Here is a 144179-nt window from a genome sequence, read left to right as displayed (position 1 = left end):
CTCTCTCTCCCAGTGTAGCCACTCTGGAAAACAGTGTGGAGATTCCTCAAAAAGTTAAAAATAGAACTATCCTACAACCCAACAATTGCACTACTTATCCAGAGGATATACAAATAGTGATTCGAAGGGGCACATGCACCCCAACATTTATAGCAGCAGTGTCCACAATAGCCAAAATATGGAAAGAGCCCAGATGTCCACCAACAGATGCACAGATAAAAAAGATGTGGTGAATATATGCAACAGAATATTCCTCAGTCATCAAAAAGAATGAAATCTCACCATTTGCAATGATGTGGATGAAACTAGAGGGTATTATGCTAAGTGAAATAAGTCAATCAGAGAAAGATACCATATGATTTCGCTCATATGTGGAATTTAAGAAATAAAACAAATGAACACAGGGGAAGGGAAGAAAAAACAAAATAAGATAGAAACAGAGAGGCAAATCATAAGAGACTCTTACTTATAGGAAACAAACTGCGGGTTGCTGGAGGGGAGGTGGGTGGGGGGATGAGGCAACTAGGTGATGGGCATTAGGAGGGCACTTGAGGTAATGAGCACAGGGTGTTATATGCAACTGATGAATCACTAAATTCTACCCCTGAAACTAATAATACACTATATGTTAGCTAACTTGAATTAAAAAAAAAAGAAAAAACTCTCTCCCTCTGTCCCTCCCCACTACCCTTGCTCTCCTCCCTCTCCCTCCCTCTCAAATAAATAATCTTTAAAAAATAAAATAACTGGTCAATTTAATTAACTGAGGAGATTTTTTAGGGCCAGGGAATAAGGGCAGAAGGCTAGCAAGAAAGTAGGTGCTAGCCATCCTTGTGATTTCTACTTTAAACATTAACGTGACCTTATTTGTCCACAAAGCCTCTTGTGGGTGGTAACATACCAGCCATGCTCTCTCAAAATAGATTATAAACCCTTTGAATGTAAAAGTTGTGTCATTCACTTTTACAGCCACAAACCTAAAACAGTAAAACACTATTTAACACATTTAGAAGAAATCCATTAAATGTTAGTTAAATGAATACATAAATATTGAATGAATATAAGTAATGTGCACCTACTTACCATAGAAACTAAAGGGACAGTCTCTGCTAGTAACTGTGTCTTTACTGTTTTCTGCTAAATTATTAGGGTAACAATCGCCTGCTCCCAACGCTCACTGAAATCAGGCAAGAAAACAGTAAGTTTGTGATGGGAAGACAAATTCTTCCTCTAGCCTCTAAGGTCTTCCAACTGGACTAAGAATTAAATTTACATGAGACAGATTGACAGGGAAAAAAAACCCTAAAGTTTTATTATGTGTGCACAGAGGTCCAATAATGAAATTGAGACCTAAAGAAATGACCAAGACAGATAGTTTTTATACATTTTAGACAGAGACAATAAATTTGTCAGGAATTGACAGGATAAAGAAAACAGAAGTTTAGGGGCCCCTGGGTGGCTCAGTTGGTTAAGCATTTGCCTTCCACTCAGGTCATGATCCCAGGGTCCTGGGATTGAGCCCCACATTGGGCTCCCTGCTCAGCGGGAAGCCTGATTCTCTCTCTCCCTCTGCCTGCCGCCCTCCCCCCCCACCCCGCCGCTTTTGCTCTCTCTCTCCCTCTCTCTCTTGCTCAAATAAATAAATTTAAAAAAAAGAAAGAAAGAAAATGGGTGTTTAGAAGCTTTAATTAGAAAGCAGCTCTAAGCAGAATTTAGGCTAAGGTAGTAGATTAGAAAGAAGTAAAAAGTAACAAGGTTTGTTTCTATAGCGTTTTCAGCTTTAGTCCGACGGGGATAAGGTGATAAGGATGTCTTTTTACTTCTTAGTGCAAGGAAGGTATTTTTCATATAGAAAATTTGTTTCTTGCTTTTAGGGACACAAAGGAGTATCTGAGTGTCCTTGTACTCGTTGTTTAAGTAACTTTTATTTAAAATAATCAACTTGCCAAAATGGCACTTTTGAGGGCAGCCTTCCCTTGGCCTCTACATTCAGAACAAGATAAAAATCATTGAAACCAAAGAGGATACATGTAAAAGAAGTAAATGTCTTTGGGGGCTAATAACTTGTCAATGTAAATTCATCGATTGTAACAAATGTGTCACTGGGGTGCTGGATGTCAATAGGGGGAGGTTGTGCACGTGCAGAGATAGAAAATATATGAAACTCTCTATAATTTCTATTCAATTTTGCTGTGAAACTAAATTTGCTCTAAAAAATAAAGTTTATTAATTTTTTTAAAAGTAAATATTGGGCTGGAAAGAATGAAAACATGGAATCCTCAGAAGTAAAGCCAGGCATTTTCCTAAGGTATTTATCCAGGCATTGCTTTTATCATTTTACATATCTTACCTCATTTAATTCTCTAAAAATTCCATGAAAGAAGTGTTATGATCCACATTTTCATCTCTGTGCTCTTATCTGGTGCCTTTTCCAAGGCGTCAGAGCTACTCACAGTAGAGGTGGGATTTGAACCCGGGCCACCTGGCTGCAGGGTCTATACTCTCAAACTCTACTCTTTCCTGCTTCACAAATGCAGGCTGCATCTCCATGGGAGGTGAGGCAGACTGCACATCTTTATCGCATTTAGTAAAAAGCTTTTTCTGTCCCTTGTTATATAAATCAGAAAAAAAATCACATGGCTCCAATTTCACTAAAGCTTGGAAAATTAAACACACACACACACACACACACACACACACACACACCCCACATGTAATTTGGAATTGGACGTCTGTTCTTTCTCAAATCTAGTATCTGCTTCAAAACACAGGGACTGCAGGACTTAAATGCTATCACAATTTTCCTTTTGTTATTATTCAAAGATTAGAACTTCTTGGACACCACAGAGATAACTAGCATGTGTTATTTCAAGTTCCTCATCACAATATTGAATAAAATCCCACAGAATAGGAACCTCAGTCAAGTGGAGCAGGTGTTAGCAGAGTCTGATACAATCAGACTCTACCCTTATCTCAGTGCCTGCAGCCCAAGCCTTTCTGCACTAGAAAGGATTTACCAGTCTCCTGAGGGACAAAGAAAAGTAAACCTCATGAAAGAGAGTGCTCACAACGGTAGGAATACCAATGCCCCAGGGTGACTGTAGCAATAAACAGGGGTTAGTGCAAGGCATATGCTACCCGACATTAGAAAGTAATATCAAATGAAAGATGTTTATTGAATTGGCCTCTAAAACAGACAAATGCCCAATGACATAGCTGATGAAAAAAATCAGCTTGCTACTAAACATTAAATGGATCAATAATCTCTTAACTCCAACCTTGTGAGCAGGAGCTTGCAGTACAATATGTGGCCTGTCCTTTTAAACAAGCTGTCTTCAATGTTTATCGTTAACTAAAATAATTTCCTTTTTTCCATATTTGGCAATGATATACTTAATATTCCATATTACAGGTTTCCCCCATTATCTAAAAGTAGAGCTCCCTAAGAAAACTTTCTTAAGCCTTTCAAAAGAGCATAAAGCAAAAAAGCAATTACCATTATTTTATATGGAAATTTTTTGAGTGCTCCCAAACTCAAAAAAATAACTTCTCTTAGGCTTTTCTGATAACCTTAGAACACATCTCGCTAATGGAATCACAAAATAAATCGAGATAAAGCACAAAAGCTACACACTCTACAGCTCCAGCAGCTTGATGCTCAGATGCTGAGCGCAGTTCCTGGAGAAGGAGTTTGGTGGGGTCACTCTTGCTGCTCAGGGTGCAGTCTCTGCTCAGGTTTACTGCAAAATAATCCCTGAATGCTATTTTTGCTTTCATCCTTTTTTATTTCTTTTCTTTTCTTTCTTTTCTTTTTTTTTTTTTTTTGTAAAAGCAAAAATCCTTTTCAGATTTCTTTCGGTTAGCAAAAACAGGTAAGCAAGGCAGAACACAAACTTTGGAAAAGCAGCACAAACCTGTAAAGCAAATTGCATTTTTACCTTTCTTAAAGGCTGTTCACATTCAAGACCTTTCAAGATCATTACATACATATCATTTTATTCGGATGATAATAGCATGATTTCTATTTTATGAGCAGAAACCACAGCAAAGACTTAGACAATAGTCAGTGAATCTCCACAGTCATAATGAAATGTTATGAAGCCCTTGGTGACAAATCATATTCATAAAGTTACTGTCTTATCAGCATAGATATTCTCATCCTTATTCACCTATAGACAAGAGTGAGAAAAGAGTCAGTAAAAGACCATGCAGAAAATGTTCTGATGGGGAAATGCAGGGAGAATGAGAATAGGTTAATGGGGTGAGGGTAGATTTAGGGTGAAATCTCCATATTCATGCAAGTTAAAAGAGTGTATCTTTAAAAATAAAAGTGTGTTGGGGGGCGGATGCTTAGTAACCTCGATTTCTTTCTGTTCTCTGTTATTATTTCCCTCCTGTGACAAACTTCAGGATGGAGAGCAATGGCAAGCCCTACGTATGAATGAGAGAGCCGACTGTGCAGGCAAGTATACTGTTCCAATGATCTGGCAGCAGTTGGGGACACTGCCTCATGCTGGTATGTTTCAGCCAGCCCTCTAGAGGCAAATATAAGTTTCTCTTCTACGTAAACCTTAGTTCCTGCTATCACCCAAAACTACTCATCAGAGCTTCCAATGCTGCCAATCTTAAGAAGGTAGGATAGGGAAGAACGAAATAGTTCTGAAAATAAAGTTCTGAAATGAAGTATATTCCCATGAAACCAACATGATGTAGAGAGAAGCAAATGCTAAAATAAAAACGAGGAAAAGGTAAGGAAATTCAGACCAGAAATAAGGAAGTTCCCCAAAGCATTTAGAATGAACAAATACTGAAATGACTGTCCAAGGAGGTTTCATAAGCCCTTTGAGCTAATTAACAAATATTACAGGGAAGAGCAGGCTATCCTTAACATCAGCCAAATGTCTGTGGGGCCTTTTGGAAAGTAATGGAGAAAAAGAGAAGTTTATCATTGGAAATTTAAAGACTCCTGGGTCCACAGAAATCCTCAGGCAACCCGCTTTCAGCCAGTATGTATTTGACACCTATCTTCTCAAGTGCTATGTCACATACTAAAGATATAAAGATATAAAAATGCAAAGTCGGCAACCAAAAATGAACAAGGTAAGTTTTGAAATGAGACAGACCATGTAATTAATTTCTGTTCTTTACTCAGTATATAGCCTTGAACAAGTACAATTTCCATGAATATTCAGTTTCCTCATTTATAAAATGGAGGTAATTAGACTTAGGAAGAGTAAACAAGGTAGTATAGACAAGTGTGGGCATAGTTTCTGGAGCAGAAAAATCACCCAAATATTGATGATACTGACAAAATTTTACTAAGAAATTATTATACTCATATATATATATAGAGAGAGAGAGAGGCACTTTCTTCTCTATTCCTCAGAAAATATCACAAAGCAGGAGTAATTATTACCCCGTTTTCAAATAAAGAAACCAAGGTTTGCAAAGTTTTGATGACTTTCCCTTTTTAGCCAAATCGGTTTCTGAAAGGACTGAAGGATCATGTTTGCTTTGGACTTTTTGGAATTATGGGGGATAATGTACAGTTTGCAGGTCATATATAGTATGGCCTTATACTTTATCTCCACATGGGGATACTTTTGAAAGAGGAAAAGGATGGTAAATGGATGGAATGCCAAAAAAACATAAACATGAAGTGTTCTGAGTGAAACAGGACTTGTTAGTAGTTATTTGTAAATTTAAATCCCAAAAAAGTATGAAAGAAGGATGTTCTCCGATCACAACAAAACTACAAATAACAAAAACAGTATTTCCAAACTACCCATGGGTCAAAGAAGAAACCACAAAGAAATTAGAAAATATTTTGAATGAAATGATAATGAAAACCCAAGTATCAAAATTTGTGGGAGGTAACTCATGCCGTGGTTAGAAATAAATTTATAGTTGTAACATTTATATTAGAAAAGAAGAAACCTCTAAAGTCAATGTTTAATATCTTGCCTTAAGAAGCTAAGAAGAAGAGGGGCAAATTAAGTCAAAAGTAAAGACAAGGCAATAAAGAGTGAAAAGCAATAAAATGAAAAACAGAGAAAATCAATGAATCCAAAAGCTGGTTCTTTGAAAAGACCGATAAAGCTGATTAATTTCTAAGTAGATTGGTTAAAAAAAAAAAGAGGGAAAAGAGGGAAGAAACAAGTTATCAGTGTGAAAGGGGAACATCACTACAGATCCTACAGATAATATGAACAACTTTTTCTTACTAATTTGACAATTTAGATGAAATGGAAAATTCCTTGAACTACACACATTACCAAAACAAACACAAAACAAAGTAGCAAATGTTAATAGACCTGGAACTATTAAAGAATTTGATTCATAGGTAAAAAAGTTTTCCACTAAGAAAATCCAAGCCCAAAGGGCTTCACTGATGAATTCATTTATGTAAAAAACAAAAACAAAACAATATAAATTGATTAGTGATGCCTTATACACAGTAAGCAAAATTATTTAACCTCTCTGGGCCTTAGTTTCTTCTTGTGTAAATAGGAATTTCTATACCAAAACCTCATAGGCTTGCAAAATGATTAATTATGATAACTGATTTGCAGCCTTTAGCACAGTGCCTGTCATATTGAAGTATTTAATAAGTGCTAAAAATTATTACTTTTTATTATTATTTTATCTCAATATCATATGGTAGTCATCTAAGTGTATTAAATCCACCATTTTTTCTTTTTTCTTCCCTTGAAACCATTTCTCCCAAATCTTGTAACCAAATATGGAAAAACTGCGAATTTGGGAAATCATAAAGATAAGTTCAGATGCAGAACAAAACAAAGCCAAACAAACAAGTAAAAGCTTTCAATATCCCTGTTTAAAAAGAAAAGCCAAATGCGGCACCTGGGTAGCTCAGTCGTTAAGCATCTGCCTTCGGCTCAGAGCCTGATCCCAGGGTTCTGGGATTGAGCCCCACATAGGGCTCCCTGCTCAGCTGGGAGCCTGATTCTTCCTCTCCCACTCCCCTGCTTGTGTTCCCTCTCTCGCTGGCTTTCTCTCTCTCTGTCAAATAAATAAATAAAATCTTGAAAGAAAGAAAGAAAGAAAGAAAGAAAGAAAGAAAGAAAGAAAGAAAGAAAGAAAGAAAGAAAGAAAGAAAGAAGGAAGAAAGAAAGAAAGAAAGAAAGAAAGAAAGAAAGAAAGAAAGAAAGAAAGAAAGGAAGGAAGGAAGGAAGGAAGAAAGAAAAAAGAAAAGCCAAGAATCAGAGGAACATTTGTTATAAGACTGGTTCGGCCAGTTACAGCCCATCTAAAACTGCCACCTATAGATTCAGTTCTGTTTCATTTCTAAGATAAATCTAGACTTAGAGCAGAAAAGACTTGTGTATTTTCATCCTTACCTCTTAGTCTTCTGCTCTAAACCGGTGAACGCTTAACTAAGACGAAACCACTCTTACTGGGATTTCCAGAAAGGTAAGATTCAGTATTGACTGTTAGATACCTTCACTTTCCAGTCACATTCCTTGTTATTCTGATACTGTTGAATGACTTCTGGCTTCTCAGCTGTACCCCAGTCCTGTTCTCTCCTGAGCAATGCTTTCTACCACACTCCTACTCCAGTACCTCCAGTTTATAAAACATGGCACCTGCCTTTGTCCTTTCAAAAATTATACCCGGGCACTGTCCTCAAAACTCATGCACAGCTTTCTTGTTGCAGTCCTGTAGAGCACGGAATGACTCAGACCGAACATAGCAGTCCTCCAAATGGAATTTCTAAACAAATGGGCTCCGCAGACTGATTATTTTAAAAATGTCTCCGTCACCTAGACACAGATGAGCAAATGCTCTTGGTATCTTATTGAAATCTTTGGTGAGTCTGCCAGAATACAATTTTGGTGTTTTTAAATGCATTTGACAGAGCTGAGTTGATTTTTAATTTTATCTGTTAAAAAAAATCAATCAAAAAATGGTTTTTATGAACCCATTTGTTTAATGTTCTACACTGTATTGGAAGCTATAGGAAATTAAAAGGAAGAGAAACCACAGTTTATGACTTCAAAGACTTTACAATCCAGTTGTGCGCGCACACACACACACACACACCACTCACAAAACAAGAGTACACAAAAATATGAAAAATTAATAATGATAATCTCCACCTATTGAGGTCCTACAAGACTGAGCACTTTACAAAGGTGCTTTTGCAGCCTTGCAAAAATTCTGTAAGTTCTCTCTTATCTTTTCCCCATTTTCACAGTTAACAAAATAGGCAGAACCAAGTCTATCCAATACCAAATCTCATGCTCCTTTCACTAAACACAAAATGAAGCAAAATAAAATAAATGCGAAATCCTGGGTTCCTCTTCAGATTCTTATTCAGTTGAGATCTGGCCTTTGATACCTTTTTCTCTAAGATGTCAGGCGATCTACTGTACAGGCAAGGCGGAGAGCTGAACTAAAACAATAGTCATTATATTGCCCATACACACAATATATAATATGGAAAAAGTATAGGTATTAAGAAAGTTCAGTAAATGATAATTTCTAGCAGGAAAGCTGGAATGAAACAGCTTCCTCTACAACAGATATTTCCCAGCCACAAATACTTTAATGCTAATCAACTTATTCCAAAGTCATAACTTGACTACATATGTATGTATACACACACACACACATATTAATCATAAGAGCTTGCATCGTATCTTCACAAGTACCATTTCATTTTAAGCATCATAAGAATTAGGGAGTAAGTAGGGGTAGTTACTTTATTTATTTATTTCCTACTGAGAAAACCAAAAGCCAAACTTATTGCAGGTCACACAGCTAACCAGTGACTAAACACTGTGCTCATTTCATTATTTCACTCTGACTAGCCCTGTCCAATATCCCTACAGCTCAATGACACTGAGGACAGGCTACATTATCTGTGCGACCCAATACAAAATGGAAATTCAGAGCTCCTTGTTCAAAACGTGCCCAGAATTTCAAGATAGCAACTGCAGAGTATGAAACCAAGTGTGAAGCCTTTCTAAGTAACTGCAGAGGTGCATATGCCCGTAAAGCTGGCCCGATGACACCACTGCAAATTAAACCATAAAATCAATAATTCAAGGAGCTACTAATTGAACAAGGCAAAGGGTATGGATGCATTAAAAAGAATCACTTCTCCAGGAAGCACTGCAAAAGTACCTGAGACAGATGCAATCCAAGCTGTATGATCATAATCACCCTCCTCTAAGTAAATTATTCAGATTAGGAAATGCATGCCCATCAGCTTTTGGTAAAATAAGATAAATGCATTTCTTCCCAAGTTACTTACTGAACACATTAATATGTATTTTTCCCAAATGTAATGAATTGATATGCTTCAGACTGTGACAAGGTGAAGGCATCAGAAAGTTCATTCAAGAGCAGAAAAAATATCAAATTAACTTGTAGCTTTCAGCAAACCCCCCCCCATTTGTCCTATGCTTCCAGCATGTCATTTCAGAATAAACAGCTTCAAAAACGGAGCTATGCAGATGCTTTCACAACAGAGTAAGAGCTGAAATAAGCACCTGACAGCGCTAGCAATGAATAGCAGATGTTCTCAGGGGAACTGGGATTGGTGCTTTGAATTTCAAGAGTAACATGATCTTCTGGAATGTAGAAAACCCCACTGTTGTCAGTAACTTCTGTAGAATCCCTCAATACTGCAAAACTAATTGGGTTGAGAGCCAGCTCCATTCCTTGTGAAGGAACGGTGAGGAACGCACACATTCCCTTTCTTGTCTCTTATCCAAACTTCAATCTTATTAGAAAATCTCTGAAAACTGGAAGTCTTGTCAAGAAAACTCTAGAATGATTTTTGAACCAGGAAATGTGCAATTGAAAAGTGGAGGAGGGAAGGAAAGTTCTAAGTGAATAAAACATGTCTCTTTTTCATTAAAAATAAGATAAATGTGATCTAGAAAAAAAACATTTAAATCTATCAAACATGAACAAGGGAAAATTTACAGAAATGTTTCTTTTATTCTTCAAAACAAACATCTACAGATGATAATTTCTTATTGGGCAGCAATCATCTACACCATTTGGTAGTGAATATAAACAGTTGCCCTTCCTGGAGTTCGAACAATCTGTATTCCAACCCCCAATATGGGTGAGCTTGATTGTGGCTATTAGGTTCTTTTGATATGTAAGTAACAAAACTAACTTAAGCAAATAGGAAATGATACCAGGGTATATTCCTAAATCCAAGAAATATTTGTATAAGCAGGTCATAGGAATGGGGTGGGCGTGGGGAGGACTAGGACAGCTCCAAGGACCTCAAATGGACTTGGTGGATCTTTTCTCTTAGGCTCTGCCATCACAGCAACTTGGTCTCTGCTGAAAGATTCAATGGCATTCATGTAGAGAATACATCCACACTCGGAACTCTTCTAATGCAGGTGTGTTAAGTTGAATGCATTTTATTGATAAGCATCACTTGCAACTCGCACACCCAAAAGTACTAAAATGTTCACAAATACCCAAAAGATGTGGAACGTGAATGTTAGTTCTAGGACAGGAGAGTACTATTTTCAGGCTCCTTTCACTTGCCCTCCCCATGAGTGGACAAGAAATAAATTTGAGTGATTGAAGACAAAAAGAACTTTTGTACTATGGGTGTGCTTAAGTAAGGACAGGTGTTTCCCTAAAGATTATTGCAAAGAACTAGCACAGCATAGTGGTAAAGATACGGATTTTCGGAGACGCAGAAATCTGAAATGATCCGTTCCCTAGCCAGCTGTTTGAGACTGGGAAAGGTACAAACTATTCATGAATTTTAGTTTTTAAATAATACCATTTTTCTCTGACTATTAAGGTAATGCAGTCTTTCTGGAGATGGGAAAAACATAGGAAATTTCAAGACATACACTGTAATTGTCCTGTAATCTCATCCCCTGGGCCTGAGAGTTAAAATTGCAATAGAATTCTTATAAATTTCCAATCTATGCATATATGAACATATATATATTCCCCACAATCACTGTTTTAGCTGCATACCACAAATTTTGAAGTTTTGTTTCATTTTCATTCAGCTAAAACTATTTTCCCTGGCAATTTTTTCCTAGATCCATTAATAATTTAGAAGTGTGTTACTTAATTCAAAGTTTCAGGAATTTCCAAGATATCTTCCTGTTATTGGTTTCTAATTTACTTCTGTTGTGGTCACAGAACATTCTGGTATTACTTCAATCTTCATAATTTACCAAAAATTGTTTTATGGCTCAGCATGTGGTCATCTTAAGTGTTCTATTTGCACTTGAAAAGATTGTTTTCTACTCTTATAGAGCACTGTACTCTATAAACATCAATTAGTTGGGCTGGTTAATAGTGCTGTTCAGTCTTTTATATTATTACTATTTTCCTGTAGCAATTATTAAACCAAATTTTAGATTAATATTTTGAAATCTCCAATCATAATTCTAGGTTTATCTATTTCTCCTTAATTAATGCCAAACTTTGCCTTATGTATTTTCAGTCTATGTTATTAGGCATACAGGTTTAGCTTTGTTATGATTTGTTCATGAATTAACCCTTTTGTCTTTATGAATTTTTCCTCTTTGTCCCTGGAAATCTTCCTTGGTGGGAAGATGATTTTTTCTGATATTAGGTAGTGACTCTAGCTTTCTCAAGATTACTCATTGTATTAGGTGTTTTTAATATATTTTCAGTCCTTTTCATTAAATCTATCTTTGTAAAAAGTGTTTCCTGTAAATTCAATATAACTAGATTTTTGTTTTAAAGCCAGTTTTACAATCTCCACTTTTAATTGTGTATTGAGATCATTTAGTTATCAACATTATTATGTGTAAACCTACTATCTTTGCTCTTTATTTTCTATACATTGCATCTTTTCTTTGTCCTTTTTTTCCTGCCTTCTTTTGGATTAATAGAATATTATTATATTCTGTCCTAGCTCCACTTTGGCTCCTTAATTATACATCCTTGTTTCATTTTGTCAGTGGTTACTCTGTGGTTAAAATATGCATCTCTAACATATCTTCAAATACTATAGCCTTTCATGTATGACATAAGAACCTTAGAACAATATCCTTTTATTCCCTCCCTAGTCCTTCATGCTGTTATTAGACATTTTAACAAGAACTTAATACAAGATATCTTCTCCTCAGGTTTTGTACCAAGTCCCTTTCCCATAAGTAGTATGTGTAAAGTACTAATTTTCAACATCCTTACCAACCCCTTGGAATTGTCACATTTTTAAATTTGTGCCAATATGATATTTATGAAATAATACATCATGATTGTTTTACTTTGCATTTCCCAAACAAAATTCTTGAGGCTTGGCATCTTATCATTTTTTATTGGCCATTGTGTTTCCTTTCTGACAATGAAAAGTTTATATATATTATACACATTTCCATGGAGTTATCTTTTTTCTTGTTGATCTGTGAGAGTTTTTATTTAATAAACTCGAGATATTTATCCTCTAATTTATTCATTGCAAATACTCTCCTTGTCTTCACCTTTTGACTTTGTTTTCTGCATTTTTAGACGGACAGGTTTTTTTTAATTTAGTGAAGTCTAATTTCTTAATATTTTCCTTTATGGTTTGAGCTTTTTAGATCATTAAAATAAATTCTTCCCCGTTCTAATAAAATGAATAATTTCTCTATTTTCTTCTAAATGTTTAAAAATTTTGCTTTTCGTATTCAGGCCCTTAATCATTCAGAATTTAAACTTTCTGTTATCTTTTGTTCTGTTTTTTTAATCCTCCCTACACACAAGCACATTCCAACAATGCATCCCCTTTTACCTCAATCCTGACTTTTTTATAGTTCAGCTTAGTTACCCCTTCCTTCATGAAGCTTTCCTTGACTACTCCAGCCCTCAATGACTTTCCCTCCTCAACTTCCTAAGACATTTATCACTGAGCTTTGTTATTAATTGATGCTTATGCATGGCTGAGAGTTAGAAGGCTAGGCAACATTCAGGCAGATAATCTTAATGAATCAAGAGGGCCAGATTTGAAGATTTTAAACAGAATGGAGAATGGAATAGCATAAGTCTTGTTTTAAGGGGAGTTGCTACTCAGCCCTACCAATTATTTCTGTGTGGTACATATGCTCAGCATGGCCAGATCTCTCTCTCTCTCTCTCTCTCTCTCTCTCTTTTTACAATAGAACCTAGAAATGCAAAAATTTTTATGTGAGATATTCAGACATTTAACTATTGCCAACTCATTTCAAGATATTTTTAAAGCTTTATATGTGTATATTTCAGGGGTGGATGGTTATCTCCTGGTCAGATTCAGTCACCCCATTACCAACCTCTAACCTCTGGTTTGATTGTTTCTTATTAGTTGATCAGTTTAATCATCTCTTCAATTAAATCATAAACCTCTGAATATAGGAACACCTACTTTGTAACCACCACAGAAGCTGTCACAGGAAGAAGCTTATGATAATTGCTCCATAAACCCCTGATTAATGGTTAATTGATGGGAGACATCATTCGCACACCCTGTGCCAAAGTCCTGTCTACACTGAGGTGCTAGGGAGAGGAGTGGAGCAGATCCCACAATGAGGCACTATGACCAAGATGGCTGCCCATCCAGTGACTGTCATTCCAGCGTGGCATGCTTAGAAAATAGATCCTCCCAAAGCCAGGTCATTTCTTCCCAGGGCTGGGATACCAGGACACATTCTGGACACTCTGCCAGGATAAATTCAAGAGTTTTTAGGTACCAGTAGTCTAGGTAGTACAAAGAGCAGATGCCCAGTTCCTAGAGACACAAACAGGAGTAGAGAGAAGTAGAAAATGCCTCCAACCCCTTCATCTTTTAGAATAAAATCCTGCCTCTGAGGAAAGTTATGGCCTGACCATTGCTGTTTATTTGTAGTTCTGGGTCCTTACCCTGAGAATCACCAATCTCACAGTATCAAGTTCACTTACAGCTTGAGGAATGAACCAAAGGTCCATCTCTGTAGAGAAGGTAGGCTTCAACCAGGAACCAGACACTCAGATTCAAAGCTTCAGTTTATCTCTGTAGAGCCCTAGCTGAGGTGCTTGGCCTCTCTGATTCTCTGTCTTCTCACCTTTAAAATAAGAACATTAAAATTACAACTCTCTCTTAGTCAAAGAAGCAGTGCTGGGGTGGTGAAGAGCACAGACTCAAGTAAGACAAGAATTTTAATCTACTAGTTGAGCGACCCAGAGAAAGTTACTCAACTGACCTCCCTGTGCCTGAGTTTCCACACCTACAAAATGAGGATATATAGAATTTATCCCACTGGGTTCCTCTGGAGACCAAATGACATTATGCATGTAAAGCTCACTATAAATGACAGGTTTGAGTTCATGGGTGTGTGATAAATTGGTGACTATAAGGCATCATTATTATAGGGTCTTTTGTTCCATTCTCCAGAACGAAAATACCCCCAAACAAAGTGACCCTTCCATTGTTATTGTGTTGTTGTTATTGTTATTACTTCCCCAAGACCGCAGGGTCACGTGAAGGAAAACTTAGTAGGATCTATTTCTGCTGAAAGCTAATGTGTTCTCTCCTCTGAGGCTACACGACTTTCACCCTCTGTGCCTCATGCCCACCTGGAAACCGTCCCAAGGAAAAGCACTTCTGGGACGAGGAAACAAATCCTCAATGGTGCTTCAAAATATTACACAAAAAAAGTCCTACAAGTTACTAAAGTGCATCTCTGAGTGTGTGTCTCTTTGCCACATGGTGTCTGAATGTGCCTCCATGTAGCTCTCCATATCTCTGTAAACAGCTTTCTAAGGAGATTACGAAAAGGCTCCCTTTGCTCAGGATTCGGCTGCATTCACCTTCAGAGCACGGTGCCTTCTGATTCAACATCCTGCTTAACCAAGGTGGGCACCTGCGGGGAAGGGTCTATGGAGGGACAGTCTATTCCCTACTTGCAACTCCCGCCTCTAGAGAAGTTCTAAAAATCTGAAGGTCTTCACCCATGCAGACAGACTCGTATTCAGACAAGAAAAGGTAAATTCTCAGATGATCCTTGAGAGCACTACTACATGTGGCGAGTACCTGGAGCTCAGTAAGTGCTCACTAAATACTTGTTGGCTGAATGTATTGGCTTTTAGCAGCCTGAGCAGGCAATCCAGAGGGCTCTCTCAGCCAGTTAAAGGAAGCACAAAAAGTCAATGAGGATACTTTCTGAGGTCACTGACTTTCGCACCAGGGGAACCCTCCCGTGCAGCAAAATACTCATGGAAAAGATAGAGGTAAGGGATATGCTGATGTTCTCAGTGAGAGATAGGTAAGGAAAACATTCAACACATTATGTACGCTGAGCCTATTTTAAGGAAAGATTAATAGTTAAAGATAATGAGGGTTGGATTGCCTGGAGAAGCTAGAGACAGGAAAGATGGAAGCCTCCCAGAATTTTATTCTATTTTAAGTAGGCTCCACATTGGGCTTGAACTCATGACCCCGAGATCAAGACCTGAACTGAGATCAAGAGCCAGACGCTTAACTGACTGAGCCACCCATAAGCCTCCCAGAATTTTGGAGCAGGGATTGGCCCTGGAGACTGTCCAGTCTAATCCTCTTATTTGGTAGTTGAAAAAACCTGGTGCCCAGAGAGACGTGCAGGATGCCTCCAGTCCCTCAGCTGACCAGTGATAAATTGGGATCAAGAACCTCAGCTTATGTCCTCATCATTTGTCACCCTTTCCATGTTCAGAGGCTCCTTACCTCCCTCTAGAATGGCTTCCAGCAAAGCAAAGACAAACTGGTCAACTTTACTAACCAGTGTATAGACCTTTATAGCCCTGGGGATTCCACTTCCTCAATTCACCCAAACCTTTTCATAGAATGATTAAAACTTCCTTTCCTTTGGGAACCTAGAAGAAACCCTCCCTTTTCACCCAGGCCCACTATTTACAACATGGGTGAAATGGTCAAGCTTTATGCAAACCTTATTCTTAGCAAGAGGAGTGTGAGATTACCTTGTTATTACTTACCTCTGACTCAGGGTAATGAACTCCTGGTGATGTAACAGGGGAGTGTCAGGTGCCCGTACTTTCTGATGAAATCAAATCTCTTCCTGAGAGTTTGGAAGCAGAAAAAAATACATATATAACAGTTTCTTCAGTAGGGTGCCCCCCAAAATGTCCCAGGAGTGGGGCGTCTGTCTTCGGCTCAGGGCCTGATCCCAGGTCCCTGGGATCAAGCCCCGCATCGGGCTCCATGCTCCGCTGGGAGCCTGCTTCTTCCTCTCCCACTTCTCCTGCTTGTGTTCCCTCTCTCACTGGCTGTCTCTCTCTCTCTCTGTCAAATAAATAAATAAATAAATAAATAAATAAATAATCTTAAAAAAAAAAAAGAATGTCCCAGGAGTAACCCTAAGGTTTATGCAGCATGTGTTTTTATAAATCAGTCATCAGTTAAAGTTGTTCGAACAAACTGCCAAATTGATCTTGCTATCAAGGTGATCCAACAGCCTTTTTTTATCTGCCCCTGAATGCCAGTTCTCTCTTATACGCCATACTCTCTCCCCCCACCTGCCCTCTACCACATTTGCAACTGCCTCTCTTGAAAGCAACAGGCTGCCACCCACTGGCGAGAAATCAGCCTTGAGAATACACAGGCAGGATCGCAAGACTCGAGATGAAGGAAGAAAAACATCAGGCTAAACTTTGTTGGTTCTTAAAAGGCATTCCTCAGAAAGTGACTATTACAGAAATGTTACCAGGATTTAGTTCTTAGGACACGAAAAGAAAATATATAAGAAAAAAAAAAAAACCAGGAACATCAAAGCAAAACCTATAAGAGAAAGAATTTTTCCTTGTTGATTCTGCCACTTTAAGCTTAGCACTTACAGGCACAGCATGCTTTCTTTTGCATTTCCTTTCTCCCAAGAATAATAATAACAAAACAAAAAAAAAATCTCAAGATTGAAAGACTTCACTATACCTCTTGAATCCCCTGCCCTGACATCAGGACATCATCAAGTTGCCCAGTCTGCTCAAATAGGTGCAGTGATTTTGGACTTGCAACCCTCCTGAGAAGCTCAGCCCATGTTTATATATGTTTATATATGTCTACTTTACATTCTTGCGTGGTGAACAGAAAAAATCAGTGGAAATCCCAACTACTAAAAAAATAAGAGAAAAATCTTATTTCACTAGTAATCACAGAAATGAACATTAAAACATTAAGGTGCTGTTTTTCACCCAGGAGGATAGTAGAAAGATTTGTCATTGATAATACCTCCCATATAAATAAAGATGCAATAAAATTAGCACTTACTTATACATCTACTGCTGGAAGCAGTACAAATTGTTACCACTTTTTAGGAAAGCACAGTGACATACGGAGTTCACACTCTTTGACCCAGTGGACATGTTTCTTGGAATATTCACCAAAAAATAATGCAAGGGAAAAAGAAGTTATACACACAAATATATCCGCTGCAGGTTTGTTTTGAAATGACCTACTTTTCTAACAGGTCAGAGATATGTAACGTTACAGAATTCGCTTATAGTACAACGTTAGATTTAAAAAGCACAATGCTGTAATCAGCCAGAATTTTCCCTACAAGCACTAGAGAGCCACTCTCATTAGTTTCATCCCCAAAAGTATACACTAGGTAATTCCCTGGGACCTAGAAAACCAGGGCGGGGGCCACCCGTGCAGGAATGTGATACATTAATCCCGGGATGATACCATGGCTGCCGCAGCCCAGACCCAAACACCCCAGCCTGCAGGCCGGGCAGCCTCAGCACCAGAACCTAGAGTCACGGGCTCCACTGCCTCCTCACCTGGGCACAGCTTCTGGCGCTCTGTCTCTGCATCATCCCATCAGCCGCTTTCAGTGAGGTGTGTGTGGGTGACTGGTCGTGAGCTTCAGGGGATGCTGGGAAAGTGAGGCCCAGGCATTTGCAGATGTGACAGTTGTTAGAGGGTCCCCCCAAAGAGTTTTGCCAAAAAAGATTTAATGCTGAATGATCAGAGAGTAATGATAATGGCCCACCAGAAACAAACAAAAAATATCACATTATGATCACAACCAGTAAATATGATTTACACTAGGGAAGGACTGAAAGAGACTAGATCCACACATAGAAGTGTGGGTGATTTTTTTTCTTTTTTCCTAATGTTCTATATTCCTAAATTAAATGTCCTATTAAAACGCAAAACATTTGTATCACTTTTGTAGAGTAGCCATAACTAATTACCACAAACTGGGGGGCTTAAAACAGCAGAAACTTAGTCTCTCATAGGCTGGAGGCCAGGAGTTGGAAACTGAGTTGCCAGCAGGGCCATGCTCCCTCTGAAGGGTCCATGGAAGAATCCTTCTTAGCCTCTTCCTAACTTCTACTGGTTGCTGGCAATCCTTGGCTTGCTGCTAGACCACTCCAATCTGCTTCAGTTGTCACATGGCCTTCTTCCCTCTGTGTCTGTCTAAATTACCCTCTAATCTGGTATGACTTCATCTTAACTTGGTTACGTCTGCAAAGAATTTATTTCTAAATAAAGTGCCATTCACAGGTTCCAGGCAAACATGTATTTTAGGAGTTACATTATTCAACCCAGTACAATATTTTAGAGATTTCTTTCTTTTGTTGAGGCAAAAATCAAGCTTCTCTCATCAGGGATTAGACTTTTACTTCTTTGAAACCCAAACATGCCTTCCATCATATCGCCTAGCATTGGGCTCAGTACGTATTAACACAGAGTAAACACTAGAGGAGTAAGAGAGACAAGGAATATATCAGGCATGGAGAGAAAATACATAAATTCAAAATAAAAAATAAATGAATCATTCTATATGGAGCTAATTTTAAAATCTTCCACAACCTCAGAGACAAATTCTTCAACCTCTTCATAATCAATTCCAATATCATCATCATCATCATCATCATCATCATCATCATCTGTTAAAGGGTCTGACAGGGACACCTGGGTGGCTCAGTTGGTTAAGTTTCTGCCGTCAGCTCAGGTCATGACCGCAGGGTCCTGGGATTGAGTCCTGCATCTGGCTCCCTGCTCAGTGGGGAGTCTGCTTCTCCCTCTGCCTGCCACTCCCCCTGCTTGTTCTCATTCTCCCTCCCTCCCTCTCTCTCTCTCTCTCTCTCTCTCTCATAAATAAATAAATATTAAGATCTGACAAAATCACATCTGCATGTCCTTCTCATCAGTATCACAGTAAGGACCGCTTCCCCAGTAGAACCATAACAACAACGAAACAAATACCATACCTTGAGCTAAAGCCCCTCAACTCAAATTTAAGGTTAACATTAAGCAAAGCCATGAAATAGATAATTTTCATTGATTTCATTGATAGGTGATCTTTACATTTTGAAAAGATAGATGGGTAAATGGATAAGTATAGTGAGACAGCAGGTTAGGTAAGGTAAGCAGTCTAGGAGTGTTGAGTGGGTTGGGAAGATACGTATGTAGGTGAATAGATACGCAGCACAGAGTATTAGAACAGTAGATAAAATTTACCTGTAGCATATCTGCATTTTCCCATTTTCCATTTTCCAAGTTTCCTAAACTCTCAGATCACAATAGCCTGGGAAAAAGCAGAAAATAGGAAAGGGCTACACTGTGACAGGTCGGGCTTTGGGAATCTGAGCACAGGTTAAACTTATTAGAAGATAGAAAGGAGAACGCTAGCCACTTGGCACTAGCAGTCCATAAATTCAAAGCATTTCAAGTATCATGCCCTTACCACACAGCACATTTCAGTTCTTCATTCTCAGAACACTTAATTACCCATGACTGTATGGGCCCTTTGATTTTTCATACTCATTCCCTTATCCCCACTTCAGGAAAACTGAAATCCAGTTCCTGGGAGCTCTCTTGCCTAGCTGTTGGGGAACAAACATGTCAGCAGCCAAGAGCAAAAAGGGCAGACCTCTATCAACTCAAAGGCTCAAAGGCTCTGAGCTACTTCATGTTTGCTACTATAATCCTATTTGAAATGCTCCCAGGAAGCTCACGGTAGCTCACAGTTGAACCCAAGAGTAATTACTTTTGTATAGTGAATAACAGTCCTGATTTATTACTGTGCACAACAGTATGTGTCTATTTTGTTGAATAAACATAAGCTCACCTCAGCTGCCACTGAGGAACGAGGAGATATTTCCATAGAAGCCCCTGTCCTGCATGACTCCATGAGGAGAATGAAAAGGTAATTCAGATAGCCCAACATACTAGTTTTGCAATCTGTAAAAAGTTATCAACATGCTCAGGAAGCTTTTCTTGAGCTACTTACAATCTCAAGAGCCAACACTGGAGAGAGAAAATGAGATGAAGACATATATCAGGGACAAAACATGTGTCAACTAGGATGTATTCAGTAGGCAGTTAATTTTTAAACAGCTTATGAACAGGGGCTTAAATAATAAGACATTTGTGTTTACACCAACAGGGAATTCGAAGACAGGAGATTCAGCGCCGCGACCCAGCATCTTCTTTGTGTGCTCCGTCCTGCCATCCTCAGAGCGTCAGTCTTAGGTTTGAGCCTTCACTATTGCAAGATGGTGGCCAAAGCTCCAAACTCATTCAAGGCAAAAAGACAATAAAACCGTCTATGGACCTAAACAAATGTCTCAAGTCTTAAGGTCAAGTAAGGGATGATTTCATTCCATCTGTAAATACTTCCCGGGGAATTCATGGATGCTTTCCTCCCATTCCCCACTCCAATTAATAAAAATGAAGAATTTAACCATGTAGAGGCAAAACTGAAAATAAAGCCAGTTTGCATTATAATGCAGCAAAAAATAACATTACTTAGTGAGTACTTATGGGTATTTATCCATAGAAAACAAAAATGCAGACTCGAGGAAATACACGTACCCCCATGTTCACTGCAGCATTATTTACAAGAACCAAGACATGAAAACAAACCCATTGTCCGCTAATGGCTAAATGGATAGAGAAAAATACAGTATATATATATATATATATATAGGGAGGGAGGGTGGGAGGGAGGGGAAAAAAGTTCATAGATACACAGGACATATTGGTGGTTGCCAGATGCAGAGTGGCCAAAATGGGCAAAGGGGGTCAAAAGGTACAAATTTCCAGTTATAAAATAAATTTCATGGGGACGTAATGTACTGCATGGTGACTATAGTTAATAATACTGTATTGCATATCTGGAAGTTGCTAAGAGAATGGATCTTAACATGTCTCAACACAAGAAAAAAATTTTGTAACTATGTATGGTGGCAGATGTTAACTAGATTTGTTTTGATAATCATTTCACAGTGTATACAAAGATTGAATCATTATGTTGTACCCCTGAAACTAATATGTCAACTATACCTCAATTTCTTAAAAAAAAAAAAAAAATCAAATTTACGAGACACAATTCTACCCTCAGAAAATGGACACCTTTTCTTCATTGGGACCTTTGTTGGACAAACTCATCAGGGAAACAACTCAGTTTGCATTATTTCTGGACACAGGACAGCTCCTTTACAAAGCCAGTAATTTTCTGACAGGCACACATGATAGAAGATGCCTTCCCATGAGATGACCCAGTTCCTGTCCCGATGAGAGTGCCAAATGTAATATTCTGGGGTAAGCCAGGGCGAGTCCACATTTCCAATCACGAGCTACAGAGAAAGTCTCAGTTGTGTATATTTTCAAGGGCTACAACATTCTGTATTTCAGCATTAAAATGGCTAGAGTGAGAATTTAAACATCATCCTCAAAAATATCATCAGGGATCTGATACTCCTACTGCTGGACACAGCAGTCTACGTGTACTATGACACATGGAACACTGGCTATGCAAAAAATTCCTTGGCGAGCTTTTTATTTCTCCTCATCAACCCTGCATCACCCCATTTCATCTGCTCAACATCTTCCTTTACTGTCTACATATTAACCCATATAATTAAGGGGCCCCACGTTGACCTTTAACTTATATTCTCTGTCCCTACAAAAAATACTCCGAAAACAGTAGCCTTGTCCTTGGTTATCACAATACCATAGCACGTAGCACAGAGGATATGCTCAGTATCTTATTTATTAAGCAAGCTAGTAAAAGACCATGTCGAGTGATTTTCAAACATGGTTCAATTAGTAATTACAAATCTCCATTTCAGGATGTGAATTCTGAAGCTCAGAGGGATTCAGTCATTTGCCCCCAAATATGAATGTATTCAATGGCTGCCAAACTTGAACTCAAGCGTCAGCCCGCTCACTATTTGGCTACAAAGCCCATACTGTCCTCCAAACCACCCCACCTTTGCTGTTTGAGTTTTTATCTGTATTTGTTTCACTCATCTCCATCACTCATCTGCAAATGAACATTTTTAGAGATATATGCGTCCTACATTCACCTTCCTTCTTCAGTGGTTCCCTCACTCTTGCATCTACCCCTCACACAAACTACCAGGCCCTCAGGCTGGGCATCTTGAAAAAAGCATAAGATAGAAATATACCCTTAGTGGGAGAGCCATAGCTTCCATTCTTGATGCCTTCAGCAGAGCAGTTCCTGGCACATGGGCTGTGTTAAATACGTACTGATGAATCCACTCATAGTTAATGATGATGCCCACCTCTGTACAGCATTGCCAGCATGAGAAGTGTGTCATAACATCCCTTTAGATCTCACCCAGAGCCCCACAAGGGCGGGTAGTGCAGGACATCTCACTACGACAGACAAGGAATCTGAATTAAAAGAGAGAACACATGTCAAGGCTGGTTGGCAGAACGAACCAGGTTTCCTATAACAACTTCCAAGTTTTCATCCCAACTTGATACTTGGTGAGCTGTTTACTCACCCTTCAAAAGCTAGTAGATACTTACCCCTCCTGTGACAATGCCTGGAGAATAGGAGCCTCGACCTGCTCTGTGTTCTATCACTCTTGCACATACGTTCTGCAATATTTAGCACAATGTAATGGTCTTTGGTTAGTAAGACTCTCATATTAGACTGAGAAACACCTGGGGAATAGCTTTCCTAACATCATCTATGTCTCTCCAGTGCCCAGCAGAGAGCCTGAGTACACAGTGGGAGTTTGCGAAAATATATTTGACATTTTATTTGTGAGACCACACCAACAAGTTAAAACCAAACTAAGATAGTCATAAGACCTCGTTACTCTCTAGTAAACAAGCATCTGCTTGCTAAAAGGATACCTGCAGAGGAATCTCACAGACATAATGCTGGGGAAAAGAGGCCAGATCGGAAATAGTACATATTTACTGGAAGTTTAAAACAGGCAAAATAAACTGATAGTTTAGGAACAGCTATTATCATGATTTGTCTTAATGCAACATATCCCTGAACACCAAAGGGATTCAGAAAAAGTAAATTGTTATTTTTAAATGTTCACAAATTTCAGTATCAACTGACAATGAGCCAACAACTAAAACTGACACCTCTCCGGGGATGTTTCCCACAATTACATTTAACAACTGAAAACACCATGAAAGGTACTTTTACTTGTTGTTAATGTTCTCAATGCCTGGGAAGATTTTAAAATGGTCTTTAGCTGTTGCATCCAATTTAACTTTCTGGAAGTTAAGTTTCTATAATCAGCTTAAATTGTAACAGTTCTTTCAGATTTTAAAGATGCATAATTTCCTTAGAAACCCAAAACCTCCCCTGCAGAGGCCGAAAGGGCTGGCTTCCACCTGCTCTGTGTCTAGCCCAAGCCCAGGCATACCCGCTCTCCCCAGTTTGGGCCTCCTGTAATCCAGGTATCCCTCTCTTCCCTCCATAAAGCAGGAGGGGGACCGTCTTTATTCATGCTACTCACTAGAGGAGGTCGGACAGAGGGGACAGCAGAGGGCTGTTGTCATTAGAACATCCTATCTTCCTTGGGCTAATAACACCAAAGAGCAGTGGCTGGATCATCTTCAGGCTGGAAAGCTCCAGGTCTGACCACACACCCCCCCCCCCATGCTAGTAGAAGAGCTGCAGAATTCTCTCTCTGTAATGCAGGTGGTGAGTGCCCAGAAACTGGGAATTCTCTAAGGACAGACAGTCTATTGACTTCTCCCCTCCAGAGGAAGAGATAAAGAAGAGACTTCCCACCTAAACTACCCTATGACCACAAACCTTTGCGGTCTAACTGGAGCCCATCAGGAAGTCTAGCGATTGAAGGCAAAGTCCCCCCAAGGCAAATCAGCCTGCTGACATTTAACTCTTTCATCTCTGCTGTCCTGACACTTTGTTGTTCTCAATTCTTTGCCTGGTCTTCAGCGACACCCAGCCCTGTGAGCTGGGGGACAAACCTTGTCAGCTCACTCTGAAGTGTTTTCAGGGTTAGGGTTTAGGAAAGCAGATGGGGGTTGGGTGAGATGGAGGTAGGTCTTGCAGAAGATAGGCAAAGGCTCCAGTCTGCAGCACTTCCTGAATCCAGAAGCCCCATCTACTCATTCCCTGTACAAACACCCAGCCGGCCCTAACTCCCCACCCCTCGAATCAGCCTCCAACCCCATCACCTCTTCTCTCCTCACGCTCCTGTTGTGGCCAGAACAATGCAAGGCTTAGATGTGTGCGGAGTCGCCTGTCAAGAGCCAATGTGATGTTGATTGGCCTTAACTCCTCCTGCTCCAGGCGGGCGGCTCTGCCTGAGTTCCGATCTTGCGCCCTGCACTCTCAGAGATCCGCAGTTCGCGTCCGCGCCAAACCCTGCTCAGTAGAAGGAGCGAGCAGAGAGGGGCAAAGGAGTGGCTGCAGCCGGGCCTCGAGGCTTTGGGTGCAGGCGCCCCCGGGGCCGGGGCCCTGGGACCGCGGGACACCGCAGGAGCCGCCGCCGCCTGCGCCCGGGGCGCCGACGACCCAGAGCCCCGCACGGGGGAGGAGCGCGCTCAGCCCCGGGGGGAGCCGCGCCTCGCGCCCGCTTTTCCCATCGCGGGAGCGGAGAGCAGCGAGCGGAGAGGGGGTCGGAGCGGCGGCAGAAGCGCGGGGCTCTCGGCTGGCCGGCTGTGGGGGGCAGACGCTCAGGACCCCAACTCCATCCAAGCTGGGCCGCGGAGGCGGCGCCGGGCGGGAGGCGGGGCGCGCGGAGCCAGGCGCCGGCAGAGCCCACGCGCTGGGCTGGGAGTCGCGGGGCGTCGGGGTCCGCGCCGGTCTCTCCCCGTGGCTCAGGGGCGGCCTAAGAGCAGGCACTGCAGATACACAGCCACCTCAGCCGCCGCGGGGACCCCACCAACCCGCAAATGCCTCCGCCTGCCGGCTCCTGGAACCCTGGCGTCCCTGGCCTCTCAAAGCTGGCACTACCTCGTGGGCGGAGGCTCCCTGCTCTCTGCCCCCGGGGCCCTTGATCTGACCCAGAGCGCAGACCGTATGTCCTGGTCTGGGCAAGTGCAACTCCGCCCTGGATGTTCTACCGTTAGCGTGCCGAGGATGCTTGCTCAAACCACCTCCGCTAACTGAGCTTTAAAATGAAGGGGTTAGGTGGCAAAGTCTCCTCCAGGACCTAAAATTCTGATTTGTATGATCATAGTATCAGCTCAACACTTCAGCTGCTGTGTAAAGAGTTCAGATGAAAATCTATACTGGGTGAATTTTTAAATATGTTTTACATTACTAAGTTTTTCTTAAAAAGCCAATCTTTTTTTTTAAGTAGGGCTTAAATGTCTTCAGACTTCTAAGTCCTCACAGACTTTGTAACACTGTTTGTACGTAGGAATTACGCAGTAAGTATCCATGACGCAAATAAATACCAGGACCGTTAATGCTTTTCCAAACAAAAGTACTAATTCCAGTGTATGTGTGAGCGTGTGTCTGTGTGTGCGCACGTTTCCCATTGCTATTTCCATGGCATTTCCATGGTAACATCATTGAAATTTGACCCCTGTGTCTATCATGGGTCACCTTGAAGACAACATAGGACTAGTTCTTCATGGATGTTTTCAACAAGATTCAAAAAACCACAAGAAAACCACAAACTTCCCAAGGCAGAATTATAACAAAGTTCTCTTGAGTCACCACTCCATGCAAAGTAGCAATAGAAGTAGGGACACTGTCTTCCTCATTAAAGTTGAGTGTGTTGATATTTAAGAGAGTGATGTCTGATGTTAAAGGAGCCTGGAGTGTCCTTCCAGAAACACGTTTTTGTGGCTCTGACTAGCAGTTTGTCCTTGGAACCTAGCTCTGCACCCTTCCATAAACGTAACAACATCTGGCAGGCTGGGGCTTCTAGATAGGGAGACCAGAGCGAAGATTCTACCTCACCCAGATTACAAATTGCTCTTTGTGAAATCCAGGCCAGCCATTCCCCTCCCCTCAGAAAGTTTTCAGAGCTTTGCTGGATCATTTGCTTAATGCCTTTTCTTCACGCCCTGCTAACCTCCTTGCCAACCTGGATAAGAATGCCACAGTTCCTCCAGGAGAGGAAAAACAGATTAAAAACTCAAAACCCAAATAGATCCCTATCCCACTATAGGACTGGGAAGAATAAATTGAAAGGGGGTAGAAGAGAAGAGATCAGGATATTTGTAGGTTATGAGCCAGTATTGATTTTGCCTTAATACACTTTCATTTGGGCTTAGGACTATTACTGCCTTAAATCCTACATGAAGAATTTCCTGCAGAAACTCAGTGAAAATATGGCTGATTTTTCTCCCCCATTTTTCTTCCTGAACTTACTCCAGTTATCCCCTTAGAGAGGAGATGTTTGAGATTCATCCAAGAGGAATTCACAGACACCCGATCATGTTTCTTAAATCTCCAATTTAATTTTCCATTTGAGGAAGGGTTTAATCAGGAAGATCTAGATGAAATTGGTTCCAGGACTGGTTGGTTCTTGGTTTTGTTTGTTTTATGATAATTACCTTTTAACTCCTAGAGCTTTGCTCCCTATTGGCCTCTGTCATCAGGCAGAAGTGTAAAAGCACCACTAATTCCCCAAACCCATCCTTTTTAACAAAACTGCCAAAGAAATAGTCTAATCAGGTAGAGAAGTGGACTAATCTAATTAAGTGTTTTCCAGTGCAGTGTGCCCTTAGTTGAACAGATTTCAAGAATATGGTGCTACAAGGATGCGCCATCCCGTGGAAAGGGGAGGGGCAGCTAGTGTCAGGAGCCAGGCAGTAGGATATAGATGGGTGGTTCCTACAAAATCTGAAGACTCTAAACATGAAAAATGTAATTCAGCTTTTTCCACAACTCATTATGTCTATCCTAGCAGCTTCCCTACTACTGTCCCTGCTTCTCTGGTGCCTTCTCTCTATGTTTTCTCTACAAAATTCATACTCAAGTTGGCGTTTATATAGCCAACGCCACCAGACAATGACACAGTGCAAGGAGAAGAAGCAACATCACTTGTTGTACATCCTTCATTTTTATATTCAAAAGCTAGCAATCTACCTTTACCAACATTTAACTCCTAAAGGGCAGCAGTTTATAAACACAGTTTATAAACAAATATGAATATTTGGGGAGCACATGCTCAAAATTCTTCCGATTCAATGAGATATTTGATCAAAACATTATAGACATCCTGTAAAGCAACAAGCGATAGTATTTTAAACACATAAAAATGTCATGCAAATTCCTTTTGCTTAAAAGCCTTTGACAGTTTATTTTGCTCAAAATAAAACAAAAAAATATAAGAAGGGGGAAAGTTTATCTACCTGATTCAAAAACTGCTATAATAGTTCATTCAACTTTTTAAACCTCTTATCAATACCAATGATAATGCTTGGTATTTATGATACACCTATCTCATCGATTGCTAAATTGTTTCTATATATTTATTTGTAAACTGATAAATCCTGTAGCAGTCCTCCCCACTCCAAAAGAGATAGAAGGCAGGTATTTCTTACCATGACAGAATACAATGAAACTTACCCATCCATAATCATAAATTTAAAGACAACCTTCAAGCACAACTCTACTATTGTTAACCACAATTTGCCCAATCGCCTCCCCACTCTGTGTTTGTGTGTCTATGTATTAAAATCACATATTTTTTCTATTATTGCACACTATTTGCACAAGCATTTCAGATTTGAAAGAATAACTTGTATAATCAAACTGAAATGGTGAAGTATGAAATAATACCATCACCAATCTTCTCTTCCAGAAAGAAAGAAATTAAGTACTGGTAGATTATTGCTCCTGCTGTCTTAACTAGAAAAAAAAAAGGATACATTATACAAAAATCATATTTTAAAAAGACATTGTAGAGCTGTGAGAGCAAATGGGACTAGATGAATTAAAATCAAGAGAGAGGAGTCCTTGCTAACATGAACTGAGATAATCCATGGATGGACGTGGGGAGCATTGACTTTTTGTTTCTTAAAACTATAATACCAAAGATGTGCTACTACTAGCAAGCTTGTGCAACAATTAAAATTCTCATACATTGATGTGGGGATTGCAAAGCAGTATCTACTTTGGAAAATGGTTTGGTAGTTTCTTATAAAGTTAAACATACAAAGTTATACAAAGTTAAATATAAAAATGTAAAAGTGACATCCAACCCAGAAATTCTACACCTCGGTATTTACCCTGGGGAAATGAAAACTCATGCTCCCAAAAAAACCTACACATGAATGTTTAAAGAAGCTCTATTCAGAATTGTTCAAAAGTGAAAACAACCCGAGAGTTCATCAATGGGTCATTAGACTAACAAACTGTGGTACATGTATTCAATGGAATGCTTCTCAACGGTAAAAGAGGAGCATACTATTATTACATGCAACAATTTGGATTAATCTCAAAGACATTCTGCTGAGTGAAGAAAGCCAATCCCAAGTGATTACATACTGCATGATTTCATTTATGTCTCCAAAAAGACAAAACTATAGTAATAGCGAACCAATTTGTGGTTGCCAAGGATTAGGGAAGAAGAGAGGGTATGATTCCCAAGGGCTAGCACAAGGGAGCATTTGCAATGATGGGATTACCGTGTATCCTTATAATGCTGGCGATTACCTGACTCCATACATGTGCTAAAATTCATAGAGCTGTACACAAAAATAAAAACAAATTTTATTGCATGTTAATTTAAAAATTCAAGAGTGTGGAGACTCTTGAGTGAGACTTGTTGGGTTTGAATCTTGGCACAACCTCTTCCGTTAGATATTTTATTTGATGTCACAACAACCGTGTGAGTTAGATTTTATGTCCACTTTGCAGACGTGGAAACTGAGGCTTATGAAAGTTAAGTAAACTCCCAAATCTGCACTCCCAAATAGCACGAGGTGAAGTACAAATGAGGTCAGATGCCCCTCGACACACCTTTGTTGTTGTTGTCATTTACAGAGATTTTATATAATATGCCGTAAAAGAGTCACAAAATGTTGGAGTTTCCCCTAAGGACGACTTAAAGGAAATGAAGAGGTGAAGCAAGGATGAAACTACAATCTTCGTGGTTGGTAAAGCGAAATTGGAGGACACAGCTGGAAGCAGATCCAAAATAAAACCTCCTATATTCTTCACCTTGAGATACACAACTGGGGCATATCACGTCTGCAGAGCAGACACTTAACTCCCAGTCTCAGGCCTTTCCTACCCAGGCAGCAAGATCAATGTCGGAGGCAAGAATGGAAGTAACCAGATAATTTTCCAGTAATTAAAACAATATCTTCAAATCACCATATATTTGCTTGGCTTTGCAGTGAAAGCGTAACTGATGAATATACTCGCATTCTGGTCTTCCAAGGTGGAGGTGTCAACACACAGCCAGTGTTCTAAGCCATAATGGTTGAACTCAGTCCTAATCCATAGGGTACTTTCATCAATACTACTATTGGTTTTAGTTGCTGTGGAAATTGTCTTCTTGTTCTTAACAAACATTCCTACGACCGCTTGACTCTGTTACTGGTGGCTGATGATGTCATTCACTTGGACCTTCAGCAGAAATGCAATCTTGTGGAGCCAACCCGTGAAGTGGCTCACATTCACTTACTTTTTTATGCCTCACCTGAGCATGACAGCCTTGTCCCTAAACTCTAGAATGTTTACTAGCTGGAACTTTTAGTCTTGAGCACAACTAAGAATTATAGGAGCATCTGCAAAGCAGTTGGGTATACTGCTGAGTGTTGAGTTCAAAGAGTTACCTAATTTCTTGAAGGTAGCTTTTCAAATATAGCCATGACACACCCAAGTTTCTCATTTCCCATATCAAATATTCATTATTTTTATTTTTCTAAATATTTGCCCGTCTCAATGGAAATTTCTAATAACTTTAACTTAGTATAAATAAATTTGTTCTTAGCTTATGATTTTGTTTGTTTTCTACGGCATCTCGCTGCATGGCCACATTTCACATGTATGTACTTTAAAAGCCCCCTTTCTGGCCATAACAAGTTGAGTCTATCTTGTCATTGATGTTCCTTATATAATTATACATTTGTTATTTCAGTAATTCAGTTTTCTTGATAGCTTTTTTAATAGACTTTATTTTTTAGAACAGTCTTAGGTTCACCACAAAATTGAATGGAAGGTACAGATAATTCCCATGTACCCTCTGTTCCCACCAAAGCATGGCCTAATATCAACATCCCCCACCAGAGTGCTACATTTGTTACAATCGAACCTACCCTGACACACCCTAGTCACCTCAAGTCCACAGTTTACCTTACAGCTCACTCTTGGTGCTGTACATTCTATAGGTTTGGACCAATGTGTAATGACATGTATGGATCACTTCAGTATCATACAGAGTAGTTTCACTATCCTAAAAATCTTCTGTACTCTGCTTATTCAACCCTCCCCCCCAACTTGATAGTATTGTTAACTACAGTCATTTTAATATCAATGGGAATGTTACCCCTTTAACTACCTTATATATTACCCTACAGATTCAACTCATTTTCAAATTATTAAGCATTGAAATCTCTAATTACAAATTAGATGCTAATTTATTTTCTTTACTTGCTCATTTATTTGAAATCCTTTCTCGTGTTATTGCCTCTAAAAGTGTATACATTTCATTAATTATTTTTTCCATTTAAATGGGTTGTAGAACAAAGCTGTAATTTTGAAAATTATAGCTGTCTAACACCTACATTTAACAAAGACTCCACACTCTCAGGGATATTATTAACTTGACAGCAATTAAAAACCACAGCACAAATGCTCCACTGCAAGAGGCATTATGATTTAATAAATTTCTAAAATGAAATAAACAAAGCTTTAAAGGTTCTTTCCTACTTTGAAGTCTTATAAATCACAATTGGAGAATGTGTGCATGTGAATTTATCCTTATATGAAGATTACTGGAAAACATTTAAAATTCTAGGATATATTTAGGGAAGCAGATTATTGAATATCTATTCTGTGCCAGAAACATTATGTATTTATTTTATTTCACATTTTTAACAATGCTGATCTATGGCATTTTAATTCCCTTCCAACAGATGGGACAACCAAGCCTTGGAGATTGAGCAGCTTTCTAAACCAGGTGGAGGAGGCAGAGGGACCAGCATGCGGTGTATGGAGTGTGAAGCCAAAGGAACATGGGGCAGGAAGGAACTAAGGGCAAGGCCTCGGGCTGGAGCTTAAGGAGAGGGAGGGAGTGGTCTGAGCTGAGGCCCAGGAGGCAGGCAGCGTGGCTCAGGAAGGATTTAACAGCAAATGCCAAGAAACTGAGCCTTCATTGTGTTTTCCTCACACTCACTGCAGTGTGAGGAGCGACTGGAGGAATAAATGTCGTGGTTCTGGGAGATGCCGGTAGCATACATTGGGGGCTGAGGGTGGCCAGGGAAAGAGAATGCACCTGGTTCATGGTTTTGTGAGAGATTTCGTAGGTAAGAGTCACAGGCATTACTTACTCATTGCAGGGTGACGGTGAGTGAGGAGGGAAAGGGAGATCTGGGGGTGATTCCTGAGTTTTCAGACTTGCCTAATTGTATAGAAGGTTCTCTGAGACAAGGAGAATCATAAGGAGAGTTTTATGAGCTCTGAGACATGAGGAAGTGCTTTTGAAATATGCGTAATAGTTGTAAGGTATAAGGATCCAGAGCTCAGTGCAAATATCTGGGCCAGAGATGGAAGTTTAGTGGGAAAAGCGAGGACCACTAAATATTTACTGCAGTGTTTCCCAGGTTGTGCCCTGGACCACTGACATCAGAAGTCAATGCTGTTAAATCCACAAACCCGTCCTGTAACTTAGTGCTTGCAGAGCATGTGAACCAGCTGGGGGTAGCCAAGTGGACAAGTGCACAGTGTGACCACAGAGGTGCCTGGGCTTGAATCCTGGCTCTGGAGCTTGTGGTACAACTTTCGTCTTTCCTCATGGCCAACATTCTGCCTGCAAATTTATTTATCTACATGAACATGTAAAACTGAACCTGTTAAAATAAATGAGACGCAGCATGAAATTCATTGCTTTAACCTGCCATATTTGGGGTTTGTTCTTTGATTCAATTACTCACAAAATGCGGGATGACTAGTTCACATTTATGGTTCATTCTCATCTGAAGTTATTAGTAAGAGACTTCTGAGGATGATAGGAACTGTGTTCAGGGAGGAATTTCTGCTCAGCTTGCAGAAGAAAGGATTTAGGAGAGATGCATGAGACTTCAAAATATTACCAAGAAGGAGGCATCCAATAAGACACTTCTGCTTACCAAACACGTGAAAACATAGGAAAGTACTTTTCATCTGATTGCAAGAAAAAAACTTTTTGTTGGGCCCAGAATGTATTTACTTATTTACTTAGTCACTTACTTACCTACTCTACAATAGTCTTGCTACAGAGGACTGGTTAGCAAAGAAAGCTTTGTCAAATTTTAAAAACATTATTTGGGGACAGAAGAGAAATGGAGGGATAAATTATCTGCTGTAAATTTTGCCTCTTCGGCAACCTGTTTATAAAACTGTCATTGGGATATGGCCTCACTTTTCCTCTAATTTCAGAAAGGCTGTCAGAAGAAAAACTGCCCATTTTATGCCCAGGAAGAAGCACATAGTAAGAACTGTTGATGCAAACTTCCATTTAGATAGTGTTTTTAGCTCTTCGGAACACTTTGGCATTTTCTCTTCTGTTCAAGTATCATGAGAACTCTACGAAACGGTGGAGCAGATGTTAGTGCCCATATTTTGTCGATGAAGAAACTGAGACCAGAATGTGAATGATGCACTCAATGTCACATCCAAGTCAGCAGCTGACCCTGGGCTAGACCTACGATTCTTTAACTCTATGTTACTCAATATTTTGGCTAGAAACAATTCTAACTAGAACCGAAAAAAATATTTCACTCTTAAACATAATCAAGCAAAGCAGTATTCCCACCTCCTTTCTATTAGCCAATCATATACCCTTCTTCAAATCTACTTACAATTTTTTTCCTTCATAAACACTTGCAGAATTCATTTTATGCCTTCTAATGTCCCTACTTTGTATACTTACAGAATTGAGAGAAAGAGTCTGATTCTCCTATATCTGCATATATTATCCTATATTAATTATCTAGACTTGTGTATAATAAAAATAGTCATGGCAAACTGTAGTAAATATCGCCAAGATAAGAACTAGAGAGGCCATATGGCACAGTAGTTAAGAGCATGAGTTTTCAACATGTCAAAACTAGAAAAAATCCTGTACTGTTCCTTAAAAATGGACAATCTCTCTAAGCTTCAGTATCTTCATTGTAAAAGGATTAAATAATAAGACTGACCCGTGCTGGCATGCAATGTTTGTTTGCCCCTCCCACCACACAGTGCTGTTCTGGTGAGGCTACTAATCATGAGACCTGGTTCCCTAGACCCCAATTTTGTGACCCAGGACTGGCCAACAAGAGCACTTCATCTCCCCAGCTCTGGAACTGGTTATGGTTAAAGGACAGACATGTGACCCAAGCCAGGTCAATCAGTGTTCTTCCTTCATCTCCCAGATCAAGCAGAAGCCACAGGTTTAATTGATGGCTGCTGGCATCCATCTTTTCTGCCGTAAGGAGGAAGCACATTTGTGAAGGGGAACCTGGAGCCCAAGCAAAAAGAGACAAAGAAGGGAAAGTAAACTTGGCCTAGAAGTATTCATTTCTGATCCAGATACACCCACCCACCCTCCCAACACTTTGAGAGGCTGTTGCTTTTGTTGCTACCACTGCTGTTATGCTTGGGTTAGCTTGAACTGAGCTCCTCATGTCTGTAATTGGAGGAGTCCTGATTATACTACCTTGTAGAGTTGTGATAAGGATTAAATGAGGAAATACATGTAAGGTGCTTAACACTGTGGCTGGCACATACCAAGCCCTCAATTAATGCTAACTGTTCTGATGATGTTAATGGCAATGATACAAACGAAGGACATAACACCTATTATTTTTCATCCTGCAAAACATCCAGTACCGAACTGTACTATCGTAGACACTGAGCAAATGCTGCCTGGATTTTTAATTTTGGGGCAACCTCCATACTCTCTTCCATGAGGGCATCACCAGTTTACATTCCTACTTACAGTTCCCTTTTCTCCACAATCTCCCCAGCTCTGGTTCGTATCCTGCACATTTACTGAATTCATGTATTAGTTATAATGGTTTTTTGGTAGATTCTTTAGGATTTTCTACATATAAGATCATATCATCTGCAAACAAACATAGTTTTACTTTTCCTTTCTTACCTGGATGCCTTTTATTTCCTTTCCTTGCCTTATTATTCTGGCCAGGATTGTTAGTAATATGTCGAATAAGAATGAGAAGAGTGGGTACCCTTGTCTTGTTCCCGGTCTTAAAGGAAAAGCTTTCAACCTTTCTCCTTGCATCATAAGTATGATGTTAGCTGTGGGCTTGTCATACATAGCCTTATTATGTTGAGGTACATTTCTTCTATACCCAATTTGTTAGAAGTTTTTATCTTGAATGAATATTGAATTTTGTCAAATGCTTTTTCTACATTTATTCAGATGATAATATGATTTTTACCTTTCATTCTATTAACGTGATCTATCACATTCGCTGATTGTGTATGTTGAAGCATCCTTGTATCCCAGAGATAAATCCCACCTGATAATGGTGCATGATCCTTTTAATGTGCTGTTGAATTCAGTTTGCCAGTATTTGTTGAGAATTTTGCATCTATATTCGTCAGAAATATTGGCCTGTAATTTTCTTTTCTTGTAGAGTCACTTTCTGGCTTTAGTATAAGGCTAATGCTGGCCATATGAAGTAAGTTTGGGAATGTTCCCTCCTCTTCAATTTTCTGGAAGAGTTTGAAAAGGATTGGTGTTAGGGGTACCTGGAGGGGCTCAGTCGGTTAAGCACCTGCCATTGGCTCAGGTAATGATCCCAGGGTCCTGGGATCAAGCCCCACATTGGGCTCTCTGCTTTCTCCACCAGAAGAATAGGAAGGCCAAACTACAAAAGCCAATCAGAGGCCATTTTTAGAGATTGAATTTGGATGCTGGGTGAGGCAGAGTTTCTTTCTTTATAAGATCACAAGAAGTAATGTAAGCCAGGATCTTACTCTTTGACATGAAGAGAGTTTGTCAGAGAATGGAACCATTGGGCCAGAGGAGGTGGGGAAGGAGATTTAATTCTGTAGTTTTGACGAATGTAAATTGAGCCCCTAGATCTATCTGTTATGAAATTTTGAGGTTGATCTAATAAATTCATTTTTCCTATAAAAAATTGAGTTGTGTTTTTGTCACTTGTGAACGAAAGTCCTGTAGCTAATATACTGCATTAGTTTCGCTTATTATATTGTATTTCAATTCTTTATTCTGATCAAGTATGAACCAAACTGACACTGAGTGTTATTTTACCTAAGATGGTCCGCACTTAAGTGAAAAGATAACCAGCTGTGTGTGTGTGTGTGTGTGTGTGTGTGTGTGTGTTTCTTCTGAACAGCACTTAGACTTTAAACAGAGAGCTCCTATATGACCTAATTTAAATGGCTTACCTGCTCAGAATCATTAATTTTATATACTGCCAAAATAAAGTTATAAATACATCTATATATAGATCTATAAAGGTGAATAACTCTGGTATCTCCACAAAATAATAACTTTACGGAAACTTCTTGAAAGATAAACTTAGATAATTTCATAAATACTGGCCACCCCAAAATTTTTAACAAGTTGAGTCACTCCACCGTCTATGTCCATTTGGGCTCATGATTGTGATCTAAAGCGCTGCAAAAATACGAAGTGATTTCAGAGCCATCTATGGTAAATGCATATGCACATATACTCATTCTGTCTCACTCTGGGAAGCCCATGGCAGAATGGAAGGTAGGAAGACTTTGCCCATCCCTCTAGCCCCCCATTTTTCTTAATGAAAATCCAAGTCTATTAAAGATGAAGGGTTTTATGGGAGGGTGGAGAGTGGCTTGAAAAAGAGAAGGATGCAAGGATGGGCTTTTCTGAAGAGGAGAAAACAATGTCCCCATGCTGCAGGAGGAGAGAGAGAACTACATCCCTGAGCAGGTGAGGGGAGGGGTTCTGAGATAGCTCCTAGGCATGTTCTAGAGAAGAACATATATGAGGATGAGACCACCTGCACCAGGGACAGCCTCACCCCAGAGTCTCTCATTCCACAGAAGGAATCAATATGAAGAGCCATGGACAATGAGAATGTCAGCAGCTGCAGCGTCAGGAAAGGAGGAGTTATGCCTCCCTTTTCTGGGCATTACCTACACCCTGAGATGCTAGAATAGTTCTACAGGTGGAAGGAGCCCCATAATGACTGAAATTGAATTTCTAACTAATTCAGCTGGATGATAGTTGGGGCTAAATTTTGTTGCATTAACTGAATGTAAGTAATATTTCTTGCATTTCTCAGCTAATAGGCTACCATGCATAACCATTATGAATGCTGTGTGTAATTTCTGAAGTCCTAATCTTTGATAATTAGAAATCCACATGTGATAATCACTGTAACACTGGCATCATCACAGGCATTTCCTGAGAACCATTGGATATCCACAATATCCATGTCTCATCCCAGCCTAGGCAAGACAAAATTATGGCACTCCAAAATCAGAAATTAAATGCACATATTTCAATGTACCTTTCCAATAAAGGTCAAAAGATATGAATGAAAGAGAAACTGATTTTCAAATTTGGATTAAGTTTAGGCATGTATGATGGAACCCACTTCCCATTCTCCTTGCTAATATTTATTTTCAGGCTATTTAATATTTACCAACGTGATGTCTGTCAGTTGATTAAGGACTACCACATCTGGAAAGACAAGGATGTCCTGGCCCTTTCAGTCTGAGCCTAGGCAAATAGGTAAAGGCTGGGAGGGAGGAAGAGAGAAACGCCTGGATAGAGGAGTTGGGAGAATTATCTTCTCCTGAAGACTCAGATCCCTAGGGAGGGACAAGGACAAATGTCCATCAAATCCTGACTAAACACAGGCCCAGGACCCTGTATTGATTTATTTCTATTTGGTGAATATGATGGCTGTACCAAGATCAGAGGTGCCAGCCTCTCATGTTTGTCAGTCTTCACTGAAGACTAGGATTCGCTTGCAATGTACATCACACTCTGGCTTAATGCTTATTCAGTAAGAAAATTCTTTCCTTTCTCTACTTACATTTGTTGAGAGGATGTCTGGGTTGGGAGAGATTCGGTGTTTTAATTATATTTCTTCCAGCATTTTTCCACATGCAAGATGGGAACCCTGTGTCTTCACCTGTAATTTGATATTAATGATAATAATTTTTCAGATAATATTTGCAATAGGCACATTTTTGAAACATTAAATGTGTGTGTAATTCTTACTGTTTCATATTAGATGATTTATATCTTTTATAGTTGTCCTTAACATCATCATTTTATTTAATAGATGATACATCTTAAGCATTTAGAAACTTTGTCTTCTTCCTTATTCTCCAGTTACCAGTCCACAGATGTCTTGAGTATCCTAGGACCAGAAGTCCCCATTTCCCTTAAATCTTCTAGAAAAGTAAAATGACCCACCATGGGCCAAAAAGATGAATGCACTGGCTGCTCTCTGCCACTTTGCACAGAATGAGTGAGGGTTCCCATTCCAGAGAGCTCCACAGTGTGCAGAGATTCCACAAAGGGGACTCATAACACTGGACTCTTCTCTGTTTTAGAAAGTCATTTTACTCCAGAAATTAAAACCATGATCCCGGCTCCCTGGCAAACATCTGCCGTGCATTGATAGCACCATCTGGCATTTCAGCTCCTCACTCTGTTGTAGAAGCTTCATGTAGCTGCCTCCCCAACTTAATTATTCTATTACAACTTGTTTTCTAGAAGCACAGGCCAAATAGGATAGTTTTGCTGAAAGCTACTAATTCGATGGTTTGCCTGTGCTTGAGTGGGCACCCCTGTGCCTTCCCCCAGTCGTGGTTTAAAGTGTTTCAAGTCATTATATTCAGGGGAAATGGGGGAGCAGGGAGAGATGCATACTAATGCCCTAAGCTAGCGGCTTGGGAAACAAAATATGTTTATCTGCATTTCACAAGCTCATGAGCATGCATGCCCTAATCTAAATAATTTATTTAGAAGAATGATTATGATAATATAGGCTGAGCTATGTCTGTCATAGGAACTTAAAGAGTGCTTCCTAGAGTGGTGATGGCTTTTAACATAGTTGTACCCTTCACCCCATTCAATTAGCAACTTCCTCCATTATTGATCTCACCATCCAATTTGTAGCGGTGCCATGAAGTTCCAGTACTGTGGGAGACATTGAGTCTAGGTGATGCGATGACATGAGCACTGTATGGAGTCACTAGCTAGCCCAGTGATGTTCAGTAACTCGTTTAGTCACTCTGGGTCTCAGTTTTCTCATTGGTAAATAAATTACCTGGCATCATGCCCCAGGCCGTTGTGATACTCAAATGACATAAAAATAGCAAGATGCAGTGTAATCACTCATAAGCAATATGCACATGTTACAAACTTCCTCCTTTTATCTTTCCTTCACAGACCAGAACTTAATGAAGTCGGGTACTCATGGTTGCAACCCTGGAGCAATATGTGTCACCTGTAAGGATGTGTGCTTTAGGGGCAAATTGTCTCATCCCAGCTCACCTGTTCTAAATCTTTACAAACTGAACTCTCTCTCCCAAGTACACTTTTTTTTTCAGCACTGGCCTGCAGAATGGCAGCAGGATTTGGCACGTTGGTTCTTCACCTTCCTGATGCATTAGAATCACCTGGGATTCTTTGAATATGCCAATACTCAGACCTCAAATGAACAGAATCTCTAATGGCATGGGCCAGGCAGATGTATTTTTTTAAGTGTGTCACAAGATTTAAATACACAAGCTCATTCACAGGAAAGAGCACCAACTCTGGAATCAGACACGCTTAGGTCTGGTATTCTGCTGACTGTGTGAACTTAGACTGAGGTCTCAGCACCTCAGTTTATGGTATGTCGAATGGCAAAGGGGAATTGACAACTTTCAGGGTTGTGGTGAGGCTACATCACTTATGTAAATGGCACAGCCCAATAGAAGCACAATAGATGTTAATAATCATTTATGTACTGACTTTATTGTGTACTCTCTTTTCCTGGTGTGAAGTTGTGTGTATGTGTGTCCACACTGGAGTATAAATTATTTGAGGATAGAGACTGTGGTTTACTCCTCCTCTAAATCCTCACAACACCCAGCACAAATTGGGCATAAAGTAGGGAGTACATCACAACTCTAACAACTATTTTTAATCAATTTATTGACAGAAAGGAAGTTCAAAATCATCTTCAGCTCTGACAAGTGTACTTAAAACAGAATTGTGTACTAGTAGACTCACCACAGTTTTTAATGAAATCCAAAGACCATTTGATCATCTGAGTCTAAGCCACAGAAAACCTTTTCTGTAAGCAAACTGTGAGCCCATCAGCTCTGCATTTAAAAGAGTCATGTTTGCCCTAGGGCATTTCATTTCATACAGGGAGGTATCAATTGTGAAGGCAGGACCTGGCTTCCATTTCTGAAAGAACTAACGTTGGAGTCATGTTCTAGAAACTGGGAGGATTGGAATGCATTCTGTATAGCCCAGGTGCTTGGGTGCATGAACCTAGAAGTTGAACAGACTTTGAAGGAGGAATGGACACACTGGGAACAATGTGGGAAACCAGAGGGTATTTATTACTGTATCAAAGTAGCAAGGAACAATTTACATCCTTTCTGGCTCAAGCCCAGATTGGTTTTAGAAGCAGAACAGAGGAACGTGTGGGGCCAGCTGTCACAAGGGGAGAGAGACAAAGCAAAGGAGATCAGCCAGGGGGGCTGTGTCCTCTCTCAACTGGACATGCTGCACCACCACATGAACAGCCTTGCTACTCTTTCATCAGTGCTGGGCAGCAGGCAGAGTTAGAGCAGACTAGCAGCCGGCAGACGTGCTATGTGGGTTAACGTATTTCGTTCACACCATATTTTAAAGCGCCGTGCAGCTAAAGAGGTGTTATTCTAGATAGTAACAGAATTCAGCAACTTCACCACCTTCTGTGCCATCTGCCTGCCCTTGTATGATTTTGAGTTTGCAAACTTGAGTTAAAGCCTATTGATAACCACAGAAGACAGCTGTTGTCACTGTCCCATGTTGCCAATAAAATGCTCTTCATTTTATCGCACATTCCAAGCTTCAGTCCAGCTTGGATCAGACTGGCCTTCAGTTCCCCATAAAGGTAATGGCAATTCAGACCAATAAGAAAATAGAGATTTGGTTCTTATCCTGAGTCATCATTAGTTAAAAGGCACCCAGATAGCTTTGAAGTATGTGCCATAAGGTGCGCATGGGATTTGGAGATCCACGGTGTTGCACAGAAGCATATGGTTGTAAGAAGTCAGGCCAGAAAATGTAGGTCAAGGAATACTAAGGCTCCAAAGTCACAGCTTAAAGTAAACCAATTGAAAACTCAGGTCATCTGAGTACAGAGCCATTAAACCAGGATAGGAGGCAAGATCTGCATGTACCTAAGAAAAATTACCTACGAAGTCTCATATGTACCATTCTTTTTACAAGTGTAGGGTTGACCCCATGCATGAAAGAGCAGACATGGGAGTTTTGATATGTGTTTTACCTGAAAGAGAAGGCTCTCACCAGCTCAAATTTCAAATATATTTCTAGTTTTAAGAATTTGCTACTCTTTCCATTTTCTCTCAAGCCTCAGAAAAATCACCTTTGTTGGAGTAACTAGTCAAAAGCTAGGTCTGATATAGGAGAAAATATGGAGGGTCATTTTGAAAGAGATGACTCTCTGGGCTGATGTCTTCCTACTTACTGGATTTCCATTAATACCTTATTACCCTGTAACTATTTTCATAATGGGTTTTTAAATTTTGATTTTTACTCCTTTTATAACATAAAATCCATGACTGTAACACCACAGTTTTGTCCTTTTTTGCATTCCTTTCCCATTTTTTCCCAAATGTACCATTATTATGTTTGTATTATAGTACAGCTCTATGACTTTTTGCCATATAATCTATCATAAAATTTTTCTCTTAGAAAAATACCATTTTTACATTCATGGAGAAAATATTTTTCTATAGCAAAGTTATCTTTTATTAACATTAAAATGACATTAGCATAATATTCATATACATTAGCATAATATTCATTGACACTAATGTAACATTCAATTGCATTTACCTAAGATAAATTACCTAAAACAGATTAATGCACATTTTGTTTCCAATTTTTAAAAGACTCCTTACTTCTTTATAATTATTTCCTTAGGATAAATCCCATGAATTAGATTGCTGAATCAATGATTCTGAATATAAAACCATACTTGTTAAGTTTATAAGGAATGTTCTTATAAGTTGTAGATTTTAATGCTCAAACTTTCTGGTAAAGCAGGCAAAGCACAAATTATTTCACCTGTTTTACAAGAGAAGAACTGAGCCTAAGAGAAGTTACAGTGGCTTGCCCAAGCCAAATGAACCACAGTGGCAGAGTAGGAGTTAAAGGTCTTCTAGTTCCTGGCTTTTCCTTCTAAACAAGAGATTTTAAGGAGACTTTTTGTTTGGCTTTGTTTTATTTTCTAATTGCCATTATAATTTCCCAAATTTGTAATTTTTCTTCTTTTGTGATATTTTGGAGAAAGAGTATCATGGGGGGAGAGAGAACAAATTGTATTCAGTGAATTTCAGTAATGATAAAATTTTTAATAACTAACTATAATAATCGAGCCCTTCAATATCCCAGGCACTGTGCGAAGTGATCTCCATCAGTGGTGTGCGCTGGGGCTGGTAAGCTATTGTGAGCACATCTTTCCAACTTGAAATGGTCCAGGTGGGAGCACTCACACATAGAAATCAGCAAATGCTGACCTTGTCCCCACTCCACCCCAAAAGCTGGTTGTTGAACATTTGCTGGCATACCCCATGAAGTGAATTATTTCACTTAATGGGTCCAAACAAGCCAATTTTACCATAATAATCCTCATTCGCAGGTGAAAAGACTGAGAGGCTAAATGATTTCCTGGTAGTAAGCAGCTATAAAGTAGCAGATGTGGAATCTAATCCAGGCAGCCTGACTCCAAAAATTAACATTTAATCACCAATTACTGTTTCCTATTCCTTTAAAACCAATGCAGATAGCTAGAGAATATTCTGAGATGGCTGGAAACAGATTCTAGGTTGTGGATTTTGATTTTGCCTTATTTTCCCAACTTCAAATGAATGGTAAGATTCGACTGAAAATATCTTGCTGTCTTTCAACAGTCCCACTGTGACACTTTGAGGCAGACTGATGGTAAAAACAAACAAACAGAAGTCTCCACTTCTATGTCATCTCTCTGATTTTTATGAATGAATCGTATGGTCCAAGGGCATGAGTATCCTGACCAAGGTGACTAAGTGGGTCAACAGGCCGCGCAGCCCACTCAGTCCATTAGACCCCACTGCTTCCTGTGACGAATGAGCTGAGAACCTTGTGACTCAGATAAATATTGAATATGGATGCTCAGCCAGCTTCAGTAGTAAAATGTCATGTAATTCCACTATTGTATCTGGTAGTAAACAACCATAATTTCTCTTATGTAAATCATTCCCCACCCCTTAAAGATAATGGACTTTACTCAGGGGAGTTTCTTTGCATAATTCTACTCTCCCGTTATTCTAAGTGACTTACATAAAATTGGTTTATTATTTTTGCTGATGTAGAGAAACACCAGAATGTAGGCCAACAATGGATAATAGCAACTAACAAAAGGAAGGTATTTCAGTTGGTTATTTATAGGGTGAAAACAAATATTTTTGGTGTGTCAGCTGCAGGCAAAAAAGAAAAACAGCCCAGCATTTCTGGAGGCTTAGAAACTACCTGTCAATCATATGACATGAATCATATTGTTTCTTGGGAGACTGGGACTTCGGAAATGAGTTTAGTAACTACAAATGAGCATTCCCTTTGAAATAACTTCCATTAAATATGTGTAAGTACAATCACTTCATATTTGTGAAACATTTTATAGCTTCCAAAAGTTATAATCTTTGGAATACAATTCTCAGAGATGACATTAATACTCAAAGTCATACAACTTTCCAGTGGCAAAAGAATTCAAGTTTTCTTACACGAACTCTAGTTCATTTTCAGTTCTACCAATACTACATTGTGTCTCTGGATACAGGAGACACATTAAAGGTGCATGGGGAAAAAAACAAAAACACAAAAAAGTCCATGAACTAGACATTAAAATGCCAGATCAATGATCTTTAAGATAGTGGCATGTTTATCATTATTTTTTCTTCTTATTTGCTTCCACCCATTGGTTTTAGGAAAGTAGGCAAGGTGTAACTTTTCACAGAAATATTCCCAGATGTATGATTTGGGAGGAAATTTAGAGATCATTAATTCAGCTCCTATTCAAATTCTGCTAAATTTTTCTGATGAGGTCTCACCTCTCTTAATATTTCTTGATGTGAATTGTTATATTATATCTTTGGAAAATTATAAGATTTTTTTCTTAATATGAGTCACAGTTGGTCTTCTACCTTGATTTAGGACTTCAATCTGTAGTTACACAAAAGATCTACTCGTATATAGCAGAAAGTTATGTTCAACATTCACTGCAGTTCAAAAATTCTACCTGAAAACTCTTCAGATATTGGAATTCTCTCATCTAAACCTGCTATAGATTCCCCCCACCCCCAATACATCTAAATGCTTTTTTTTTTTTTTTACGAACTCTAAAGAATAATTGTATGATATGGGTCCAGGTTCCTCGCTAAGCTGGACATGTTTAGTCTGTCACTTAATTGGCCAAAGGTGAAGAATCTCAAAATTCTATATGATGTGCCAAACCACAACTCCATCCAGGATATCTGACTCAGTGGGGAAAGCAATAGTATAAATTACGAAGGTGAGAGGGTGGACTTAAGTAGTCCTTTGGGAGATGGCCGCTGAGAGCATCATGTTTTACCTTGTTTAATGGTCATGGAGACTGATTTAGTGGAAAGAGAATGGAAAATTGGCCAAAAATGGGATAACTGTGATGAGAACGACTGAGAACTCTACAATTTGGCAAACAAAATTAGGCAGTAAAAGTTTTCAAAGTTAGTAGAAACAAAGTAAATTAATTTAATAAGTATAGTAAAACTTGGGGTACCTGGGTGACTCAGTAGGTTGGGCATCCTACTCTTGATCTTGATTTCAGCTCAGGTCATGATCCCACGGTTGTGAAATCAAGGCCTTCATGGGGCAACACACTGGGCTTGGAGCCTGCTTGGGATTCTCTCTCTTCTCTCTTCTCTCCCTCTGCCCAAACCCCTAGCTTGCACCTGGGAGGGCTCTCTCTGGAGGAAGGAAGGAAGGAAGGAAGGAAGGAAGGAAGGAAGGAAGGAAGGAAGGAAGGAAGGAAGGAAGGAAGGGAGGGAGGGAGGGAGGGAGGGAGGGAGGGAGGGAGGGAGGGAGGGAGGGAGGGAGGAAGGAAGGAAGGACAAATGAACAGGTTGTCAGGATACCATGGAAAACCATTAGATATAGTATGAAAGGAGATTTCGAAGTGGAGCAAGCAAGCCCCACTAAAAGAGTCTCTTTTAAAATAGAGTGGGGAGGCCAACCAGGAGAGGGAACATATGCATGTCCTCAGCGGAAAACTATGATCTTTTTGCCAGCTACAAGCCCTCAGGCTGGACCTAACTCCCTCCTCATGAGGATACATGAGTCCTTCACATTCTTCACTTGGAAAGGAGCCAATGAGAATTGACAAATTTCGATAGCTCATTTGCATATTAACCCAACCAATCTCAGTTAACCTAGTTTCAATCCCAGATTTGCATAGAAGGCCTAAATGCACTCATGACCTTTTGCCTTTATAACTCTGCCCCCTTTGTCTTCTTCCAAACACAAGTCAAGTTTCTACCTGAATCTGTGTCTCCCGAATTGCAATTCCAATTGCCCAAATAAATGCCTATTTGCTTAACTTTTCAATAAATTCTTTCTTGGTTGACAATAGGAAGAACCTGCTGCAGAATTCCTGCCTTTGGGGCACCAAAAGGGTACAAACCAAGTCGTCTGAGATTCTGATTTATAATCAGCTGAACTGCTTCTTTCTCAGTAACTGTCAGAGACCCCCTACCTCTGAAAATCACAGTATAATGCTAAAAGCCATGTGGGTATATAGCAACAGTAAATATGATCTGATAGCATCCAAATCCCACTTTGATCTCTTGAAGAAATGTGTGGGGTGAGTTTGGGAAGCATTCCTGCAGTAGAAAAAGGAAGAAGTAACAAGGGGGTAGATTTGGGTTTGTGACAAAGAGCTGCACTGAGCAGTGTTAGGGGAACTTCTTGGATATTGCCAACCTACTGGGGCTCTTGCAGATTTTCCTGATGGTCACTATAGATATGCTCCACATATCTTGTGCTCCACATGGCCTCTCCTGTCATTGACACCACCACTGCATGAAGAAACACCCAGATGGAGCAGCCTTTTAAATCTGAAGCTTCATAAAGGGGATAACTAAGGACAATTTCTTTTATCACTACTAATGTTGAGAATACTTGGGCTTAAATTTCCTTATTGAGAAGAAATACCTAAACACTTACTGCACAGTGGCTATGTTAGGATAATCCAGGGGCGATATTTTTAAAATATTGAAAAGGAAAAATAAAGCATAAAAAAATAACTTAGTTCTTCCTCAGCTCAAAGACAAAACCTGATAACATTTTCCTGCAAACCCTTCCAGCTTTTTCATATCTGCGTGTGTTTTATTGAGCTATATTTTGCAAAATTGAGAGCATATTGCATCTACTATTTTATAATCTGTTTTCTCACTTAAAACATGATGAACATTTTTCATGCCATTAAGTATTCTTTTAAAATTTGGTTTTGCATGGCTGCATTATTTCTGTAATTTGTTTAGTCAATGTCCTGTTATTGGATTTTATGTTGCTTCCTGTTGTTCACATTATACTTGTTCATAAATATTTGTGTACCTATGACTGTTTTTTCAGGATAAATCCCTATAGGAAGAAATACTGGGTAAAAGAGGATGAACATTTTTAGCTTTCAATACGTCCTGCCAAATGGCTATTTCCGTGGTCAGTTGCCAAGACTGGCTAAAGCATTTTTAAAAATGGAAATTTGATGGGTCAAACACAACATTTCGTATTTTTCTCTGATTAATAGTGAGGATGATTATATAATTTGCTCATTTGGACATTTTCTAAGCTGCTCATTCATGCGAAATAGAACAGTAATAATTTGTCACTGGATTAGAGCACCCAGAGATCCTGACTTCGTTTTCCCTCTTTAGTCAGTAGTGATGCTGGAGGCTAAAGCTTGACCCAGGGACAGGAAGGCAGCCACAGCTCTGAGAGTGGCTTACTATGGCCAACTGGCCAAGTTCATTCTTCTCTGTACCCTGTTTTCCCCATCTGAATGAGAATAATCTAAAGCCTAAATTCTATTCCCTATTCTATTATGGGCTAGTATAACACTATCCTAACCTAAATCCCATGCTCTCCATCTACAAGATGAATTTAGAGTAAATGAGTGTATGACCCACATCCCCTTAAGCCTGAGCTGCTTTCACCTCTTCCTCCTGTTATTTACCAGTGGCAGCTGGGCATTTTTATTTATCCTCTCTTCGTCCTGAAAGCTCCCAAAGCAGCAAGAAGTTTACAATTCTGGAAAACATAAGTAAATGCTGAAAAGTTACTGAGTATTTTCTACATGCCAAGCACTACACTAAGGATTTCAAATAACACACACAAGGTCCTACAGCCTTTGAAGATTATTTTTTTTAGATAAAGAATGTGAGGCTAAAAAAGTTTTTTGTAACCTGCCCAATTTTTTTTTTAAAGATTTTATTTATTTGAGAGAGAAAGAGTGAGCACATAAGAGAGGAGAGAGCATGAGCAGGGAGAGGGGCAGAAGGAAGGGAGAAGCAGACTCTCCACTGAGCAGGGAGCCCGACCACATGGGGCTCCATCCCAGGACCCCGAGATCATGATCCAAGTGGAAGGTAGACGCTTAACTGACAGAGCCACCCAGGCACCCCATAACCTACCCAAATTAATGTGGTTAGCAAATAATAGGATTAGGCCTCAAACCTTGGCTTTCTGACACCAGCCCATACTTGGTATGACCATCTTGGAATCAGAGCCTAATTTGAAAGCAACACAGCATAACTTCTCAAACACAGTAAATATGCCAGGTAAAATTCCTTCTTGCACCTAGAATCTCCCTAGGCCATCTTTTCTCCCTATCAAGTTGATACGAACTCAAGAAATACAAATAACATTTGATATTAAACTAAATTAATGTAGTTAGTGATGTGGAGAACAAAGGTAAAAGAAATATAGAAAAAAGTTAAACTTCCTTATAACTTACAGCCCACTGACAAGTATTTGGGATCGGCGGTGACCTTCCTCTAGGAACTCAACTGCTAGAGATTATAATAGCATAAAATGAAAAATAACCCAAATTTCAATCAATAGGACATTTGATAAACAAGAGTACATAAAAGCCATGATTCCCACCCAGCCATTGAAAATGACAATATAGAGTATTGTTTATTGTCCTATATAAATGAGCAAGATGCATTGTTGTTTGGAGGAAAAAAAGCATATTACAAAGTAGCATGTGTAGCATGGCCTGTTACATATGAAATTGCAAACTTACATCCACAGATAATGTGTTTTTTGCTACATGGTGGGATTGTGGTGATATTTGTTACTTCTATGTCCTTAATTCAATATTTTTTCAATCGCTTATAAGTATGTTATATGAAACAAAATTCTTTAAAATAAGACAGCAGTTCTTGTTTTACGTGCCTTTTAAAACCACCTAAGCCAGCGCTTCTCAAACCTGAACCATCTGGAGAATCTTGTTACAATGCCGGTTCTGATTCTACTACTAAAGGTCTATGGTCTGGGGTGGGGCCAGAGACACCGCATTTTAAACAAGCTCCCAGGTGAGGCCAGTGCTGCTGATTGGAGAACATTTTGCATCGTAAGGATCTAACTATTCTTGTTAATTACTCCAGCAGGCCTTTTCATCACTCATTCTGTCTGCGGTTTCTGGAAATCCTGGCCTGGGATTGTTTTCCCTCATTTATTAGTACTGTAGTGATTTCTAGGTAAATAGAACCCTGGAGTTTTCTTATTTTTCTTGCAGTTTAATAAACATAAACTCTGGGGGACACTATTTTAAATTGCTGCACACCCATTACGCAACTGGAAATAGTACTCTACAGGCTTCTCCCATCAGGTAATCTTTATCTTGATATCCTTGACTGAGGATGTTCTTTGATTTAATGATTTATCTTGATATCCTTGACTGAGGATGTTCTTTGATTTAATTTAAATCAAATTACTCCCCAAATAGTTGGGGAGTAATTATGGTTAAAAAAATAAAACAGTAATTGACAGGCTGCACAGAAGTGAAATGACATGAGGTCATTATATGAACGCTAATTTTCAACACACTTAATGTATTTCCATGAAGAAAATTAAAATAAAGCATTTTAAGAATGACCAGATATGTGAATGACCTAAGATTTCTTTTATGAAAGCGAAATGTTAAAACCGTGAACCTGGGAAGCAGTTGGGTAAACCTAAATCCCTTCGAAATTATAATATAATCGGCTGTTCAGTAAAATCTGGCAATAAATCTGTTGTAAATGTTCACCTTTCATTGAGTGTTGATTATGTACCAGGCTCATCAAGTCAATTTATGTGCATTATTTTGTTTAATATCTTACTTAATGTTGATGCAAGTTCATTAACTCGCCCAAAGTAACACATATCATAGGGGATAGTTCTCATCTGTTTTACTCCAAACTCAAGATCTTAACCAAAATGTGTACTCTGAGACTCATTCAAAAAATTGAGTGCCTGGGGCACCTGGGTGGCCCAGCGGTTGGGCGTCTGCCTTCGGCTCAGGGCGTGATCCCAGCGTTATGGGATCGAGCCCCACATCAGGCTCCTCCGCTATGAGCCTGCTTCTTCCTCTCCCACTCCCCCTGCTTGTGTTCCCTCCCTTGCTGGCTGTCTCTATCTCTGTCAAATAAATAAATAAAATCTTAAAAAAAAAAATTGAGTGCCTGTGTAATGTGTACCAGGCACTGTTCTGGGTAATGAAGAAAATTTAGTGCACGAATGAAAATAACCACATCTTCATCGAGCTTACCTTCCAGAGAAGATAAAGGAGAAATTTTCTTACAGATTTATATGAGATATTAATCTCTTAGCTGCATAATCCTGAGTAAGAAATAGAAGAAGTTACTTGCCTTTTGGGGCCTCCATTTCAACTATAGAATGAGACCTTTACACTCTAATTTTGTTTTGAGCTCCCGAACCTTTATGTCCATGAAATTTCAAACTATTTTATGTGACATTACATTTCCTGCCTCCAATTCAAACTACACCAATAGGCCACCTTACCCAGGCCTCCTGATTTCATGCCTTTAATTGGGTTTCCTTTTCCAATAATTATTGTTTTTTTATATTATCATTACCATTACTAATGGCCACGAATCCCTGGTCATGCTGCTGTAAAATGATTTGGTAGCTTTCCACTACAGTGTTTATATCAACTGCTCCCCCCAAGCCAACTCCTCCTACTGAGCAGATTGTTGAGGGCCTGTCATGTTGCCTGCAGGCTCTCTGTCATGGTCACAGATAGAATCAATACAGTGGACTCAGGACCTCATGTATGAGAATCCAGTGCCATCATTGGAAGTTATCATGGAGAGCTCTTCAACAGTTGCCATGAAATAAAGCAGTGTATCCATCTGGCTTCCAGAAGATATTGACTGAGTCTTTACCCAATGTTCTCTCTTTTAGGAGTTTCACACCTAAATATTTCCTGCCCCTTATAGAAAAAACTGAGCAATACTAGAACTGGCATAAAAGGAATCTGGGTATGGATTTGCTCTCTAACACTTCTGCAGAATATGGGTTTCATAGGCAATTCCATCTTTTCTTGATTTGCTAATGTTTCTCTCAATCATTAACTCACTTACTATGATAATAATATATATGATGGCCCACAATGTGTTAGGCACCACACTGAACCCTGGGAATATGATTATTATTATGATTCAAATAAGGCTTTCCCTTCAGAGAGCTCATATAATTTTTTAGACACAAAAAATTATAGGACTAGAGTAGTATTGAACATTCTAGATAATTTTTGATATGAACAAGTAATGCCAAGAAATCTGGATGTTTCAGGCACTGTGTGTAGAAAGAATGGAGATGCAGTCATAAAATATTTGTATTTGGTAGCCAACAAATTTTGAAGCATGTAAGTGACCAGGGAAAGACATAATGAGCACCTCCATAGCTAAAGTGATGATGTGGAAGGAGAAGGTATTACTGCCTTTGGGTTTGGAAAATTTATCAGACCCTGAAATTTCAGAACAAGCAATAAGTGAAGAAGAGAATGTTATATATGTTGTTACCTGTGTAGAGTAAGAATAACTTGATTCATCTGCTATGGAATTATATTCCTATTCAAATAAAGTCACAATCTACCTGTGTCAAGTTTGCTCCAATTTTGGACATACTATCAACACTTTTGAGCAAATAGTCTCCCCCAGTTTCAAAAATGTAACTAGCAGAGGCAAGATAAGCACTTGTCTTACCAAGAAGACTCCAAGAATTTACAGCCTGGTCCCAAACCCTTCACACTTTCTTGGGAGTGAAATAAAAAACAATGAATTGATCAAAGTCCCAGTTCACTCAGAAGAATGTTGACACCTGTTGTCTAGCAACCCCACCAACTTGCAACCCCTTTTCCTTCCAAAAGAGACTCCTCATTTGAATAATTAACTATGTGATCACCCTACATTTAACCAAGAAATCTTCTCTGCAGGCACCCACACAGCTGCAAGGATCCCAAAGCAATGTGCTCCAACCATCTGTTGTATAATACAGAATTTGTCTGGTCTTTACCCCAGTTCCTTGCACGGAGATTCTAAAACCCCTGCACTTCCCCAAGTAATAGGAGTGTCTTTATAATTCTTCAACCCCTTAGATCACATTTGATTTCATATTAATGAGATTAGATGACTGAAATGGGGACTATTCACCAGAAAAACCTACCCTATGATTAGAAGGTTGGAGCTTTAAGCCAGCCCAGCTTTTGAGAAGAGGAGTGGGGGAGATGGTGTTCAATTATGTAGGTGATGTTCAATCAATGATTCTATGTAAAGAAACCACAATAAAACCTCTGGACATGAAACTCAGTGGATCTTCTTGGTTGGAGAACATATCGATGTCACTGCCTGGAGGAAAACAGGCCATGATTCGATGGGGACAGGGTATTGTTGCTCTGAATTTAGGACTCTTAAACCTTGCTCTATGTGACTCTTCACTTGGCTAGTCCTGATCTCTATCCTTTATAATAGAACTGTAATTAGAAGTTAAGCACTTTCCTGAGTTCTGTGAGTCATTCTAGCAAATTATCAAACATGAGGAGTTGTGGGGACTCCTGAGTGTATCGCCAGCCCATCAGAAGTGTGGGTGGCCTGTGGACCCCTGAGGTGCTGGTGCAGCTGCCTCCTGACGTGAGAACAGTCTTGTGGAGGACTGAGCCCTTAACTTATGGGGTCTGCACTAACTCCAGGTGATTAGTACCAGAGCGGAACCGCGGTATACTAGTTAGTGTCAGAATACCATCCCAGGAAGAGATTTGACCAACAAAAGAGACAGTGCTTTCTTGCCTGCTCATTCCCAATATGGACATTTTCATATATCCTGAAGCTTACTACTATAATTTTTGGTTTTTAATTTTTTTTTGCTTTAAAATAAGGGATAGAAATGTTGGCACACATAAAATTAAAGAAAGTTCAATTGCATGTTTAAGTGGATTTCCATTTCTGCCACAGAAAGACGCAATACGTTTTTAATAGGTCGCAGGTAACAGCCACGTGGCCACAAATAGGAAAATGGCAGAAAACAACAGACTGGACCAAGTGTAGTGCCCTTCCCTGGAGAAGGAGCTCTTTTCCCTTCGAGCTTGACACCAGTTCCACAGGGAGCAGTGATGACAGAGCATGGCTTCTTAAGAGGGGAGAAGAGCAGTTAAGAGTGTGTACCATGGGATTCTGCAGAACCAGGTGCAACCCCTGACTATGGAAATAATTAGGTGTGTGACCACGGCCCTGATACTTAGTAGTGTGAGCCTCAATTTTGTCATCTGTAAAATGTGGATAATAATCCCTCTGTTTTTAGATGATGTTGCAGATTAGATGAGATGATGAATAAAAGGTGAAAAACTCCCTGAAACTTATAAAGAGCTTAATAGATGGTGTAAATAGGACCACTCTGCACCTGGAAGCCACAGCTCTTTGTTATCTGTCATGTCTTCTTTTCATCCTTGTGTCCTTGCCCCAAACTGCCTTCCCCTGACAGAGTTTAATATTTCGCTACTGTTGGGGCGCCTGGGTAGCACAGCAGTTAAGCGTCTGCCTTCGGCTCAGGGCGTGATCCCGGCGTTATGGGATCGAGCCCCACATCAGGCTCCTCCGCTGGGAGCCTGCTTCTTCCTCTCCCACTCCCCCTGCTTGTGTTCCCTCTCTCGCTGGCTGTCTCTATCTCTGTCGAATAAATAAATAAAATCTTTTAAAAAATATATTTCGCTACTGTTGGTAACTTCAAAGCATTTATGGAACATTGAAAAAAAAGCACACATTTATATTGGACTCCAAGACAGCCTTACTGCTTTCTTATTCCTCTGATGCCTTTTTTTTTTTTTGACAGCTAGGTTGAGTTGTATTCATTTTACATGGGCAGTATTTTCAACATTTGTGTGTGTGTGTGTGTGTGTGTGTGTGTGTGTGTGTGTGTGTGTGTGTGTGTTTTCCCCCAGGTAATTGATATTAAAACACTCTTTTTGCAGACAAGCAGGATAGTATGTCTACATTCTGTGATTTCTCTGATTTGTGTATTCTTTTGTTCCTTATCCTAAAAAATGCTTTGGGCCCTCTCTTTAATCCCTTTTGTTTGGGTTTCATGCATGCAAACATCTGTGATCCTCCCTAAAACCACCTTTGCCCCAAACTGATTTCTCAGAAGGTTTTGTTTCCTCATTTCAGTGTACCTATGTGTTAAATTCAACAGCCAGAGCTCCCTCTGGAAATAGAGGTGGCCACAGGGCTCTGGTTAGAATACAGCCTATCTTGCAGGCATGCCTGGAACTGTTAGATACCCATAAATGAGGAGGGGACAACCTGAGAACTGAGAGAAATAAAGATGAGGAACTGGGACAGAGGTCCACTTCCTATGTAAAGAGGCTAAATATTGATGATGTGGGGAAAGGAAGAAGGAAAGGAAAGAGGAAGGAAAAAGAACTCCCAGTGTTGGAAATAAAGTCTAGGCACAAAAGGAATTGCTCAGTGAGAATAAGGCACACAATGTGGAAAATTATGGATAGTAGGCAGGTAAATAATGCACTAGTGTCCTTCAAGAACCCAGTCAGCTTTGGAGCAGATTCAGGCCAGTGAGATCCTTCTAAAATCTGCCAAAGAAACTAATGGGGGAAGGGAAACATAGAGACTCGAGGCACCCAACAGAATTGTGGTCATGTGCCCCTCTGCAGTCCAAGAGACCTTTTCAAACCTGTCCTGTCGCTTTCTTTTTGCTGTGTATTCTTTAGGAGAGTTACTTAACCCCCTCCGTCTGGGTCTCCTCAGCAATAAAATCCGGATAATTATAGTGCTGGGCTCACAGGGTTATTCTGAAGAGCACAGGAGATATTGAATGTGAAGACATTTTACTTGGAATGTCATAATTGCTTAACATTACCTAATATCATCAATATTTCTGAAGGGCTCCTCTGTCCCAGATAGTACACCACCATTTCCCATGCAACACCTTATTTAATCCTCCTGATACTTTCTAATAATGGTATTGTTATCCCTACTATATAGATGAGGAAATTGAAGATTCATTGAGAACAGTTTAATAACTTGCACAAATAGCAAAAAGCAGAAGAAAATAGCAGAGTTTGGATTAAATCCCATGTCCATCCTTTTCCAAAATATGGACCCTTCTGCTATATGTCAAATGGAGTCCAAATTAAAATAAATAAGTCTACTTTATGCTTAAAATAACATCAATTCTGCCTATTTTCTTTAAAAACATCAAAATAGGTTGGAAATATGAATTAAGTAAAAAAAGAGCAAGGCAGGAATATTATGTATATATAATATATAATTCACATATGCTGTATAAATATATAATATATAATACATATACATTATATATAATGATATGTATAATATATATATAATAATAGTATATTATATATCATACCCTAAGTACACAAGGACAAAAGATTTGATTGTGAAGGATCCAATATTCAGGGTTTTGTTCCAATTTCCCCTCCTCTTAAGCCATCAATCACAGAAATGAGAAGAAATCTGAGGCTTCTTGGTTTCAGAGTTTCCCTTTAGATATAAGCTCATCTACCATTTAGAATACTTTTCCTGCCTTTTTTCCCATCAGTGGCTGCATCCATTTAGAATCTGGACCAATCCTCTCCAGAGGGTAACAGAAACCATAAGCTCTTAAGAAAAAAGATTGTGCTTTCACATCTTTAAATCTTCAGATCCTGACCCAGTACCTGGCGTATGAAAGATACTCCCCAAATATTGGCTGAATGTATGCTGAATATGTTTCTGAGCATTTCTGCTCCCCCAGGAATTTTTATGCCCCCAATGATCTTATCTCTCTCCCTTTCTCTTTTATTTCTTTCTTCCCCCCTTTTACTTCCAAAGGCCCACGGACCCTTGACTGATATAAAAAATGGCCTCACTCTCTCTGGCTTCATCCTACTATTTTGTTCTTTTAACTGGTATCTGTGGTCTGGGAACGTTATTTCAAAATTTCTGTACTTTCCTCTTTGGTTTTTTAAGACCAAAAGCTATTGCACACACTGTCCTCCCTATACTTCTGTTCAGTGGGTCTGAGTCATTGCAGAAACAGGATTAATAAAGGTGAGGGAGGAAACACCCAAACTTTGCCTCTGGAGGATTAGTTGAAAATAGACTCAGATCAGGCAGTATTCCTAGTGTCTATCAAACCGTAGTGGACTATTTTGCCTGCACACACAATCTCTGTTCCACTAGGTAAATAAAGTATGCCTTTGCTCCACACCCTGGAGAAGTTCGAAATTTGTGAGAAAGTTTCCAAGAATAAAAAGAATCAAGGTTGCTTTGGAATGTTACTCCCCCTTGATTGTACCTTAAAAGCTTTCTGCAAGCTGTGTTATAATTAGATGTTCATTATACACCACTGTCTCTCCATCCACACGACCCCATTGTGACTTCCAATCAAAACTTCCTCTATGTGGACATTTGCTGACCCTGCTCCGTAGTTGCCACGGGGTGGGTGAGAGTGAGACTGGGCATAAGGTACACTGATATGGAAATGACTTTGAGAAGACACTTTGTCACATAAGGCTTCAGAATATTTCACCTTAACTCTCCAGATTTACTAGAGATTGTGCAAGTACCTGCTGTGATTTTTATGAGTAAAATAATTAATCATATTATAAACAATAAAATGATAAATACATAATGATACTAAAAGGCCACAAAGGTGAACAGACATTGAATAAAAGGATAAAGTCATTTTATGTTAATATCCTGGGACCAAGGACAAAGATGTGCACATCGTCCATGTATAACGTTAACTATTTCCTTCAGAGATAGTGTTTTGTGGGTCAACTGTTTAAAAACACAGATCACAAAAGCACAGGTGGAAACTTGCAGTAGGACGTAGATGGACCAAGTCCGTGAAAGCCTATCTCCTGTTAATTACGACTGAAAGTTCTGGGACAATAGGAAAAGCAGCCACCGGAGAACTGTGAGAGGTTAATAATAGCAGCCAGACTGCAGAGGGGAGGCAAAACTTGAAGAACAACTGATGTGGAGTCCTTTTCTCAAGTTTTGCCTCTTCGATCCCCCGGCTGTCCCAGGGGCAACGTCCCTATTTAACTTCGTGATGAGCAGACAAAGCAAAAATCTCTGAAAGAAATCCTGTCTTTCTGGCCAGAGGATCAGGAAAAGGATCTCCAGGGAGCCTGAGAATGTGGGGGGAAGTGTTGCTTTTGTTTTACTTTACTGGTTTTTTTTTTTTCCTCCCATCCCTGGTCTTAGCCACAGTGGCCTTGGTAAGCAGAATCATGGAAAAGAGGATTCTTTAATTCTGTTATGAAGCAACACAGTCCCTGGTTCAATCTTTAAACAGCTGTTGTAATCAGCTCTAGGAATAAAGAGATAAAAACGCTTGAAATTAATGGAAAGATAAATGAGTTCTGTGCAGAGAAATAGAAACTATAAAAAAGAACCAAATTGGAATTTCAGAACTGAAAACTATGTATCTGACCTTAAAAAGTCACTGAATGGGCTCAATTAAATAATGGCGACGACAGAGGAATGAGTTATTGAACTTAAAGATAGAACAATAGAAATGATCCCATCTGAAAAAATGGAGAGAAAAGATCAAAAGAAATAAATAGAACCTTGAGACGTTGTAAAACAATATAAAAAAGATCTAATACTCTTGTCATTTGAAAAGATGAGGAAAGAAAGAAGAAAACACAGGTATAGAAAAAACTGAAGAAATAAGGGGCAAAAACCGAAACTGCTAAGAGTGGAAAGAGACCATCTTTGCAACTTTTGTGTAGCAAAGACACAGAGAATGTGCTTTTCATTGACCAACGTAAACTGATAATTTTCTTGATAAATTCACAACTCTGAGTGTACTTTTCTGTATTCATTTAAACTTAGACCATCTTTTGAAGCCTGATAATGGTTAATCTCTGAAATGCACTTTCCTGGACTTAAGAACATCTTTTCAAGAACTAAAAAGAATTTAGTGGAATATCTTCCTTGCCCTCACATCAGATTCCCTGTTTATCATTCCCATTCCTCATATTTCCCCTTCCTACTGTGTTTAATGAATAAAAATCTTTGCTAACTGCCAGAAGTTTATAGCAATCAGGTATTTGGTTGGTCTCTCTTACTATAGCAGGAATAAAGCTTTCTCTTCTCACATCTGTTTGTAGGGATCTTAATGCAGGATCCCAAACACAGTATGTATCAGTTCCTCATTTATAAGAAGATACTAAAAACATGTTAGATTTTCTTCTGGTTCTCACTACATTCAAAGAATTCAGAGAATTTTCCATATGAAACTACCTCTTACAGACTGGGACCTCACCACCTCTTACCCAAACAGATATTTTTTCATTGTTTCCGATCCTATGTCCTTAAAATTTACCTATAACAATCACCGAACTGATACACTGAAATGAAAATATGACCATGTCACTCTATGGTTTAAATCTTTTTGTATATTTTCTTGTTACAAATTCTTTGTCAGATTGTTTGGCAAATAGTCTCAACCAGAATGCAGCTTGCCTTTCCATCTTTTGATAACCAGAAATTTTTAATTTTAATGTTTTGGCTTTTAAATCTGAATGGAAATTTTATAATTTTTTTTTAAAGATTTTATTTATTTATTCGACAGAGATAGAGACAGCCAGTGAGAGAGGGAACACAAGCAGGGGGCGTGGGAGAGGAAGAAGCAGGCTCATAGCAGAAGAGCCTGATGTGGGGCTCGATCCCATAATGCCGGGATCATGCCCTGAGCCAAAGGCAGACGCTTAACTGCTGTGCCACCCAGGCGCCCCCTGAATGGAAATTTTAATTTCTAATTTATTATTTTTTTTCTTTTGCTGTTAATGTCTTCTGTGCTCTAAGAAATCTTTTTCTATTCTAAAGTCATGAATATATTCTACTAGGATGCTAGAAGTCTTATGGTTCCTGCATTAATGTTTAAGTGATCCAACTCAAACTAAATTTTCAAGTAATGCAGGAGATAAGGTTTGTTTTTCCCATACAGATAACTATATATTCCAGAACTATTTGTCAAAAAGACTTTTGTTTCCCCATTAAATATATCTGTGATTATTTCTGGGCCCTTCTGTTCCATTAATCTATTTATCTATCATTATGGCATTATGATATGATTATGGCCATGAATCGCAGCACTAATTTGTTTGACATAGAGAAGTTATAATGGATATTATTAAAAATACAATTTCATTTCCTGCTCAAAGATCAGTGGTCTTCTTCACAAGTAAGATTCAAAGACAGATACACACCTCTGCAACTCCAGAATAACTTCATCATCCACAAAACTGTTCATAAAACTCACTGTCCAGGTTTCTCAGGGCCCAATTTATTTTCCCAGTCTGCCTTTTTGAATAATGCTTATAACGCCACACATCATTGGACGGAGGCTCAGAGCATTTGTGCAAGCTCAGTTACCATCTTGCCATCGCTTAGAACCAGTGAGCCAACTCCCCTCTATGGATGGTAGACCCAAAATATTGCTTTCTTTCCATTTTAATAGAAGACTTAACGGCTGGAAGACTAGTCATTACTACCATTATGAAATAAGATTTCAAGTAAAAACTAAGATGGGCAGAGATCTGTACATTTTCCTAAGTACTCATTTCAGATTGTCTGAACAAAGTACTATACTATAGACATTATTCTAAGGAACAAGGCTACATTGTCTCTAGGACTGGATTCAGTGAATTGTCTGTAAATGGGGCCTATTATTTGTCTGCATTCACTTCTAAAATTTTATTATAATAGGAAAAGCCTGGCCAAATCAGCTTCAATTGCATCAAGACATCTAAAGTAATATAATAACTGCTTTGAATCTAGCTATTTAAAAGTACAGCCTCCAGATAACTTTCTCCATCTATCTTCCTTATAAAAACAGTTACTACTAATAAGAAATAGCTTATTAAGCCCATATGTCCCTTAACACACGGTATGAAAGCATGCGCCTCTTAAGAGTAAAAAAATATAGGGTGCATATTCCATAATCACGAATATACTCCTCTCTTTTTTTCCCTGCTGAGAAAAATCTTTCTAGAAAGCTCTTATTGAGGACTTACAATCAATGATTGCTAATGATATGCATAGAACATTACAATAGCTCTACTAGAGTGGCAATATATTTCTTTTTTAATAAAAATGATGAAAAACTACAATAGCAGCTTCTCTTAATGTGTTCACCATAAAGCATCCACTAATGTTATTCTAAAATTTAGTGTTACCTGTAAATTTCATAGCAAAGTATCCAAAAAATTTCACAGCTCAGTCCTCTGAGCTTGCAAATACAGTGAGCACTACTGTCAGTGAGGCATCAGTGGAATGATCACCAGTTCGTGTTAAATATTTTCTTCTCTCTTGTCTTGGCAGTAATCTTAGCTCTATTCTCTCTGCTCTGTATAACATTAGTTACTTCTTTAAATTTATGAAAAGAATTAAGAATTTTGGAGCCTTACCGTTCATAGCAGATCCGTAAAGCTCTTCATCTTTCAGTCTCTCTGTTTCAACTCATTCTGATCTACTTCTTCTCCCAACTCCTAGAGCACCTGCAGAGAGTTCTGGACTTTAATATGCCTGGTCTCATCTTGTTCTTTTAACAACTATACCCCTTCGCAGAGGGTTTAACTTCCTGAAAGTGGGATCTGTGTCTTTTGTTTCTTTGGCAATCACCAATGAGCTTACCCTGGTGTTAGACATGAAGTAAATGGCTAATAACTATTTATATATTAATTATAAAAATAACTTTAGCTAACGTATATTGAGCACTGATATGTTTCAGGCTTAATTAATCTTCATGACAATTGAATTACATTATCCTATTTCTATAGTGAAGAAACTGATTTTTTTTAGATAGAAGTGCTTTTATTTTTAATTTTTTAAAGTTTTTATTTTAATTCCAGTTAGTTAACATACAGTGTTATATTAGTTTTAGGTGTACAATATAGTGATTCAACAATTCCATACATCACCTGGTACTCATCACAAGTGCACTCCTTAATCCCCATGTATTTCACCCATCCCCCCGCCCCCTTCCCTCTGGTAACCATCAGTTTGTTCTCTATAAATAAGAGTCTGTTCTTAATTTCATCTCTCTCTCTCTTTTTTCCTCCCTTTGGTCATTTATTTTATTTCTTAAATGCCACATATGAGTGAAATAATATAGTATTTTTCTTTCTCTGGCTAACATATTTTGCTTAATATTAATACCCTCTAGATCCATCCATGTTGTTACAAATGGCAAGATTTCATTCTTAAGGCTGAATCAGATAGATAGATAGATAGATAGATAGATAGATAGATAGATAGATAGAAAATAGATAGAGATAGATATATCTCACATCTTCTTTACCCATTCATTTATCAATGGACCCTTGGGCTGCTTCCATATCTTAGCTATTGTAAATGATACTGCTGTAAACATAAAAACATAGGACTGCATGTATCCCTTTGAATTAGTGTTTTTGTATTTGGGGGGTAAATACCCAGTAATGCAATTCCTGGATCATAGGGTAGTTCTTTTTTTAACTTTTTAAGGAAATTCCACACTATTTTCCAGTTTGCATTGCCACCAACAGTGCATGAGTGTTCCTTTTTGTCCATATACTCGCCAATACCTGTTGTTTCTCACAGAGGAAACTGATGTTTAATGAGCGTAAATGGCTTGCCACAAATCACATAGCTTGTAATCATAGTGAAAGAACTATACTATATTTTAAGGCAATAGACACAGAGATTATTGTCAATAGCCAGTAAACACTGATAGATTTTTGAGTCAGAATTTCTCCTTTTCTAGCATATGCTAGTAATTTGTTGAATTTTAGCAGGACAATCTAGACATATTGTCATCAAGTGCTCTCTCAAATTATCATAAAGCAAAAAGACTTCAGCTTAAACAAACACATAATGAGAATTAGCAATGAAAGTATAATAGAACCTAGATATAGAACACTCCCAGCACCACCTCCCATTAGCTTTACCTTAACTTCTAGTCCTTAAAGATATTTATAAATCAATCCAGTACCTTCTTTCAGGAATTTATATCATACTGTCAAAACAGAAGATTAAGTTTGCCTGGTGTCATCCTCTGTTCACTCTAGTGGGGCTTAGCCAGGTGTAATAGAAGCAGAGATCTTGAAATATCATGAACTGGTATATTTAGCTGAACCGGATTGTGTAAATACACCATTGGTGGAGTCGCCCTCTTAAGCAAAATAAATTGTTCCCTTAGAGTAGTGCCTCCAGTGGAAAGCAGAGGTTTCTTTTGTTTCTTTTGTTGTAAAACCAAAAGAAATGAGAATGAAAAGAGAGCTGATAATTAAAATGTTTGAATTAAAGCTAACCATTGTTTCTAAATACAAATATAATTACGATGTTTGAATTAAAGCTAACTATTGTTTCAAAATACAAATATAATTACACTGTTTGAATTAAAGCTAAACATTGTTTCTAAATACAAATGGATATTAATATTCATTGTGAGCCCCCCTGGAAAAAAGTCTTAAATCAAATGAGAAAAGAATTCAGAAATAAAAAGGAAGACCTTGCACATTAGTTAAAGAATAAGAACTCTACTTTCTCAGAGTATAGTATTTTCTCCCCCTCCATCAAAGGAAAAGCCAGACTTGAGACTTGCTGCTACAGACATAATTGTGTAATGGGGGCATTTGCTGAAATGTCTAAGTGAAGAGAGGGAAGTCACCAGGTGGTAGAGAAAGGGATATGCTTGGGCTGATTCTGAGCAGTGTGCATTGTGTATAGGGGGTGGGGGAAAGGGGTAGCAGATGGGAGGAGCTCCTTCCTCCCACAAGAAATACCATCACAGAGAAAAAACAGAGATGTCTTAGGCACTCATTATCATATACACACCTAACAAAAGAGCAAAGTTGGCTTAACATCTGAAAATCAATTAATCTAATACATCATATTAATACAATAAAATGTACATACACTGATGAATGGATAAACAAAATGTGGTATAGTCATACAATGGATGTTATTCGACAATAAAAAAGAATGAAGTACTGATACCTACTAATACATAATACGACATGGATGAATCTTGAAAACATTATGCTAAGTGAAAGATGCCATCACAGAAGACCACGTATTGTATCATACCATTTACATGAAATGTCCAAAATAGGCTAAATCTATATAGACAGAAATTAGTGATTCCTAGAGCTGAGGGGGGACAGGGGTCAAGGTGGATGGGAAGTATTGTTTGTGGCTACAGGGTTCTTTTTGAGAGGACAAACAAATTCTAAAATTAGATGGTGGTGGTGGTGGTTGCACAGCCCTGTGAATATACCAAAATAACTGAATTGCATACTTTAAATGGGTGAATCGTATGATATAGGAGTTATATCTCAATAAAGCTTTGGGGATTTTTTGTTTCGTTTTGCTTTAGTCTTTTCAGAAATGTGGCTGAATTCATGACTGGAGCAGGAAAGGTAATATAAGCATTGAATATTTTATTGGACCAGAAAGCAAGAAGTGCTCAAATATGAATGTGTTTATGTCAAATGAATGCAGAATTGGCTTGAAGGGGTGTCCACTGGCCAAATTTGAAATAATTTGAGCAAAAAAACAAAATCATACTATATAGGAAAAACTATAAATAATTTGTGAGTCCATAGTGATATTAAAAATTAATACTACATAAATATATATAATGCATTGAAAGAAAAGATAAATCAAAGAAAAACTGTGTAAAAGTAGAAGGAAGGATGGAATTAGAAAAATCAACATTCTGTAACCCCTATTATAATAATGATTCAAGCAAGAATAACTGATAAATATATAAACCACTGGATGAAGGCATTAAAAAACATATTTGCATTATCTCAAAGTACCACCCAACAGATTACTGACTAACTAAAAAGGTAAAATTGTAAAATGGAGAAATCTGATAGTCAGCACATTAACCAAGAGGTCAGGCTTTCCATCACCAATAATAGAATATCCTTATATTCTGTGTCTCCTGATATGAGTGGTGTGAGATACACATCACCTTTGTGGGATTATTGCCAGAAACGTGTGATCTGAATTTAATCCAGATCTAACAGTCAGACGAATCCAGAAGATGAAATGTTCTTCAGGGCATGTGGCTGGGAATTGTCAAAGGATACAACATCATCAAGAATAAAGAGAGATGAGAGGAAAGTTCTAGGTTATGGGAAACAAAAGGACTCAACAGCAAATGCTATGTATATATCTTAGATCCTTATTTGAAAAACAAATAGAACAATAAAAGACATTTTGGAGATACTAATGAAATTTGTGGATGGACTGCTTGTTGGATGGCATCATTGAGTTAATGTCAATTTTCATAAATGTGACAATGGCATTGTGTCTGTATAGAAAATAAAAAGTATTCTTGTTCTTGGTTATACATACTTATTTAGTAGAGAAATATTAAGATATGTTCATGCTACTTTCAGAAGGTTTGTGAAAAGGGATTTATGATCTTACATATATGCGCACAGGTACATGTATGTATGTATACATACACACAGAGAGACAAAGAGAAATAGACCTATTATGGCAAGAATTTTAGAGTAGTAAATCTATGTAAGGAATATACAGTCATCCATTGTATTCCTCTTCCAAATTCCTTTGGGTTTGATATTTCAAATACTAGCTTACTGTCCATATTACTAATCTGGGCATTTAATTTTGCACATCTGCTCTTTTGTGTCCTTTGTATTTTATTTTATTCTTTGAAGCACTAATAAAGTGCCCATGCCATAACATTTGAAGTATAAATGTATGTAATTCCCAATAAAAGCAATACAGGGGTTTGACAGGAGCTGCCTTTATATTCTGTTCAATTGTGGAAGTAAAATATTACAAAGAGACCTAAAAATTCATAAATGAAGAAAACCCATATCGTGTATGCATCATAAAAAGTCTAGTATGAAGAGGGAATGCTTCTTCCTATGATCTCAGTATGCTAACATCCCCTGCCCTACTTCCTCAGTGCAAGAAAGATTTTCTGTAATGAAAATTGGTCCCAGGATAGGATTATTATAAATAAGATTGCCCAAATACAATACTAATCATAATCTCTAGAGTTTAACTTCACAATTCTGAAGGATTTACAAAGAAAAAATTAAACTTTTCCCCCAGGATAAATGTATTAATATTTAATAAAAACAAAGCTAGATTACAGGGTGAGTAAAAAATAAGAAATTTACATAGAGCTCTTTTATATTTGAACAAATATGCTAAATTGAGTAGCATAAATTCCCAGACATGAAAAGGGTGTGAATAAGAGGAAAATTTACAGGCTGATAAAATATTTGATTACTCAGAGTGCCTGGGTGGCTCAGTTGGCTAAGCATCCAACTCTTGGTATTGGCTCAGGTCATTGTCTCAGGGTCCTGTGATGGAGCCCCGCATTGGGCTCCACATTCAGTGGGGAGTCTGCTTGAGGATTCTCTCCCTCTCTTTCTCCTTCTGTCGCTCACCCTGTTCTCTCTCTCTCAAATAAATGAATAAAATTCTTTAAAAATTTTTTTGATTACTGGACTAAAAATTTCCCAATTAAATTGTGGCAAAGTGACCCAAATCTCCATTTTAGGAATGATTATTCTTGTGGCTCTTGGTGGACTTGTGAGCATGTGTTGTATCAATGATTTAGGAAATTGGCCATGATATATAGTAATTTATCTCCTAAAAGATCAGAAATTGCCATGGAAAAAAATACAGCACTTCTGTTTTTTGCCATTTCAGAGCATACAAGGAATGCTTCCTTCTCACATTTGATTAGCTTTGCTGGAACTATTCTAAAGATGAGTACAAGAGCCAGGTAAGCAGACCAAGAATGGAAATTGGAAAATTAGGAAAGTAGTGTTTGTGTTAATGTGGATAGGCTAATTCATACTGTAAAAACAAATAAAACCTGACATATCAGCAATTTAAGAGAATGAAGTTTTATTTCTTCTTCACACAACGCCTAATTCATGTTGGGCAGCTCTCCACTATATTTTAACTTCTCCATCTGAAACATGAGATCCCTGACATAAGGCACCATGACAAAGGAAAGAGGGAGCACTAAAAATGCGGAGTTGTTTACAAAATCTACATCTTGAAGTGTGTTGTAAATCCTTCCTACTCATCTTTTCATGGCCAAAATCGAACCATTTGACCTCAAACTAACTCCAGAGAGGATTCTCAGGAAGAGGAAATGATGTGGCCCTTGCCCACCACTGCTGCTGCCACGGCAATCTTTCTACTGGACAGCTACTGTCATTAAGAAGAACTCCTGGGGTACCTGCTGGTCAGTTTTTTACAGATGTGGCAAGAACCTGGCTAAGAGTGAAGGTATCACAGAAGAAAACAAAGCAGAGACAGAGAGCTTTGTTCATCATGTTGTTGTTGTCTATAGACCCCGCCATGACTGTGAACCAACAGAAAATGTTTACTTCCTCTGTGTCCCTCAATTCAGCTTGAGTTGGATGTGTGCCTCTTACAACCAAGACTCATCGCTAACTCAGAGCCACGTGCTTATTGAAGGTAGCTTCATTACTTAATAATTCAATCAATACATAAATTGGTAAGAATCATGGGTGTGTACTATATCGTGCCTGGTAAATTTTCACTCTTCTGTCAACTTTGTCTCAGTATCCCGTCTTTTACGAAATCTTCCCATTGCCCTCTGTGCCTGGTTCTATCAATTTTTAGAGCTCTGATAGGCAGTATAGTGTAGTGGTTAAATGCATAATCCCTTGAGTTAGTTTGCCTAGGATTAAATCTAGCTCCCACTTATAGTTGTGTGGCCTTCGGCATGTAATTTAACTTCTCTGTGTGTCAGTTTCGTTGACTATAAAATGGAGATAATATAATGTTGTGAATATTTTCAAAGTTAATACATATAGAGTACTAGCATAATGCCTAGCAATAGGTAATTGTTCAATAAATATTAGTAATTATGTTCACGAATATACTGTAAGTCCTCCAAGGACAAAAATGTGATAATTTAGTGATTCCTTTTCTCTAATACTACCTATATCAACTAGATCACCACCCGGCCCGTAAATGGCAATCAATATGAGTTGACTAAATAGTCATAATAATAGAAATAACTGTGATGTAGTAAAATGATTGCAAAAAAAAAAGGCTTCAAAAGGGGACACTCTTATACTGTTGGTGGGAAAGCAAGCTGGTACAGTCATTCTGGAAAACAGTATGGAGTGTTCTCAAGAAGTTAAAAATAGAGCTACTCTATGACCCAGCAATTGTACTACTATGTATTTACCCAAAGGGTATAAACATTGTGATCTGAAGGGGTATCTTCACCCCAATGTTTACAGCAGCAATGTTCACAATAGCCAAACTATGGAAAGAGCCCAGATGTTCATCAACAGATGAATGGGTAAAGAAGATGGGCTATAATGGAATATTACTCAGCCATCAAAAAGGATGAAATCTTATCATTTACATCGACATGGTTGGATCTGGAGGGTATTATGCTAAGTGAAATAAGTCATCAGAGAAAGACAATTATCATATGCTTTCATGCATATGTGGAATATAAAAAAACAAAACAGAGGATCATAGGGGAAGGGAAGAAAAAATAAAATAAGATGAAATCAGAGAGTGAGACAAACCATAAGAGCCTCTTAACCATAGGAAACAAACTGAGGGTTGCTGGAGGAGAGGTGGGTGGGGGATGGGGTAACTGGGTGATGGGCATTAAGGAGGGCATGTGATATAATGAGCACTGGGTGCTATATGCAACCGATGAATTATTGAACTCCACATCTAAAACTAATGATACATTAACTAACTGAATTTAAATAAGTTAAAATTTTTTTAAAAAAAATTTAAAAAGAAGAAAAAGAATGGCTCCCGTAGTCTACCCTTCCTTTATCCCTTTGCAATGTGACTATTCAGCATCTCCCTTCAAGAAATTGGGTCTGTTTCTGTTTCCCTTAAATCTAGGACAGCCTACTAACTGCTTTGGCCAATAGAATGTGACAGAAATAACACTGAACCAGTTTTAAGTCCAAGCCTAAAGAAGCCATTCCCATGGGGGAAATGAAATGTCTCTGCCACACATAAACCCTGCCCTCAAAACACTTAGAATCCATTTGGATGAGGTAAGATTTAAAAAGTCTGTTATAATTTGAAAAGGCTTTATGAAGACAGAACTTTAGGTGAGCCTCAAAGGTAGAGTAGGGAAAAAAAACCAATCCAGATGTGCTGACTCACACTTACAGAAGTGTGATGGAATGCTAGCCTCCAGAAAGCTGAAGGAAGTATGAAGAACTGAGTCCTCAAACTGCTCGGGTACAGACACCTCATCACTAGCCACCCAAATCTGATCTTCATTATATTTATCTAAGTTTCTTATCTGCTTTGCTCCTTTGGTTAAGAGACATGCTTTATTCCTTCTTTCTCAGGATTTAAATCTCTTATTTATTCTGATCTTGGCTTTAGTTTCACCTTTAGTTGTAGAAGTTTCTCAGGCGGGTAAAAGCCACTTGGGACCTGACTGTAGTACCCACTGGACCAGCATTCTGCCCTCAGGAATTCTATTGTGACGCAGCACAGCATGATCCTCCTTGTCATTGTGTAGAGCCCAGGAAAATGAGGCTGGAAAAGTAGGTAGTGGGAGGGGAAGACCACACAGGACACTTTGCAAGACTTCAGGTATTTGAATTGATTCTAAGTTCATTGTATCAGGAAAGGGAGCCAAGTCAGCTCACAGTGACTAGCAGTAATAAAATCACTCACTGACAACTTTAAACTATTGTCCAAGCCTATTGGCTATTCAGAGGATCAAGGCTCTTCCCCAAGCTTGTGCCCTCCAGATGGGTACAGAGACCTCCCACTTTCTGTATCTGCTTAGAGGAAGTAACATCCAGGTATCTGACTCATGTTCCCTCCCTTGACCATGTGAATGGACTCATTCTTGGTCCCCACAATGAAATTAATAGCTGAGCCTTCTCCTCCAGGATAAGTGGAAGAGGGTTGAGACATGGAGCCACTCATGTTAGTGCCTATCTAATAGTCCATTGGGTACTATCCCACCCAAGGGAGAAAGTTCTCATTTACATGGTCCATCTTCAGCAGAATCTGCAGGTCCCATCTCAATCTGGGGATGCTTCTCTGTGAGGTAATGTGATTGGTGTCATCTCCTCTAGGCACCATGGAAGTCAAAGATTGCAAGTTGCAAGAGAGGGGTGACTAGTAGGAGGTCTAACGGCCTCACAGGTCAATTCTCATCTATTGATAATTACTGACCATGTTTGTATCCATTGACAACACCCCTATTACTGGTACCTGATTTTATGCCTCCAAACAAGTTAATTACAGCAGATTATTTCAGACACAAGAATGTGTGTGATGATGCATTGACACTCAGATGTGCAGGTCACCCACAACATCTTAAGAAAAAAACTTTGTCCTCCTGAGCTATGCAATGGGGATAATAATAGGCACCTCTCATATTTGTTTTGGGGAATAAATGAGCCAATGTAGCTAAACACTTAAAACAGTGCCTGGTACTTAGTAAATTACTCAATAAATGAAAGCAATTCATACTATTTTGTTGTGATAACTGACTTCCTATGACCATGCTGATTCTAGCAGGATGCCCTAAAATCATGGGCAAGACATGACACCCTGCCACGGTGTAGGCCACAGGATAGCACTGGGGTAGGGAGGGAAGGTGGCTTGCAGACCACTGCATGGAACAGAATCTAGTCTATCCCCCAGACCACCAGACAACATCACATGATCCTCTACTTCCTCCACATTTCTGTAACTATGCACCAGAGTCCAAATGTAGGGCATATTCTCAATATTGCTCTGTACTTTCAAGAGTATGCTGTTTTCTACCCACAAAAATCCATTTATTCTGCTCAATATATTTCCCACAATACCACAGTTATCTTCTCCTGGGAATGTTGTGGGTATGAATAACCATCCAAGGGAGCGCTTTGATTAAACAAGAGAAAACTTCAGCGAGAATGCATCTTTTCTGAAGAGGAGTCACAAATGCATAAATAATTATAGTGTGGTTAGCACAACAATAAAAATCTGTACAATGTGTGGTAAAAGCACAGATTAGGGAGAAGCTAATTCTACCTGGGAGAACCAGAAGAGCTACAAGAGGATATAATATTTGCATTGAATCTTAAGGAAAGGGAAAGAGTATCTCAGGCTGAGGGGAAAGCAGGTAGTGTGCAGCGGGGGAAGTGCTGCTTTTTGTTCAAACACTGTGTTACCCATGAGGCTGATCCTAGTATACAGGAGAGTGGGAAGTCCTTTTATTTCTCTTAGCAAATAGGGAAAACTGGATCTGTGAACAAGCAGTTTCATCCACATTATTGGCAAAATCAACACACTTTTTCATCAAAGCAAGAAGGCCCCCATGTCCATCTGTCACTATTCAGTCTTTAAGGCTTTGCCTACATGAAGATTTCCAAGTCCTGGGAGGAAGGAAATTCTTCCTCTTCTCAACCACAGAATACGCAGAATTATTGAATATATGGTTCGTGAGAATAATATTACCATCTGACATATTATCACAGCCACCTGTATCGATTAGCACAGTGTAACCTAAGAAACATTTTGGGGGTGGCAATGAGGTGCTGGCGCTGTGCCAAGCTATGTACTGTTTGCTTTATACCAACTCTCTTATTTACTCCTTACATACCCTACGAGGATTATCATCAACCTTGTTTTACACATCAGGAAACTAAGATTTAGGACAGTACTTGCCTAAGGCGTGATTTGTCCTAAAACACATGGTTCGTGAATGACAAAGCTAAAATTAAAACTCAGTTTGTCTAACTTGAAAGTCCAATGACTTAATCGCTACATACTAATAAATGAATCTATCTGTCATCTGTCATCTCTGGAAACTTGGCTTAAAGGACTGATAACATTCTCACTTGAGTACTCACTGTGTGCAAATTTATAGCAGTTATTACTGAAGCATTAAAAATAGATCGTGTTTCCTGATTTATAGCAACTTTTGCTTTTCTGTAGTTTCTGCTGCATAGTTGGTATAGCAGAGATAGTGAGGGCAGCGCATTAGGATTTCCTGGGGTGTAGGTAAGTGGCATTGAAAAAAAAAAGTCCCCAGGAGAAGATGCTAGGCCCCTACCCTCTGCCTTAGATGGTGCTACTAATCCAAGGGTCTTAGATAGATATGGAAGGTGTGAAAGGCAGAATAATGGCCCCAAAGATATCCACACCCTAATTTTCAGAACCTATGAATGTTACCTTACATAGCAAAAGAAACTTTACAGAAAAATTAGCGTCTGACCTTGAGATGGGAAGCTTATCCGGATTATCCAAGTGGGCCCGATTTAATCACAAGTCATCAAAAGTGGAGAACCTTTCCCCAGTGCACCCAGAGATACTAAGACGGAAGGTAGAAGAACAGATCTGAAGACAGCAGTGAAAGATTCCACCTCCCTTTGCTGATTCTGAGACTAGAGAGCTATGTGCAAGGCCCAGAGAAAAGTCTCTAGGAACTAAAGGTAGCCCCCACATGACAGCCAGCAAAGAAACAGACCTCAGGCCTACAACTGTGTAGAACTGAATTCTGCCAACACCTGAATGAGCAGGGAAATAGATTCTCCCCTAGAGCCTACAGAGAGGAAAGCATTCCTGCCAACATCTTGCCCTTAGCCAGGTGAGCCCTGTATCAGACTTCTGGATTCCAGAGCCATGATCGTTTTCAGCCGCTACGTTTGTGATGACTTACTACGGTGGTATCGAAAATTAATACAGTTGGCATTTTAAAGATATATCTAGTCTACGTTTTATTAATAAAGATACTGACACCAAAGAAATTAAATTGCTCTTCAAGATCTCATTCTGGTTACTGGTAGTACAGGAACTAGAGACTGCAATGAGAATGAATTACAATGATAAAGGCAAATTGTCAAAAATTAGGTACTGCCACAGGTTCTTATAAAATTATGGAAATGGATAAACATATTTGAGATTCTCAGTAAAAGGATATAATTGGCGGGCTCGGTGGTTCTTTCAAAACGGGCTACACATTGCTATCATTTGAGAGTTTTTAATAAAGGTCAATGTCCGGAACCAATACATAGAAATTCTTATTCTACGGGTTTGTGGTAAAGTCCCAATGTCAGTATTATTCTTTCAAGATTGCTGAGGTGACTTTAATTTGTAAGCGGAGTTGAGAAACACTGCTTTAACAAGTATTCAACTTGTTAAGTTTCTTGTGACATCTGTAACGTCTTTGTGTGTAATCACTGACATTGGTTCCACAGCAGCACCGAAAATGCCGATGTGTTATGTCTCATGGCCATCATTTGATGACAGGCTTGTCTGTACTACCCCATCATTAACAAGCCCTTATTCCTTCAGTTGTTCTTTATTCAATAGTTTCTTAAATATATTAATTTTCTGTTGCTGCATAACAGATTACTCTAAATTTGCCATTTAATTTTTTTAATCATTTTCTTTTCACCATCATAAATGTACTCTCTAACCTTCATCCCCTATTTCCCCCATCCCCCCACCTCCTCCCCTCTGGTAATCATCAGTTAGTTCTCTATAGTTAAGAGTCTGTTTCTTAGTTTGTCCTTTTTTTTTTCCTTTTCTTATTTGTTTTGTTTCTCAAATTCCACATAAGCGAGATCATATGGCATTTGTCTTTGACTTATTTCATTCAGCATTTTACTCTCTAGCTCTGTCCATGTTGCTGCAGATGGCAAAATTTCATTCTTTTTTATGGCTGAATAATATCCGTGTGTGTGTGTGTGTGTGTGTGTGTGTGCGTGTGTGTAAAACATCTTTATCCATTTATCCATTGATGGACACTTGAGGTACTCCCATAATTTAGCTATCGTAAATAATGCTGTTATAAACATAGAGTACATGTATCCCCTTAAATTAGTGTTTTTGTATTTTGGGGCTAAATACCCACTGGTGTGATCCCTTGATTGTAGGGTAGTTCTATTTTGAGGAATCTCCATACTGTTTTCCACAGCCATTGTGGAAAATGCCAATATTCATTCCCACCAACAGCGTAAGAGGGTTCCTTTTTCTCTACATCCCCACCAACACTTGTCATTTCTTATATTTGTAATTTTAGCCATTCTGATAGGCAGGAGGTGATATCTCATTGTAGTTTTGTTTTGCATTTCCCTGATGATGAGTGATGTTGAACATGTTTTCATGTGTCTGTCGGCCATCTCTATGTCTTTTTTGGAGAAACGTCTCTTCATGTCTTCTGCCATTTTTAATTGGATTATTTGGTTTTGGGGTATTGAATTATATCAGTTCTTTATATATTTTGGATACTAACCCTTTTTCAGATATATAATTTGCAAATATCTTTTCTCATTCAGTAGGCTGCCTTTTAGTTTTGTTGATTACTTTGCTGTGCAGAAACTTTTTTTATTTTGACATAGTCCCAAAAGTTTAAAAAATTTATCATTTTGAAACAATAAATACTTATTATCTCACTTTCTGTGAGTCAGAATCTGGGTGCTTCTTGTTTAAGGTCTCTTACAAGCAATCTAGTTGTCAGCCAGGGCAGTTTCAATGAGGGAGGAACCCCTCCCAAGATCATTCCCATGGCTTTGGCAAGCCTCAAGTCCTTGCTGGTTGATGCCAGAGGCAACAGATTCTTTCCACATGGGCCTTTCCATAGGGTTACTCACAACATGGCAGCTTTCTACCTCATTGCTAAGATAGAGAGAGAAAGAGAGAGAGAGAGAGAAATGGGGGAAGGAGACAGGGAGATGTCAGGCAAAACAGAAGCCATAGTCTTGTAACTAAATCTTAGAAGGGATAGCCCATCACTTTTGCCACATTTTATTAGTTAGAATTGAGTCAGTTAAGTCCAGTTCACAACCCAAGGGTTGGAATCCATATAACACTCTTGGATATAGTCTTATTTTAGATCAAATTCAGATGCTTTAGTTAAACGTCCAGTTCTGTGTGACACCAAAGCCCACCCTTTTAGTCCACGGCACTACAAGTTTCCATGATTTCAACTCTCCAATTCCTCTAGAACCAAAGAAAAAAACTTCTGAATAATATACTCCATCTTGCTCAGCTACCATCTGGATACTTTAGAATCTCCTGACCTTGGAAGGTGAGACCCATCTGTTCTACCTCATCAGAGAGGCAACTTGCCCCTTAACTCCCATATTTTAAGAACTATCTCTTTATGTATTTTCCCTTGGATCACCATTACCCTGAAGAATTCTCTTTTTACTCATTGTCGTTATACAAATTGAGATGGTCTTTATCATTATTTCATATTTTTGTATTATTCATTTTCACTATATTTCAGGTAGGTAATACACATATATAACACAAAATTTTAAAGAACACATGAAAAAAATATTATTCCTTTGTGCAGTATTTATCCTCCTTGCCTGCACTCGGAATCCCATCACCTCTTGCCTTATTAAAACCTTAAGCTGTTAAGTATCCCCTCTCCTATATCTTATTTCCCTTAACCTCTTCTTGGAAGGGAAGTACACTCCCCTCCATCCCTCCTCTCAGCCTACAGAAGAAACTCTAAAAAATTGTGAAATAGGACCTGCACCTTGCTGTTCTAGAGCTATTCCACATTAACTTGATAAATCATACAGGCAGAAGTCATTTATCAAAGAAATGCATTTATTTGAATCATATTCAGTTTAGGTGCATGGTGTGCTAGATTGGTTACTCAGCTCTTACTACATAATTTATCAAACTCTGACTTGTTTGAAAAATAATAAATAAAACCTCATAATAAAATGCTAAAATGATCTTGTATCTTGGACTGTACATTGAAGAAACATAATTATAGCTCTTCACCCTATCACGTACACCCGTTATGCTGAATTTAGTAGTGAAGTGTTTGCCAGTGTATTTCAAAATAAATACAAATAACAGTGTGAAAGATAGATGGTAAATAAACTGCTATGGATTTAAAAGTGGTTGATTTTCTTCATCCCCATCACTCACTCTCTGCTACCAGAAGGTGAAGAAAAAATAACCTTATGTGATGGATACCATTGTTGATATCATTTACTTTTTCTTGAGGTCTTAACTGAGCTCCAGTACCTCAAGAATCAGCATTTTATCCACTCCTCCAGTGTTCAAAGGAAAATATAGTCTTTGATGTTTATAAAAGCATAGGAACTCATTCAGAACTCAGGAAAAAAACACTCTCTGTTTACAGAAATTTACTCAAAATGGATCAATGACCCAAATGTAGTAGCTAAAGTATAAAACCTTTAGAAGAAAACAAAGGGGTGAATCATCATAACCTTTGGTTTGGCAAAGAATTCTTAGGTATGATATTAAAATCATGAGAAACAAAAGAAAAATAGATAAATAAGACTTAATCAAAATTAAAAACTTTTGGGCTGCAAAAGACATCATCAAGAAAGTGTAAAAACAGCCCACAGAATGGGTGAAAATATTTGCAATCGTATAACTGATAAGGAATTTGTAGCTAGATTATACATACGACTCAATGGTTAAAAAAAAAAGAAGAAGAAGAAGAGGAAGAAAGAAAGAAAACTCAATTTAAAAATGGGCAAAAGATCCGAATAGACATTTCTCCAAATGGCCAGTAAACACATGAAAAGATGCTTGACATCAGTAAATGGAAATCAACACCACAATGAAGTAACACTTCATACCCACTAGGATGGCTAGGATCAAAAAGAAAAATAATAACAAGTGTTAGCAAAGATGTAGAGAAATCCTCAAACAGTGCTGGGGAGGTAAGTAAAACGGTGCTACTGTGTAGAAAAGAGTCTGGCAGTTTCTCAAAGGATTAAACATAGAGTTACCAGCAATTCCATTGGTAAGGAATGTAGGATTATGGGCTTGGTCTGCCATCTTGAGATCTCTTGAGAATATGAAAGATCTCAGTGACAGGGGAGCACTGTTAGGTGAGAGCTGGAGAAATAAGTTCACCAAGGTCACCAGAACTCAGTGAGCCAACCTCTGGTAGTATGAGCTGCAAATCAGAAAGATCATGGCTAGTGGTGATATTCGTCAAGCAATGCAGGGTCTCTGCCTGGAAATAGATTTTATAATCTGAATCTGAATAAGATGTCTCTTATTATTGGTCATTGTAGGGCAGTTTATGTATAGGTCAGCCATTTGTAAAGAAGCAGAGACATGGCAGGCAAGAGCTACCTAGTCCTAGTAATCCAGAAAACTTTGTTTCTTTATTGACCGTCCTCCTCCCATGGATTAGGAGCTCTCTGATCAGATATGTCCCTATTATGATGTCAGGAATAAACCTCTAAGAGGCAGCAGGCAGACATATTGAGACAGGGTCCCCTTTGAGGCAAACTGGTGCTTTTTTTACTTTTTCAGCCTGAGGAGGCAATGTTTTGGGTCAGTTATTTCTGGCACTTGCCTGGGGGTAGCAACTTGGAAGGATTTGTCCATGTTTTTGATGAAGACATTTTTGAAAAGAAGGATTCGAAATTTGAGAGCTCAGTTCCAGTTAAAATAAATATTTTGTTCTAGTGACAAACTTAATATTTATTTTTAAGGCAGCGGGGATGATGTAAAAAATAGTCTATGTAAATCCTGGTGCACAGCACTTGGCATATATTGAATACTTAATACATGTTAGCTGTAATTATTTCTACTATTATATGCTCTGTTATCCACTTTAAATATTGCAGTGGATCACTGTCAGTCAACCCTCTAAATGCCTCGAATGTTCTGAGGTACGGATTTAAATCCGGACTCTTTCTATACTATACAGTCTCTATAGAGTCTGTAGTGAGGCGACTGTGATTATATAGGACAAAATAGCCATAACTACCCCAAAAATGTTAGGATGGGTATAAAATTAGCCCTTTTAAATGGTTCTCTGCTTCAAATTCAGTCTGGAGGATTTATAACAGAGAGACTCTGAAGCCAAAGTCATGAACACAGTTTCACGTCCATATAGTCTAGGGCTTCCTTACCTGGGAGAAAGCAGTTTCTTCCTGGAAAGGGAAGTTAATGCGTTTGAAAACATGTCTCAGCAGGAGAGCAGGCAGAGACCATCCTGACAGTTTTTAGAGAGATCTGAATTTTGTCAATTTGCAGACACAATTAAGACTGATGATGTCTTATTTGCGTTTTTCAGGCTTTGCCACAAAACATTTACTTTCACTTTTTTCTTCTCCACACCCCTCCATTTCTGTTCACTCCATGTTAACAAAGATCAAGGCTGTAATTTGAGGCAAAACGTGATCTCTTTTGAAATCAAAACAACTTATGAAAATGCATCGATGGGAATGTGTCTAAACACACTGACACACTTTCTGATTAGTTGCTTTGCTAGCTCCCAATGCATAATTGGAACTCATTCAGGCAAATTCCAGAAAGGTGCATCCTTCTTTTTTTTTTTTAAGATATTCTTAAAATTTTATGTTAACTGTCAATGTTGTAGTTACTCCTTTTCAGAAATGTGCTATGGATTTTTAAACAGTGAGGGGCTGAGGATAGAGTGGGAGTGGTTTTGGAGGTCATGTGATTAGCCCTAGTGGGTGATGCAGAATTTTTTTCTTATTTTCTTCAAGATTCCTGATGATCATCTCTGCTTACCTGGGCCCTGGTAATTTGCACATGTTCACATCAGACCCTCCAAGATAGCAGAATCCAGGCTAAGGTATAAAGGAACCTTCCCTAAGCGAAAGGAAAAACTTGAAGGGCATTTCTCCAAATCCACATCAAGACAAAAAGCAAGGTTGCTTTCTCAACTTCTCCAAGACCTCAAATACAAGACCTAAATCTCACCAATCACTATATTCATTCATGACAGAAACAGAAATCTGGGTCACCTGATGAGTAAAGCAAACAGTGACCATCTCTGGCTGAGGGCAGAACTGGGAAAGCCAGGCCAAGTATGAGATGTGAGCTCCCTAAGGATGCTTTCTGGGGAGGCATTTCCTCCCTGCTGGCTTCAGGCCTCTAAGCTGCAGTGAAGTTTCCAGAAGTGAACTCTGCAAGCTCCCAAGAGTGAACCCTTTTCTCTTTCTCCTGGGCTGGCTAAGAATATCAAAAGCCTCCTTTTGATCTTGCATTTTGACTCACTCATCTGAGACATCACTGTAGGTCCCACCTTTTTAGAGAAACATTTTTCTAAAAGAGGGATGAAAACAAAAAAATTATTTAATTATAATTGTATGGATTTCTTCAGATAGGTATTTCAACCACATAGTTCAAATTTCAAAAGGTACACAAGTATATACAGTTCCTTAAAAACTTTCTTCCTAATCCAAGTAACCCAGCCTCCCCATCTCCTCCCCAGATGCAAACAACTCTATCATTTTCTTTTGTTTCCTTCCAAAAACATTTTATGGAAAATAAAAAACAATTGTAAATGCCTATTTCCTTTTATTCACTTTTAAATACAGAAGCTTTGATTTGTATCTTGCTTTATTTGGTCAACAATATATCTTGGAGATCATTCTCTACATTTTAGATAACATTTCATATCAGGTTATGGAAAGGTTTTTCATTCTTTTTTGGAATTACATGTATTCTATTTAAGAATTTACCATAGTTTGGGGTGCCTGGGTGGCTTAGTTGGTTATGTAACCAACTTCAGGTTTTGGCTCAGGTCATGATCTCAGGATCCTGAGATGGACCCCCCTTGGGGCTTGTGCTCAGCATGGAGTCTGCTTGAGATTCTCTCCCTCTCCTTCTCCCTTCCCCTTCATCCCTCCCCCGCTCACATTCTCTCTAAAATACATACATATATACATACATACACAAATCCCCTAAAAAACAGTAAAGATGATACCTGATACCTCAGAAACTACAAACTATGTGACCATTTAAAGCAGGAAATGTTCACGTACGTTTGGAAGGGAGTTGGATAGGAAGGATTGTAGGATAAGGTAACATTTGAGATGGTTTGTAGGAAGTTGAGCCTGGAATTGGAACAAGCCTTTTGAGGAAAGGGAATCTATGTGAAAAATCTTTACAAAGGTGGGAGGAATGGTCTCCAGCAGTGAGTAGGCCAGTTGGATTAGAGGGTCGTTTCCCAGTGGGAGAAGAAGAGAAGACAGGCAAATAGAAAGGAAACTGGCCCCCGATCACTGAAGGTGATGAAGTTTGCAGATGGTGGGGGAACATTAACACTTGTGATGGGGGTCAGGGAAGACATAGTCCAAGCTCCACCTTGTGGAAAATGACCTGTGAAAAACATAAGAGCACTTTCAGGAATTTGTGTCCACGTGCAAAGTTTTCAGGAAGCTGACATTACTTGTGCACTGGGATAAAGACATAGTCTGTGCCCTCTGAGAGGGTTCTCCCTCTTTTGTGTGTGCATATATAGGGTGGGAGGGAGGGAGGGTAGAGCTAGTTAATGAAATGGAGATTAGGACTCCCTCTCCAGAATATAGAATTTGCTTGTGTCATTGTATTGAGATTAGATAGATAGATAGATAGATAGATAGATAGATAGATAAAATTAAAACAGCTACCTATGGATTTGGTTTTTTCAGCTTGATTTTGGTAACTTATAAAACAAGGTAAGAACACTATGCCAAAAGCCATGATGTTCTGCCATCCCATCAGGCAGTATTGGAAGGAGCATTAGCTTGAGAGGACAACCAGAATCAGTATTGTCTCCCTGAACCTGTCTTGGGAACAGGATAGATAAGAATGTTGACCAGCCTTCATGTGGAGAAAGAAGATAGGATTTTTTACCTCAGATTCCTGCCTGGATCATGTTTTCCCCAAATCTCCTGAGAGATATCGAGGCACTATTGCATTAAAGTATTTTATAATTTATTTTCATTTTTAAAAATTGAGAAATAATTGACCATAAACCACATTCTAATCAGGTTTTCTGAAATGGGCATAATCAAGTGATGGTAGCCAGGAGGACAGGGTGGAAGGCTGGGCTGGAATGACATTAATACTGTGCTCAGAGCTCACAGGTCTTCCTCCCTTCCTCCTGCAAGCTCTGATTTATAAATATGCCTCCTTTACCCGTGATAGCTTCCGAGAACTCTGATCATGCCCCTTTGGATGCTCTAACCTCGGGTCAAAGAAAACATTTTAATTTAGCACATAAGCATCTGAGTCAATTTATTTCCAATTACTGTAACTGGATTGGCCTTCCTGGGAGCATGGAGACATGCACCTTGAGTAACAGTACCTACTAGGCTGCCTTAAGAATAGTGTAACTCTCCCTTCTAACCTAAGTGGTGCAAGAGCAAGCTACATTTCCCTTGTCATATTGCCTACTAGAATACCATTTTGGGGAAAATAATATACAAATGAAGATGTAAAAGAGAAAGTGAAGACTACACCTTTTAAGTAGTAAGAAACACTTATAGGGAAAGCACGTGATTAAAAAAGGTCTGACTCTGAAACTTTCATTAGCAAGGCAATTGATGGACTTACAAAGAGTGGGGCAGGAGCCTGGGGCGGTTCCGCTGGCCCAGTCACCTCAGGCTTGTGGGATAGAGCGCCCCCTCCCCTGCAGCCAGGGGGCTCTACACTCAGCAGGGAGTCTGCTTCTCTCCCTTTCCCTCTCTCCCCTCCCCTTATTCACAGATGCACATACCCAGGCACTCTCTTTCTAAATAAAATAAATACATCTGAAAGAAAAGAAAAGAAAAGAAAAGAAAAGAAAAGAAAAGAAAAGAAAAGAAAAGAAAAGAAAGGAAAAGAAAAGAAAGGAAAAGAAAAAAGAAAAGGCATAAAATTGTTAGCATTTTCACATTTTTGAAGGTCCCGATTACTCTTTCCAAGCCATTGAGGTTATTGTTGGAACCATTTGGGGCTGTCAGATGTAAAGATGGCAGGATGGATTAATTGAACTCTTGAGGTCTTTTATGATGATTCTTGAAGTTAGGCATTATTATAGCACCCTATTCATTTAATATGCTGCAGTGCTCAATATTATAAATGACATGTAACAGCCCTCTCCCAATAAAATCAAAGGATATTTTCCATAGGGACACTGATTGATAGGGCATACTGCTATACAGTGAGTCAAATATTTGCACTTTTATAGGACTAATGATTTATATGTCGGGTACAATTTTTGTTTTCTCAACCCCTTCTTATTTCTTCATCCCAAAACAAAGTCCCTACAGCTTTCTGCCAACACAATGTATTTCGGTTCATTGGCCATTTGAAAAGAGTGTGTTTTTTTCCCTTCCATCTTGGCAAAGAGATCAATACTTCTAATTTGATGAGTTCAGAATTCTCTGTGTGGCTCACCCTTTATAATAGTTTTTTTGAAGAGGAATTTTTGAAGACTGTTCCTTTCTGAGACTTGATAGAACATCAGAATAAATGGAAACAGGTTGGTTTTGAGTGGACTCAGCACAGAGGGAGAAGATCACAAAATAATAGAAATGGAGAAGATTCAGTTAGCAAGGAAAGGCAGGAGTCTCCACAAGAGGTGTGACAAGAAGTTATCAGGGGTATCAAGAAGCTGGTTGTCAGGCTGATTGGGGAAGGGCTGGAAATGCTGGCAGATCCTATCATATGTTAATCGGCAGGATTCCTCCTGCCTTTGGTTGCATCTGCCCCTAGAGCCAAAGGCATTTCTTTGGATACACAGTGACAAGAGGCTGGGGTGAAGAGGACAGCAAGAACCCTGACATCCACGGCTCTATAACCACTGTTTACAGACCATGTGGTATGTGCCAAGTCCTGCTAACCTCTTACAAGCCTAATGACATTTACTATTCACCACAACCCTTGGAGGTGATACTGCTGTCACTTCCATCCTATAGATGAAGAAACTGAAGCTTAGAGAAGTTAGTGCCCCAAATTTCCCATCAATGGAGTGGTTTCTATATGACTACAAATGTCATAATTCTTATGCTAAGAGCGTATTTTTTTAAGCTAAATTCTTATGGAGTTGGAGCCAAAGCGGTGCCTCTTACAAATCTAGGGTGTAGGATTTCTGCAGTAAGCAGGGGCATGTTTCCAACTCTGCTTTGTCCAAACGTGGAGAGCCTCTGCTTATCATAGGCTATGGGTGCCCATCCAGCCAACTGAGCATTCTCCAAGTGGACCCTGGCTTTAAAACTTGGAGATTTATGTTGTAAAGCAATTGTAAGAGAACTACAGATTTTAAAAAAAGGAGTTTTGAAGCAGAAAGGAAAAGGCTTGTGAAGAAAACTCTATTAAAGTCATCAACTTTCCCTTGCTTAAGGTCAAAAACTTACAACATGCTGAAATACTATTTATTATATTACAAATGAGTGCCATAGTCATCTATTTCCTTGCCCTTGTCATGTTTGCCTGGGGTATTTATATTTGATCATTGTTCTCTTAATGGATTGAACTAATAAACAAGCATGTGAAAGCTACAGTACCTGCAGATCTGAAGTAATAGGAAGATATACAGTGTATTGTCTGAGGATTTGTTATTTCCTTTCCCAAAGTCTCATCAGGGAAGTCAATTTGGCAAGGATAGCATTGATTTATGGTTGAAGACAAGGGAATCTATTGGGAAACTAAGCGCCACCCAATTAATCCATTTTGGAAAAAGTCAGTCACGAAACAGAAGAGTTTAGCATAGAAAAGCCCCTCTCCAGTGTGGACCTGGCTATCATTTTGAGACCAAAAGTTCCATTCTCAGAAAATTATACTTCAGGAGGGATTAGCCTCTGTCATTTTCATAATACATCAAGGTCAGAAAAGAATGTCTCTTAATCACTTTATGGAATTACACATGGTAGATCTCTGATGGCTAGACTTTGATTGTCATCAAAGACAGAACCTACAGGGCCCAGGTGGGTGGTGCCTAATCAAGGCAAGGACGTAGATTGATGAGATTAATTTTTAATCATCAACAGAGCCAGAACACACAGAGCAAGTGTTTAATAATTATTCAAGTACAAGAAAGAATGGAAAGAAAAGGAAGGAAGGATGAAAGTGGTGGCTTCCATGGTCAGAACTCATACCCATGACCGAAAAGTCTACTCTAGAGCAATCATTTTATATTAATATTTTAATATATATTTTATACTTATATATTATACATTAATATATATTTGGGGGATCATACTCTGATTCACCACATATCTTAACAGAATTTAGTTGTAGTGTGAGAATTCTAGGAATCATCCCCTCCAGCATTTATAGAGTCAAAAATTGAGGCTCCAAGAGCTTTGATGATTATCTAAGGCCATAATCCTAATGAACTAGGATTGGAATTGGAGTTTCCTGACATTCCCTTCTGTACACCACCTGATTTTCTATTAATATGAATTCACAGATTGAGACCGATAACATTCTTGTTTATCGACTTTTCCCCAAATTCTATTTGCTCCATGTATTAACTCTTTTAATTTATATTTCAAATATTTATTGAGCACCTAATGTATGTCAAGTTCTGTTGGGGGGGGGCACTGGGAATGCACATTGAATAAGATAGCTACAGGCTTGGCCTGCATAGGTTTTACAATCTGATGAAACCCAGGCACTCAATGAGTAATTATAAGTGACAAGTCTGCTTTGAAAGGAGAAGCTCTTCAGAGTAGACATTGCTTCTGTTTTCGGGGCAGAAAAATGGAATGCACTAAGAGGCTCTTAGAGGTATTAGCAAGAATCTGGGCCTTTGACTCTAAATTCCAGATTCTTATGAAATCACATTTACCTTTAAAGTACATTAAAAGTACCATTGCCTTTTATTGGTTATTGATCAGTTTCCGTGTTGATTTTTTTTAATGTATGAACCATAGTGAAATCTATTGTTTTACCTGTATAATATCCATTTCCATTTCTGGTAATGGCAATAAGAATTTCTTTCCAGAACCTTTCTCCCCTGTTCTCAGTGTGTGTGTGTGTGTGTGTGTGTGTGTGTGTGTGTGTGTGTGTGTGTTGGGAGAGCATAAACTCTGTCTAGCCAGAGTGTTTGATTCAGAAGTGCCCACTCAGCCCCATCTAAAGTTACCATGAAAGAGAACCCTCTCCTTCTGAGCGGGGAGAGTCTCAGACTGGAGCTGGAGACCATGGTGGGAAAGAGCTGGCCTCAGAGTGAAGCCCACACTCAGAAAAGCAAAGCCAACAGAGCCTCAAGATGCAGTTATGCCTCAATCTTGAAACTTTCACTTTGGGAAGTTAAAAAAAATTTTTTTTTGCTTAATACAGATTTAGATGAGATTTCTGACAGTTTCGACAGGAAGAATCCTGACAGCCACCCCAACTAAAGAAAACAACTGAACACGTTTTAATACATTGCAGACCCCAGATTACACACCCCTGGTTTATACAGTTTATAGATTGGGCAGATTTGGGGAGGTTGGTTTCTCTAGCACAAATTACTGATGTTACTCCACTAGCATAACCAAGCATAGCTGTCTAGGAAGTGAGGGAAGATTTGTAGATCATGAATCCTAGTCCCTTTTGCTTGCCTGGGCTTTTCATTAATTACCCCCAATAGTCAGAACAAAGTTTCTCAAAATTTAGTGTGCAGCAAAGTCACCCAGATGATGCTGGTGCGATGGCACACGGACCACACTTTGAGGACATTGATACCGGAGCAGGTAGCTGGTTGCCTCGTCTTCGCGTTATTACAGAGCCATGGTGAGAAGAGCACGCATTACTGACAAAGTAAACTTCAAGCTCAACAGAGTGGCTTCTCAGACTGGATTTCTAAGTCCCCGTGTGCAAATAGGAACCTGTGAGGCTGAATTTGAAACTGTCACTAAGTCTTTCATCTGGGTTTGAAAACTAAAAAGATGATGAGTTCTCTGCAACCCTGAGAGGAGGGGAAAGGTCTTTTGTTGGTAGGAGAGCTCATTCAGTGGGGTTAGAGCCCTTTGTCTCTCTTAAAGCTAAAGAGAAAGAAGCTGAGAGGGCAGATGGCGGGGGACTTGGACCCAAAACTTTCAAAGACTAATTGCAGCACAATGTCCTTTACTAGTGGGGCCTCACTAGGGCTTATTGTGGGCAGCTTTCCAGAAGGAAGGAAAATGGAGCTGCCCAGCTTCATTGGGGCCTACTGGCTGTTTGAAGCACTTCTTTCTGAGAAGGTGAGAAACACTCGTGCCACCACAGAAACAATCACAAGAAGTTACCACGGAGGGAAGTTGCTGCCACATTCACTCTGTGCAAAGATGGGGGAGCCACAGGTCAGGGTTCCGGAGAGAAGTTGCTGAGCACCGGCACAAATCTTTACTGAGCGCGGACCTTGTACAAGGCTGTTTCCAGTTGCTGGTGCAAATACATACCTGGAAAAGGTAGAGAAACTCCTGCACCAGAAGATCGTGTAGCCAGAAAGAGAAAGAAGGTATGTGCCCTGAACACAGGGCAACATGAATGAGCACCAGATGAGGAGGACAAATGAAATGCTGTGTAAGAGGGGGAGGGGGTGCTGGCTTGGATCTGGAGAGTCCAGGCCTCTGTGTGGCTGGGCCGGGAGCACAGAGCTGCCAGAAGAGCAGTGGAAATGTCTACTGGAATCTGAGAGTGAAAGGCCTTGGCTTCCAGACTGTGGCCACTGAGGACCCCCATGAAGATGTCTGAGTGGTGATGTATGATGGGAAGAGCTAGGTTCTAGGAGAATTATTAAGTTGGTCATGCAGCTTCTGAATTTCAAGAAATGGGAAAGCTCTGCACTGATGACTTGGAAAGGAACTTCAAATGAAGATCTCTGTCTCCTACAGAATGAAGAAAACACGTACCACCTAATGCACTCTCAAGGATGCATTTTAAAGCTTTGACTCAGGTTGTCAGAATACCCATTTAATGCCAATAGTTTCCTACAGGAAAATGCATATTTCCTTAACAGCAGCCTACCTCTAGAAATGTTACCTCCAGAAGTACATATAAAATGGTGCGTTTTATACACACACATGAAACAGTGCACCTACTGGTTGTTCCCGCAGCACCCTTGGAGATAGCAAACGATTGTAAACAACCTGAGCGTCCTCTAGGAAACTGATGGGATCAGTTATCGTATACCCATGCTATGACACATCCTGCACCTATGAAAACGATGCAAGATCTTTCCAAGTTCTGAAAATAAAAAGATATGCTAAAAGAAATGTTACAGAGCAGTGCCACACTTTCTACATAAACAAAGAAAAAAAAGGACTATACCTATGCATATTTTAGCTGCATTTCTTAAAACCCAGAGGGACATATTTAAAAAAAAAAAAACTACTAAAAAGTAGTCATCTAAGGGAGAAGAGTGTAAACTTGAAGGAGAGACAAGAATGAGAATGGATCTTTTTATTCGAATCCTTAATTGTATTTTAAATACACGAGGGCATTACTGAGTCAGCACGTTAAGCGTTTTTATCAATGGCCCGTGAGCAGAACACATTGGGCAGGGGTCTCCGATGTTGGTGAGGCTGGACTCTGATGCACGGGGCCTCCTGACAGAGGGGCTGAGGACCAGGAGCTTCCCTACACAGCAGGTTGCTCACCATTTACTCATTCGAATGCCTCCAGGAGAACCGAATCCCTGTTCTTTGCCATCAGGCAAAACTACTTGTTCTCCTGTGGCAGAAGTCATGCCTCAGTCACTGAGATGGCATCTCCATGATGGCCTGCCCTATGCCCCTGTTCTCCTGGTGGGAAGGAGCAGGTAGTCCAGCACCGGCCAGCTCCAGAGCCCAGTGGCACCTGCCTGCAGGGCGTAGGCCTTCTACCTTCTAACAAATCTCCCATTTTATAGCAAATCTTACTGAATTCGAGGCTGACAATTGTCATTTAGTGTCACTATCAACAATTCAGGAGTTGCCCCCTTCATTGCCCCTTATGGACATGACCAATGCCTCTGTCTTCTGCCAACGTCCAGCTGAAGGGCGTGTGTGCCCTTCCTTCCTCCTTTCCTTCCTTCCTTTCTTCCCCCTTTCCTCCCTTCCTCCCTCTCTGCCTTCCTCCCTCCCTTTCTTCTCCATCTTCCTCCTTCCCTCCTTTCCTAATAAAATTAAATAAATCTAATAAATCTAAAAGTAGTTACTATTATAGCTGTTTAAAGGCTCAATCTTTCTTTCAAGGATGAGACAACTTGGTCTGGAAGACATTAAGCAAACTAACCAATGAGGATTCAGATACTGGTGCTGGGATAGGAAGCAGGCGTGGCTGACTCTAGAGCCCACACTCTTAGCCACCTTGCTTTACTGCCCCCATTTTGGACAAGGGTGATAGACTAATTGCCTTGCAGAGTTTGAGAGCAGCACACCATAGGGAATTCTCCCATTCTGTCCTATTTCACTATGCACAGAGAAAGCTGATTGCTGGGGCCGATTGGAACATGACTGCTGTGGAAGGGGCTTATTAATGGACCAGGGTTATTCTGAGGTCCTAGCCATAGGTCATCAGACTCAAAACCATCATGAGGTATAATAGCCACTTCTTTCCAGGGTATTATTCCAGTGTCTCATCCAAGTAGAATTCAGGGGCAAAAAAAGCATTGGGTGTAAAAGCAACCACACATTCACAGAGGGGCAAAAAGGGATAAAGGATCTCCCCTTGCCTGTAATTCTCATGCATCTTCCCAGGAACCTAATTTGGACTCAGGGCTTCCCCATTAACTATATAAATAGAATTAATGACTTGATTCCAACAGAGAACATAAAGTACTTAAGGAATGGCTTTGGCCAGATGACACATTATTAATAATAATAAGGAGTAGAATTATTTCGTATTTATATGGCCCTTTATTTGCAGAGAGTGTTTCAATGGCTTCCTCACACACATATTATAATCCTAATGGTCATTTTGTGCTTTCCCATTTGTCATGCTTGTGTTTGCAGCATTTAAACATCCGTGATGCTAAGTAAAATTAATGCCCAAGAAAGCCTGTAGCTTCCTGCCCTGTGTGGTTTGGCTCTTCCATTTATTCGCAGAACACACGCCTTCCCAGCTGAGGATCCTAAATCCACATCTCCTTCACCATCAAAGTCTCCTGCAGGCCATCTGGGGTCCTGAGCCCTAGAACGAGCTGTCTTCTGTTAGTGGAGACTTCACTGATGCCCTGGTGTTGTTTGACTCATCAAAAGATCTTCTACTAGGCAGCGTCTCTGTTTCTAGATGCAAATTATTTTCTCGGCTCTATTTCCATAGCCGTTCTATGCCTTTGAACAGCTTTGGTTTTAAGGTGCCTGAGTTATAATTGACCAACTCCTGACTTCAAGTCTATCTGGAATAATAGAGAGTAAACCCTGATTGCTGTAGATATTTCCCCCACTCTCCACTGCTAGTCCATTTCAGATACCACTGTTTCCCGTTTCATGAATTAGAGGGTGATTATGATGCTGGTGACGATAATGCTGAGGACCACAGAAGTATTTATCGAGTACTTAGATGTCAAGCACTTGGCCAAGCACTTCACTTACACATTCACACTTACTTTCCACAAGAGCCATATGAGGTAGGTGGTATTATTATCATTTACTATTATTCCCATTCCACAGAGGCAGGAGCTGAGGCCTGGGTCACCCCACCAGCCAGTGGTCTACCTGATAGTCACACCCAGGTCATGTGATTCGACCCCATGCACCTGTCACCATGATGCAACTTCATTTCAAGCTAGAGAATTTGGGGCTGGTTTTTTAAAACCATTACCTACAGTTTTAGTTTTATATATAATCTGTTCAGGAAATCTCTGTGTATTCCAATTGCCTTGATGCTGACAGTTAAAAGTCAGAGAATTATTCTGAGCCTCTCATGAGCTTCTGTCTTTCCTCCTCTTCTTTTCCTTTATTTTTCCCTTCTAGAATGATGGCCTGAGTCTTAGCTTTGTGGTTCTCCTTTTTTAGAATATAATTAAATATTCTTCTGTTTACAGTCTAGCTCCTTCTACTCCAAGCCCTATCAGCAGCACAGGGGGCTGGCTCTGGGACCACATGCTGGTAACAAAGAAGTAGCATCTGGCCAGGTGACCCAATTTTTCTTTTTAAGAAATATGAATCTGGAGCTAGGGAAGTTCTGTGAAATATAACATAATTTACTTCTACTTTCTCTGTACTCACCCTGGCTTCCCCCATGTGCCCAGTTCACTCATCTCATGTAGGAAAGTGACCAGGGATATTGATTCACACCGGGTGATGGTAACATAATGAGGTTCCTCTGTCAGGTGGCCCTAAAATATGTGTGTTGGAGGATTTAAGCTAAAGGAATGTTTCTCAATGGTTAGAATTTTAAGTTGAAGCAATAACAGCAGGTATCATGTTCTTACTTAGTTCTGGCCACTACACCAAGTTCTTCCCATATTACCCCATTGCCTCCTTACATCAATCTTATACAACAGATACATTGACCCCACTTTGCTAATGGAGAAATGACAGATAATTTGCCTCGTGTGTCACAGCTGGTAAATGGGGGAAGCGAGTTCAAACTCTGATCTGTTTCATTCTAAAACCACACCTAACCTCTGCAGTCCAACTAGATAGAGGATACAGGTGGGGGCGGGAGAGCCTTCCCTGCGATGGTCACTCAGAGGTGCATCTACTCTGCCTGCACACAGGCTGACCCTGAAAAAGAAGTAGCTGGGATTCCCTCTCGCTCCCAGGGGGTTGATGTTACCCTCCCATTCATGGTGGGAATTTGCCAGACAACAGAAGGTGACAAAGAAGGTGATTCCTGAACCCTGGCTATGGCTGAGGGACCAGCCCAGGGAATCCTCAGGTCCAGCTGTCCTTTGAACAGAATGAACCTCTTTCTTTCTCCCATCCTCAGGAGGAGAGGAGCAGGGGATCCTACACGTGGAAGGAAAAAAGACCCATTTATTGAACACCTACTGGATGCACATTCTGTGGCAGCCTCTTTCAGAATTATCTAATGGAGAGTTCACTCCTCTTTCTCTTCATAGGGATCCAATGGCTAGAAAACGAACTATGAAGAGCTCATTCAGCTTGCCCTTTGCGTCGGCCTCCCCGTACAAGATAGGGCATTCAATCAAAGCCCATGTGATGTGGTTAACATTCCCAAACAGTTGATTTTAAGGCAACGAAACTACTCTCAATAATGTGAGTGGGCTTCATCCACAGAGTGGAAGGCCTTGAAAATAAAAACTGAGGTTTCCCAGAGAAGCAATTCTGCCTCAAGCCTGCAACATCAATGCCTGCCTGAGTTCCCAGCCTGCTGGCCTGCCCTACAAAGTTGAGCTTCCATCATTCCAGGAGCCAGTTCCTCGCCTACCTCCATCTGTCTCAGCCCGAAAACTTCTAAACTTCTGAAAGCAGTGGGATGGGAGCGGCCCCCTGGGGGAGCAACAATGTTGTCTCTGCTCTGTCTCTTGGACCTTAGTCTTTAATCCTCAGCAACCCCCAAGGCACACTAAGAGGTCACTGCCACCTGGCTCTGGAGGCGAGAGGCCACATGGTTCTGAGTTCTTCCACCTCTACCCATCGAAAGGTTAGAAAGGAATGCAGTGGCCGAGCAGCTGCTGCAGTGGCTTGGAGTTGTGCGTCACTGTCACATTGTGTAGCATGGGCTCCTAAAGAGGAGGGGGACTGTCCACGTCGTGTCCAGCCCATTCCTAATGCAAACATCATGCTCATAATCTCCTTGCTGTCCTCCATGGACAACACCAGTCTGGGTGGCGGTCTGGGTCATTTTTAGAACCTCCATGTCAGGGCCTCAGACATCAGCAGCATGGAGTCAAATTTAATCTGTTTCTCTGACAGATTTAAAGCCCATCAGGTCCTGGGGAAAGATCATCTGAAGGGCCTGAAGACGAGCTCATTTGCCTCTCTTCAAATACAAGTCAGTGAAAAAATTCAGCAGAAGAGTGTTTAGCAGGTTGAAGCTCACAGATCTGTCAGGAAATTTTACTGACCGTGTACGTGAAATTAGGCAAGGCTTTCTTTTTTTATCCTTAACTTCAATGTCATTTTGAACTATGTACTCGACGTTATAGTAGCTCAACTTCTTCCTGGCTGCTAGCCAAGCTTTGGAAGACAGGGATAGGTTTATTTTTATTTCAACCTGCTTCTGATTCAGAGTTCAGGGTGACATATAGCCAGGCATCAGGTTAAAAACATAATCTGTAAGAGGCCCATCAACCCACTTGCATTTATGTTCAGTCAGATACAATTGGTAATATTGACAACACACCGGATTGCATTGATTTTCCCACCCAAGTGGAAAACCTTAGTGACGCTTTCTTTTTCATTCCACTACCCTGTTAGTTATGAAAAATTTTCCAAGGAAAAAATATTAATCATAAGTTATTTATATGTATGTATCTATGGTGTTTCCCTGAAAGACTTGGCCTTGAACATGAATAATTTACCACTTATTACATTCCAAGTCTGCAGGGCGTCCATGTCACCTTATTCTAGTCGGGCATTGCAACAAAGGTATCCAGCCGAGAAGGCGAGCCGGAGCTGGAAACCAGTCACATTCATTGCCGACTTTCTACCGTGAGGAAGGGACATCTTTTTCCAATTCACACGAGGCACCATGTGGCAGGAAGGATGGAGGTTTATCTACACTGTTATATTTAATCTGCACAAATGCTGTGCAAGTTAGAGTTGTAACTATGGAGACAGGGAAGATTAGTATGTCCCCTCTGCTGTGGGACTGGAATTGGTTGTGTGAATATGAACTCATGACATTTAGTAGGGAGAGGGACAGACACGGAGATAAAAAAAATGTAAACTGTGTGTGTGTGTGTTTGAACAGTCTGCTTGGAATAGACGAATTTGGGCTTAAATCTTAGCACCTTGTCCACATGGCTTTTGTCAAATCACTTAGCAATTCTAACCGTCAGCTGCCTCATCTAAAAACAAAACAAACCAGAAAATAAACAAACAAAAAACAAAAAGAAAGGAAGGAAAATGAGGATAGTGATACTATCTATCTCACAAGGTTTATTGTGAGGATTAAAGGAGATAAAACATACTTCCCATGATGTCTGACACATACTGTATAACCTGAACTGTAACATTATTGCTAACTCATTATCATTATATAGTGTTTTCTAAGTGATTAGAAATATGTGTGTGCCCAGGACACCTAGATAGTTCCCATCACAACCCTTATCCTGCTTATTTTTCCCCAGGATGCTGAACTTAAGTGGAACCACTAAATTCCAGCCACGACTTCCCCAGGATAAAGGCCTGCCCTGTGGGGATCTGTCCTTCTCAATGACTCAGGCCAAGCCCAGAAGATCGTGACTGCCCGAAATCAGAGCTTGAATCAGCAAATGTGAATTCGGTCATAGAGTAAGTCAGAAAGCCTGTCACTGTAGAGACAGTGCCTGGCTGAGCTTTTCCAAGAGAGGACCTGTCTCTTTTCCTCCAATCAATACCTCATTCCTAATTATGAGATCAAATAACAATCCCATCATCCACTACCCTAACTTCATGAAATATGTTGGGAGGACTTTTATTTCTTTGGCCTTTCATTAGGGAGGGTAGAGCTAATTTCATCTGAATAGGAAGGATCACAGTCACAAAATACAATGAACCTCTTTCCCACTTGGTTCAACCAAAGCATGGTACCATGCCACCAGGCAATAACATCTTAAGCCTCAGGAGGAAAATCAAATCCAAGTGAAATTTCTGGAAAGGGAAAAATAGTCAGCTCTCAGATTTTGTGACTGCTCATGGAAATCTACATTCTTCCCACCCTCAGTTGTTCTAATGTGAATGACTAGGTTTAAAAAAGGATGTCAGGGGCCCCTGGGTGACTCAGTCATGTAAGCATCTGCCTCTTGGTTTTGGCTCAGGTCACGGTCTCATGGGTTGTAGGATAGAACCCAATGTTGGACTCTGAGCTCAGCAGGGAGTCTGCTTAAGATTCTTTCTCCATCTAGCTCTCCCCCCACCAGCACAAACACTCTGTCTCACTCTTTCTGTCTCTAAAATAAATAAATAAATCTTAAAAAAAAAAAAAAGACTACCCATCTATTGCTGGGTCTTTAGCTGAAAGACTACCTAAGAAGAAGCCTAAAATAGGACTCCTGGAGTTGTCAGCGCTCCATGGCCTTGCTGACATGGAGAACTCTGGGGAAAAGATCATCAGGAGGCTTTTTGCACATTTCCTTAACAAGCACAATCCAGAGAATTATTTAAAGCAATGTTCTTGGATCACTTGAGGAGTCATTAAGTACTTGATACACTGATTACACTCTTCAGATTTTCTTTTGACCAAATTAAAGCATGAGAATTTCCTTCATAAACACGTAATTACTTTGGGAGAAAAAAATCACAATGCAGTAAATAATAGCAAATTATATAATATTTTACATATTGACCACTATTATTTTGTTATATTTCTAGGAACCTTCCTGGGACTTTCTGATCTTAGTATGTGATAAAGAACTTACAGAAGTTTTTCCAAAAGCAGAAGGCCAAGCAGGGTAACGGCCTTGGGTTAGGCATGGGTGGGAAAGAGGAAGCAAGCTTCCCAGAGGGAGGCTGACTGTCCTCTGAAGGAAAAATGCCCACCTTTTCGGGCCAGTACAGAGGACCAAAAGACATGGACTTTATTAGTTCCCCAATGAAGAACTGGCTCAAATTGCACTTCCTTCCCTGACTCGCCGTTGTCCTTGGGAATGTTTTGAAACCTTCCTGAGCATCAGTACCTTATCTGTGAATTGTGGGTAATAGTACGTACTCAGAAGTGTTGTTGGGAGGACAGTCCCTCACCACTGTCAGCCCTTGGACTGTTGGCCATGATCTGGGTCCTCTTGATTGGTCCCAGTGCTCAAAGTTACTGCTCACTAGACCTTTCGCAGGTGCTGGCTAAGCAGACCTCTCCTTAGGCTGCAGGATTCTTAAAGAACCCTCTCTACTTATCCTGATGATCTATCTCCATCACTTGGAGAAACTATCTGCTTTTGCAGAAGTAATTTTGCTTCGTTTTTGCCTTTTATGAAGTCCTTTTTCACTTGCAGTATAATTAGGCCAAGTGAGGGACAGGGCTGATTATATATGTTCAGCTCAATTAAACTCAGGTTTTGTATATAAAATTTCTGCTTAGGAACATTTGTATTGAGAAAAGTAAATCTCCTTATACATTTTAAATACTTTCAGAAAGACCACCTAGTGTTCCATCTTTATTTTATAAGTTCTAACTTATAATTCATACTTTTCAAAGCACATTGTATTCACTATATCATTGGATCTTTGGGGCAACAGGATTATTATTTCCACTTTCCAGATTAGGAAAAGTAAGTTCAAGACTCCACAGTCACAGAACTGACATTCAGACTTGGGGCTAAGAGTTCCCAGTGCCGTGTTCCTGCAACCTCGCCATATTGTGACCCATTGAAGAAACTTCATTTTATTATGTAATAATAAAGACATTGGCACAGGTAATAATAAAATACCTTCAAAATGCTTTGTACTTACTATATTTCTTCTATTTCCCCTCTAGACTTTTGCTGTTATGAAGTATATTTCAGTACCGTGTTTTATCAACTTTAAATAAGTTTACAAGAGGGAGCATTCAACCAAAACAACCCTAATTGGCTTGAAACATAATATAATAACCTCTTTCCATCCAATCTGTTAAAGGAGTTAATTGGACCTGCATAGCCACCAGCTAAACACATTGGTTTAAATATACAGTGAACTCAATTTCCTTAAAAAAACATTCCTCTACAGAATCAGTACAGATGGAAGGGAAGGAGGAAGGATTCTGAATGGAACTTCACAAGGTCAATTTAATTCTAATTATCTGCTCTTGCCAGATAAAAAGGATAAAATGATAGTTTATATAAATATCTGTTTGTATACATGTTTATGTGTGTAAGATAGATAAATAGGCACCCTTCCAATTGAAACAGTGAAAAATAAAGAAATCATAAATTTTACAGTGCAATGCAATCAAAGTCAGCCAAAATCAGCTGGTTGGGCTCACTGTGTTCCCTGTCCCTAACACCCCATAAGCATTGTTCCTAAGAGCCTAAATTATCTAGGAGGTTTTCACTCATAATTTTTACCCTATGGGCACGCTTATCTGTCTCAGAAAAACAAAAACAAACAACAATAAAAACACAACCTTAAAAGTAATTTAGAACTAGTCCAATTCAAATCAGTGGTTACTAGTTGCCTGGTGTATTAGACATTGATTATATTGATTTTTAGTCTGTCCCACAACTCAATGGGCTTCTAACCTCTGGCAAGCCTCAACACCTGTTTACCCCAGGAGATCAAGTCAAGTTGCATGAGAATGGACTTTTAAACTGTAAAGTACCCTACCGTTAAAATGTTAGAAACTCACATGGGGACTCAATACAACGACAATATAGACATGTAGAAAACACATATAAAAGGGAAGTTACCTTTTTTAAAGATTGTATTCATTTATTTATTTGAGAGACAATGCTAGCCCATGAGTGGGGGAGGGGCAGAGGGAGAGAGAGAAAAATCTCATCAGACCCCGTGCTGAGCACAGAGCCAATCAGGGGGCTTGACACGGACTCCATCCTACCACCAGAGATCATGACCTGAGCAGAAACCAAGAGTCGGGGCGCCTGGGTGGCACAGCGGTTAAGCGGCTGCCTTCGGCTCAGGGCGTGATCCTGGCGTTAGGGGATCGAGCCCCACATCAGGCTCCTCCGCTATGAGCCTGCTTCTTCCTCTCCCACTCCCCCTGCTTGTGTTCCCTCTCTCGCTGGCTGTCTCTATCTCTATCGAATAAATAAATAAAATCTTTAGAAACCAAGAGTCAGATGCTCAACTGACTGAGCCACCCAGGTGCTCCAAAAGGGAAGTTACTTTAAACAAGCCGTTTTCAGTCACTCAGGGAGCATTTGTTTACATCCTAAAATGAAAAGTTTTCAAAATTCATTCACTAAAGAGGGTGCTGTCTATGGAACATTTTCTGGTGACACTTTGTTGATTGGTGTTTTTGCCTTTTAATCATATCACATAAATCACATACCACGTAATTCTTACTTTCCATAAATTCAAATTGCCCATTACCAGGTAGTATAAATTAATAAAACTTAGCAAGACTCAGGTTTGGAAATCTGTGTTAAGTTTTCCATCACCTTCTAGAAAGAATGTCTCTTTATATACATCTTCTGAACTTTTTTTTTTCCCTTTGGTGAGATTTCCCTAAGTAGAGAAGGTGAAGTCATTGCGTCCTCGGTTCTTTCACAGCAAAAAGCAGTCTCATATTTTACACTCTGGGTTTGAGCTTTCATCTTGAGATTTTTCATTAACATATTACTCAAAACCTGGAACCCATTTATGTTTCAAGAGAAAATCATAACCCTGCCACTTATCTGTTCTTCCTGCTATATAAATATCCAAAGTACTTCATACAACTAATATGAAACCTCATCTTCCCTAAATCTCTTCCCAAATATGTAATTACCTTCAGTTTATATGGCATTGGGCTACAAATTGCAGAGAATAAAAGAAAGGTATTGTCAATTACTCATGTTAACGATAACAATTACTATAAAGATATTTGTGGAGCTTAGAATCTAGGAGAGATGAGTTCTACATACAAAGCCATTTATGAATTAAAAAAAACATTGTATGATCAGGAAATGCAGTGGGAGGAAGAAATAGATCAGTGATGACCATGACATTTGGGGAAAGAAACAGATGAAATAAATCTTATGGGTAGGATTTATTTATTTTTATTTTAAAGATTGTATTTATTTATTTGAGAGAGAGAGAGAGCACAGGCAGGGGAAGGGCAGAGGGAGAGGGACAGCAGACTCTGGGCTGAGCAGGGATCCCCATGCAGGGCTGGATCTTAGGATCCTGGGATCGTGACCTGAGCTGATCCACCCAGGCGCCCCCCCCCCCACAGCCACCACGGACAGGACTTAAATAGAAGGACACATATAGAGAACACTGCGCAGATTTGGCTTGAGGGACATAACTACAAGAACAAATTTTGTTGATAACTTTGGCTGAGTATATGTAGTCTACTACTCTTTTAAATATTTTCTTTGCTTAGAGACAAACTCAATTATGTGAATGATATGGGTCCTTCCCGTTTTTATGTTGTTGTAATAGGCACCACTATTTTGTCTGATTCCAGACCACCTTCTCCCAGGAGAAACATTTCTTTTCTTCTTGAAGCCTTTCTCTCTCCACACTCCTCCAACTTGGTCATTTATCATACGCTTTCTAAACAGATACCATTTACTTATATGGCCTTGCCCTACTGGCCACATTTGATTGGTCCGAAAATGGGTTAATGAGTCTTTCCTCCTAGACTTTTGGACTTGGAAGCAGAAAGATTATTTGGCCAGTCTCCTCTCTGGTACTAAAGCCATAAGATGTAAATCTGTGAGGTCTTGGCAGTCATATTTCTGTCCATATAGGGAAAGCTACTCTGCAATAGTGAAAGTAGGCTGACATGACACATAGAGGGAAATAAACTAGCGAGAATGAGACTAACCTGATAGTTCTACTGTTATGGAGGTCCAACTACAGCCTGGTTCTTGGACTGACATTTTCTGATAAAAATGTTCACACATATATAAATGTTGTAAGAATTATACAGTGAACACTCACAGCTGCTACCTAGATTCTACGGTTGACAATTTTCTTTATCTGCCTTATCACATAGCTGTCTATTCATCTTTTATCCACAAAGTCATCCTACTTTTCATGCATTTTAACTTAAGTTGCAAATATCACTACCCTAAACACTTTAGCGTACATATCATTAAGTAGAGTCCATTTATTGCTTATTTTTATTGACGGAAAGTTTATACATAGTGAGATACACATACTGTATGCATTTGTCAGCTCAAGCCCTTATAAAGATACCTTCTATTTTCATTAAATAGGTTTCCCTTTCTGCTTAAGATAATTCAAAGCTTTTTTTTTTTTCTACCTGCAACCAAAAGGGTCATAGTTACACTTTAGGAAATTCACAGTTGAATTGGGAATTGGGCTGTCTTAGCCAGCGCAGGATGCTATAAGAAAACACCATAGACTGGCTGGCGTAAAGAGCAGACATTCATTTCTCACCATTCTGGGAACTGGGAAGACCAAGATCAAGTTACCTTCAGATTCAATTCCTGGTGAGAGCCTTCTTCCCAGCTTGCAGCCAGCTGCTTTCTCTCTGTGTCCTCATATAGCAGAAAGACAGAGAGCAAGTGCTCTGGTTTCTCTTCCTTTTTAAATAAGGACACTGATCCCATCACGGGAACTCCATTCTCATAGCCGCATCTAAACCTAATTACCTCCCAGAGGCTCTACCTCCTAATACCATCGCATTGAGGGTCAGGGCTTCAACAAATGTATTTGGAGAGTGGAGGACACAAACATTCAGTCCATAACGTGGAACCAGGGATCTAAGTCTTTCGTTAGTGCATATGGTGCCTCCTCTGCAAATTAGGTAAAGGGTCCTGCTCTGGCCCGATGGAACCTCATGGTCTCAGAGGCTGGTAAGAGGAACAAGGCTGGATTTCAGTGCCTCTGATAAGTGCACTTTATAGTAAATATGCACAGGGTGTACACAGGAATCCTATAGATACCCTGGATCTTCAGCCTTAGATGTGAGCCCTACTTTGGCTTAACATTTTCCTTCTACTTTCCAAATGTCATCACCTTTGTGTGGCTTTGTCACTGCTGGAAGCATCCTGGGATGTTCATCAAGAAAAGCTATCCCCCTGAACTCTGTAATAACAACAAAGAGAAGAACTTTGTGTGAGGTTGGGGATGAGGGGGGATGCTGGATGTGGCAACATTCATAGAAGTTAAATAGTTATGCGCTAAGAAGTGCACAGTGCCTGTTCATCTCTGGTCTTGTAATTCAAATCATCAGAGCAGGAAAAGATAAGTTGGTGACCAAATTATGGATACATTTTTGATTACCCTACTTGGATACAAAAGGGTACTCCCAGGAATGCTGCAAATTGTTATTTACACATGATACTACAAACATCGAGGAAGTCATAATGCAATCAGAATGCAGCAGCAGTGAATGTTCTGCCTGAGCAGGTCTGGTGGTGCTTCAAGGCTTCTGCAAATAGGTAATGCCTCCCCGAGGCCAGGCATAGGTTTCTAGAGACACAAAACAGGATAACTGTAACTCACTACAGATGACCAGAAAATTGTCCAAAATAAGGAGCTGTCTTTCTCTGACACTTGGAGAAAGACCAGGCATTTTTCTCCTAGGAGAAGTGATGGTGGGAAGGATCTTCAGCATAAATAATAGCCCATCTTTATAATTCTTAAAAATTTATAAGTCTTTGCAAAAGAAAACTATAACTCAAAGGTCAACCCAGGGAAGGAGGAATGCATTTTCCTTGATCTTAGTCTTGCCTTACTGGGCTCTGCCAGTCAGGGGCATTTCTAAATCACAGAAGATGAGAGGCTTTCTAGAGGAGAGTGATTAAGAACTCGGACTCACATTGAAACAGTTGCCTCTGTCACTTTCTCACCGAATGACCTTGGTCACACTGGTTGACTTTTCTGTACCTGAGTTTTCCCTTCCCCGACCTCTGGGTAACAATAGTATTCTCACAGGGTTGGAGAAGTACGGGCAAGTAGTACTTGTAGCACTGTGCCTGGCATCGAGTAAATACTCATCAGCATGGAGTCACTCCGAGGTTAAACGACTCCAGTGGCCTCCCACTGCCCCCCAGCTTCAGTTCACACTCCTAACAGTGATGCCAAGGCCCTTCAAAATCAGGCTTCAACCTCCTACTCCCCCCTTAGCTCCTCCATCCTCACCCTGATTCTCATCCTCTCTCAGAACCTCAAAACTTGTCACACACTTTCATCTTCTGAGCCCTGCACATACTGTTCCCTCTGTCTGTAACTCCCTCTCCTCTACACTCAATTATCAGCTACTGATCCTTCAAAGGAGGCCTGGAGAGTTTAGGGGTTAGAAGTCTTGAGAAATCAGAGTATCCAGAGTTTTAATCTTGGCCCTGATACTCATGCACCAAGTGACCTTAGGTAAATCAAGCTAATGTTCCATGCCTTCATTTCCTCATCTGTAAAATGGGCTTCATGTCTGTTGTAGCCTGAATGTGTCCTCCCAAAATTCATATGTTGAAACCTAACTCTCAAGGGTAGGTATTAGGAGGTTGGGCCTTTGGGAGGTGATTAGGTCATAAGGGCAGAGCCCTCATGAATACGTGCCCTTATAAAAGGGACTCCAGAGAACTCTCTTTTCCCCTTCAACCATGTGAAGAAAGAACAAAAATCTTTAACCTGGAAGAGGGCCCTCATCCAACCATGCTATCACCCTGATCTTAGACTTCCAGCCTCCAGAAATGTGAGAAATAAATGTCTGTTGTGTATAAGCCACCCCGTCTATGGTATTCCGTTACAGAAGCCCAGACAAACTCATAGTGCCCCCACAGCATACTTACAAGGATTAAATGAGACAGTGAGCACAAGGAACTCAGCAAGGGTCTGGTACATGTAAAGACCCAAGTGATCATAACTGCAGTTGCAACCCCGCCCCTCCGTCAATGCATCAAAGTTCTTCTTATACACTATTATCAGGATATTTTATTAAATTTTAGAGTACTGCTTGATCACAGATCTGGTCCTGCATATACATGTATAAATGTGAATGCAGAGCCTTGTGTTGTATTCACCTCTGTAGACGTGGTGCCCTGCACAGTCCCTAAAACAATGTAAAAACTTGAATATATGGTTAATGGATGGATAGATGGATGGATGGATGGATGAAAAAGGAGTGGATAAGAGACATATTTAAAAGGTAATTATCAAAAAAGGGCAATGTGTGCCTTAGAGCTTAACAGATAGTCCAGGTTCTCAGGGCTGCACAAGTTCAGAGAAGGGAGAGACTTTTCTATGCTAGAGCATCCAGAAAGCTTTCTGGAGGAAGGGAAGACTTGAGCCAGCCCTTAAAGGATGGGTAGTTTTGGGAAGAGCCAAGGATCTTCTAAATGACAGAAATGCAGCCATCTATTTAGGTATTTCTCAAAAATTTTAAATTTTAGATTCTTAATTATTTGGGGGGGATGAGGCTGGATGGAAGTCACAGATAAATACAAAATATGACTAGAACAAAACTAAAACTGTCAAAATCTATTACAAAAGTAGGCCTAAAGCAAATACATTTAGTTTTAATTGCAGCTTATACTTAGACAACACATATATCTGTTACAGAGCAACCTATTTCTATTTTCTGCATGATCTACTAGGCAGACCAAGTGACCAAACACAATACTAGATTGTAGTAGTTAGTGTAGGCCACCTGCTGAAATAAATAAACCCCAAAATGTCAATGGTCAAACAGTAACAGAGTACTTCTTGCTTAAATAAAAACCCAAGGACTGTGTCATGGTTGGTGGGAGACTCTCCTTCCCTGTGATGATTCAGGGACTCAAGATTCTTCCATCATCCTCCAGAATCTCACTGTGACCTACCATTTAAAAGGAAAAGAACATGAAGAGCACATGCTGAAGGACTTTTATGGACCAGGCATATAATTTTGGCACTGTTCTTCTGCTCAGATTCTATGGGCAAGAACTCAGTCACATAACCATGCCTAACCACCCAGCAGGCTGGAAGTGAAGTATAGCTGTATACCCAAGAAGAAGACGACATTGCTTTACTGAGCAACCAGCAGAGTCAGCCACAGGACCACCTGTTTTTGCGAATGGGTGCTTTCCCCTTACTCTCTCAATGGTTTCCCTCCTCTTCTCCAAATAACGCTACAATGTCATAAGTACCCAGTGTCTAAACAAACAAACCTGATTTTAAAAAATGGGCAGAAGGTCTGAATAGACATCTTTCCAAAGAAGACATACAGATGACCAACAGGTACATGAAAGGATACTCTACATCATTAACCGTCAGGGATAAGCAAATCAAAATAATGAGATTATCACCTCATGGCTGTTAGAATGTCTAATATAAAAAAGACAAGAGATAAAAAGTGTTGGCAAAAATGTGGGGGAAAAGGAACCCTTGTGCAGTGATAGTGGGAACGTAAATTAGTACAGCCACTATGGAAAAAAGTATGACGTTTCCTCAAAAACCTAAAAATACAACTACCATATGATCCAGCAATTCCACTTCTGGATATTTATTCAAAGGAAATGAAAATGCTAACTCAAAAACATATATGCACCTCCATTCTTATGGCCTCATTATTTACAATAGCGAAGATATGGAAACAACCTAGGTGTCCATCAGTGGATGAATGGATAAAGAAATGGTGGTATGTATGTATATATGACAATGAAATCTTGCCATTTGTGACAACACGGATGGACCTCTAGAACATTATACTAAATGAAAAGTCATACAGAGAAAGACAAATACCCTATGATCTCTCTTATATATGAAATCTAATACAAAACAAAACAGACCAAAAAAAAAAAAAAAAAAGGAAACCTCAGAGATAAAGAGAACGGATCGGTGATTTCCAGAGGCAGGGTGTGAGAAAGAGAAATAGGTGAAGGAGGCCAAAAGGTAGAAGCAAAAAAAAAAAGGAATGCCTAAAATAAAACATGTGAAAATAAAAGCATGTATATACTTACTTAAAAATCAAGTACTCATATATTTTTACATCAATTAGTATATACACTGTCAATAAATATAATGCATGTCATAGATGCATATATATAGTCATCATAGTGTATAAAAAAGTAACAAATACAATATCTTTTATTATTTACCATTATTAACATAAATCTGTATAACCAAGACTTGACTATAAAAGCCATTATTTATTGTGTACTGTATTCCAGGTTGATGCTTTATGCTATACACAAAGTCTTGGAGGAAAATCATGACTTAGTGGTTATTAATTTCTATTTTTAAGTGAGAAAGCTAGGTTCAGGGAAGTTAAATGACTGGCTCAAGGCCTCTTTCCTAATAATTTCAGAACTGTCATTTGAATTCAGCTCAGCTGATCTTTAGAGCCCATACCCTTTATTGCATACCATGTTTCCTCCATTAATAACTACCTTACGTTAGAGATAAAAGGATTATACTCTAAATTTCATCATGAGAGTGGTGAAATAATCCAGTTTTTCCATGCAAAATATTAATATTTTGCATATTGATTAGACCTGCCTTTTGAAGGTGATATGAGTGATTTATAGTGAGCATACTGGCTCCGTACTGGGGCAGAGCAAGTTGACATTTATATATTAGATCAACGAGGAGTTAAGAAGGAACCAAAATTAGATGGAACTTCTCAGGGCTGTGGAAGCTTCTGAGAGTGTTTGTTGAGCGTAGTTTGCTCTGGGCAACCTGGGAACATGAAGCTACATGCCTCTGATTCTCCTGTGAGCTGGACACGTAGAATACCTGTGGACACCTGGTCCACAGAGGACACAGGCCCTGAAAGTAGGTGATCAGTCTAAGTCATGCTTTGTTGCATGTACAACATTGTGAGAGCAAAGAAAAAAATGTTGTATCATTTAAATACTTTGAAATTTATTGACAGTTATTTTATGGGCCAGAGTAGGGTCCATCTTGCAAATGTTCCATGTACACTTGAAAAAAATGTATACTCTGCTACACATTGTGGAGTGGAGTGTTCTATAAATATCAGTCAGGTGAAATAGGTTGATACTACCGTTCACATCTGCTATATCCCTCCTGATTTTCTGCCTACTTTTTCTATGAATTATTGAGAGAGACAGATTAAAATCTCCCACTATTATTGTGCCTATTTCTCCTTATGATTCTAACAGTTTTTGCTCCATGTATTTTACATCTCTGTTATTAGCTGCAAAAATATTTAGAATTGCTATGTATGTCCTCTTGATAAATTGACCCTATTATTATTATGAAATTAACTTCTTTGTACCTGGTAATATTCTTTGCTCTGAAATCTACTTTATCTGATATTAATATAGTTGCTTCAATTTTCTTTTGATTCATAAAATGACAAGCCACAGAATGGAAGAAAGTATTTGCAAAGCATATGTCTGATAAAGGACTTGTATTTAGAATTTATAAAGAACTCCCAAAATTCAATATTCAAAAAGCAAACCACCTAATTTTTTTAAATGGGCAAAAGTTTTAAACAGATACTTCCCTATCAATGGCGCACAGATGGCAAATACGCGCATGAAATGATCGTCAGCATCATTAGTCATTAGAGAAACACAAATTAAAACCACAGTGTAATAACACTTAACACTTATTAGAATGGCTAAAATTAAAAAGATTGACCATAACAAGATAGAAAGGATCTGGAGGAACAGAAACTCTCAATGCATGGCTAGTGGGAATATAAAATGGAACCACCACTTTGGAAAATGATTTAGCAATTTCCTACAAAGTTAAACATACACGTAGAGTATAATGCAGACTTCCCATTCCTGGGAATTTACCTAAGAGGAAGGAAAGGCTGTATTCATACAAATATGAATGTTTAAAGCAGCTTTGTTTGTAATAGAAAAAAAAAATGGAGACACCCCGAAAACTCAGATGAATGAAAATTAATAACAGAATGAATAAACTGAGGTATATACGAACTGTGAAATATTACTCATCGATAAAAAAAGAATGAGCTATTGATACACACTACATGGATAAATCTAAATAATTTTGCTGAGCAAATGAAGCCATACAAAAAAAAATAAAAGAATATATGCTTTATAATTTCACTCAAATAAAATCTAGAAGATGAAAACTTATCTATAGGGACAGAAAGCAAGCCAGTGGTCGTCTGAAGCTGGGAGTGGTGGGGAAGGATAAGCAGGAGGAGCTGTTTGGGGGTGATGGATGTGGTCGTTACCTTGATTGCTGTGACAGTTTGACAGGTGTATACATACGTCAGTACCCTTCAAACTGTATATTTTAAATATATTCAGTTTATTGTACGTCAATTACAATACAATAAAGCTGTTTTAAAAAATAGTTCCATAACTACCCAAGAGAAATGAAAACATTTGTCCCCATAAAGACTTGTAACCAAATGTTCTTAGCATTATTCATAAGCATCCAGAATTGGAAACAACCTAAGTGTCGAACAACTGGTGAATGGATAGACAAAAATGTCATAATACAATGGAACACTATTCAGCAATTAAAAGTAATGCACTACAGATACATGCTATGACATAGATAAACCCCAAAAGCATATGCTCAGTGAAAAAAACCAGACACAAGAGACCATATATTTTATGATGCCACTTATTTAAAATACCCAGAAAAGGCAAGGTTATCAAGACAGAAAGTAGATAAGTGATTGTCTAGGGAGAGGGTATGAGAATGCGGATTCATAGGGAATATGCATTAGCACTGTTATTAATGATGAAAGTGTTCTAAAACTGATTTATAGGGGCGCCTGGTGGCTCAGCCGTTAAGCGTCTGCCTTCGGCTTAGGTCATGATCCCAGGGTCCTGAGATCGAGCCCCGCATCGGGGTCCCTGCTCTGCACAAGTCTGCTTCTCCCTCTCACACTCCCCTTGTTTGTGTTCCCTCTCTCGCTGTCTTTCTCTGCCAAATAAATAAATAAAATCTTAAAAATTAAATAAATAATAAATAAAACTGATTTATAATGATAGTTGCACAATGTGGTAAGTTCATTAAAATAAATAATTCCAAATTCTGCCCCACCTTGTCCACTTCTTTCTCAGAACGGGTCTGCATAATGAGAATCAAAGCCTGAACAATCTAAACAGCGGGGCTGCAGCAGCTGAGACACCGCACTGGGCATTAACCAAATAACTGCTCTGACCAAGGCCATTATCTCGAAAATGTGATCTTGGAAGATAGGTATTTGAGCAATGAGCACATTATAAGAATACAGCCGTGAAAATGAACTGTAGGCATTTCAGAAAATTAGAGGGGAGAACACACATCTCCAAGGCTCAGGATGCCAGGTTGGTATCTATCAGGGAATAGTACTACCCTTGTATATTAAGTGTAAATTCTGAGGAAGAAAATCATGAGGGCAACGAAAGCAGGGAAGTTATGCTATAGCCTGGGACTTAATTTTTATGTATGCCATGAAGATAGGAAAAAAGGAAAAAGAAGAAAAGGGCATATATATTTTTTTGTTCTAGAGGTTTTTCTTCTCTGACAGTGAATATAAATTTCACCTCTAAAACGGAAAGGCGAGGAAATAGAAATATAATTTTACACACTTCCGTGTCGTCCAGTGGGAAAGTTTATGGACAGGCAGAAATTACATCATATCTTTCTGGGATTTCTGTCTCACAGAAATATTATAGTATTATATTTATATGCAAAGCAGTGGGGGTCCTGTTGGTGTTGAACTCAGAGAGGGAGGGAATAGACTCGCCTCCAGGATAATGGTTGAAGTTAATACCTGCATAGCCTCACTATCCAATGACATTGGCTTTTTGTGTTTGCAAGTAAGCCAGAATTCAACCATCAGCATTATACCTAGACTATATTTTCTCTTTTTTTTAATTTTCAAAGTTATTTTTATGTTTAGATTTAATTGATTTATTTCCTTTTTTATTTTTTAATGTTTTATTATATTATGTTAGCCGCCATACAGTACTATATTTTCTTAATGGAAATGAAGGCAGACAAGGAAATTCACTCACAGTTGTGCCAACAACACTAAGGGGAAAGACTGGCAAGGGGCCAGTCTACGGGGCCCTCCAGAACGAGACTCCCTGCTTGCCACGATCTCTGGACCCTCTGTTCTTTGATCACTGCTAATACTCAACTACGGAGATTTACTTTTCTTTGCCCCTGAAAAGAAATACATCTCCAGGAAAAGCAGAGATATCAGAAACTCTACAGGAGGTGGTGAATGCAACATTTATGCTTCAAAGGAGAACCAGCCAGCAATGTGACAGGAGCTTTGCTTTTGAAAACATACAAAGAGAAGCACCAGCTGTACCAGGATATGAACATTGCCTGAAACACTTAAAACACTACTTAATAAAGACATAGAATAGATCCCAGCGTCTCCAACAGATTTACTTTGTTTTTATATTTCTAGGGCTGGACGATCTGAGTTACTTTCAATAGTTTGATTCAAAGATAGATTATCCTGTTCAACACTGGTCTGGGGCTCATATAATGTTGTCATTAAAGATAAAAGTGTGGTTCATATCTATACAAGAGTAGAACATTCAGTGAATTGATGAATTGAGAAGAGAAACTACTGAGTAAATTAATGAGTAAGGGATCTGCGTTGACTTCTGCAACATTCATCTTATGTCTGGGTTAATTACAGAAACGTAACGTAAGTGGACTTCTGCTGTGAGATGATAAAATGCATAAGGTTTATACACAAATGTGGGAACACCCACGCATTTTAATTTAATAATAGACACTTGTGGGTTTAACTAAGCCAGATCATCTCACCACTAAAAAGGATTAGTTTTGACAAATAAAAATGTGGCTAGCGAATTTGATCATTATTCTTCTCTGCTCTGGATTCAAGAAAGCCATTAGTCTGGGGTTGATACTTGTTTGTGAAGCATCTGTCACTGCCTTCATGTTTGAGGATGATGCTGTTGATGGTGTCGCCATCTGTGTGCACAGATGTAGCTGTGATGTCTGGTGGGTGTTCACCTGCTCTTTTCATAGCATGCTCCGTAGCCAGAGCTGCTGTTCAGGAGGCCTTGTCACAACCAGCTTTGACATTTGGACTCCTGGTGGACCCAAAACTCAGCTGCCCCATACCTCCTACTTTCATATTATACTGGCCTAGTTATTGCTTTGAATTCCCACTTGTCTCCAGCATGGCCTGTTATAGGCAAGGGGGTATCTTTAAGATACTGCCTCTCTTTTGAGTGCTACCCACCCTTAGCTGTTTAGATAAAAATGCAAAGAGTCAAGCCACTACAGTCCATTCTGTAGGGCTGTAGGCATTTCAGGAAAAAAAAAAACAATAGAGGGAAGATAAAACATCACAGTGGTTCAGAATCTCTTTACATTAACTAGTAGAAAGCTGAAAATTAAACTTGTAACCCACCTCTCAAGAGTAGGAATAATCTTTATGTCAATTCCACCCTGGAATGATGTAGAATGTTAAAGAAATAAACTCTCTGGGTCAAAATTTTAGGGTATGAGAATTAAATGAAAGGAACACATAGAAAAACGTTTGGAGCCATATCTAGTACACAATAAATCTCATTGAATATTTGTTTTTATGGTTATTGTTATTAATGTGTATGTCTTTATATCAAATAAAATCACCTTCAGTTCCAGAGTTTGAGGCAACATTATCTTAGCTGAGGATTGTCCCAAAAGGGATGAAATCACAATAGTTGAGTTGGGTTGCCCAAACAGCTTTCCCTAGTTGGGAGATTGGGAACAATGTGAGAGAATAGTTTAGGGCTTTCAAAAAGTAGCACCAGGGAAAATGAGGAGGGCAATGGAAGAAGTGAGGGACGGAAGTAAAAGGAAAAGTTCCTCCATTCCAGCTTTGCTAGAAAGAGCCAGCATACACATGAGTACAGCATCATGTGAAAACAACCTTTGGTGTGTGTATGGGTGGGGATGGGGATGATAAGAGGGAACTCCTTTCCTCGGGTAGGCCATGGCACTGAGATGGGGTCCTGAGGGGTAAGAAAAAAAGAACACAGACACTGTTGAGCCTAAGTTGTGGCTCTCTCTCATGACCCTGAAGGTCTACTACTCTGACCCCCACAGAGCTGCATCATTTTCTCCAAGGTGATCTGTTTGGAGGAAGCCAAAAACCAAATTGATTTGGAGAGGTCATGAGGTTTATTGCCCTCTGAAGTTTGATTTTGAGCAAAGCTATCTCAAGATATAACAGACAGGGAGTGGTCAAATCCTCATCAAATTCACATTCCTTTTTACTGCCGAGTGTCACCAGCTCACCTCAGGTCACTATTATTGGTTCTTGGACATTGCTCTTGATCCTAGATCCTAGATGCAAGCATATGAGGTGTTCTTTCCTGCAAGTTTCCTGTTGCAGTTAAGGCCCCCTTAAAAAGTTGCTTCCCAAATCCCTTTGAGGGGTTTACAAAGAATGACACTCAAGACGTGTACGTTTCCAACCTAATAAGAACAGTAATTAACATTCATTGAGCATTTTTGAGGTGCCAGGCACTATGCTAAGCATTTCCCAAGGCTTATCCCATTTTATTCTCATAATCACCCTCTCCAGACTTTCTGGAAATATCTTCTTGGGGGAAAGAAAATCTTTAAAAATGAATTCCTAAAATCCTAATATTCTCCAACTCAACTACTTCTCATAGCTTTTTTGCTCCATTTTCCATGAACACTCTACGTTGTTCCCAACTACAAAGATAAAAATAGTTTACAATGTACACACACCGTAAGTTCAAGAAGCTCACAGCACCCTAGTGCGCAAGGCAAAGAGAAAACAGGAGACTCCAAAGAAACCTACCCAATTTCAGTTCTTTACATGGCTCTAATTATAAATTTCCCAAAATTGGCAAAAGAGGGAAGTGAGATGATGGTGTAGCCTGTGATCTAAGCCACCCAGGTTGGAAGAACGTCTTATGAAATTAGTATGTGGAGGAACTCAGTGTGCTCCCTCAATACAGCCTAATTTCTGTTTCTAAAGGTTACCCAAGTATATATTCATCCCACAAATGTTTCTTTTATTACATTTCTTTCTGTAAATGTTCAACAACATTACATGTGCCAAGACCACTTAGCAGAATGCCAACCTAGGCTTTGGAGTTTGTAATTTTTAAAAGGAATAACTAAAAGCTGCTATAACTCATAAAATATGCAGTAAGGGGTTTTGAGTAAGATTGAAAAATAGAAAAATCTGTGCTCCCAGCAGGCAAAACATTGATGACATTTTTAATAATAATGAAACGTAAGACCTCCATAAGCAAAACTGAAATCCATTTTGCATGTGAAAAAAATAGGTTCCATTTAATTTGTTTAGGTTACTTTGTTAGGTTTTATATTTCTTATTAAAAAGTTTGAGGATATGAAAAGTATAATAAATGGTTGAGGGGAGGTGTGGAAGAGGGACCCAAATTTTCCTGTAAGACTTAAGGTAGAACGTCTTTACACAAGAGTAACTTCACCTTCTGTTCCTCACATACTGAATTGTGTTTTACTTTCAGAAGGCAAGAAAAATAAGAGAAAGCATTGGCCTGCTTGTCTTTGTGTATATAATCTCTAATATTTTGTCAGCAGTAAGTGAAATAAGTCAAGCAGAGGAAGACAACTATCATATGATTTCTCTCATCTATGGAACCTAAGAACTAGAATGATCAGTAGGGGAAGAAAGGGATAAAGAAAGGGGGGTAATCAGAAGGGGGAATGAAACATGAGAGACTATGGACTATGAGAAACAAACTGAGGACCTCAGAGGGGAGGGGGGTGGGGGAATGGGATAGACCGGTGATGGGTAGTAAGGAGGGCACGTATTGCATGGTGCACTGGGTGTTATACACAACTAATGAATCATCGAGCCTTACATCGGAAACCGGGGATGTACTGTATGGTGACTAACATAATATAATAAAAAATCATTAAAAAAAAAAAGAGAGAGAGAGAAGCTAGTTTTCACTAGAGACTGTGGGCACTGATCTTGGACTTCGCAGCCTTGAGAACTGTGAGAAATAAATTTTTGTTGTTTATTAAAAATATATATATATATATATATTTTGTCAGCAGTGCATACATTGAAAGGTATAGTTTGTTTCCCCTTCTAACTCAAGAGGTTTATCTAATTCACAGTAGGGAGGGAGAAAGGGAGAGAGGAAGAAAGAAAAGTAGAAGAGTATTTTTAGTTTGTAAAAGGAAATATGGTCATTGTCTTTAGACAACAGATGGATTTGTCCTTTGGGAGATGGATTAGATTTGCTGTGTGTGAGTGAACGGTATTTGCAGGCATGAGACCTCAGTAAGGAAGAATACAATATTGTAGTTGTTGGTTTCATTTTATCTTCCACTCAATTCTAAGGTCCCTGAAGTTGGGACCACACACCTTTTTTTTTTTTAAAGATTTTATTTATTTATTTGACAGAGATAGAGACAGCCAGCGAGAGAGGGAACACAAGCAGGGGGAGTGGGAGAGGAAGAAGCAGGCTCATAGTGGAAGAGCCTGATGTGGGGCTCGATCCCACAACGCCAGGATCACGCCCTGAGCTGAAGGCAGATGCTTAACTGCTGTGCCACCCAGGCGCCCCCACACACCTTTTTTATTCACGGCTGCGTTCCCACTGCCTACTAAAGTAGGCTTTAATAACTGCTCAAGGAGGGGCATAACTGCCTAATGGTTAGAGCTGGCCAGTCATGGAAGCAGTGAACTCCCCATCACCAGAGATGTTCTAGCATTGTTGATACCTGTCAGATTAGAGCAGAAATCCACATATGATGGAGGGGTTGGGCAGAATAGCACATGATGGCTGATCTAATGCTGATTTTCTAGGATTCCATTAATTTAAAATCTGTTTGGTGTCTGTGTAACTGTGCCTTTTGACAGAGTTTTTAGGAAAATCTTCCTTCCTATCTACAAAACATCTCTCAAAGAAAACGAGGTCGTCCCATGGCCCATGATGAGCATGGGGAGCGGTATGCTTTTTCCTAGAACCTTGTTTTGTCTCAAGGAAACCTGATGACTTTCTCCTTTATTCCCTTTACCCCATTGTCTTGTTCTTGACTAAACCTTCCCGTTACTATTTTCAGAAGGTGGAGGTTATTGAGGCCAATGAAAGAAGACTCACTCCCTGGGTGGTTAATTTTCTTCCTAAATGATATCTAGTTATGAATATTTTATAGGAATTCACCATGGGGATTGGGCCATAGTCAATACAGTCACATTACTGAACACGCCATGGGTGTTGCTCTTAATTACCATCTGAGCACAAGATGTGGCTCAATGTGTGTGCTGCACCTTGCATGGGCCAGAGGTTAGGAGAAAGCAATAAAGACAGTGAGCTCCTTCAGCACCCACTGGGCCCCTAGATCTACCTCTTTAAGAGAGAAAGTCACACCTTTTGGAATTTCTAAGAAGTAGAAATATTTTGATGCCTACGGGCATCACCTAGGGTTGTCTGTCTCCCTGAGAGCAGCTCTGATTTAAAACAACCCCTGCCACAGTTTCCTAATCTACCTGGAAGTGATTGTGTATCATTTCAGGTATTCATGAGCTCACTTCATCTCCCATCCATCCTATCTCCCATCCACATGATTGGCAGAAATGAAATATTTACTGTTTTCATTTATTCTTAATTTAGAGGTGTATTGGCTTTTGGGAGCAAACAGAAATAACAATTTTCAGGAAGCAGTGAGTATAGAATACTAAATATTTGAGAAGGGGGAACATATAAGACATCAGAAGAGAGCATCTAATGACAGGGAAATGGGACTGATCCAGGAGAACTGCAGACTAAACTGTACAAGTTCTTTCAGAAGAGAGAAGGAGCGGGAACACATACTTTATCTCATTAGTATTCAATACGTTTAAGTTTTAAATATTCAAATTTAGAGAAGTAAACAAACAAAAATGTGTTTCCCTCAACCATAAGCCATAATTTTTAAAAACTGAAAGCATTTCCTGGGATGATGATACCTTCCCCCAACCATGATGTGAGTTTTTAGGATACAGATTTGTCTCACATTAGGAAATCCAGTATGCAAAAATCTGAGCTTCAGAATAGATTCTTGGATATAATTAGCCTTTAAAGTAAAGGACTGGATTCAGTTTTCAAAAGGATTCAATCCAGGATTCCTTTAAATTACCATAGTTTTAAGTTAATTTCAAATCAATTTACAAAATCTTGACCTATATACATTTTTTCAGGAATTAAATTATTCTGATTTGACAGTTGGAGAAACTGAGGTACTAAATAGTCAAGCAACTTGCTCAGTACCCTAAGTTAGTAACTGAAACTAGAGCATTGATTTTTTAGTTCTTTGGGGTTATAAAAATGACTAAGAATGCTTGGGAAGACTGTCTCTCCAAGGAGTGGGGAAGATGTAGCATTCATTGCCCAAGCTGGCAAAATTTTACAGTCCATTCCAAAGGATTCCCAAACCCCCGAAGGTCTTGGACTCTGTGGTAAGGACCTCTCCTCACCTGAGGATTATTTCTCAGTCTCCTAATTCTACATATTTTCCGGCACCTGGTGGGGGGTTAAAATTGAGGTATTTTGTAAATGCATTTGAAGATCATTCACAAAATGAATCATGTATACTCTTTTTAAAAATTTTTTTTTATTGTATCATGTTAGTCACCATACAGTACATCCCTGGTTTCTGATGTAAAGTTCGATGATTCATTAGTTGCGTATAACACCCAGTGCACCATGCAATACGTGCCCTCCTTACTACCCATCACCAGTCTATCCCATTCCCCCCCCCCAAGGCCCTCAGTTTGTTTCTCAGAGTCCATAGTCTGATGATGAATCATGTATACTCTTAAAATGGCTAACACTCATGCTCTTGATCTAAACTCTCTAGAAAGTCACCTGGGCTGTGGATTTAAAACTTTTCTGTTGCTGAAGACTTGGAGCCAGGATTCCTGAGTGCAAGTCAGCGGGCCATAACAGGCCTTTGACAAAGCTTTCTCCAGTCCACAGTGAAATAAGAAAAATAAGAACAAGTGAGTTTTTCATAAAGATAACTTTAGAATTTCTGGAATTATGTCTTTCCCCCATTTTTGGTGATGCAAATTTTGTAGGGTTTTGTTTGTTGTTTGTTTTCTCTTGTAAAGAGAATGGCGGTGCTGAGAGTTCAAGTGTTGAATGGTCAGGAGTCCAATCTCTGGCTCTGTCACCCAGCAGTTGGGTTATTTGCGTGGCGTACATAGCCTCTTTGAGCTTCCGCTTCATATCTGTAAAATGGGAATATTAAGAGTACCTACATCATAAGTGTTGTGCAGACTGAATGTAATGACTTAGTCACATACTAACCCCTCAAGTGTTATCTAACTTTAAGAGTAGATCACTATCTATAATATATATAATAGATGGAAATATGTGTACATTTATAAAATGTATACACACATACACATAAAACCATGGCAAAAATGTTGGCAATTCAATACAGACCCCTCAAATTATTGTGTTTTTTTAAATGTTGCTGTTGTAAAATTCAGCTGTCTAGGAATTATTGTTCTAGTGTATAAGAGGAAGGGGGGTGCAGAGAGAGAGAGAAAGACAGAGGAAGGGAGAGATGGAGAGACAGAGAGAGATGAGAGAAAAAGCACATGTCTGGGGTAGGGAGAATACATTTTAAAATGGTCTGATCCCTTTTCCCTGAAAAAATATCTTTCTCGTCTAGAGTTGGAAGGCAGAGGAAAGATCAGGTCATTTTCAATGCATTCAGCCTCTTTCAATTTGAGATCTGCAGGTTATTCTACCTGTGTCTGTTTATTAGTCTCTCTCTGAACACCAGCCTTATGGCGGCCATGTTCTCCTCTGACTTGCTGTTCTGTCACAAAACCGCCACAGTGCAACCAGTTATAGTCACTGAATGAATGAAGAGAGGGTCAATAATCCACAGTGTCAAACACCTTGGGTGTTCAATTATCTTAATGTTGCAAGTGCCCTGTCCTCCCTTGGCCTCTGCATCCACCCGCCAAGCACACACACAGCCTCCGCCCACTTCATCTGGGAGCCATCACTGCTGGGGGCAGCTTGAATCTTCCCTCAGTTTGTTACAGCACAGGACACAAATGGCATCAGGCAGTCTCTCTCTCTCTGTCTCTCTTTCTCTCTCTCTTTCCCTCTCTGTCCCTCTCCCCCTCCCCCTTTACAAATTTTAATGTACTACTTCAGATCTAAAATGACTTACCCCTGGTGTATTAGCCACAGACAACTGGTTACAATTGGTTTTCACTGTCAGGTAGCTGTCAGCTCTAAGGTTAAAAGGTGTTTGTCTTTATTTAAGCGAAGAGAAAGGCTTTGCCTAGTGTGAAAGATAATGGTGCCATGAGAGATGCGGCTATCAGTTGTGGTTTAAAGTAGCTGTGTTTTTGAGAGACTATGGACTATGAGAAACAAACTGAGGACTTCAGAGGGGAGGGGGGTGGGGGAATGGGATAGACCGGTGATGGGTAGTAAAGAGGGCACGTATTGCATGGTGCACTGGGTGTTATACAGAACTAATGAATCATGGAGCCTTACATCGGAAACCGGGGATGTACTGTACGGTGACTAACATAATATAATAAAAAATCATTAAAAAAATAATAATAATAAAATAAAATAAAATAAAATAAAATAAAAAATAAAGTAGCTGTGTTTATAAACAAGAATAAGGTCACGCTTACTTCAAGGACTAAACTATTCTTTAATGGGAAGTGTGCTAGGAACGAGAGCAAGGGTTACATTTCTTTTATCAGGCATTACAGAGAGGGAGCAAATGTCAGCACATTCACTGAAGGCACCAGGCAACCATTCAAACACCGTAAGCACAAGTTACTCGGACAAGTGATCGGGAGTCATCAGAAGAGAGCACACGGTCCATAGACCAGCATGCACCCCTCACCAGCATCCAACTGTTCAGATGTAGAGTTTGCGCCCGTTACTCCCCCCCATGACCAGAAGTGATTACAGATAGCTAATGGCAAGGCAGACTCAAACTAAGCATCGCGGCCCAAAACAATAGAAAAAAACGAAACCATTAGACCTTAACCTCAAACCAACAAAATACTGAGCTTTTAACAATTTATAATTATTAAACACAGCCCACAGCAAATTAACTTATATCCCTATGGTTACTTATATATTAAAAGAGAGAGAATATCAGGTTTCCACTTTATTTATCTGATAAATGACACTGAGAGCATTAGTTGAAGGGATGTATTCAGTAATTCCTATTGTTCGTCTGTGAAATGAGTCGATTTTTAAAAATGATTGACATGTGCAAATAATCTGATTAATAATTTCCCCCTCCCACCCCTCTGAAATAGAATCTTTGGATCAGCAGAGACTAGAGAGGAAAGACGTTAAAATGAATTCAATTATATTTGACTACTGCAAGAAAGGCGTGTGTAAGTAGATTTAGAGAGATGCTGACTGCTCTTTAAGGAGTCCCTTTGACATGCATTTTATAGATGACCAGCTTCCTCAAACCGAAAGGGGAGGGAGGAAGTAGAAAGCTAGGGCAGGCAGCAGAAAAGGCTAAGCATATACTTTCTCTCTTTCCATTAGAGTATTGTGTCTTCAGTGGCAACCAATTAGAAATTAAACACTTATCATAACCAAGTACAGATGCTTTGTTTTTGTTTTTGTTTTTGTCTCTAGCTTTCAATCTGTATTACAAGTACAGCTCAGTGCTTCCCAGGAATTTTCCGCCATACATAAATTCTTTAGATGTTAATTAATAGATGCTAACTGAAATGTGGTAGCATTAAATAAATCTGCTCAATCCAGGGTCTCCCAAAGGTAAAAGAATGTGCCACATGGCAGGAATTCTGCTGCTTATAAAAAGGAAAATGAACTTCCACAAGTGCAATAAAATGTCTTATGGTAGAAAAGCATGGTTCTATCTAATAAAAATAATAGCCAATTAAAAAGTCCTTTTGTGAGGCAGGCAGGAGGCTAAATGTATATATAATTGTCATGGACTAAGTTATACCCCCACAAAATTCATGTGTTGAAGTGCTGAACCCAGTACCTCAGATGTGAATGCATTTGGACATAGGGCCTTTAAGGAAGCAATTAATTTAAAATGAAGTGGACCTTAATCTACTATGACTGATGTCCTTCTATAAAGAGGTTAGGTCCTAGGCAACACAGACCAAGGGATGACCATGTGAGGACACAGCAAGGAGGTAGCCATCTGCAGGCAAGGAGGGAGACCACGAAGGAGAACAAAACTACCACACCTTGACTTCGGACTCCCAGCCTCCAGAACTGTGAGGAAATAAATTTCTGTTGCTTAGGCCACCCCATCTGTGGTGTCTTGTTATGGCGGCCCCACCAAATTGATACACGTTCTTATGTTATTGAATCCCCTCAATAACCCTGCGAGGAAGTCAGCATGACTGGTCTCAACGTTCCCTTGCACAGATGAGAAACCTGGAACGCATAGCGCCTTGAGCTTCAGTGGTCCAAAGTCTGACCGAGCGCCGTATTTTTAAAAGACCCACTTGCTCTTACTCCCGTGAATCCCCAGCAGCTCTTTCTCAGGTCCCATACATCCCTAATCCTACATATCATTGCTAAAGAAAAAAAGACTCGCCAAGAGGTGAACTGTGGTCTGGAGAAGTGCAAGTAGTCTTTACTTTTTCGGCATTTTCCAATTTTTCTGCACCAAACTTGCCTTGGTTCTCTAATGTAAAAATCAAATAAATGAGGGAAGAAAAACTCATGACTAATGCCAGTTATGCTAAGTTGTGTCCCTGCTGTGTCCCCATAGGTGACATGCATCCACTCCGTCACACCTCCTCTTATTGACCCTTTGCTTTCCTGTTACTCTCAAAATCATGCCAGTGTATGTCCCCCCAGTCAACTGGCCAGCAAGCTCCTGGAACAAGGCCGAATCCTGAGGTGAGGGCTTAGATCTCTATTCCTTGTGTTTAGTTACTATTTTAGCATGACAAGAATAACATATGTCCCCTAAGAACTTCTTTCACATTATTTATCAGATATCCTCTACTTAAACAAATTTCTAAATTTGAAAATGTGGGCCGAAAATACCATTTTGCTTAAACATCATCCCATACTTAGGGCTTTTTTTTTCTTTTTAGACTTGATGTCTTAATTAGCATACTAGTAAGTCAAAGAGTTTGGACACGTTTAACACTTGGCTCCAAATCATCCAAGAGCTTTCTTAAGAGGGGTAGACTCAGCAAGGGGTGAGTGCCAGCTGCATCCCTGCCAACACTGGTCATTTTCATTTATTTAAACAAACAAACAAAGAAAAGATCTTGGCGAGTTGATGGGTGAAAGTGATATTTCCCGATCGCTTTAATTAGCACTTTTTAAAAGCTGAGCATTCTTTTTACATGTTTGTTTAACAATTTAATATCCTCTTTTGAATGTTTTAATCATATTACTTATCGAGGTCTTAGTAATTTATCTGATCGTATAAGCTCTTAGAATGTAAGTATACTCATCTTTTGACATACTTACTGGAACTATTTTTCCCAGGCTGCCTTGTAATTACATGAAGATTTTAAATTTTACAAAGCAAAATCTTTGTGGTTTTTTCAGTACTTCTAACTTTTATAGTACTTCCTTTTTTCAGTTAATTTCTTTTCTATCCTTCCATGATGCTCATATTTTCAGTGTTTTACAACAAATGTTCATATGAAAAGCACAACCTGCGGACAAGAACAAAAGCCAGTTGTCTAGGATACACGGGAAATACACGGGGATGGAAGCGTTGGTTCAGATGTCGCTCTTCCAAGGGCTAGCTAGGCTCCTCATTTTGCGTCTGCGACACCCTCCCCCTTTCCTGCTCACTGATCCTAACCGCCTCTGTCCTGGATCACAGTTGAACACCATTGTTCAGAATCTCAGATTTGGCATCCAACCTCCACAGGCAAAGAAAGAGAAGACAGATAAAGAAGAGAATTCGTAGAGCAGACAATGCTCATTTCCTCGACAAAGCCTTACCTTCTTTCCACATTCTTTTTATTATTTGGTCTGAAATCACAGCTGGAATCTTAAATCTTTGAGGGAAGGAAGAGAGGACTAAAATATGGGTCCCTGGGAGGCTCAGTTGGTTAAGCATTTGCCTTCAGCTCAGGTCACAATCCCAGGTTCCTGGGATTGAATCCCTCTTCGGGGCAAGGAGTCTGTTTCTCCCTCTGCCCCTCCCTCCACTCATTCTCTCAATCTCTCTCACTCTCGCTCTCTCTCTCTCTCAAACAAATAAATAAAATCTTTTAAAAATAATAAATTAAAAAATAAAATAAATATAGATCGTAGTGACTTAATGTAAAAACTAAAGCATATACTCTGTTTTTTCTAGCATTCTGGCTGATTACTTTTAGACATTCCTGCTAATCATCAATATGCTTCTTTCCTAAGTCCCTGGGAGGGACTTAGATTATTCTGTCTCTAAGAGCTAGAAAACTCACCATCTCCAAAAGAGAAATCCTGATCTTGGTTCCAAATAGCCTGAGATGGCCTCATGGTAATTTGGGTGAGCTACTTACCGTTTCTGAATGTTGCCTCACTTGCCACTGTGCGATAATAATAACTGCCTCTAATTTGATTAAATGAGGTAAAGCATATGAAAAGATTTGGCCTGTAACTTGTTCTCAATAAATGGTGGTTCTTTTCCCTCTTGAAGCTGCCCTAGCACTCATCCACTGATGAGAGCTGGCCTAACCCCACCCCCAACCCCCTCGTTAATATCCCAGATTTAAACTGGCCATGAGGAGCAGGTATTTACTTAAAGGACCAGCCCGGGATGAACTGGTTCGAATCCTGACCAAGTACAATTACCAAAGTAGCTTAAACTCTCACGTGGCTTTTAATATAATATGCCTCATCTTACATAATATGAATTATCTTAGGGTCTTCACAAGATTATAAACAGCCTAAGGATTAAAAGAATGTGTTGGTTACCTCTTCACACCTTATAGGAACCAGCACAGTGCTCAATAGTAGCAGACCCATAGTAAATACTTGTTGAATTCAATTTCTCACCACTGCATAGAGGAAAGGTGTTATGTATCAGTAGGTAAAGTAGTAAGAAAACTGAGTCCCAAAAGAATCATCAACCTGCTTGTCTGCCTGCTCAAGAATCGATGCGGAGTGTTCATCCCTCTGCCTGTGATTGAGAGAGCACGCACTGGTTGGTTTCAGCTAAATAACAGCCATAATGGTTCTTTCCAGGGATTGGGTTAAGTGTGGACCAAACAGGCAAAAGGGAGGCTTTCCCAAGAAAAGTGTCTGCTATTAGAAAGAAATACATGGGAACGGAGAATCCAATTTTTTTAGAAACATGTCGTCATACCAGCACATGACCATGGGATCAATGGCCTGATGGACAAGGCCAGCATGCCAAGGAGCTGGGACAGGAAGAACTCGGGCTGAGATGATGAAAAGGAGCTGTGGCTCAATGACGCTGGACCCACCCACCTCTACACGCCTTGCTTGTAAGATATTTAATGCTGCTGTAACCCAGGCTGTTTCTTGCACCCAAAAGGAGCCCTAATCCTTCCAAGATATCAAAGATGCTGACAAAGAAAAGCCTCTGCCTGGAGCAAAGTACAGCCCAGGTCTGGGCTCTGACCTAAGCTGAGGGAGCACGTCAGTCACCTGGTGGGCCTTTGTCTTGATTTAAAGCTTGCACAGGGCACACTGTTCTCTATGATAGCCTTGAAGCAAAAGAAAGATCCAGATCCTCCCTCATGGTCTCAAGGAAATGTAAGCCTCCCCAGGTGACCTGCCAGCCGATGCTGCAAGTAGAGCGGACCAGCCTGCCTCCCAACTCAGCAGCGCTGGGGGCGCAGTAGGTGCTCGTGCAACATCTGCGCCTTGGCTGATGGAGCGACTCTGAGTAATGGCTTCCAGGCAGCACAGTCCCCAGAAGCAGAGGAGAGAAGGGAAAATGCAGGAGTGAGAGGGAAATGCAACCCCACTTCATTTCTGTGATGAAAAATGTATCCTAGTCTTTGCTTTGAAACATTACCAGACCTCATCTCAGAAATTGGCCGTGACTTGCACTCGGAGTTCAGAGGCCCCATGCGAATGTATGAGAAGCAGCTCTTCAATTATACAGCTGAAGCTGTTCCGCGGAACTCCTTCCAAATTACCATCTTAACATGGTAATTATTTCTTTTTTTTTTGTATGCGTGCCCTGAACAGATTTTTAAATCTCGAAGCAGAGAAAGAACTCTGGAGAAACATGTGTTTGGATGACAAAAATGCTTCTTTGTGAGAATTTGAACTCTTTTCAGCTATTATGTATTTCATAAACATCATGCAGAATTGGCAGACACTTAGGCTTAGGTGTTGATGGAGCCTTTTTTTTTTTTTATTTTAAGTACAAAGTGAGGCCCTGTCTTCTCATTTGTTAGGTTTTCTTTTTCTTGTGTTATATATGGAAACTATACGGACCCTTAAAAGAAAGGGCAGGAGGGACTGAACAACAATTTAATTTCCACAGCACTAACTTGTGTTTTACTTCCTGTAAGTAAAATATAGCTCTAAATTCAGGGTTTTCTATTGTTCTTCTTTACCCCTAGATCCTCTGTGTCTATCATCCTGGTACAGGGCATTCCAGGCCAGAGTAAAACATGGTGGCCACAGGTGGGAAAGAAACAAAGGAAGGCATGAATGGAACGCACCTGGTGTGACATATATAAATAAGTCCAGGGGTGTGGATCAGGTCAACAGAAGTCAGAGACACAGGCCATGCTGGTCCGGGTCAGGAGACTATGGAAATTCTAGGCTGGACAAGCAAGGATAAGACAGGACCTTGCTCTTAGGGTGTCTATGGTGGCTGCCAGGTTTCAATAGAGCATATGCTCAGAATTAAACTATAAGGTAAGAGTCTAGTTGAAAACACAGCCAAGTTCCCAGTTCTGGAAGGAAAGCTCATTGTCAAAGCTGGTGGTCAAGACTAAGTTCATGCATTTGAGATTCTCGCACTTTTGAGTAAGTACAATGTTGGTCAAGCACGCTGGCTGCAAAGCGGGGCCAGTCAAGCCATGACAGCACTGGATGGAGGGACTGGGGGGAGCCCAGAACATCCCCATGGATGGGGGTCTCCTGGCTCATTTTCCCAGGAGCCAGGTGGTGCACTGGAAAGTGGGTGTGTCTTCCCAACCCTCTAACTGCAAGATAAGCATTCAATTGGGGGAAATTTAATCAAACTACCTAGTCTTGCCTTTATTTTTTTCCCTTCACAAGAATTCTTAAACTTTCAAAGTAATTTTCTGTCATAGTCTTTTTTTTTTTAAAGGAAATATTCATTTATTTGAGAGACAGAGAGAGCAAGAGGAGGGGGCAGGGTTGGGGGAGAGGCAGAGAGAGAAGCAGACTCCTCAGTGAGCAGGGAGCGCAATGTGGGGCTCGATCCCAAGACCTGAGATCACAACCTGAGCTGAAGGCAGATGCTTAACCGACTGAACCACCCAGGCACCCCAATTTTCTGTCATATTCTTAAGAAGAAAGTGGACTCTGTTAGATATGTCATACACGTAACATCACAGACTGTCTTCTGTGCCCGGCTTATCCCACTTAGCATCGTGGCCTCAAGATTCACCCGGATTATCCCACAGGGAAGAATTTCCTTCTCTTTTAAGGCTAATACGCCATTGTATGTATATGTCATAGTTTCTTTATCCATTCATCTGTGGGAGAGGGGCAAGTGGGGAGTCGCTGTTTACTAGGTCTGCAGTTTCCGTTATGTAAGGGGACTCAGTCCTAAAGATCGGCGCAACATTATCGCTATAGTTACCAATACTGCACCGTACACTGAAAATGTTGTGAAAGGAATAGAGCTCGTGTTAAATGTTATCACAATAAAAAAGAGAAAAGGAAAAAGGAATTCGGAATTCCTTTTGTTACAAGATTTTGTTTGTTTTCCCCCAAACCTGTGAAGTAACAGCCTGTATCAAACTTCCCACCAGCTGCTGAGTCAGCTCCACACAGCAGAAGAAACAGAGGTCCATGAAAGAGGGAGAGCTGTTTTCATTCCTGACCCCGCTGCTGCTGTCGCAGGGGCCGCTGGGAACTGGAAGGCTCTGGGCCCGTCCAGGCACCCAGGTCTATATACACAAGGGGGGCAAATGCAGAGCTTGAGATCAAGTTAGAAAATCATAATCCTCAACCAAATTTCAGAGCTTTTCTTTTTTTTTTTTCCTGTATTAAACAAAGCAAATTCTAAAAATGGGGAAAATAATCCTGCCCCAGGCAGAGCCCCCTTCTAGGTGAGAATGGCATCTCTGTGCTCCAGGCCTGGGGGAAGCTATCAGAAACAAAGCAAACGTGAATCAAAATTGCTGGCAGGACCAAAATAACTGAGATGTCAGCAATATGGGCTGCTTAAATAACAAATGGACAGGCCACCATTAGAAATGACAACAACGATGCATGTTCATTGACATGGAGAGATGCTCGCTCCACATATTGTTAATAGAAAAAGAAAGAGGTAAAGAAAAAATAAAATAAAACACGGTTATGGCCTTGCAGTGGTTTATACTGTGTAATGCATATTGTAAAATTCTGGTAGGAAAAACACCACAGTGTTAGTGGTGTTTCTCTCTCTGTGTTAAGAGTGTAGTGATTTCTTTTTTTAAAATCTCCATCCTATATTTTTAATGGTTGAATAGGTTTCCTTCGTAGTTATTGTTAAAAGTATAGCCAATAGGGGCGCCTGGGTGGCACAGCGGTTAAGCGTCTGCCTTCGGCTCAGGGCATGATCCCAGCGTTATGGGATCGAGCCCCGCATCAGGCTCTTCCGCTATGAGCCTGCTTCTTCCTCTCCCACTCCCCCTGCTTGTGTTCCCTCTCTCGATGGCTGTCTCTATCTCTGTCGAATAAATAAATAAAATCTTTAAAAAAAAAAAACAAAGTATAGCCAATAAAGATATTTTTTAAAGATCTTGACCCCCCCCCCCCTTCCAAAGTGCTACAAGTATTGTCCTGGATGGAGGGGCTACAGAAAATCCTTTCCTGAGCAGGAAGGAGTTAAAATTTAAATTCTTGAAAAATGAAAAAAAATTCAGCTTTTCTTTGCAATGACATGTGCTATCTCATGGTGGGATAATTACAACAAGTCATGGGGGGAAATTGGTACAATTATATTTAATTGGTTCCAAAGGTTATTATCTGTTTCAACCTTTACCTCTGAATAATATCAGCAGAGAGATGTAACCTGTGTGAATTTTTTGTCTTCCTATCAAGAATTACTGCAGGAATAATAGATCAGATTATTGTCCCACCTATTATATGATATATGATTTTCAGCACTGTCTGTAAAATACAAGTACAGTGAAATCTCAGTAGTATTGGCATGATGAAATGAAAACTACTAACCACAGTTCATCATAGTCAGACTTCAATATATTAAAAGGAACAATAGTATGTTAGGTTTTGGCAAAATTGTATCCCAAGGCCAATCAATTTTAACAGAGTTTTTTGTTAGTGAGTAATTAGTATTTAAAAATGCCGATAGTTCTTAAGTACCATAGATAGTGAAGAAAATTGAGGTATGCATGACAGGAAGCAGATGGATCATCCGATTATTTTTCATTTACAGGTGACACATTGGGTACAAAACCCTGCGAGTCATCTATTTGCCCATTTCATGGCTGTGTTCCTTATAATAAGTAAATACATTATTCCATGAGCACAGCATCTTATCACAACCAGAAAACTGAAAGTATACCCACACACAACAGGTATGGCCTGAATGGAGCCCGGGAGGGGAGAATGTTGGCCCTATGGGGGTGGGAGCCATAGGCACCAGAAAGTTGCTACTGGTCAGGTGCTATTAATGGTAGGGAAGTTTTCTTTCTCAGATGGATGAAGCCAGGCTTTGAAACCTGTGCGTTCCCCAGTGACAACTGTGTAGGGCAAACCATCGTCCAGGCTGCTGATAAATAAAGCTCATCCCACTCTATTTCAGACTTTGCAACTTGTAGTACCATAGTGCTGAGGGAGAGAGATCCAGGCCAACCTCCAGTACTGTCATTAAAGTTTTTCTAATTGAAAAAATCTTTAAAATAATTGCAGATTCACACCTTATGTGAGAAACAATACTGAGATTCTTGTATACTTTGCCAGTTTCCCCAGTGCTAACGTCATATAAAACTGTAGCGTACTGTTACAGTTGACAGGGTATTGACATCTGATTCAATTATTTATTGACTGGTCTTTTTCAAATTTCCCCAGTTTTCTTGTTCTTATGTGCATAGGTACCTGTATGCCCTTGTGTGTACGTTTAAAGTTTGAAAATCTTCACTCACCAGCTATGAGTGGCCTTCGTTCTCAGGTAAGCAGCTGGATTGTGATGTATTCTCACAGGCTCCCCTGTTAGAGCCAGGTGGGCTAGGAGGAGTGGGGGACAGACTGAATCATTCATCGAACAGCTTGTATTTATTGGCTGTCGGCTCTTCTCAGCTAAGTGTTAAGAGTCTGTCCTACCTTTAAGTATGCCTCACTACCGAGGATTTGTAGAGAGGATGGTGCTACTGACTTTCCAAACACCATGTCTTTATCTCCCACCTGCTCCACCCTCTCCCTACTTCCCTCGACTGTTGCATCTTTCGCTACCTGTCCAGAGGTCTCCTTTATTCAAAATCCCTGTCCCTGAAAAACTCAAAGTAAACTGAATTTTATGCCCTACTAAGGGCTCAGGCTCTGACCTCAGACAGATCTAAGTTCAAATCCCAGGTCTTTACCTGCCTGGTCTTGGACAATTAATCTAAACTATTCAGCAATCAGCTTCTACATCTGAAATATTGGGTTAATAAGAGTCCTTATTTCATAGGATTGTGATCCTGCAAAGCCCTTACCAAGGTGTTCGGCACGTTATGTACTAAATCCATTATCTTCGTGTTATGTTTATGTTGTATGGCTATAGAAGCAAATACTTGTATTTCACAAGAAAATTTATTTTGAGGAATGAACAGCAAATTCCTCTCTAGAGAGAAGAAATTTTGTGTCACCTGACAAACTGTTTTCTCAGTGCCAGAGTCTTGGCTCTTAGGGCAGAAGGTTTCCATTTACACTCAGGATCTGTGTGTGAGAAAAGGGCCAACGTGTCCATGATGCCCGTTTCTCCAGTGAGGCCTGAGCTCCCTGGTTCCCTGTGTGGCGTGGGGAGAGAGCTGCACAATAACTGTCAGTTACTGTTTTCTGGGGACTCCAGCTTAAATAGGACAATATTGGTGGGACTAGGTGGTGGATAAATTTGGCAACAGTATTTTCTGCACTAGGCGTTAAAACGTATGGTGTGAAAAATGGATTTTGTAGTCATTCCTAAAAATAAGAAGCTATCTAGGAGATGTGCTTTGGACACCAGCATACTGGTATTTAGGAATTTTTGTTCTATGATTTCTGGGGACGATTGGCAGTCTGCCCTAGATGGAGAGTCTCCTGCACCAACACTCTCAATCCAGGACATCCAGCTGGAGCATGCTGTTGTCATGATTGCTATGTTTTCCTCTCAGAGGGCTTTCTGTGGACCACCTGGTGAAGAGTCCAGAAGGAAAAGGATACTGTTTGTAAGCAGAAATAAAAGGAAAGAAAAGGACATTGGCCACCAATATCAAATCAAGAATAGAAAACATGAGCCTGTCCTGTTTTGCCTTCAATATGTTTCAAAGAAGAAAGCAGGAAAAGGGATTCATGTGATGGGATGGTAGGTGTTAGGGCACTGGACTAGAATTTGCTTTGCTTTAAATAAGCTCAAGGATGTGCTGCTGCGATGAAGGGTAAGGCTGCACGAAACCAGTGTCCACTAACCATACTTAGCAAATTCAGGGGTTCGACTTGGAGCTGGTTCCTTTTCAGTGTGATTGTCTAATTATTGAATTACCTGCCCCCATTTATTGAGCTTTTATTATGTGCTAAGAACCATGTTAAGTACTTTCAATGAACATGGAACAGGTAACTGGCTTCGTTGCACAAACAACTGAGAATTCAGCCATTTATCTCGGTCACCTGGCAAGAATGACAGAATGGATTTTGACTTCAACCTTGGTAGGGTGTTTGAGTGCTCAAATGCCTGGATTTCAACAGTTAAATATAACTTTCCACTACTTGCATCTGCTCCCGGAAATCTCTGTACTCTGTTTATGCATGACCTGTTTTCACACATCCCCATTGTCTCCCAGTGTTTGAAGAAAAGCAGCCAGTTACTGCAGTAGGGGGCCCCTTCCCACAAATGATGTGCTGACTCTTTGAAGGAAGGGCAGTGCTGCCACTGAATTATGTGACCGAAACTGTGATTCACCTGGACCAAGACCAGGTCTCTGTTGGCATGTGACGAGGCAATGGCACAACCAGAGACTTAACCATGCCTCTGCCGTGGTGTGTCCTTCCTTTGATCAAAGGTGAGGCAAGGTGGCTGATCCAGTTTGGAATTCTCACAGCTGCTGTGAGGCAGCTCCTAACCACCACCACCCCACACACACACACACACCCCCGAAGCAATGCTAGTGTGAAAACACGGGCACCATGTTTTATCCTAACAAGACACCAGGGTTCCATTTAGGGAAGGAAATACATGAATGGAAAGACAAGTGCTTGGTGCAAGATGGGATCCAAAGACCTGGGAATCAGGCTGCACCAAGGACTTCAGAGAAAAGGCCCATCTGCCTCTGTTTTGGACAGAGAGAGGAATTCGTGGTTCTAGGCAAGAAGGATGAACAAGAGAAGGAAGGAATTGGAGAGATTAGAAAGGAAAATGGATTTGGGGCTGGGTCCTATATGATGTGGCTGCCAAAAAGGTCTTTGGAAAGGAGAAATAGACCCCTTTGTTTGCTGTGATGTGTGATGTGACACCCACTCTATGAAGTCATGTGTGTTCATGTGAATTGGAAGTGTGGGAGGGAAGTCGATGAGAAATGAAGGGACTGAATTTTAAGACTAGATCTGTCTAGAGCCCAAGAGGCAGTAGAGGCCACAGAAATCAGTCTCCTAGGTATTTTCAGAAATATCGAGGAGGTCTTTGGACCACCAGAAGCCATGGAATTTTATATGTGGTTTTTGTTTGTTTCTTCTTTATTAAGACTCTATTTTTTACAGCAGTTTTAGGCCCCCACAGCAAAACTGAGGGGAAGGTACAGAGATTTGCTATGTACCCTTTGCCCCCCACACATGCACAGCCTTCCCCATTTACAACATCCCCCGCCAGAGTGGTCCACTGGTTACTACTGATGACCCTGATGAACTGAGACCTCTTCATCACCCAAAATCTACAGTTTATATTATGGTTCATCCTCGCTGTTGTATATTTTATGGGTTTGGTCAAACATAGAATGATGTGTATCCAATACTATGGTATTATAGAGCATATTTTCACTGTCCTAAAAATCCTCTGTGCACCGTCTAATCATCCCTCCCCATCGTCCTTAATTCCTGGCAACCACTGATATTTTTAGTTTCCATAGTTTTACCTTTTTCAGAATGTCATATAGTTGAAATCATATAATACATAGCCTTTTCAGGTTGGCTTCTTTCATTTAGTAATATGCATTAAGTTTCCTCCACGTCCTTTCATGGCTTGGTAGTTTCTTTCTTTTTAACACTGAATAATACTCCATTGTCTAGATGTACTATGGTTTATTTATCCATTCACCAACTAAAGGACATCCTGGTTGCTTCCAAGTTTGGGCAATTATGATTAAGCTGTTATAACATCTCTGTGCGGGTTTTTGTGTAGACGTAAGTTTTCAACTCCTTTGGGTAATCACTAAGGAGCATGATTGCTGGATCCTATGGAAAGAGTATGTTTAGTTTTATAAAAAAATCACTAAACTGTCTTCCAAAATGGCTGCACCATTTTTCATTCCCACCAGGCATGGATAAGAGTTCCTGTTGCCCCACATCCTCCCCAGTACTTGCTGTTGTCAGTGTCCCAGATTTTGGCCATCCAACGGGTATGTAGTGGTATCTCACTGCTGTTTTAATCTGCAATTCCTTGATGACACAGGATGTGCTGCATCTTTTCACGTGCTTATTTGCCATCTGTGCATCTTCTCTGGTGAGGAGTGTGTTAAGGTCTGGCCCATTTTTTAATAGATTGTATGTTTTCTTATTGTTGAGTTTTAAGAGTTCTTTGTATCTTAAATAACAGTCCTTTATCAGCTGTGTCTTTTCCAAATATTTTCTTTCAGTCTGTGTCTTATTTTTTTCATTCTTGTGTTTTTTTTAAGGAAGGACACATGTTCAAGGTCATTGTCTAGTAATCGATGGTCAAGAGCTCTTGCTAAGATCTTGTTTACATTTGTTTTTTCACACACCTTCAGTTAGGTGCTGGGTTCTAAGCACAGATGAGGAATTCTGGGAAAGAAGAGTTGGTTTGCTTTAACAAAGGCCACCCAGGAAAGTTCATCACACCCATCTCCATCTCTAGCTGTGTCATGCGCAGATAACGTCTTTGTCTCTTGCAAAGCAATGTGCAAAGAGAATGGCTGCTCTCTTGAAGATTCTCAGAAGTACAACCTGTGCAAATTCTGGGCTCTCAGTCACTGAGAAGTCCACTTGCCTTGAGTTTAGAGTTAAATTTTTTGGTGAATTTGTCTTATGCCAATTTTATTGAATTCAGTCAAGAAGAAAAATATACAAACCTATGATATATGATCCTAACTATTTCCAAATACTGATTTAGTCTACAGTTTTTCTTCAAGACATTGCTTTCTCTTTAAAGTACATATTTATTCATTTATTCAGGTCTCTGGGCAGGTGATTGCCAAGGCCAAGGCCTCTGCAGGGAGGAACATTACTGTTAGTGGAAGGAAAATCCCAGGAGTTTTGGATATACTTGTTAGGTATACAGACTGAGTTTTCTAAATGAAAGATTGCAATGTCATGCCAATAAACTAGCAATAAAAAAGCACCTTCATGTCTGTAATTGGAGAATGGTAAAGTGGAGGGATTTGGATGCAATCATAATGTGAATCAGTCAGTTGTTGCAGAAGGAGACGAAGGGAAGTCCACATTTTTATTAAAACCACCTAACAAAAATCTCACTCAGTTCCTATTCATGGGACCTGGTTCTAGCCCCTCATTTATTTTTATTACATTTGGTGGAAGGGAAACTCCAACAATGACAGTTCAGTTAAGGCGGCTTTGGCTTGCAATTTGCATGCAAATGCCTGGCTAAACAGTTTAGCAAATCCATCACTATGAAGGCAGGGCAGAAGCACTCCTCAGACAGACAGGGAGAGCAGAATCCCACCCTGTTGAGCCAAAGTAGAAGCCTCAAAAACTTCCTTTAAGTGGAAGTGTAGGTGGAGTGGGGAGCTCTTTGCAGTCAGAGTGCCGGAATGGGTCTAGCTTATGTTTCCATTTCTCCAGCCCCACATCCTCTCATCTCCATGTCCTCAACCAAAATGTCTCAACTGCACTGCAGCTTTCTTAATGCTATAGAGTAACTAGAATTTTCTGCAAGGAGCCTGTTTTTATTTTGCACTTTCACCAGGCCTTCTCTCCGCATCACTCCACATCAATTGGTCAGAACACCTTTTGAGACTGTAAGCCAGGCGCGCTGTGAGTTCAGATGGCACTGCAGTACCCAGGAGCTCCAGAACAAAGCCAGGCAACCTCCTCACCGTCAGTTTGAATCCTACCTGTTTTTCAAGATACACTTCTTGCCTGTAGACTCCCCGAATGCCTCACCTCACAGGAATTGTCCCTGTCTTAGGTCTCTGAGAATAAATAATGGAACCTTTCTTCAGGTGCGTCTTAAAGCGCCTTGTATTATTTTTATCATCTTATGTGTGTACAAATTTGTCTTGTTAGGATATATATCTGTCCTTACCTGCTTAATTAAATTATAGCCTCCATAAGGACATCAGTCCTCATCTTAAAAACAACTAGCATTTACAGTGCTCTACAGTTCCAAGGCTACAACTCATTGGCTTCCATCCCCTCAAAATTACATCAGTCAATGTGTTATCTTTACCCACTCCAATGAAAAGTTCAAATAAGTCTATTGGAAAAAGGAAAATATAAGACCTTAAATCATAATGTGTCCATGGAGAAGCTCAGACACGTGCTTGTAAATCTTCCTGTGCTTCCAACATGAAAGAACATTCAATCTGTTTCACTCCAAATGCTCTTGTTCACTTCAGTGTTGTTCACAGAGAAAGGCCTGTGGGGTTTGCAGATCTTGGCTTTTGCAATAACACATTTTTCAGGCTCCATGTAAAAATGTCACTGAGTTGATTCAAACTTACTTTTATGGGGCAGAGACTGGAAAATCAGCAAAAGGGTTTATTTGTGCTAATTCATTGAAGAGCTCAGCAGCCCTCCCTCTAGAAAAGACCAAATAAAAATCCTAGTAGAATCTTTAGAATTTTGTTCTAGGAGTTCTTTGCAAAGAAGTCATTATATTTTATAAAACTTCAGAGCTCCACAATTGCCCTGGTCTACCTGGGAATGAAAGGCTTTGCCAAACTATCTACTGGAATAACTTTAAAATCTTGTTTTTAAATAGAGTTTGATTCTACATTGGGAACATTTTGTACTGGGGGGACAAAGATGCCATCTGCCTTATGCCCAAGCCTGTTCTGATCTAATGCACTGTTGATGTCCCCCCCCCATAAATAAGTGAGGACCACGATTTACCATCATTAACAACGCAGATGACTGATTTTAGCTCAGATACCATATTAACGATCTGTCCACAAGTGAAAAAAAACTCTAGGTTTTTCATTGAATTCCAAACTAGAAGAAAATACATTTAGTAAATTTACTCCTGCTACATCACTGAAATTTTTCCTGAAAGGCACAGCTTTCTTCTGCATTTGGATAGAGGCAATTTCAGGCCCTAGGAGAGTCAAACTCTTGGAGGAAAAAGGAAGACACGCCATGCGGTGGAGGAGGAAGAGAGTCAAGTCTCCTGTGGAACACGAGTCCGTAATGACAAAAGCAAAAAGGTGGGTCAGACATAGATGCAAGTTTTCAGCCCAGTTCCTGCAGAAACTCTGTGCTCCCTGACCTTTACCCATACCCAAAATCCATCCCATTCACCACCCACATCATATTCACCCAGTCACCTGGCAAATTCCATAGATCAGCCTAACGCAGATCTTCAAGAAAAGAATAGTGATCATCATAATTCTTTGAGAATTTTAGTAGCATCAGGAACCTCACCAAGCATTTTACGTGAGTTATTTTATTTACTACTGTGGCTACTGTGCTAGATACTACAATGCACCATCCAGATGCCCCTCCCTCAGGCCTGAGATGCTCGTGGCACCAGCTGCTGGGGCTTGGTACTGGTGACTGATGGCTCTCCAGTAATTGATCTTGGCCAAAGTGAGCTGGCTTATCAAGGTCATGTTTCCTCCCCAGGGCAGCTCTCATCCAATGAATGCTTAATGTGGGGGGGGGGGGTATAAAACCCAGACCTCTTGCTTCAAAGAAGGACCTCTCTAAAAGGACAAACCATGTTCAGAGATCCTTATAGAATCATCTGAGTACTCCACTGTAATTGCATTATACAGTCCAACTTCTTCATCTGTCCAGTCTTGCTTCCCTCACCTCCCTCAGGTGTTGCTTCTGAAAGTATTCCCCCAATAATGTTTGCATGTAAATCTGAGATTTCTAACATCCATTACCTGGGTTAGTCAACCTAACAGTTGAAACCTAAAGTGATCCAAGGAAGCGGATTCTAAAATGAAATGTTGGCACTGGATTACTAACAGCAGGGTAGCAATGAGGACCCCCTCTCTGGTGGTGGGTGGAGCAACGAGAGCCCCCAGCCTACAGGTGCAGTAATTGTTCAGCTTGCTCAGGGGATCATGTGTGATGGGAATGCTCTGGTGGGTGCAGTATTTCATGCACATAGAAGTTTCACGAGAAACAGTAATTGTAAGGATTTTGGATCTGGAGATCTGTTGATGACTACCACGGATATCCTTGAGAAAGAAACCACATAAGACAACAGCAGAAATGTGAAAGCCAGAGGACCTTCTTAGCAACACATAAAGAAACTCTCTTCTCCTACAACCAGAGGACAGACAGAGCAAAGGATCAGACACAGGACTTAATAACAACAGTAGCAGAGCTACTCCAGATAGTGAGGAAGACCAGGGAATAGATTCTTAATTCCACCCTACCCCGACTAAAATAATGAATCAAAACCAGGGGGTAGTGAGTATTCAGCAAAACTAAAGGGAAAAAGAGGAAGAACCAGGAAGTATTACTACAATGGCTTAACCCAAGGCAGGGTACATTCTAGGTTCCCTACTTAATTTACAGAGGTTCAAAGTCCCTAGCTTCTCTAGGCTAAGCCCTGTTGCAAACTCTGGCATTTCCTCATCTCTTAAAATGAGCCATTTGAGGTCTTGCATTCTCCAGCTCTTAAAGCGTTCTTGCATTGCTCCAGTGCAGGGACAGTTTTGTCAGCAAATGGGCAATTGTCTTATCTAAGGCTGATGGGCATGAGGGAGGGACTTAAAGACCAGTATGTGTGATGATCCTTCAGTCTCATAAGGCATGAGGTGCTAAGAGCTCCCAGAGGCATAGAGAAAGAAACTTCCCAGGAAAGGTGTCTCTGAGTTATAGTCTCCTGATACATAATATGAATTTGCCCAAAGCCCGAAGAGAATTAGCCTAAGAGTAGCCTATAGAGTAGTGAAGGGCTTCCTCCCATCCTCTTTCTTGCAGAAACCACTTTCAGAATATCCATTCCAGAGTTATCAGTGGCCTGGCTTCCATAATAAAAATAACTATAATCATATAAGACTTAATGCATGTCAGGTATTATACTAAACACTTTACAAATATAAACTCACTTAACACTGAGTACAATCCTTTAAGGTGTACAGGATTATAATTCACATCTTAAAGTTGTAAAAACTAAAACACAGAAAGATTAAGTGACTTGCATGAAGTCACACAGCTAGTTAAGTGGCAGAGAAGGATACACCCAGGCAGACTGGCTCCACACTTTCATACAGGGCATTATGATTGCAGTTAATGCCCTGTAAGCCTTGCAAGTTTCTACTAGCCTAGCTAACCCCCAAAAACCACGCACACGTCCTTGGAATGGGGTCCTGGCACTCGTAATAAAAAATATTTGTCAGCACCTTCTCTGTGACCACCTTCCACGCCCTAGATATTGCTTCACAAATGCCCTGCAAAGTAGCTCCTGTTCGTATTCACATTTGACAGATGAAGGGACTGAGGCCCAAAAGGATTAAGTTCCTTGTTCAAGGTCAACCACCAGTCAAGGGCAGAGCTGGCCTTGGCAACTATGTCCTTCTGTCTTCAAGGCTCAAGGTATTAACTAGTCCCCTGTACTGTTTTAGACATAAATGTTGAGAAGAGTATGAGCCTGTGAATTAATAGGTGTTTATAACTCTAGCCCAGCTCCCCTGTCCTTGAAATAAAAGCTATTTGGACGAAGGTCAGTGACACCGGGGCCCACATTTGAGTCAGGCAATGCCCTTCCTGTAGATACCTTTCTGGATGGGCTGTGGGTACAATAGACAAGCTAGAAAACACTACTTCTCATTCTTGGCTACTCCACAGGACATGGGCATCTAAAGAATACATTAGAGTAATATTGACCTCATTTAAATAATCGCTTGAGTTCTGATTTATTTACCTTTCTGTTTAAAAGTCATTCCCTGCAGATAATGTTCATGATTCTCAGTGATTGGCTGGAAGGTAGTAGCTGTTTTCCTTCTTAGCACAAACCTAAATAACAGTTTTGCAATGTGCCCTAAATCTTTAAAAAAAAAAAAACTATAATAAAAAGTTATCTTCCTCCAAACAAGTTCAAAAATAGCACCATGACATGAACTGCTGTGTAAGAAATCAGCCTTTTAAGAATGACACACCAGTTTATCATGTGTTACAATGAGCAGATGTTCAACTTGTGTGAGAATGTGTGTGTTTTAATTTCTTCATTTGTGTCACTTCCCTGTCCCCATTATCCATCTGGTCCCTTTCTCTGAATCCCCTAGAAGCCATGGGGCACCTTTTGGGATACACAGGATCATTAGATCGGTAACTATTCAAGGCAAAAGACAATTTTCTTTAGTAAAATTATACAATTTAAACAATGATATTTTTTCTGACAATTTGGCCAGAAAAAAAGCAAAACAGTGGAATGAGGAGTGAGCTGTTCTCCACAGGTACCTGGGTGTCCCCTTGGCTGGGAAGCTGGTTTTGCCCGCAGCGCTCACATCAGATGTGAAATGAGGGCGTGTCAGGCTTGGGTTTCAAAAACAAACAGCCACTGACTCTTGATTCCAGCTCAGGTCATGATCTCAGGGTTGTGAGATTGAGCCCCACATTGGGCTCTGTAATGGACGTGGAGCCTGCTTAAGATTTTCTCTCTCCCCCTCCCCACACCTGCACACACACACACACACTCTCTCTCTCTCTCAAAAGACAAAACAAAACAAAAACAAAAAACCCCAGCTTATTACAAAATGTCTCCATCTTAATTAATGAAGACAGGTTGTTAATATGGCTTCAAATCTTACATGGCTCAAAGCTGGACCATTTTTTGTCTTAAAAATTTTAAGAACGTCAGGGGCGCCTGCGTGGCACAGCGGTTAAGCGTCTGCCTTCGGCTCAGGGTGGGATTCCGGCGTTATGGGATCAAGCCCCACATCAGGCTCCTCCACTATGAGCCTGCTTCTTCCTCTCCCACTCCCCCTGCTTGTGTTCCCTCTCTTGCTGGCTGTCTCTATCTCTGTCGAATAAATAAATAAAATCTTTTAAAAAAATTTTTTTTAAATGTCAATGTTTTAACATCCTAGAATAAATGCTTATAACCTTGTATAATTTTAAAATTAAGGCAGGCAACTGGTTTATTTGTTTACTAGTCTGGTTACTCAAAGTTCACATTTTTTTAATACACTTACTCTGCCATTAATGAATTATGAAAAATGAAGTCTAAATGTTGAAATTGTGTGGACATTATTCGAATGGTTGGAATGTCTTCCCCTGAGGAAAAGTGATAAAAAGTGAAATATCAGTATGGGACTTTGGATCTGAGAGTATTCTGGAAAGGAGTAGTCCTGAGTGGGAACACATTTTCTATATTTCCCAGCAAGCTGAAAACAAATTGGAATCATCTGTGAGATGGGGACTACCGAAGGTTCCTTACACAGAAATTCAGCCAAGGGATTCAATTCAACCTGTACTGACCATGTTCTGTGAACATGTACTCGTACGAACCCTTCTTCCACCCTCCCCCAAATAAGAAAAAAAAAAGAAAAAAAACTGCCAAAAAGCTGACATTGGAGAACATTTCTAATTAAAGGATAAAAAATACTATTTACTGAGGAACTATTTTGTAAGAGGTGCTTAAAAAGTATTATTTTTAATCCTCACAATAACACTATAAAGTAGCTTCTTTTAGTCCCATTCTGTGAAAAGTGAAGTCCAGAGAGATTCAGTAACTTCCTGAATATCACCGTCTGAAAGTGAGGGATTCGAACGCAGGGCTGCTTTATTCCACCCCAAGGATCGTAATTACCATATGCTGAAATATGCGCGCGTGCGCACACACACACACTCTATCACACTCACGCATACAGCACCAGGAAACTAATAGTATTATTCATCCCAAGCGCTCTGGGGCCACGGAGAAGGACAGATGAACTCCACATAAAGGCAAATCCTGGATCTTATATGTTGATTTTGACAAAACACAATTTTGAGACAATAAATTTTGACAATTTTGAGAAAATAAACTCCACATAACAATGCATAAAAACTACTGTGTTAGGATACATTTACTGTGGCCAGCAGAGAAAACAGTCAGAAACAAAGTGAATAAATTCACTTCAGACAGATCCAGGGTATTCGCCTTATTTGGTTATAGAATACGCATTTACTTGTTAATGTTAAGGACAAACATTACATTTTCCTTAGTATCCACAGCTCATATTTTCCATTCAATTTCAGACTTGAGCAGGTTGGGGAAGGGACTGACTTCATTCCGTTTAAAATGGAATCTTGTAAGAGTAAACGTGACTATGGAGGGAAACAACAGGGAGAATGATGTCCAGGATATAGTGTGGACTTAAGTATTTGATGAAACTTGATTGAATGACAAACGCGGTATACTGACCTATTGCTGTATGGTATGTGAAACACTCTTAAGGTCCTAAAAGTTCATCGGGCATAGGCAAAATTTCAGTATCTTGCAATGTTATTTAAAAACAAATATAATCTACGCTATGGATAAATTCCCACATTTTGCTCCATTTTAAAGTATTAGGTTTGTGTACACCGCCCCCCCCCCCCAATTACCAAGAAGTCCTTCAAGGAAAGGCATGATTATCTATTCATTAGGAGGATTTGGAGAAAGTAACATGTCCCTCTTTTCCAGGCCTTTTCCGTAATACTTATTTTACCAAATTATTTTGTGAAAGAATCCTCCCTCTAACCCTGTGTTCTAGAATTGAATGGATTGCCTCAAGATTTCCATGTGGACAATAATCTTAAACTGAATCTAACAAGACACTGTGGTTTTATTAACCCTGTTTTAAAAAAAAGAAAAAGAAAAAGGAAGGTTTTGGAAATCTGTTTTGTTTTGAAACAGGAAGCACACAAAATAAAATAAGGTTAAGATTGATTTTAAAGTAAGACAAAGCTGCTGCCTAGTTAGAAAATAACAGAAGAAAACATTTGGCTCATTTTTGTTAAATTATTTAATTCAGTTTGGGGGGGCTTTTTTTTTTTTTTTTTAACAAAATTGTTAACATTTGTGACAGAGAAGGGAGAAATCAAAGCTGACTTCTCTAGCTTGCAACCTGGGCAAAGAGGGAAATTGCCTTGCCACAGAGCACACTGTTTGCAATACGTTGTTCATAATCCAAATAAATAATTTCCATTTTAAGACTGTGTTTTTAGGGGCACCTGGGTAGCGCAGTCGTTAAGCGTCTGCCTTCGGCTCAGGGCGTGATACCAGCGTTCTGGGATCAAGCCCCGCATCAGGCTCCTCCGCTGAGAGCCTGCTTCTTCCTCTCCTACTCCCCCTGCTTGTGTTCCCTCTCTCGCTGGCTGTCTCTCTCTCTGTCAAATAAATAAATAAAATCTTAAAAAAAAAAGACTGTTTTTAAAAATATATGGAAAAGATATCAAATAACATTCTTTCCTTTTCTTTTACAACTATCGAATCATGAGTTCTTGTGGATGAATGGGATTCCTTAAAGAAGTTGCATGTTTCAGATTTTATCACAGCTGAGAACCTACCAAATTTAAGGCTAGGAATTGGAGAGATGATAACTGGCATCCTTGTCCTCCAGGGGCTTCTAACCTATCTGGAAGGAAGTGACACATACTTAAATCATAGTTCCAGGCTGCGTGGGCTATGAGCCAAAGGAGAGGCATGATCATTTTCCAAGACTGTAAGAGGAACCCCAGCATCTGCTCCAGGAATTGAGTGCAAGTCCTACTCAGTCCCTCTTTAGAGGACCCTCCTCTGCCACGTTCTTGTTGCCTCAGAGTAGCTACTATACCCCTTGCTCCTGTATCTATTTTTATAATCCCTCTTAGAACTTTGTTTTAGCATTCTGCTTCTTCCTAAATAATCAGAAGTTTGGATATTTATTCCCAAGATCCTAGGTTTATCTCACCTTTGTACATGTAAGAGCAAATGTAACTCACAACCTATGTGAAAATAATCATGTTCTCTCGCTCCTAAATATGACAGAGAATGGTAATAGATTAAGGAAAAAAACAAAAAACAAAAACCCAATTAACCACGACAGTTTCTCAACCTTGACACTAATGACATTTTGGGACAGACAGTTATTTGCTGGGGGTCAGGGGAGGCTGTCCTGTGCATTGTGGGACGTTAAGCAACATCCTGACTCCTGTCTATTGGACAATTAGCCTCTGGGAGCTTCGGTTTCTTTGTCTCTAAAACAAGGAACATAAATTGTTAAGAGGGTTAAATAGCACAATGTGTACAAAGTGCCTAATAAAATATCTGGTACAAGAAGTGGTAGTCATTATTTAAAAATAATTAAATTTCACCCACAGAAAGCTCAGGATTCAGATATTGGCAGTGGCAAAAGTACTGGGATCAGAAGGATGGGTGTGATGTTAGTTCCCCTGTTTTCTCACCTGCCACTCGGACTTTTCTACACTGAGGGCAGAAGCACATGCTTCTGGCTACATGCTAGAGACCCCCTTCTTCCTCATTTTCACAAACATCTTGATTTGTGACGCATCCCCTTCCTCCTCACCAGCCTTCCCATTGCTGAAGTCCACATCTTCTTTCCTTCAGATCCTTTTTGTACATAAATTTCTTGTTGAAATTTAATTATGGGCACTTTGTAATTACTGTATAATGCTTTTATCCTGCATTGTACTGTTTTATACTCTTATAGGATATTAACTGTCATCACATTCAGCCATTAACAATTTTATTCTGCATAAAACTCATCAAGTCATGAACACACATGGTCTGTATCTGATCTGTAGGAGCCAATCTCTCTCCATTATTTTTCTTATCTTTCTGACACGCTTAAAAGGGCACTTTAATGATCTATGGGTTTTTAAGTCCCATCCTCTCAGCAACACCCACAGTATCTTCTGGAGCCGGCTTTCTCCCACCAACAGCCTGGTCTCATTACTAACCTCTGCAGCCAGAGAAGGCCAGAGAGGACACGAGGGTTGCAGAGACACACGGTTTGTCGGTACCTCCCTCGGAACTGGCCTTTCCCCTTAAAGAGTGAATTTGTGTTCCGTTATTTCTCCGTGGTCGTGCTGTCTGAGTCTGACGTCTGCAGTTCTAATTTCAGCTCCAAGTCACCAGGAAGCCTAGCACTAGCGCCATCATTTCTGAGACTTAAATTTCTTGATCTTGAAAATGAACACACAGGACTGGATGACGTCAAAGTCCCTTACAGCTCCGTCTAGAATCAAGTCAAACACAATTAGCCCTTAATCAGTTACAGGCTAAAGCATCACTAGCTCAGCGTAAATTTTAAAATGGCTTCTGTTCCTTAACTGCTGGGAAGTTGTCCTAAATGTAGAGATCAATGTTGATTACGAATGCGAACGGCGCCCTCTAGCGTTTGTCAGTGCACAACGGCCACAACCACCTACAGCCGCTGGTACTAAACCTTATGTATCAGCTAATGTGTAGGCAGCGATTAGCAAGTTACGGGGTCACCAGTGAGAGCAGGGGAAAAGAGAATGTTAGGAAGACAGACATGAGTGCTGATGGGAGATGTGGCGAAAGAATCAAGAGACCAAAACCCATACCGGCTATTTGAGCAAAAAAATGAAAAACTTCCTAATTCGGGAAAAGTTGAAGGTAACCAAAAAGATAAGAAGAGACTAGCATCACAGAAGTGACAATTGTAGAAAGAGCCACTACCCCTAGGGATGGGGAATACACGGAAAAAAGTTGGAATAATTATTACTTAGAAGCTGGAGGAGTGGCCCTGTGCAGTTGAAATTCAGACCTCCGAGGGGCACACTGGCTGGAAGATGCTGTGATCGCTGAGGAACATACCATGAGGCTGCTTCTGTTTGTTAGAGAAACTGAAAACTGGGATCAGCTGCCACTACAGAAAAGCAGCAGAAAGCCTCAGAAAATGGGAAGGGAGAGAAAGTCTCTTCTTCCTCCTTCAGCCTTTCAGCGTCCCTCTAGAGTATCAGTAATCCAACTTGCTAAGCAGAAACAGAATTTGCAGAAGCCCAGCCCAAGTATCACAAAAAAGAACACAGAGGGCTATGTAGAGAATGGAGAGGATAATAAAGAGCACCCCAGGTTTGCCCTTAAGCAGAGGTAACAAGTAGATTTCATCTGTGTGCCAATTCTAATAATGGCAGCATATCACGTTGAGAAGGATTCTGAGGTTCTATTGGGCAGAAGACAGTCCTGTGATCATTTAGAATATGTGCCCTGGGTAGGAGGAGGAATGGTGGCCGAGAGTTGCCATTTCTGGCAAAGAAATGTCCCATCTACCCTTTGGGCATCAGGTTTTGGGGGCAGAGACCTGAACTTCTCAGCAGCGGAGAGACTGTGATAGAGAATAAATGGCTCAAGGATCCTAATGGAGTTACAAGTTTCTTGTCTATGATTGAGCAACGCTAGGGACAGAGAGCTCATCCTCTCCATCTTCATCCAGTTCCGATCCCAGGAACTCTTCTTTATAAAAAATTTAGATCAACCTCAGTAACTCTCATCCACTGGCTCTATTTCTACCCGTTTCAGTAAGATGGGATAAGTCAAACTCTCTCTCTACATGCCGTCCTTTCAGACTTTGAATCTGGCTATCATACCCCACCAGATCTTTCTTCTCCAGGTGAAGCAGTCTTTTTTTTTTTTTTTTAAGAGAGAGAGAGAAAGAGTGAGAGAGAGAGAGAGCGCACGCATGCACGAGCTGGAGAAGGGGCAGAAGGAGAGGGAGAAGCAGACTCCCCACTGAGCAGAGATCTCCACTCAGGGCTTTATCCCAGGACCCTGGGATTACTCCCTGAGCCGAAGGCAGAGGCTTAACTGACTGAGCCACCCAGGCACCCCAGGTGAAGTAGTCTTAATGCCTCCAACTGTTCCTTATATGGATGGCACCGAGATATCCCTCTCCTGACTTCTGAGTGCACTTTGACACATCTTGGCCCTCCATCAAGGATGGCCTGAAATCAATACTCTCCAATAATTAGAATAGCACCAAGGCATAAAGCAGAGAATGCACCAAACTGTCTTAAAGATCTCAACATTTCTGATGACATCACCGTGAAACAGCTTGGGAACTTACTTTCACCTGAGATGATCCCCGGGCATTTCAACTCCAGGATAAACAGGTTCCGGTTGCTTTAGATTCTCCCAGAAGAAAATATCTTGCAGCCGACACAAACTACCAGAAGGTTCCCTTGGAGGAGAAGTCAAACAGCTTTGTGAATGCTTAAATAAGTTAGAAAATTAAGCTCTTGCTGATGGCGCCTGTCATAAATGTATGCTCCAATGAAAAGAAGCTTAAATCAATTTGGGTGTTCTCAGTGAGCTGCAAACTCTGTTATTGTTCCTCCCGCACAATCTAGATGCCATAAACCATATCTAAGTGTGCAGAAGACATTTACTTCCATGGATGTTTTCGAGTAGAGGAGATTTTATAAGTGGCTCCGTTCTACCTTTTAACTACATTTTAATTTAAATATATTTTTAAACATAGCTTTAAAAATTATCTTCACTAAGCAACCTAAGTTTAATGTAACAGCCTATTTTTAAAATACATGCAAAAATCTCTTAGTCAGGGTCTTTCAATATTCCACATGCATTATTTCTTTTAGGTTCATTTAGTTGGACTATAATTTTATGGCGTTTTAGAGTGGTGGGGCATATGATGTGATTGCCAATTATCCAGGCCTTATTTCCAGGCACATTTTCAGAAGAACCTATGAAATGGGAGTTTAACAAGAATAGAACTGTTCAAGAAATCACCTGGTGAACATTCTGTAGATACAAACTTCTGAAGGTTAAGGGAAGAGAAGTAAATATAACTAAATACTAGGAAGGTGGGGATGTGATGTGAAGAAGAATAGGAGAAATTCTGACTTATACACAGCATGCTAGAGAATGGATAATCTGCTGAAATTAAATATCAGCCTTCAGATTATTATACTTAAGGCAAATCCTCACTTCCAATGATTTCAAAAAAAAGGACTAGGGGGTGCACCAGTACGGAGGGAAGGAATTATTTTCTGGGTACAAAAGATTAAAATGAAGGGTCAGATACATATTATTCTACAGGAAAAAACAAAACAGAGGGCTCTAAAGATTGTATCAGTTTCCTATTGCTACTGTAACAACTTACCACTAACTCAGTGGCTTAAACAATACAAATTTACAGTTCCGTAAATCAGAATTCTGACAAAGATCTTACCAATTTAGAATCAGTGTGTTGGCAGGACTTCATTCCCTTTTGGAGGTTCTAGGGGAGATCTATTTCCTTGCCTTTTCCAGCTTTGGTAGGCTGTCTGCTTTGTGGGCTCCTAGCCTCTTCCTCCAGCTTCAAAGCCAAAAACATTGCATCTCCACCCGATTCAGCTGGGAAAAGTTCTCCACTTTTAAGGACTCATGTGATTACATTGGGGACACCTGGATGTTCCAGGCTACTCTCCCCATCCCAAGGTTCTTAATCGCATCTGAAAAATCCCTTCTTCCCTGTTTTGGCATGGAGATTAGGGCATAGACATCTTTGGGGGCCATTACTCTGCCTGCTACACTGCGTGAGCACAGATGAGACAACACTCCACAAAATAAATCGTTCACAGGGAACGTCCTTAAATGAAGATCAGGTCCTTCCGTCGTGTACTTCCTCAGGACAAAACTCACCACTATGTCCCCCTTCAAAAAGACAAGAGGGCAGTGATCCACAAAGAAAAGGATGGTAACAGATAGGAACTGATCTAGAATGGCAGCTGAGTCCAGGTGAGACAAAGAGGACGGACGTGACAGGGACTCTTCTGAATACTTCACATATATAAATTTATTTAGTCCTCACAGCAAGTCCACGTAGTACGAATCTTATTATCATCCTGTTTCCAAATGACAAAACTAAGGCACAGGTAATTTAGGCAAAGTTATACAGTTGGTAAGAAAAAGCCCTACCCCAGAATCCGAACTTTAACTGCTAGAAAACACAGCTTTCTATTTGTTGATAATTAAGGTGTGGGCCGCAAGCAATTTGTGACTAACAATACCAAAAAAAAAAAAAAAAAGCAATGATTTACATTTGAATCAAGACTATCTCTATGACAACACACTTGCTGTTATATTCTGATGCAGATTTCTGATTATTACATAGGTGTTGAAGAAGGAACAAGCATTTAACTTGTCAATCAATCTAAATCAGTGGTTCTCACACTTCACTGCGCCTGAGACTCAGGTGGAGAACTTTGTTAAAATGCAGATTACTCTGCCCTAATCACAGAAATTCATTTGGATCTTGGAATCTGTATTTTTTAAAAACATTCCAAGTGGGTCTGATACAGGCTTCCCTGAACATATCATATGCAAAGTAGGCTGTTGGGAAAAACTGCTATCGGATGACCTCCCTGAGGCACCCCAGCCAAGTCCTGCAAAGAACCTCACACTTATCCCATCAAAGCACCTACCATACCGTATGGCTAATGTCTATTTATTTATTTATTTGTCTTCCCCTGTAGAATGCAAGGTCTATAAGGTCAAGGCCTCCCTCTCTCAGTGCCTTATCTCTATTGCTTACCCCACATTCCGCAGGTGTTGGTGTCCAGTATTTATTGTTGAATGCCTGGATGGGTAAACAAGTCAATGATAAAATAGTCTCAGATCTTGCAAAAACATTTTCAGATGAATGAGTTTAGAATCCCAAATGCCTCATTTAGTTGAAAAAAAAAAAAAACAATTTTAAATGAACAGCATCATTAGCTAAGTTCACCATTGAAGGACTGAACAGAAGTATATGAGCGGATGCTCTTAGCAGTAGAAATAGGCAACAGTGTCAGCATTGATAAGTGAAGATGTCTACCAGCAAGACAGCCAGCAGCCTGGAGGCTGATTGTGTCCTCTGTGTCCTCTTTATGCAATACTGCACTGATTCCAAATTACTTTGCATTTTGGTTTGCATTTGGTTTGCATTTTGATTTGCATTTGCATTTGGATACTTCACAAATAAATCAATAAAGAAAATGTTGTGATATTTCAAAGCAATGGTCTTGTGGAAGAACTAATCTGAGCCACCCAAAGTAACTGCAGCATACATAGGGTGACTGTGAAGATCTCAGGATAATTTGTACGGAGTATCTAGCGCAGAGCAAGTCACAAGGCAAGTACGCAATAAATATTTGTGGAATAATCAAATCTTAGGAGGCTTTGATAAGCAAAGACCTGTCTCAGCATGACCCCATTTCTGACATGACAAACTAAGGGGACCCATGCTTCTCACTCACTGCACGATTTCCCTTAGCCACTCCTAGATTAAGTTTTAGGATTTTTCTTTCTTCTGGAATATTTCTCCTCTTATAAGAAAAATTATTTACCACTGTTTATGTCTGCCAAGAAATTTCAGCACACAATTTGGGGAGTAAACTGACTCAGGACAGACTGTAACTCATGAATTTTGACCAGAGGTTCTTCCTGAGACCAAGACCCAGCGGAGTGACGACCAAAGGTGTGGTGCATCTCAGTGACACAAAATACAGGCAGGCATGCCATGATTTCATGGAGCTTGTTCCCACAGTTAGAGGAAGGCCAGGTAATTTCCTGATGCATATTAGCATTTATAGCCATTCCTCATAAGACAGCTAAGGGAATAATCAAATGTTCTTGTGTCAGTACATAAAACAAATGCCTGGAGGATCAGAAAGCAATCTCCTCTCCCCTGGTACATTATTATGTAATTTCCTGGTTTCCTCCAATATTGGAGTGTGGGCATGTTGTTAATTTTAAGGCTAGAATTGCAGGACTGGATAAGGCAGCTTTCAGCTCCAAATTAGGCACATTCAAGACCTCAGCAAAACCCACAGGTCTCTCTCAGCCTTGGCCACAGAAGCTCTGGGGGCTAGTCATCAGGAGACGTTCGATAGAATTCATTCTTATGGTTTCCAAACCTTTTTTTTTTTAGCAGTTGACTTCTTAAAATTAATCATGGACAGATTCTTCTGTATCTAAAACAGACAAATGACAAGCACTATGGCTGATGATCTGAACTCTCATTGTGGCC

The 144179-nt window shown here is 39.8% G+C and overlaps 2 long non-coding RNA genes across 5 annotated transcripts in view; both read right to left on the bottom strand.

Annotated features, from left to right (window-relative positions):
• LOC123795944 (uncharacterized) overlaps positions 1-24591 on the bottom strand; it is a 61262-nt gene extending 36671 nt beyond the window's left edge. For both annotated transcript variants that reach the window (XR_015724735.1, XR_006780633.2), the window contains exons 1-6: positions 24407-24591; positions 22763-22834; positions 22396-22624; positions 19442-19508; positions 15952-17846; positions 13903-14045 (exon numbers count right to left, since the gene is read on the bottom strand). This is a non-coding gene — a long non-coding RNA (uncharacterized LOC123795944). The remainder of the gene's footprint in view (positions 1-13902; positions 14046-15951; positions 17847-19441; positions 19509-22395; positions 22625-22762; positions 22835-24406) is intronic.
• Positions 24592-30088: 5497 nt separating this feature from the next.
• LOC148109766 (uncharacterized) lies at positions 30089-141511 on the bottom strand. Of its 3 annotated transcripts, none has more exons than XR_015724733.1 (5): positions 141360-141511; positions 140235-140348; positions 59624-59713; positions 37403-37501; positions 30089-33843 (listed from the first exon to the last, which is right to left on the bottom strand). It is a non-coding gene; the product is annotated as an uncharacterized LOC148109766 (long non-coding RNA). The 3 variants fall into 3 exon arrangements; XR_015724734.1 differs by lacking the exon at positions 30089-33843 and adding an exon at positions 34886-35063; XR_015724732.1 differs by lacking the exons at positions 30089-33843; positions 37403-37501; positions 59624-59713 and adding an exon at positions 135803-138380.
• Between the last annotated feature and the right edge of the window lie 2668 nt (positions 141512-144179).

This window comes from Ursus americanus, chromosome 6 (assembly GCF_024610735.1).
Source record: "Ursus americanus isolate L20-20 chromosome 6, mUrsAme1.1.p, whole genome shotgun sequence".
Lineage (NCBI taxonomy): Eukaryota > Metazoa > Chordata > Mammalia > Carnivora > Ursidae > Ursus > Ursus americanus.
Note: the sequence above shows the minus strand (reverse complement) of the source record. Positions and strands in the feature narration are given on the sequence as shown.